The 144179-nt window shown below is 40.4% G+C and overlaps 1 protein-coding gene across 3 annotated transcripts; it reads right to left on the reverse strand.

The window, feature by feature from the left end:
* Nucleotides 1-25056: 25056 nt before the first annotated feature.
* On the reverse strand, nt 25057-112801 carry ENAH (ENAH actin regulator). 3 transcript variants are annotated; one of them, XM_083858390.1, is made up of 15 exons: nt 112721-112801; nt 68238-68403; nt 66589-66835; nt 55560-55644; nt 41172-41491; nt 39158-39958; nt 37049-37356; nt 36660-36796; nt 36224-36278; nt 35875-35923; nt 33755-33821; nt 31289-31351; nt 27854-27932; nt 26582-26639; nt 25057-25784 (listed from the first exon to the last, which is right to left on the reverse strand). In XM_083858390.1, the coding sequence occupies exons 1-15, from the start codon at nt 112723-112725 to the stop codon at nt 25747-25749; spliced, it is 2478 nt and encodes an 825-aa protein (XP_083714516.1). In that variant the 5' UTR covers nt 112726-112801; the 3' UTR covers nt 25057-25746. The 3 variants fall into 3 exon arrangements, with proteins under 3 accessions (XP_083714516.1, XP_083714517.1, XP_083714518.1); XM_083858391.1 differs by lacking the exon at nt 39158-39958 and having other exon boundaries at nt 66658-66835; XM_083858392.1 differs by lacking the exons at nt 31289-31351; nt 39158-39958 and having other exon boundaries at nt 66658-66835.
* Between the last annotated feature and the right edge of the window lie 31378 nt (nt 112802-144179).

Consider the following 144179-nt stretch of genomic DNA (forward strand, 5'->3'; position numbering starts at 1 on the left):
TGAGGAAAAATAAATAAATGAAACAGGTGGCAAATGCAAAACAGGCAGAGCCCAAAGGCTTTGAAGTGTCAACACAAACAAGTGTACATGTATATATGTGCATGTAAATGTGTATATAATACACATAAATATATATGTATATAGATAAAGAATGAAAAAAACATTAACTTTCCAGCCTTATTTTTGCAACCAATGCATGATTTTTATGTCTATGGCTGGCACTGTGCACAGCTCCCTGCAGTAAGATGAAACTAACATTTCAAGTTTATTTATTTGTAAAACAGGCTGAAGAAGCTGCTGTCCAGGGTGAAGAGGCATTGGAGCCATGGGACAGCCAGGCAGGGAGCAGCAGTGAAGCTGCTGACTGGGCCAGTGGCTAACAAGGTCCTGCATCAAGGCACAATATTGCACCCACCTCCAGTTTTCTAAATTGTCTTAAAAATCCACTGCACTATGGGGGAATATTTAAAGAAAATAAGTAGGGTGAATTTGGACACATATTTGTGACAAATATTTATAACACTGGGATTTGTAGAATAGGTGATAATTCTTACCAGAGTACAGACACCAACATGGCATTTATATTCTGTCTCTTGTATTTGCTGCTACTGCTATCCTCCCACCTCTCATCTCATTCTAAAATTAAAAAAAAAAAAAATTAATTACTCCAAACATGCAGGCCTAAACCAGAAGTGATAAATGAAGTAATCAGCTCAATGCATCTAGTGAATGATGAGCTCACATATTTTGACTTCAGGAGCTGATATCACTGCATATCTACTCAATAAAATTGACTTCTTCTCTGATTAAACCTGTTCAACTAGTCCTGTTTATAATTTTTTAAAACACAGTCATTTAAATATTAATTAACTCTTTGAACATAAACATCTATCTTTTTAATAACATGTTAAGATACATATATATGGACTTAATGTATTCACTGCAGTTTATGAAAGTGGAGGGTTTAAACTGATTCAGACATGGTGTTTACTTTTTAGAACAGATTTCTAAAAACCAAACTAGCATGTGTGCATCAAGTTCAGCATTTCCAGAAGTATTAGTAGTACATGTAAGAGAAGGGCTTCAATATACGTGCGATCCCAGGCATTGTTCACTGCTTAACATTTAAACTCCTTGTTTCAAATATACCCACATAGATTTAGTTTTGTTAGAAGCAATTTCAGTAAATTAATCAAGATGCTTCAGGGCAGAATTTGCATGGACAAGCCTACACCTTCCTTATCTCCACAAATCTCTTGCCTTCCTTCCCTACATTTTACAATCTACCTATGTATATTCTGGCTGTGGCATTATATGTGGAGCATTTACAGCACAACACCAAATTTGTGCCCAGATCCTTGGTTAAGCACTGAGCATCCAACAGCTGGAACAGAGTTGCTGAAAGACACTGTCAATGTGAAAACTTTGAGTGAGCCAGTACCTGGAGACAGATAAGCAGCAAAGATAGATATTTCAGAGTCTTCTCTTTGTCTCTCTCCCCTTTTTCTCTCCAATGTTCCCATTTACCAGGCAGGAAGAACTCAGCCCAAAACATGAATTACGGCAAGCGGAGCCTAATGGCAGACTTCTCATTTAATTAAAGGAGAAAGGATAGTTAGGATGATTCCTAACCTAAACTATACTAAACACTGAATTCATAATGAATTCTGGCACTAGGCAGTTTTCAGACACTTCTATGCTTAATTTTAACTGCAGAACCATTCCTGATATTATTGCAATAGTTGTTCCCACCATGTAGCTTTTTGAGTGCCACAAACCAGTCACAGGCATTTGCAAGGGTCAGTGTTCTAAAAAGAAAAAGTGACTTGGATATTAAAAAAAAAAAAAAAAAAATCTGTTATGACCAATTCCCACATTCCCACACAATGTTTGTTTGTTCAGCACACAAAAGGAAACTGCACTTTGTTCCTCAAGAAAGCTGGTGGTGCTGCAGACGTCGTTACACTGACTGAGAGTCCCAGAACAGCAATTCAGATGGATCACAGGATATTTTTCCCAACCTGTGAAGAGCTTCCCAGTCCACCAGTCCCAAAGAGCTTTGTTGAGGATTTTAGGGCCAAAATGAGACTGCTGTGCACACACTGCATCTGCCATTTTCATGAGCAGTAGGTGACAGGATGCTGGTTTCAGATTCAGTGTCGTTAAATACACCATTAAATACAAAAAGCAAAATCTTGGGTACGTGATACTGAACTGCAGGAAATTGTTTCCCCCTGCTGGGTAGGATGGTCACTCTGCTGGATGGAGCAAGCCCTTATTTTGCTGACCAGAAATGTACCTCAGTGATAACCTGACCTGAGCACACTCCCCTGCGCAAAAACAAAGACACTTCCTGCTCCTAAGTACTTTGCATTTATGCCAACAGGCAACATGACTCACTCCTTTTACTTTTAAATTGTGCTTTCCCTTCAAAATAGCTCTGGCTGGTCTGGATGGATCTCTCCTGCTACAACAGCCAGGCCCATAGTGGTGCCCAAGCCCACATGCTGGAACCACACACAGGTCTTAACTGTGCATAACTTTGTGGTGCACTGGAGTTATTTACCCTTTTTCTCACTTATTTCATGAAGAAAAATCCATCATTGTGTGACTCAGAGGTTCTTCCTGTAAAGCACTGGTGTTACTTGTCTTACACAGCCCTGGTGAAGGCACATAGCAGGAGGGCCTTGTGCTGCAAAGGTGATTGGGCAAGTGGGGCTGAAAACCACACCGCAATCGAGAAGATACTCAGCTTGCTTGGTTACTTCTCTGTTCCCTTCCTCTCTGCTATATATAATGACATTTCTCAGAGCACGTTTCCCCCAGTTACAACCTCTGCCGACATTGCACCAGCCTTTGGTGAAGCTGTGGTGGCTGCAAAGCCATTTCCTGGACTGACTTGAGTTCAGGCTCTGTGGAGGTGCAGCAGCCACCCCATCTTCATCTGCCACCTCAGCACTGAGACATCGCGTGAGCTTTCACTGAAGGAGGGAGAAAAAGATAAAATCCAGGCAGAATTGCAGAGCACCTCCTGATAGCCAAAAAAAGCCAGGAGTGCTTTTGCAGGCTGCAGCAGGCAAGGCCAAACAGAAATCAGGAGATCATCACTGCATCCTCAAGCCTGGCTTCAAAGCTGGTGTTTTACAGCATTTTCAAGTTTGAAAGAGAGCTGTTTAGGCGTTTGTGGGTTTTTTTGTTTGTTTGTTTGGGGTTTTTTTGTGGGTTTTTTTTTTTTTTTTTTTTTTTTTTTTTCCTGTGCATAAATCAGCATCACTTGGCTTGAAAATATGTTTTTCAGAAACACCATAATATTCAGACCACTAAAGCCACTTTGTAGACAGCTGTTGATCCACCATCTCTCGTGGTTCCCTCTTTCCCATGCAGCCCTCGCTTCAAAAAGGTCTATTTTATAAATGCACAAAATCTGGGGAGGTTTCTCCCATTCCTTCAAAGGAAAACCTCGGGGAAAGGCCTTTCTATATATCCTTTCTTGCCTACATATTTACATTTCAGTGGAAGAACTGCGCAGGTCACCCAAACTGCAAACTTCGCCAGTGACGCTGCTGCTCTGCTGTTCACTTGAAACCCAGTTTTGCTTTCAAGTTCAAAACGAAATGCTTTTCTCTTCCTGCACACAGCAGTTAAACACTCCTTGAGCCTTCTGAGGTGTGGCACGTTTCCTTTGCTGGGAGAGGGGAATTTCCTCTTTTCAAAGCATCAAATCCCTCTCCACACCGCAGTCTATCTCTAGTTACTGTATACAGCCTCTCAGGAAAAAAAAAGTGAAATACGACTTTTTTGGCCACTTTGTATTTATTCAGTTGCTTTGCTCGTTAATTGTACTTGTCTAAACTTTACTTTCCTTGCAGGAGTGTGGATAAGGACTTAAAATCATCACTTTTAAGACCAAAGGGAGACCAGTTTCTCTTTGGCTTCCCTCCATGTTCCCCAGGTGTCCCTAAGTCAACACCACATATTTCCACTCACTTCCTTTTGCAAAATGAAAGCCCTGCTAGTCTTTAGTGACTTATGCCTTCTCATCCTTTTTCTTCTCCCTTATTTTTATTAGCATGGTAGAGCTGTTTTGGCTTTGCCATAGCTTTTCATGTGCAGGCAAACAGACAAAGTGTCACAGCTCCCAAGGGGCCTGGGAGGAATGGAGTCGTAGGCTGGAGAGAAGTTGTCTATAACTCAATAGTCAAAACAAATCAGAGCTTACAGGCTTATGAAAATGCAAGAAACTGTTTATAAATAAATAAGAAACCTGTAACTGCAAATTTATCTCATTATATAGCCTATATATTGCAAATAATCCCCAATATATTAGTGCTATAGAATTCATTACTACACAGTTATGCAGAATGATGTGATTTATAATATAAAACCTCCATGTGTTATATATACATATGTGCACAATAGAAACACTTTTTAAATTTTATAATACAAATTTTATATGGTAAAGACAGCCATGAGATTTCTCTGAAATTCCTGGAAGTACTTTTTACTTGAAATCTGCTCAACCCCCTTAAAATCTAGTTTATAGTTTCAACACATTCAATGTGTAAGAAGTTTGCCTGTAAGTGTTTCCAGAAGCCTTATTGTTTTGTTTCTCAGACAGGAAAAGTATTGTATCCCTGGCATCCTGAGCAGCTGCTCCAGGGGGGACAATTCTGAGATACAGTCTTCAGCCGTGCTGCCTGCCACAGCAATTTCTCCTAAGCTCCTGCAAATTACTCCATCTGAGAACACGGCACAGTGCAAATGTGAAACAAAACACGAAAAGAAAGGGAGTAAGAAAAGAAAGAAAAAAAGAGGAGAAGAGAAAAAAAGAAAAAAAAAAAGTAAGAAAAGAGAAAGAAAAAAAAAAAAAAGACACTTCAAGTTGATTTTAATCTATCTGGTTTCTTTCATTACTTGTTTGCATATTTCTTCCCACCTCTCATTATCCCATTACAAAGCAGCCAAACTTGACGAACATCTACGCTAGCGGCACGGGAGCAGAGCTGAGCTTTGATGTTGTGCTCTGGATATGTGTAGCTTCATGTGAGGAGCAAAACAAACCCTCAGCCATTCCTGCTCCCTAAATTTCATGCTCAGGGCGTCAATGCTGGGCTGCACGGCCCAGCAGGGGCATAGGGAGGGAAGAAGCAGCAGTGCTGTGCCCCTCCCGGAGCAGCATTACTGCAGTGACATACAGACCAGTTTCCAACTTAGAGTATTGAGGGGCTTAGATTTGGGACCATCTCCACAAGTTAGAGACTTTTTTTTTTTTTTTTTTTTGTAATGCAAGCTGTTACCTCTCAGTGGAGATATATATATACATATATATATATATATAACTTATAGAGACATTCTCAAAGAAACCACAGACATCAAGATCATAGCAAGTTACCTCTGAGCTTCACCTTGTGGTCTCAGGGGGTGGTTCCCTGCATTACCATATAGATGGGGGCAAAACTGGATAGAGCAGAGAGGAGAAACTCTGTGATGAATTAGACATCTTTTGCACAAAGCACAGCTACTTTATTCACAGCTGTGGTATCCTTGCAGTCAAATACACTGTATTTGCTCTCTGGTATCCAGGATACAGAACAAAATAATTTTAAAATATTTCGTTTAGTTAATATTTAGCAGGGCTAAAATTAACAATGACACAGATCAATTAGGAAAAATCTGGTTTTGGTAATGAGAATAAGACCTCCACCTAAACTGGTGGAAGCTGGAGTACTATGCTGGTAAGAAACATGAGAGCATTATCCATATTCAACAGGACATTAGGGCTGTGGGCTATATCCCATGCTGCACTGGTGATTTATTAAAAAAACTATGGACATTGATCTAATACCAATATCCAACTATGACAGACAAAGACTCTCTTACAGTTTAAAGTTAGAAAGTGTGACGCCGGGCAGCGTGGGGGATAGCTCCCAGAAACACACGCGCAATTTCCAGATCATCACAGGGTCTTTTATCTACAGGAGTATTGAATACACAAACTACAAATGCATATTCATAACTCTGGTACCTCCCATTCCCCGCTTCGTATGGTAATTAGCCCAAAAAAACATCAGGCATGCGTAGTTTGTTCTTTGAAATGGGTCAGTGGTCTTTTTTATAGGGTGGGGTCCCAAAATGATGAAGTAAGATTGTCTTCCTCAGCTCTGACTTTTTAATCTTTAGTGTTCGTGACAGCTAAATCCTGTTTTTCCCAGGACTGTTTGATTTATGATTGTATTGTGTTCATGGGGTCTATTGATTATTCAGGATGCAAAAGCCTAGTTTGACAGTTTCTCTGATTTATCAGTTCCTTCCAAGAATTATCAGTTCCTTCAGCCTGGCTTCTGTTAGCAAAAGGGAAGTCCTAGCTACATTATCTCAGCACTATCTATTTTGACTACAGTCTTTAATTCTCCTAAATCAATGCCTCACTGGTATTACTATAATTCCATGTTCCTTTGGAATCCATATTTCAGCTGCTATAGTTTGTGTGTGATTGTCACTGAGCAGATCCCAACAGCCCCCTCACCTCTCTACTTTTTGTGCCTACACTGAGGGCCTGCCTTGGTGACTTGGTGACATTGGCTGCTCCAGGCCGGCAGCTTGTTTTAGGAATGAACAGCCCACACTGTTCACAGCATGGAAGGAAAAGGCATGCACATCCTGGTTTCTTCCCTCCCCTCCTTTCAAAGTTGCACCTCTCAGCTGTCCCCTGCAGGTTGTTAGAGGGGTTTTGACTCTGAACTGGCACTCGCTGTGTTTAGAGGAGGATCCATCTTCCTGCTGCCACAGCCGGCTCTTCCTCTCCTGTGCTTTCTGAGACCTCTTGGAAAAGCTTTCACAGAGACAGAAGAAAGAAGAGCAACCCTTACACCACAGTTTACTTGCCCTGATATCTGGACAACCCCAAGAATTGTTGGGACTTAAAAAAAAAAAACCAAAAAACCAACAACAACAAAAAAACTTCTTTGTTTCACCAGCTTGATAAATTATTTTTTCCAGGAAACAAAGTTTCCTCTACATTTTATCTATTGAAATTGTAGCAGCAAATTCCATCTGTAATGGCTTTGAAATGAATGGCTGAATGGCTGTTGAAACTCTCCCTTCAGAGAGCTTTCATTACTAAAGCTTACAGGGGATATTTATCACAGGATGAAACCACACAATTCAGTGACTGCAGAACCAGAATTGGGTGACTTCATTACATGATTTCTGAATCTGCATCTACTGCCATCTCAATATATGTATTTCTTTTATCTCTTCTTTGAGGAAGCCATCTGAAAGCCACCTCAAGAGAAACTCGAGGCAGACAGACAGAGGTAAACCTATTTTTCCACATTCTACCTGAAAAATAGGATTGATTTGTTGTGTACATCCAACAAGCTGATGATACAGCACTGGTATGAGTTGAGAAATGTTGCCCTGTGCCGGTGCTATTAATATATTACTAACTGAAGGATACCTCTTAGTATTAAAATGGCCACACAGTTTGCTCTTTTCAAATGCCCACCTGGGGATCAGAGATGTTCTCTGAGTGCTTTTGTGTCCAACACCAGCACTCTGCAATAACCTCCAGGTCTCATGAAGCAGCAGGTTGGCCAAGACTGTGCAAGTGAGTTCCTTTCATTCTTGGATTCACTCCCCTCATTAAAAATCCATCTGAATCAGCAGTTCACATGTGTGTGCACGAAGCCAACCTGTAAAAATCAGGGCTGTGTGTGGGCAGGGTTTGCATCATTAGCAGCCCTCTCTAATGGAGGACCACACAGTACTGAAAGAGTTCAAGGTAAATTACACTTTTCTCAGCAAAGCCCAGGTCCACAGCAACCTCACACAAAAAAAAACAGAGAGGATAACACTCTGAGAGCACAAGAGACCATTTACCAGACCCTGTCTTGCTCCATGAACATGTGGTTTCTGGCTTGACTGCAATTAGACCAGGGGAAAGCCAAGCAATCAGTGCAGGCTGTGACCTCTCGCTAGGTGTGTGTTAAACACATCGCAATTAGCATGCTAATTATCTGTGAAGAACACTGCTGTAAGGCAGCCCTACCTTCTCCTGGGAAGGGGAGAAAGTACTTGCTAGACACAAGGTATCTCACAGTATTCAACTCTTTTTCCTATTTTCTGTGGAAGTGGAAGCCACTGCTTGTAGTGGTAGGACTGAACAAGAGGCTTGAGTTTCATCATTTTCCTCTATGTTTTCCTCAGTCACTGGCAGCTCACCGAGTGCTCCTTGGCTGAGAACGGCAGCACTTCCTTGCAAAGCAGTTTGACCTGCTGCCACTAAGGCATGGCCCGGGGTACACTCCCTGCGGTGGTGTCCTGATGCACCCTGGGCTCGATTCCAAAGCCAGGAGCCTGTGAGAGAAGGTGTGTGTGTGTGTGTGGTGTGTTTGGGAGCCAAGGCTTGTGCTGTCTTCCCCAGCACACAGCTGTCACCTCGTCCTGGCCTACTTCAGATGTTGTTCTTGGGCTTATGCCCCACTTAGCTGAGTAAAACCACGTCTGATTTACAAGGTCTTGGTCTTTAACAGGCTGTACAAAAAATATACCAAGACACTTCTCATCCCTGCTCCTTCTTCCTTCCCACCCTTGTTTGTGGGAAATAATTTGCAGTATAATATCTTCCCCTGATGCTTCTTCCATGGTCTGTTCATTCCCCACCTGTACTTGATGCTGCTTAGAGGCCTCCAAGAGCAAAGCCAGCATTTGCTGTGCCACAACAGTGTTGTGTCATTTACTATATGGTAATTCTGCAACACGGTTTTAATGACCTGAAATGCAGAAATATTTCTCTACCACTTTACAAGGGTAATTTTGGTCTGTGGGGATAAAAGGTACCAGTTTTTATCTGTGATTTCAGCATTATGAGGTCCACTGTTTGCACACAGGCTAATGCACATGTGAAGATGCTGAACAGCACAGAAAAGATTGGTCTTCTGCTTACTGGATCCACCCTCAGCTTCCACATAGTGCTGAACGCAGGGAAGGCTGCTTTGGCTGGCAAATTGGAGGAACTAATTGGGCACACTCTTTCACCAGGAAACAGCATCCAGCTCAGACCAGCACGCTTTGAACAAGCAGATGAATTTTTATCTGGAGAGAGTCCATGAAAACACCAACCTTGAGGAGCCCGCGGGAGCAGATCTCAGCAGAAGCTGCGGGTGCCGCACAAATCAAAAGGTACAGCATAAACACACAAGAACCTGCTCCTTTTGAAAGCCCAGGAGACTCCAAGGGAATCAGTTGTTGTGAAGCTGCTGCAAACCCTCCTGGCAGCATCTCTGCCCCCACAAAGCGATCCTGACACTGCTGTGACCTACATTGCTCTTCCCAGCCCTGCTCTGGCTCCCAGCACGTTCTGCAGGGTGAGCATGCAGCCCTCGCCTCTCACAGCACCAACACAGCATCATTAGTGGGTCTGGCAGCCCACAGAGCAATAATTGCAGGCATTATGAAGCAGCCACGGCCATGACAGGCTCAGAGGGCAGTGCCATAATCAAGGGAATGTATAGATAAGAACAACAATAGTATATGGGAGCTCGGAGGGAGATAACAAGAGGGTTATTGAAATGTGCTTTGAGGAGTAGAAAGATCAACTCAGACAGAAAGGAATCAAATTGGCATTTCTTTTACTTCTTATAATGTGTTATTATTATTCTTATAATATGTCTTTAATTCTTATAATCTATACATTAAGGGCTAGCTCCAATTCAGACTAACAACAGACATACATACCCCGCTGCTTCACATATGGAATTGAGCCAGATCACTTCAGACCTCAGCTGCACCAGAAATATTTTAAAATGTGGAATTATAAACCCACATTTTAAGATATTAAAGTTTTAAAGTTCTGAAAATATTCAGGAGTATTTTTCTCTAGGTTTTTGTCTTGCTAGGCAAAAATGCAGGAGTCATTCTGATTAAACCTTAGACTTGAGACAGAATGATTATTTAAATTTTGATTATTGCAATATATATTTTATAAGAGATTTTTAAAGCACTGACAGTGTTCAGAAAATTAAAAGTTTTAACATACTGGAAGCTACACATGAAAAAGCAGTAGCATCCCTTAAACATTACACCTGTGGGCTCATCAGCTACACTTGGTAGCAACCTGTGCATATTTTGGTTTTGGGGTGAGATACAGCATTTTATGCTGAACCCCAAAACCTGCCAGGTTTTATTGCATTCTATTTACAGTAGGATTACTTCTAGACAAACATGCAGCAGAGCAGCATCAATTCCAGAAGAACCTGCCTTAGAGAAAAGGAACAGAGGCTCGTTCCTGTGATTTTCTGGGCACGGGTACACCTATAGTACCGTCATTTACTGCTTGCTTTCCTCCCCTTCCCCAAAATAAACAGCACACGCTTCACTGTCACATATTTAAATTCCTGTAATTCCAACAAGGCCAGGACCTTGCCAGAAAGAGGGCCCAAAGCACAGCTAACCTCAGGTACTGGCACCAGCTGTACCTCCAGGATCCCCTGGCCATTTCTCCCCCTGGGATGCCAGGCTGCGGCACTCGGATTAGCAAAGAGAGCTTCACTACCGAAAAGCAAAAGAGAGGGGTGAATACGGAAGATGCGGCTGAGGTTCAGGGCGAGTTCACGGCAGAAGTTTTAGGAGGGGCCAGACCCGCAGCGCGGCTGGGCAGGAAATGATCTCGCCGGGGCTGCTGCGCCTGTCCCCGCCCGGCACCTGGGGAGAAGCTCGGCACCGACCCTTCCAAATCCTCCGGCCTTTCTGGCCCCCAGGAGAAGCTGGTGGCACTGAGGGGTGTGAGGCAAGCGGCCAGGGGTTTTGCTCGCGTTTTTGTAGGATATTTTTGTGGCCGATGACAGAGCTGGCTGTCCCTGCGCCTGCGATGTTTCCTGTGCGCTTTGGCTCTGGTCCTGCTCGCCCTGCAGCGAGGGGCTCTCCCAACACAAGGAAGTTTCAGTAATCTGTCGGGAATCAGCCCCCCAGATGGCACGGCAAGAGTTTTTAAAGAGGAATATATCGGATTATTTAGGTCAGCGTTAAGCTGCTTTTATGCCTTTTGTTCTTCTCTTCCCTAACAGACCCTGTTGAAGTGTTGCCGAAGTGTAATACACTGTATCACAGCATCGCTCCTGTTGAGTTGCCTTAATGAAAACCTCAGACACTGCTCAGACAAAAATTGCTCTATTAAAATAGCCCGAGTTGTGCTGAGTTTATGCTGTTGCAGCTCTGAAACATTGCGCTGAAAACAATTTGGTTTGCAGTGCACAATAGACTTCATAAAGGTCCAGCAGTATCATTTCTCTCATTTCCCTGCTGTAGAGGATAAATTATACGTACAAATGGCTCTTGAAACTCTGCAGAAAAAAAGGTAAATGGCATTGTTATGCAGTAGAGTAGTAGGCCCATCTAGCTAATTTAGTGTTTCACCATATAATTACAAAACATAGATAGGTATCTTCTGTAGAGATCTGAAACATTGAACCCAAAGAGCATCTGTGCAGGTCTACCACGCCAAGTTAAAATTTTCCCAGGGGAAAGTCATGTATTTCAGATGATTGCTTTTCCCTCCTTTTTTTGTAATTACTTATTTACTACTATAATAATTACTTATTATTTAAAATACATTTGATGCCATTTTATATAAAATATGCAGCTTGAAACCAAACATATAATTTGGGTCTTCAAAGACAGTGGTACAAGACTTCTGCTTTGAATTATACAATAAAATGAGCTACAAGGATTTTTAAGCTTCTATTACGATTGTTTTTCATTTACCAGTGATTTTGCATGTAAAGAGGCGTGTTAACAGAACTGGATGCATCAAGTGCATCTTTTTACATCAGCAGTTAGTTCCTTTTGCTTTAAAAGCAGATGCTGTGTTCTTTCACATGATGTGTGAAATTCAGATGACTCTGTATCTTTTCTGGTGGGGACCCTTGGGGGTGAAAAAAGCAGAGGTTTTCTTGTTTAGTTCAAATCACTGAATATTTGTCTCCGAAGCGACTTCTTTCAGCATTTAAAACAAGGTCTGTCCCTAGTGGTGAAGGACAATTCCCCAAGCTTGCACAGTGTTTGATGGGTTTTCACACAATCTTAATTCGAGTGTGATTTGTGTGACGTCCGTTCTCTCTTCCACACATCCACGTCAGCGACTCAAGGTGACCTCAGAGAGGCTGCACACATCTGGATGAGTGCCAGGGAAATGCTTACACAGCTGGAGATGTGCTCAGGACCCTTCAGTCCCTCCTCTTGCTTGTGTTGCTCCTGTCCTGGGACATATTCCTGCCTTGGACAGTATCCCAGTGAAAAACCTTGAAATTAACCAGCCTGACTAGGGAAACACATCTGCCATTTTTCATTTGTGACAGAAATCAAAGAAAAGTGACTTCAGCTGGTCTGAGATGTTCGAGCACTGACATCGATTCAAGGAAAGCAAATCTTTAAAGTAAATAAGAATCAGTGGGTTTAGTCCATGATATTTAAAGCAAAGAATCAAACTCGTAAAGTGGATTGCAGGGAAATTCCAGCTGGAACAAACCCAGGGCTCATCTAACCTTCATCTCAAAAGAAGGTCAGCTGTCAGGCCAGGCCTGCTCACTCAGAGCTTTAAATGTCCTTGATATGGCATTTTAAATAGGTCAGCAGAACATTCCTTAGTGCCTGTACTAACACCCAGCATCCATCACATTGCTGCAAATGCTGCAGTTGTTAACCTTGCCAGCAGATGCCACTGCAGGAAATTTGTTATAAAAATACATAAACCAGTCAAGATTAAGACTTTTTGTTACTCAGTATGTCACGGTACCTACTCAGCAGCTTTCCAGAATTGCTTAAATCAGAAGCTGGTGATTGGGAAAAAAAAGCCTAAGTTCTGTATCACTGACTCCCCTCCCAAGGGACTGAGTTCTCTTGGGTTTGGTGCAGAAACCATGGCATGGCAAAGAGTGAAGGTACGGCAGAAAGGCTGGACATGATAGATGCTGGTCACTGGATTTAACTCCCTCTGGCTGATGCCAGATGAACAAGGAGGGACATGACAGAAACCTCGAGAAACAGCCACACCTGAAGCATCCTGCCCACACTTTGTGCTGTCCGAATCCTCAGAGACCTGCTGGTGTTTAGGCAACCTGAAGTATCACAGAACCATGGAATAAGCTGAGCTGGAAGGTATCCATCAGGATCACTGAGCCTAGCTCCTGTTCCTGCACTGGATGTCCCAAGAATCCCACCCTGTCTCTCAGCTCCTTCCATAAGGGACTGGGAAAGGGCTTGGGTTTTTTGTTAGCTTCTTTCTGAAGTTTCCCTGTGAACTGTTGATTCTTGATACAAGAAACCTGGCCAGGCACACGCAGGGAAATCCAGCAATCAGCAGGCACCAGCAGCCACATCTGGGGAGGATCAGGCTCTGCCTCTGCCTGGAGCATTTTCCTGGTGAGGCTCTGAGTCTCTGGACAACCTGACACTGCTCAGAGCAGGAAAGAGCAGTGCTGTTGCCAGTAAACTGTCCAGACAATGTACGTCTGTCCCTGAAGAGGTTGTGGGAGAGCGGTGGAAGAACCCATCTGCTTTTCTTGGCCTACATTTGCTGGAAACAGACACTTGGTGACAGGAGAAGCCCAGCTGCTGCAACACTCCTGCCTGCTGCCAGCTGAGCAGCCTGAGAAGCCTTGATAAGGCTCAAAATGCCGTGTGGGGCTTGGCAGTGGTGCCCTGTGACTTATCCAGGCAGCAGCTCACTCCGGCAGCAGGCAGGAATCACCACGCCCCAGCCTCCCCCAGCTGCAGCAGCACCTTGGCTTTGTGTTTAAATGAAACTCGTGGGTGCAGAGGTGGTGGGGGGAGGTCAGGTGTGGTGGGCCATGTGCTGGAATAAAGGTTGGGTGATGTGGAGGTGAATCTGCAAATTGCAGAGCAATAATTAAGGGATCACTGCTTCTGAGGAGAGTGGTGGTGAGCACAGGAAGGCAAGAAAACCCACCTTAGAATGGGGAATAGGAACAAGATGGACCCTTAAACAACAAGGTGTCCACACAGTTCCTGGACATCCTCTGAACTGAGGAAGCCTACCAGCTTCTGAAAGAGATGGAGAGGGACACAGGAGAGAAGCACTCACCTCCCAGCAGAAAATTCTACCCCAGGCTCCTGGATTTTTCAGAAAGGAATTTCTCCACAGGTGCATTCCACAGGAGTCCACTCCTTGTGTAATGAGCTTCTTTTCCTTTGTAATCTCACTGATCTCAAGTTAAATGATGAAAACCTCCTCACAACAACACCCAGACCACCCACCAGCAGCACAGCAATCAGGGAACTGGAACAAATTCCTTGGGATAAAAGAGCCCAAAGGCTCTGCTTGAGCAAATAAGGCCCCCTATTGTCAAGCCACAGTCTGAGCCAGATGAAGCCTTCATCCCCTGGAGAAGCTGTTTCTCTCCAGTGCTTTCTCTAGGCTGGTCAGTTTAGAGTTGGAGCCCTAACCAAGATGGCAAAGCTGAGATGGTGCCAATCCCTCCTGGAGCTGTAGGTTTCGTTTAGGGAAAAGGCATTGACCCTTGGCATCTATAGCTCATGACTTGTTCCTGTCCCCAAGATCATTTCTTCCAGTCACAGGAAAAGAGGATGTCTCCTTTCCCTCAGCACACTCCTGAGTTACTCCTCCATCTCTCCATGGTCAGAGCAGACTTTTAGGCAGATGAAGATGGCACCTGTTCTGCAGCAAGCTGTAACCCCCCAACACACCCCACTGTGTAGTAGCACCAACATTCACCTAACAAATAATATTTCCAGGCTCCTGTCAGCAACAACTCTCACTTTACCAACTCTCCAAAGCCTTTTTGCCATCCCAGCCTCAAACTCCACTGGCCATGGGATGGTACCACCTGTATTCTATTCTGAATACATGGGCAGGGTTAGGAGCTCACAAGACAATTTTCTGCTAGCTTTGATTAACTGTGTTTGTGGCACACAAAGATGTTGCCTCATGACAGGAAATAAACCACAGAAACATTTCTTTTTCTTTCTTTTTTGTCTTGAAATTTTAGCAGCAGGCTTTGGGGTCAGCCCCTTAGAAATGTAGAAGTGTCACTCTCAGGTTTGTGCTAGAAGGTAAAATGCTTTTTTTTTTTTTTTTTTTTTTTTTTTTTTTTTTTTTTTCCACTGGGTGATTATTTGAAAGATGGGTATTTTTGCCCTTCAGAAAATTCTACCTGAATGTAACACCAATGGCTGAGGTCAAGAGCCACTCAGCCACTGGAGTAAAACAAAAGAAACACAGGAATCATTTAATAAAATCCCTTAGAAGAATGAATGCACTTGAGCAAAACCATCACTGACGGGTACCAACTGCACATTTGGCAGAACTGAAGCAGCAGATGCAGATTTCTCCTTTTCCCCCAACAACAATTGGTGTTTGATGGTGCCCTACCATCACCACTTTTTGTTTCAACAGTTCTTTTGGAACATGACACATTATCTGTGCATGCTCAATAGAAATTTTGGTCCATGGGCACAGCACACCAAACACACAGAGTACGTCTGCCTGTCCACAAACAGGAGTTTTGTCAACTGCATCCTTTTTGCACCTGAAAAAAAGTGTAAATTGTTAATTGTGGGCTTAAGTAAGAGTTCAGATTTATGGATGAAAAGCCTATCATGACTTAAATTGCTTTGCTAGACTAAGAAAATAGCAGATGCTGATGCAAGGAGTGGAAACACTACAAGTTTCTTGTGATATTCCCTATGTAGTTTGCTAGGAATATTTAATCTGGGTATGGAAAATTCCTTTTAAATAGGAGTCCTCACACAAGCAAAGCTTTGGTTTTAAAACCAAACAAAAGGATCAGATCCTGTAATCAAAATGTCTCTATTGCCACAATCTACTTTGTGTTCTTGCATGGATTTTCTTTGGACAGAAGTAACAGAAATGTGATTATGGGTGGATCATGCAGGGAAACGCCACTAATTTCCACTCTTTGCCATGAAAAGCACACCATAAGACAGAGAGGCTGGACAGCTACAGTGATATTAATCATTTCTTGTAAGAAAAAAAAAAAAAAAGATGACATTTTCTTTATTCCTGTCTTGGTCCAACACTGTCAGTGATCCTTTTGTCTCTGTATCCCACAGAGACTGCCATCTCAACAATCCCATTATATCCTGAGACCTTGGAAAGGTCTTTGATCAGTTTTTAATTTTAAAAAGAATCTCATGTGTCCAGGAACAGAGGTCATACACAGGAACATTTTCTCCTAATGGGCCCATTGTATTTTTCCTGAAGCTGCTAGAGTATAAACACACACACATTACAAGTTATACATTGGTTCCCACAGACCTTTTTTTTCTTCTTCATGGGCTCCAGCTATTTTACACCTTTCCCATGGCACAGCACAATATTGGGCATTGTTAACTGGAGGGGAACCACCCTGCCATTTTCGCCTGCTGCTGCCTTTGCAGGGGGATTTCCCGGCAATAATTTACTTCCCAATACACAATCACCTGAGCAACACTCCAGACTGACCATTCCTGAGGGGTATTCCACAGGATTTTATTTTAAAGTTGTATCCTTGATACTGAAGTACTTGGGTGTTTGTACTGCTGTGTCCTGAGGCTTGCCAGGTATTTTTCCTGCTTGTCCAATGGCAAAGAGCATTATGCCAAGCAGCACAGTCCACAGCCCCTGCCTCTCTCCCCTCCCCTCCATAGCTCCAGAGAGACTATTTTGCCTTTCATTCCAGCATCAATGTTTTGGGATAACAACTGAAGATCCCGTTGTGGTGGGAAGAAAATGAACACATCACTAACCCAGGATTACTAATTTAGGCCCAGTAAACTCCCAGGAACAGGTCTCCTGGATCCTAAACTGAATTACTTATAGCCAATAACCCAAATCACCTTGGCCAGGTGTCACAGTTTAACTTCAGATGTCAACTAAGTACCACCACACAGCTGCTTGCTCATTCCCCTGTGGGATGAGGAGGAGAATCAAGGAAAAAAAAAGTTTAAAACCCCAAACTTATGGGCTGAGGTAAGAATAATAATAATTGATGGTAGTATTACTAAAGGAGAGAGAAATAAACCCCAAGGGAAACAAGAGATGCACAACACAGCTCAGGCTCTGCCAGGAGCTGAGGAGAACCTTCTCAACAGGCAAGTGAGAGGATGCTGAGGGAGAAGATTTAGGAAGCCTGGAGGAAAAACACGAATCCATATCCATGTGCCTACTTTTAAAGATGAATTTAAGCTTTTAAAGACCACAGTCTGAACAGTCACCCCCTGGCTCTTATGAAGCTGTTTTAAGACTAAAATCACCTTGCGGAAATTGCTCTCCAGACTTGGAAGGAAACAGTTCCATTAACAGTTCAGTGATGCTTTGGCTGCTCCAGAGGGTATTTTCAAGAGGAAGAACTGAAATTAACTGGAACATGAAATCTATATGCAGTTCACAAAATACAAAAAGACTGTTCCTAAGTCACAGCTTGCACTATAGAATCTCAGTCTGGCTGTGATGCATCTGTGCAGCACTTCAGTGAAGTTTTCCTCTGGGAGCATTAGCTTTGGCAATGACATTAAAAATCCCCTCTGAGATAACTTTGTAATGGGAGCATTTTCATTTTAATTTCTTTTAAAGCAGACCTGTAGCCATTCCTGAAATTCTAGTGAGGAACACTCTCCCTTAAAAAGGACCTTCCCTTACCTGTTGAAAATTTAGTGCTACTGAAACTCGGCAGCAGAGCTCCAAATTCCCTCAAGGCTTGCAATGGTTGCATCCCTCTAAAATGCCAGCTCCACACTGCACTAGCTGGAGATTCCATCCAGCTCTTTGCTCAAAAAGGAGCCCTTACTTGTCAGTAATTGCTGTCTATTTATCTGGTATCACTACCTCAGCTATTCCAGCTATTCAGCAGATTGCCAGTAAAAAAAAAAAACCACCCAAAAAACCAACAAAAAACATATAAACAAAAGAAAACCCAACAACAAAAAAAGTGCCATTTCCTGTAATTCACATTGTATTTTATTGCTTAAAATATTTTTCATAGATGCAGAAAAATGCTGGGCAGTATTTACTAGATTGTAGTAACTACAAGATGATTACATCTGATGGCTGGGAAGATTTCAGACTAAAAAAACCCAAACTTGTATTGACTTCAGAGAAGCTGAGAATATTCAGGGCTTGAATATTTGCAATGTTTTTCTTCCTCATCGCTGAGGAGGGAAACCTGAGGGATCACTGAGGGAAACCTTCATCATTTGGGTTTAGTAAACAAAGCACAAACCCTTTTGCCTTTAGAGTAATGTAGAAGGTAAATTGGGCTTTTTTGATTTATTTGCTCTAAAGGTTGCAGGCTGATTCTGAGGAACAACAATGACTTCATGGCAATGAAGCTGTCCTTCAGCAGATACATAAAATGTAATTATTACACAATGAAAAAGCCCAGATTTCCTGGTGGTGCTCCGGGCTTCAGGGCCAGGCTGTGCTGGATCCTGCAGTGCTCAGCCCCCAAGCTATGCCCTGCCAGGCTCTGCTTTCAGACCTGTACTCATCTCCCTTTATGCTAGTCAAATATATATAAAAGGCAGGATTATGGTAATGTAGTTCACATCTAATGAAAAAATAAATGCATAGAAGTGAAAAGTAATGCAGCAAGAAATTGCAGTAATTCACAAGTGCTGATTCCCCTTATCTTATTCTCCTCTGGCTTTTCCCACACACAATGCTTGGGAACACACGAAACTCAGATGCTCCAATCAACATTAATTGTTTTGACCATGCTAAGTGTGCCACTATCTTTGAAGCCTTTTGCAACTCTACTCCTTCATTTTCAAGGAAGGAATTTGTATTTTTGGCTGTCAGAATTCCTCTCTTCTGGAGTCCTCTCATTTACCTGCCACTGCTGTGGACTTGTGACTTCCCTACCTACTTGCCCTGAAGGTGCAGTACCCCAATTCATTCCTAAGTGAACCAATACCTTGCAGAATTGTCACATTTTCAGCATGCAAGTTATTTTGTATAAGTCCTCAAACAGTGCTTTAATTTTTTTATTATTAATTTATTTAAAGAGTACTTGAAAGCTGTCACTGGTCTGCAGTGTGTTCCCTTCCCTTGATTTGGTGTAAGTTTGCCACCACAGCTTCACAAAAGCTCTCCTGACTCCGGAGTAGCTGAGGAGAGCGTTTATATCTCTGAAGGATTTTGTTTCCCCCCATGAAACAGAACAACCAAAGCAGATTTTAAGGCCTCACTCAGCAATGCTGCCTCCAAAAATGTCTCGAGCACGCATTGAGTTGCCAGGTTAGGGAGATACTCCAATCTCTGGTTTTGTTGAGTATCACTTACTCATCTCTTTAATAACAGGCTTTAGGGTGAAAACAAACAAACAAAAAAAGGTGACAAGCAGTGGATTTCCTTTCTCTGCTGGACAAAGGCCTCCTGACCATCAGACAGAGCTGTGCATCCATGACTGCACTCTCCCTCTGGGGACACAGTATTTTTAGGCACTCTACCTCACATGTCCCCGAACTTCCAGTGTCCAACAGGACTGAACTCCTCAGCCTCCCACTTCTCCTGGGCATGGTGGTCACCTCCTCCTCACTTCATTAAGTCATGGAACAGCCAATCTCAGTTTTCTGAGGGCCTAACTCCTACCCTAAGTCACTTTTGGGAACGCCTACTTCAAGTCACTTTTGGGAGGTGGAACACAAACTGGTTCACTGAGACATTTACTCCCATACAGCTAATAAGATGGAAAGTAGGAGTAGGATATAAAAAGGTTTTTCACTTCTGAGAATCCAAACACTGGCTGCATTTCTGTCATTAATCACTCTGAACATGGGCAAGGATTTTTTACTTACACCATAAGCTCCTTGAGGAACCAACTCCATCACCTCTGGACTCCTTGGACCCCTCTCTGCTTCCTACACTGCAGTGTCAACCTGTGGGACTGAGAGCCAAACAGAGCTATTCTCATTAGTGGAGCAAAGATTATTGAGCACACTGTTGATGCTCACATTTGAAGCAGAATTGGCCTGGCACTGGCAGAGAGAAAGATTTCAGCCTAAAAGCCATGGAAAATTCTGTTTCTCAACTTCTCCAATCAAAAGGCTTCCTGGCAGTGACAGACACCCCTAGATCCAGTCAGGAGGAATTTATGAGTGTGTCTGCACCCCCCTTTTCCTCAGAGGGGCTTTTGGAGCTGGTTCTGCAGCATCACAGGACTTACTGAGCTGTGTAGAGTTTAATGGGTTTCACAATAACAGGGCTGGGGAAAAAAAAGGTCAAGTATCAGAAAATTTACCTTCAACATAGAGGTAGGGCTTTTTTTAAACTTCCTAGTCCTACAGTGATGGGCAAGCAACCTTCAGACTGCTCAGAAAGCCACCCCTCCTGACTATCTCAATTTGTGGATTCCATCAGCATCCAGAGTAGGTTTAAAAGCTGTTTGTGTTTTCAATCCTCCTGCAGCCTCGTTCATTCCAGCAGCATCCTTCCCTGCAGGTAGCCTGAACACTTTCAGAATCCCTTACACTTCTCTTCCTGTACCCACTTCCTCACTACTTTTTCTTTTCCTCTGCCCGTGTCAGCAGGACAATTCCTGAGACTCTGCAAGGAAAAGCAGTTCAGCACACTTACAGCACATTAGCACAGGCAACTTTATTGCTGAGCTGATGTTGTTCATGGAATAGCTGGGGACATAAGTGGCTCCAGCTGGTTGGTGATAAAAGTTACATTAAAGATGGTAAACTTCAGATGATGATGGGAGATCCCTTCCAACTCTACTGTGCTTCAGCAGCTGAGGGAGAGACCTGCAGTCATAAAGGGAAGTGAAAATGTCACACAGGTGACAGCTCTAAAAGAGGCTGAGAAGGGAGGAGAGGGCAGTGCCCATCACTGAGTAACAATGATGGCAAAATTATGCACCTCAGAGAAAAATGTCAGCTTGCAGCTGCCACAGCCAGAGCAGCAGCATAGTCCAGCTGCAGCAGCTGCTCCACATCTTCTCCACTTAACAGTTTATCAGTAGGACATGAGAATAAGACTCAATAAGATCCAGGACACCAAGGTCTATAATGTAAATGTTAGAAAACACAGTTATACAATGACAGAGTTCAACTGGGATCCAGTTATAAAAAGGAGGCAATTTCCAAAGCTTCTCGACTTTCAGCAACTACCCAAGGAAGGGCCTGTGCAATGGAAGATGCTGATTACCAGGTATCCTGTAGACTGGGCTGTCACTGTACGGTTTGCCTGACTTTTTCCAACATCCAGAACCAACCCTCCTCTGCCATATCTTGGAAAACCACATTAATTCCTATTGCACATGTTTTTAGTTAAGATTGTAAACCTAGACTGACTTGAATACATCTCTTCATGTATCAATTTCAACAGTTTCAGGTGACCATTTCCAGGGTGTTAAAATAAACATTAACTCTTGGTAGGCCTTAATATAGGCTGGCTTAAAAACATGCTCTTCTAAATCTGCAAATACACGTTGTGACAGTATTGTTTTAACATACTCTCTCTCTCCTTTAAGACTCCCAGATAGTGTGTAAAAGCAGCCTCATTTTCCCAAAACTGTCCCTTAAGACAAACAATTTAAGTGATCTTTAGCCTGTTCTTCAAGAACTTTGAACTGGCCTCAGTTCCTCCAAAATCACCAACTTTTCCCTTTTACCTTCTCTCCATCACCTCCTTCCCAGCAACAGCCTACAGAATCAAGAAAATTTACAGCCTCAAAAGAAATTGTTAAGTCTTTGGTAAAAACCAGTTTGGGAAAATTTTCTTGCTCCCCATCTTGTTCACCTACTGAAAACTGAGGGAATCTTGATTTTGCAAGCTTTGTATGACTAGATGTAGAAGACCCTGTTAAGTAATATTCAGCACTGGAACTGAGCCCAATTAAACATTTTCAGAAAAGCCTGTGACAATCCCCACTTGGATCAACCACAAACAATCTCCCTACCTTTTAATACACAACTTTAAAAAGCAGCTACCATCCATCTCTTGACACCAATGGATTGAGTTGGCAACACTGTTAGGACATTTAAATTAGGAATGTTTTCACTTGGTGCCTTAAACACTGCTCCAAGAACAGCAGACCATTTTAGATTCTAGTGACAATTTTATTTAAAAAACCCCAAACCTTTATAACTCATAAAGGTTGGTGCCAAACTTGGCACTGGGACCAAGGTTTGCCAAACAACAACAGCAGCGAAGTACAGCTTCAGGATGTCAAGCCAAGGAGATTTGAGCAGCGCTGCTCAGTATTCTGCTGTAAGATAAATTGAGCAAAACTGTCCTTAGTGCACAGAAACCTCTAATGATCTGCCATGGTAGGTTTGCTTTATTACAGTATGGAAAATAAGTCATGGACATAAAAGCAGCAAGTGAAGAAGTCAGACTGACTGCAATTATTTCCCCCCCAAGTCCTTCCTTCTCCCTCCCATGCTCTCCTTGGATACAGAGACCAAAGTGTGTATATACCATGTGTAAATCACATCACACATTTGAAATTAATTTTAATTATGTACAGCAGTTACCATTCATGAATGTACACAGTCCCTGCAGTTACATTCTTTATAAAGTTAAGTCTTCACTGTTCTCTACTGGATGTTCTGATGGAGAAACAGAAAGGAGAGGTGGAATCAAGGAGTAAGGAATGATCACAGTCATTAAACATTTGGGGACTCTGAGTCGTAAATCTCAGAGAGTCTTCTATGAGGTCCCAGAAATAAATGGTGGCAACGTGTATATATTGCAATTTTATTTCATTCGCTCAAACAAAACGTTAGCATGTAAGAAATTTAAAATGACACAATATGATAAAAATAGCAGAGAATGAACTGAGAAACTAAAAAGAAGGTAAACCTAAATGCATGAAAAGTCAACATTCATTAGTGAACAGCTTCAGTCTTTGATTGACACTTGATAACTTTAAAACAACGAACTGGAAATCATTATGACTGTCTGAAGAGATTTCAGCACCAGCACTAAGGGTTTTACATTCAGTTGGTTTGCGGTTGACTCGGTAGCCACTTGTCTATAGTGCAGGTTTATCACAGGTCAGATCACAGTGTTGAGGAAAGCAACGCCCTCCTGGCATTAGGAAGGATCCCTTAAACTGCCCTCAGCTTAAGACATCCATTGTACAAAAGCACAGAACCACCACAATATGGTTTTTAAAGAACTTAGTCACCAGTAAGCAAAATAATCGTAGCTTCTGCAGTTCATTTTCAATACTGAAATCTCTGGAAATGGTGCAACTGTCAGTAGGTCAGGAAATGTCTACAGTAATCTTTAATTCAATCCGATTTTCTGGAAAGAACCAGTTCTGCAGGTTGGGATTACAGAGAGTATGTATGTAGAAGCAGCACAAAAAGACAACAACTGTTCCTTTTTCTTTTAAACAGAAATCATGTTAATTGTAGACCAAGGCACAAAACGTTTAGTGCATAAGCCAGTTCCTTGCACAATCTAGAAGTTCAGCCTTTAATTTTGGACCACTTATAGCCATCCATGCTATTCCACTATGTAACTCCTGAACCCTCCTAGAAACGAATCAAACGTGATTTCTGACAAGGGTAAACATCCTTACTGCTCAAAAAGTCTGTGTAAAACAAAAAGCTACATCAACAAAGATGAAAATGCCTCCTCTTGTTTTGAGATAAAACAGTACTTGACAAGCTTACTATGGATTTTTTTCTTTTTAATGCCTTCAAAAAATGCATGCAGAAAAGTGATGTTGTTTCTCCTCTTTATTAAAAAAAAAAATATATATAAATAAAGTTAGGGAATATTTCCACTGTCTTCTTTCCTTAGAATCTGAATCTGTAAGATCAGGCAATGTTTGAATGGGAGAAAAATTTCCTATTGAAGCCTTTCTGAAGCTGTGAAGTGCTGTTTTGCTTTGGTGTTCAGCACTCTAGACAGTCTGTTATGGAAAGCATCTGTGCCACGAATGGAGCTGCCTGTACTTGTAAGCAAATCTCTCCACAAGTTGTAAGTAAACTTCTTCTGCATCAGCACAGATCCCAAAGCAAACACAGCTTGAAAAAATGGACAGTGCAAAGGAAAAGGGAAGATTTTCATCCATATTATTTGTCCAATGTACTACAAAGCCAATTTGCAGAATTTCTATTCCACTGAACTTTACCACATTAAAAAAACAAAATAAAAAAAAAAAAAAAAAAATTAAAAACTTACACTCCTAAAATTGAAAACCCTGGGAAAGAGAGAGGTTATCACCTCCCCTAAAAATGATTCTCAAATCGTTGAGCAAAACCAATAGCATTTCATTGCTGTTTTTTTCAGGGTTTGTGTCGTGTGGAGCTGTGGGGATTTTTTGTTGGTTTTGAGTTCCTTTGGAAAGGAGGGTGGCAGATAAATTAGGAGGAGAAGGGGCCATTTACTGTGACCTGATCATTCTCAGGTAACTACTGCTGTTCTGTTCCATTAAACAACTGAAAAAAAAGGAGTCTCAGAAAAGAGTGAAACAAAGGGTCATGGTGAAAAGGTGAAGGACAATGCACTTACACAGGGGCATCCTCAGCAAGTCAGATGCCTACTACGTTTTTTCTCTCACCGAGAAACGAATTCGGTTCATTTGGGAGTTTCAGAACCATTACTGGAAGTTATTACTGAATTTCAAATAGAAAACTGAAAAAAGATACAAAAGGATCAAGTACCTGGTTCCATTAACATGGTTACTGATAAAAGTCATGTTTTCCTCATTATTACACATGCATGTAAGATGAAGAAAAAGTGTAGAAAGTAATAAAAATGTGTCACCTTCCCCCTCCCTCTTCCCACATCTTTCTGGGCATAAATTAAGCCTTACAAATGAAAAGGCTACTCTGTGACATGCAATTTTTCTTTTAATTAAAAAGCTGGCTGTGTCGTGTTACATTACAAAATGTCCACATGCATAAATCTAAAAAAAGCCCCAAAATCTACTGTAAATCTACAACATACTAATGATTTACATTTGACTGCTGATTCGCTTTATGTCGAAGTCTTAGATTTGGTAAAGCATCGTAACAATGTAGGAAGGCATCTACATCTTTAAACTCTGGACTGTATTTGCTTTTTTTTTTTTTTTTTTTAAATTTTCCTAGAAAATTGCATGAAGGCTAACTAGAGAGGCTTCCCATCATAAAATTCCAAAATCTTGATATGCCATCACCGTCTAGGTCATCCTTACTTAAAATATTGCCCTTTAAAAGCACGCGTCTCTAATTTTTCCTTGTCTCGTGAACTGAACCTCTACACATCTGATCTCTTAAATTACTCATGGAAATATCAGATATGATAGGAAGACAAACCTGAGATACATTTGAAGTACAACAGTATAACTTGCTAACTCCTTCATTAACAAAGAAAACCTCTCTGAAAAGCCTTCCCAAGCTTTTCCCTGTTTTGTTTTTTTTTTTGTCTTAACAACAAATTCTGAAACATGTGCAATTTTACCTTGACATGAGTAGACTTCAAAGCACTGTGATCTTGTCTGATAGATGTAGGAATTTCTGCATAATCATTACAGTAACTTTAAGAGTCTTTTCCACCCTGCTGTAAAGGTCAGAAAAAAGCTGCAAACTAGGAGGGGAATAGCATTTATCACCAGAGTGATGTGTCTGAAGCTTTTCAGAATAGGTTGTTTCTCCCTCCTTCCAAGTGTCTGTCTGTCTGTCTCCGTTTTCTTCTAACAGCTCACAAAACGTAGTCAGTTTTATATCAAGTTAAAGAGTCACATCGGCTTAGTACGAGTCTTTCTATGCAGTATTGGACTTGCTGAGTTCCTGCCTGATAGCTGCAGAGAGAGAGAGACAGAGACAGCAAATCAAATAAAGTCAGGGCAGGGAGCTGGAACACGCAACTGATCCCTCAGAGCAGGCTCACCCTGCTCTCACAACATTAATAACCAACACCTAAGGCAGCCCCATGTGGCTTCAGACAAGTGGCATTATCAACCAGGCACTACCTTTTCTCTTCCTGTAAAAATGATGCCAAAAATCTTAATTTTTAGTTCCCACCTCCACCAAAGTAGTAAATCGTATGCAGAATTTTATTTAATTCCTGACACGTGGACCTTTAAGATTATGCTTTCTCAATGATTTCTCCCAAGTACAGAAGATTACACAGGAAAATAGCTTCTGTTAAAATAAAAATGAAAACTGTGAGGATTCTTTTCTTTGACACTTATATTACAGATCAAAGAGGCAACTGAAAGCTGGAAGCACAATTCTCCTCTGAATATTATTAGTTTTGAAATATGTACCCCAGCAGCTCTGGATTATTTAAAAATAACCCACCTAGCACCACATGATAGTAAGGATAACTTCAAATCACTCAAATACAGTATCACTTCAACCACTCTTAAAAGACACACTGGTGTCAATGTTCTACTAAAACAAAACCCCCAGGAGACAAATCACTGGAGCACATCAGTTGGAACAGGTCTGGCACCAGTGGTTTGCCACAAGATGAAGAGCAAAGCTACTTTTACCAATAAATCACTCTCGGGTTACCAATACATTTTATTTACATTTTAAAGCACCTGCAGCTACTCTGAAACCCAGCAGCAGCAGTGAACAGAGCAATACTTACCATCAATGAGTTCTTCCTTTAATTTCGTTAACTCCTTCCTCATTTCATCTAAAATGTCCTAAAATGTGTCAGAGCACAAATAACAGATTAGCAAACAGATTAGTTTTGCTACTTGTAAATTTCTGTGGAGAAAAATCCAGAATTCTCCCACTACAATCCTTCCCATTATTCCTTAACCCTTCTGAGAAACACCTCTCAGCTTCCAAGTTAATCCTCAAGACCTAAGGCATCCCTAGAATGTTATTAGTGCAGGTACAAGGCAGGAAAAACAGTCTCACAAAATGATTCCTGTAGATTTTATGAGAGGAGAAAGGATAAGAATGAAAAAGCTTTGCTACAGGTGAAATGTAATGTGGAATGCAAAGAAGCTCACTTAATACTACAAGCCAAGGAAGTATTCCAAGGGAAAAAAAAATTTAAAAAATAAAAGAAAAAGGTAATCAGGGTATCAAGGTCCCAGTCCCAGTGGAATGTGATGAAATGAAGGCAACAGAGTGAAGTGCTGTCCCTGATAACTACTTTTTCCATTCTTTCCTCTCAGCTCCTCCAGAACGACTCACCAGACCAGAAGCCACTCTAGAACTACCTGTTGAGGCAGGACCCAATCCAGAACCAACCAGAACTGATCCATAACCCAACCACTACACAGGGACATGGTCTAGAAGCAACTAGAAGTTGCTACTGAAGTAAAAGTGGCTCTAGAAATACCCACTGAGCTGCAGCCTGCACCAGAATCTCCCTCCTCACTTGGGGATGAACCCACTGATCCAAACACCACTTGAAGATCCTTCACCTCCCACTCCACGATTCCCACAGGATTCCTCTGCTCTTGAGCTGGACAGCTACACAAAAGACAGCATTCCCTGGATGCCCTTCCACCATCGAACTTGTGACCACAGGTGCTCACATCTGATACTAAAACATGGTGATAGTTGTTCTGCTAGAGCTGCCCCAAGGCCTTGCTGCTTGTTTGGGTACAGAGAAGAGAAGGAAAGGTTTTCCAGGCAAATTGATTTCCCAGTTTCATCTATAATGTCAACAAAGCAGGAATTTTGTGAGAAACTAACAGGGCTGTCTAGGCCACCATCCTACAGCTCCAGCTCCTAAGAATACTGACACATCCTTGGGCAAAAAAAACTCAAAAAGACTAGTAATTATTAAATCATTAACTTTGGAACTGGCTAACAAGACAATTAAAAGTAGGTATTAGACAGCTGCAAGTCTTTACCTCCAACTTACATAGCAATCATTTTTAAAGCATTATACACATACCTGCTTCAATCTGTCATAATCTAGACCTTCTGACTGTACTCCGTTGGCACTGGGCTGTCCCGTTGGTGTAGATTTTGGTCTGCAGCACAAAACCACAAAATCCAAGAGTTATTAGTTGCTCATTATTACAGGATACCTAGGACTCCCCCATCAAAACTGCTGATATTTGTCTAACAAAAACATAGGAAAAAATCAGAATGGGAAAACAAAAGTTGGGAGTGGGAGGATGGGAAAAATCAAGCAGACCCAAAATACCACACAGAATAGAAAGCAACACCCAAGAATGTTTTCCACACGCTGGAAATATTAATTACCATAAGAGTTATTAGTTCAAAACAAGAACTTTCAAAGCAGGAGACAGATTTCACTGTCAGTGGTTTCTGATTTCTTCATAGTGGGCATGAAAAGCTGAATACCTTCAAATGTCAAGTACTTTCCTTTTTTAACTGCTTGCTCATTCAAAAGAGGCTCTCCCAAGGAAGCACTCCCACTAACTAATGACTATATGTTGATGCTGACTGTATGAATGCTGAGCAATCACCCTGGGGGATTTTCAACAGTTGACAGACCCAAGCAAAGTTATCCAACTCCTTTGCAACCTCAATTATTCCATCCAGCATTCTAAAGCTACTGAAAGCAAGTACTGTAACAGCAGCAAGATTTATCAGGTGATACTTGAGAGGAAGTTCTAATGTCTTGGGCTATGTCATGTTTGATGTTTGCTTATGAAATACTCTCTTTTAGATGTCAAACACTTGCTTACCCAGATCACCTTGCATTTTTAACACACATTCCCAAAGAAGGGCGTTTCCTGCCTTTCCACTTCTCTTTCCTAATCCCCTCTTTCATTCAAGGGGTAATTCAGACTCATGGACTCACTAGAGCTACGAGCAGAGGCAAGAGCCTGGATGTTCACGTTCACAGCAGGAATACCAGAAGAGTTCTCCAAAGAGGGAGGAATGTTCAGCTGTTCTTAAATACATTTTACATCTTGACTAGCTTCCTCTCTCCCTTACCTATAAAACTTCAAGCCAAAAAGAAGCTGTTGATAAAATTCCTGACAATTCATCTCAAGAGGGTCCACCCATGTTTAGAATTATCACAGTATGCTAACTTTAAGGAGGGCAGAGTATAAAGTAGAAGAAACTGGGTCCTATTTCATTGCCCTTGTACGCAGTATCTCTAAACAAAACAGCATGGCCTACACTCGGTGTGTCCCTGCAAAATTCATACATAGGAGGAATTCATTTAGCACTGCATTTTTCTGCATTTGTTACATGAGGGTGCAGACTGATTCACTGCAATGAAGGTGGACAGGAACAAAAGTAAGACTTTATTTCTTTGTTTGTTTTACAAAAATCACTACCTTGAGCTTTCACGCATCTTCCTTTACAAGACAGGAGTTCATCCATAGGGAAATTATCCTATTACACTGGTTTTGTTCAGTAAGAGCTGAATGAACCTCACACTGGACTGTCTTGTTGACTTTTACAACCTGAAAATACTATTTTCTGACTTGGTAACTGAAGAACACTCAAAATGTGACTCTCAACAGAAAAGGGTGCACACATCAAAATGTTGGTTTGATACTTTTCTTCCCTTGGGATCGCAAACCTCAATTGTCACAGTTGTAAAGACTTAAGTCCACACAGTTTAAATCTAAGTTCCCAGAAATTGCTAATTACTATTGCTTGAAACACACCAAAATTAAACACACAATCCACCCGGGTAAGACAGAAAATGAAATATTGAATAACTTGATAGTGAAAGAAGATGGAAAATAGAATTCACCTTGCAACCACCAGAGAACCTACTGGGTGCACTAATGCTATGAAGGCAAACCACAGTTTAGGATCTTTCACAAAACTCCTTATATGTTACAGTGGTTAGTTCAGTATGGAAGAATTCCTTGCTCAAAAACATTAATCTGCTGAGATCTTTGGTAATTGCTGTTTCATCAGGGATCTGGTATTTAAAGAGTTACTTGCAGTTTACACCTGAAATTGTGAGCCCTGACTTACTCCAGGCAGAACAGTTGAGTTTTTCATATTGTTCATATATAATTTCTGATAATTTCCACTGATTATAGTTCTGTTCCCATACACAGCATTTATCCAACATGACTGAAAAAAATCCTCTTAAATGCAGCTCCTGGCAACTGGTAACAGGCATCTAGTGCCTGCCTTAATGGAAAAACCCAACCAATTGTATACTTTAATATTTTTTAATTACTTATGAGTTTAATGTAATAATAAGATGACTTCAAAGAAAAGCTCTACACAAACTGACTTTCTTTTTCTTCATATCTTTAGAACAAGAAGTCAGTTTTACCCACCATAACTATCTACTGCTGCTGTCTGTTAAAAAGCTCCACAGGAAAGCTTCTTTGTGAATGCTGCCACTCAATTTTAACAATGTGTTTGTTCTCTTTTTGCTTTCCAAAATGCAAGACATTCTTAATTCGAATAGTGAAATAATTTCTAACTTTAGGAAAATCTAGCTGTGTTCCTCCCCAAATTATGCTATTTCTTTTCCTTTTCAGCCTGAATGCAGTTGTCATTTAGGAAAACAGTAACTATTGAAATTTAGTGAATAAAAACTTCCCAGCCATTCGATCCCAACGTGGCTAAAGAGCTCTCCCGTGTGGTTTTTCATAGCATTGCCTAACAGGACAGTGAGGCAACCCTGACAGTCCCTAACACACCTTCAATCAAGCATGCAAAGGAAAGATTTTATTCATGCCAACATGCAGAATACACCACCCGAGATAAGTAGCTAAAAGGGGAACTTTTCATACAAAAAGATTAAGTAATCACCACAATGAGTGCCTTCATGAAAAACAAAGCTGGAATTTGACTCAGTAATTCTGAGGGGCTCTGTAACACATTTACCTCTGGAAAGCTCTCAAAACCTGAAGGGTTTCAGTGTCACTACTTTATGACCACTAGAGAGTAAAACTTAGATCTTCAGCAAAAAATACACATGTTGTTAATTAACTTGTGAATATGTTCCAAATAGAAACATTAATTTATGTTTAAAAAGTTTTTAATCAAAAAGCAGGTGTGAGAACACAACTAGAAACTTAATTCCAGTTCCTCTGTATCTAAACTTAGAGTTTTGAAAATCTGCTTCTTAAAACACTGCAAATGGTCCACTAAATCCTGGCATATTCAACAGGAATTTGTACCTTTGCAGGTGGAGACTGCCAGAAAATCAGTATTTTATATGAATTCATACCTGGTTCTTAAGACATCTTAATTTGCCTTTGGCATCATCTGCTTTTAACCAGTCCAAAAGTGGGCTCCACTGGACAAACAAAACGTGGAGGAGGAATCTGGTGGTGCATGTGGTGATTACCAACCTATGTAGAAAAAGCCCAACCCTGAACTGGTCAAAGGGGTTATTAGGAAGTCTCAAATCCCAACAGGATGATACCTGTTTAATGAATCATAGAACCTGTTTTCAGAAGCAAGCAGATTTTTCCATGGAGATTCCCGTCTATTAGGGGGAGAAACACTACCTTTAAAAGCTATATTAGGTCTTAATTTTGTTCAGTTTTAGCACCTTAAACACCATGGGGTTTCAGTAGATTCAAGAGTTCTACTTGCACGTTTCAGGAAATATTAAAAGCCCACAGATTAAGTCTTTTCTGTTTGCTACACAAAGAAAAGGCTTGACTTTAGACAGGACACTGACTTCTTTTAAAATACTTAAAACATTCATTCTGAATAACAACAACTGCATCATCTACCTCTGTGGAAGCCCCAAAGAAGAAATTTTGCTGACTTGCCAGCTTCTTAGGTGTGCTTTGCTTAATCCCTGTAAGTGACTCTCATCCTCCCTCCTGCAGAGGTCAGGAGCAGGCTCTCCAGCCCCACCAGGGGAAAGAAATCCCCTCCTGGCAAACACGGTATTAGTGTTTCAGACAGCAGCTCCCCTTGACTAACTTACTCAAACAAATCTAGTTTAACAAGCTGCTTGCTGAGGGAGACTTGGCAAATGTAGAGAATTAAGAAAAATACAAGGATATCCAAGAGAGATTTCTTCTAACGCCTTCTCTATGAAATTTTCCTCATCCTGGCAGAGCAAGCCGTCAACACTGACTAGAAAATTGTGTCAGCAGGCCTAAAGTGTGTGCTATGGCACCTTCCAGCAGGTTATGACAGCACTGAAAAGAATATTGACATTAAATAAACACAGAATTCTTATTTTGGAAGTACTTTTAGAGTATATACCCAGGGAAGTTCACATCAAGTTAAATTCTGTCCACATTTTCCACTGGATGAAGGAAGACAAAAGCTTGATGGAGAGAGTGCCCAAATGCAGCTAAGAGAAATCTGAAAAATCCTCTGTATTCCTCTAGGTCAGAAAGCACTTTTAAATAGACCTCAGCAACCTCTGAATTCACTAGTTGGAAAAAGATCACTGAAACAGGATGCATAGAACAGTTTACAAAAACCTACTGCTGTAGGGGTAGGTAGAGTCAAGACTTCAGAACATTCCAGACTCCCCAAAAGAGTCTGATATTGAGAGTTGACCTACTTATTAATCCCTTCACCCTATGGACAAGCAGTTTGAGCAAAGTATCTACAGCCAAAGGGCCGGGTCAGCAACTGTGTTACAAAATATGAACTCTAAAACGCTCTTCAGGATTCCTTATACCAATTATTTCTGTGACAATCCCCTAAATGCCACATTTTGAAGCAGATCAAGGTATCAGCACAAGAGACCTTGGTTAAAGCAGGTCAGACCTACTGGGGGGTGAGGGGGAAGAGGGCAGGGGAAAGTCAAGGCCAAAGGTGATGCAGTATTTTGTTACACTGACAGTGTAGCAGAGAGAACTTCACTACCAACGGCACCTGCTTCTTGACAAAAAACAAAGCAAGCAACCAGAACCAAGACTGCAGACACCTCAAGCTCCTGGATTTATTCTAAAAGACAGACAAAGATACTGAGAGTGTTTAGTGCTGCATTTTAGAACTGAAGACCTCAAGGGCAACCTCAACTACAAGTGAGGCCACTCAGAGAACAGTTATTTTTAATACTGTGATCACCCAATCTTCTACAGCTGTTTCCAATAGCCAAATTTTAAGGAGAATTCAAGTAATTTCAAACACACCATTCTCAAGCTGAACATGTTCTTTTGTTTTCTCTCAAGAAATTCTGGTAACTTTCCCAAGATTATGGGGGTCAGGATCCTTTACCCTCTGTGTACACAATACACAGGAATCCTAAATGAACCACAAGCTTTCTGCTTAAAGTAAACTACAATTAAATATACCTCCAAAAAATTGCTAAAGCAGACATTTCACTCACTGAAAATGCCTACCAAAACACTCCCTGCCTACCAAAGCTCCTGGTTGATGCACTGAAGGATGTAAAATATTTCTATACTTCTTTAGGATGGACTTTCTTAGATTGGTACGAGAGCTCCTGAAAATAGCACAGAATCAAATCTTACCAAGATGGCTTAAATATCCACATAGGCATTCTATGAGAAGCAGAGAAATAAAAAGAACACCTGTTGTCTAGATTTACTACTGAATATGTGAACTGCACCTTGCAGGAAACTTCAGACTTCAAAATAAAGAATTAAACATTGCTGTAGGCAAATATACACCTTATTAATTCAGGTTATGCACCAGCAATTGTTAAAGAAACTTTTTTGGGTCCTATTTTTGATTTTACTGTCAAAAATTTCACTTATTAGCATTCTCCAAAAGTAACTCTTCATTCCTACTTAAAACTGCTAAAAGCAGTTTCACAGCAGCAATTTTAAACCAATACATATTGCTTTTAACAGTATCAAGATGATCTTTACTGTTCTAGTCCAATATCTTTAGCAGCAAGTGCAACAAGAACAAATGTAAGGAAAAGACAGCTGGTACAAAAGGGGAGTACCTGGAAATAACAGGTGACTTGCTTCCATTCACTGTATTTGTCCTTTCCCAAGGCTTTCTTGTTAGTTCTGGAAAACAGAGTGAGGAGATTAAAAACTCTTTTTCTATTCATGTAATTTATGCGAGGAAACTTCAAGCACCTGGCAAATGCTTGGTGTTTTTACTACATTTCTTCAGCTTTTTCATATTAAGCTACTTCTTCTTGTATTCATCTGTGAATGCATCAAGTGAGAGCATCTTCAAGTCTCACTGGTCTCCCAGACACTGTAAATGCCATTTGAGTCTTAATCCAGCTGGGAGAAGGTCTGCCTATACTTTAGGTATTGGATTGCTTCAGTTGTGAAACATGGAATTCTGGAACCAATCAGCTTCAAATATGTGAGGAAGAGGTTTTTAAGCTAAAGGAGTTTTCCTAAACTGTTAATGATAAAAAATTAATTCAGTGCCAGTTTCAGTGATGCAACTTGACAACTAGAATATCTTTCAGCAACAAGAAAGAAGGTGGTTCATTCCTTACCATCCGCACAAGTTGAAACAGCCTTTCTGTAGTGTGGATTGTTATTACTTGCTATCATTACTTACTCAGGACTTCAGTGTGCCACTGATCTTATCGGTCTTCATTTCAGATTTTGAGTTTGTTTGGTCTGCTCCCTTTCTTTCATATTGTTAGGTCTGCTGGGCAAGCAGAGAGGCAGAATGGCCCTTTCAGAGTCTCATATTGACCAGAAAATTCTCTGGGATGCAGCTGGATACTGAGAGTATCTAAATGGCAGAAGTCTGTCAGCATAGTCTGTAACTCTGCCAAGCACAGGCTACTTATGCCAGTAATAAACCTTAATTATATATATCAGTTTTCAGGATTTGTCCAGCCACAGGAGTTTTTTTAGCAGGATTTTGGCTGTATCTGCAAAATTGAGAAACTTCTGCTATGGCTGCAGTTTGCTCAAGCATTGCCAAGCATTCCTCTTAAAACATTTTAAAGATATGCTCCAGTGATGAGGCTCAGCATTACCAGAGCATCTCACAGCAAGAAACGAAGAAAACTTCTCAACTGGAAGGGAATGGTCAAATTCTGAATGCATTTGACATTTTTAACAGGTTTGACGAGGCTTCTTATCATCACCAATTAAAGGAACCACTTCCACTGGTTTTAATTTCCTTCTTTTTGGGCCTATATTATCAGAAGTGTTCCAAAAGCAGTCATTTTCCTAAGGCTAATGTTCTTTCTGCTTAACAGAATGTCTTTAACAGAATGAAGCAGACTCTCTTAGAAGAAGAGAAAAGGGAGGGTGAGGTGTGTGTGAAAAACTTGATTGGTGTGATGTCATTTATTTCCTTGCAGTCTGGCTTCTCTAGATGAGTGCCTGTATCTCAACAGTAAGTTTGCCAGTTATTTCCATCTGAACACAGAACTCCTAGCACTCCTTTTTATTCCCCAGTCAGGTGTCACCTGGGTTTTGTTCACACTACAGCAGTGGTTTTCAATATTAAGGCCTGCACATCATCAAGTGCTTGAATTATCTAGAGGAGAAGTGTACACATGGGCAAGCAATCAGCACAGGAAGCTGGAACAGACTGAATGCTGGTATATTCATTATCCAGTTAGTTCCCTTCTGCCTCCACTGCTTTTTGGGATGGCAAACTGCAGGGTTATACAGCCCAGCCCCCCACTTTTGCAGGTAGGTACTGAGAGGTGGCCAGGGATACTGAGGGTACAGCAAGGTACTGCTAAAGGACAGGAAGAGTAAGTCTTGAGTGTCTGTTGAGAGACAATAATTTACAATATGAATACATTTGCATGCTGACAATACCTCTTGGCCAACTGCAGAATGTGTAAGTTTTCCTTACTGACTGCAGCAGAGGTGTTGTATATGCAGCTCCAAACACTGCCTCTGCAGCAGAGGGATCATGGGCAAACAATTTCATCACTCTGCACTTACATTCTTTATTCACTTATGTTCTTTTTATCCATCATCTGAACCAGGACCCATTCTACAGCAAAACTCTAGGCTGTAATCATGGGAGAAGAGGGAGACTCCAAAATTCAGCAGAGCTGACTGAGATTTGTCACTAGATTTTAGCATTACAGAGTCCCAGAGTTCACAAACCTGAGCTACTTACCAGGTGTGCTTGTTGAAGAAACCTTAGAAGATGAAGACTCTGATTCTTCCTGATTAAAAGGGAAAGAGAGGGAATAAAGAAAGAGGATGGAAGGAGGAAAAAAAAAATCTTTATAATCTGTTAGATTTGAAAGTGTCAATCTCAACTGTTTAAATATTTCAGATTTTATATATATTTAAAATGGTTCAGTTCAACTATATATAGAAAATGAGCAAGCACTTCACAATGTAGTGGTTACATGTGTGTATATTAATACAGTAAAGTATAAATAACCTCTTGTACACCACTGGAATCTCTCTGATAATCCTTGTACTGACTAATGTGAATTAGATAAAACTTCTCAACTCACAGCTTTATCTTCTTTCGGCTCTGGTTCTGTTGATCCCTTTTCAGCAATTCTTCTCCTGTAAGCAGAGACAGAAGTTACCAAGCTCATCATGGCTTTAAGATGAAGGATGTTGTTTACTGCAATTAAAGACTTACACAGCCTCATGAAAATTAGCGTTTTAAGAAGTACTTTCAAAACACCTTCAAAGGCAAAGCCTTCCTGCCAAAGCAACTGTGCAATTTAAAGTCTGTATGCCTTCCTCTACTGCTGCACAAAGGCTTACACAGAAGTACTGGATTACACTCAAATAAAAATGGCTATTCATGAAACACGATCAGCTTCCCAAAGCAACCATGAGCTGCTGTCTATCTGATCCTCAGCCAACTGCACACAGGCACCCCAAATCCCACCTGTGTGGTAAATAAGCAGCTGGATCAGAGCAGGAACAGCTCCTCACCTCCTGGCCAGCAGGGCGCTCATTTCTTCCATCAACCCACTGCCTCCCAAGGGAAGGGGTCCATTTCCACGGCCACCGTCTGTTTTGGATGAAGCAGAGCCTCCTCCTCCTCCACTCGAACTGGAGGAGTCTTCACCCTTCAGAGTGCACAAAAAGACAGCAGATGACATCTGAAGTCTGCTTCATGAGACCTGACTTCATGAAACCAGCAAAGTTCACATGCCAGAGGCACAACTGCATAAAGAATGGGATGGGCTTGCAGCACATCCTGCAATGCTTTTTTCTTAATGAATTAAGCCTACCCCAAATGTCTTGATATTGCTGTTAACCTTGACCAAAGGTTAGAACCAGGGACAGGAATGGGAAAAAGAAACCAGAGTTATATTTACCCGTGAGACTTTCCTAAGTTTGGCTCCAGCAAGTGCAGCTGCTAGTCCAGTTAAAGGGCGATTATCCTCGGACACGAATCCCGCAGAAAAGCCCGAGGCCGGGAGGGGGGGAGCAGGAGGTGGCAGGGGAACGGGAGGACCTTGGCTGGGCAGGGGAGGAGGCGGCGGTGGCGGCGGCGGAGGCCCCGAAGGTGGGAGTGGAGGAGGTGGTGGAGGGCCAGGAGGAGGTGGGGCTGCTACTGAAGACTGAGCTGGGCCAGGGGGCAGGGGAGGTGGAGGAGGAGGTGCAGGTGGTCCTTGGACAGCACCTAGTGTCAGAGAGAAAACAAACAGAAGACATTAAGGATTTAGAAAACAAAGGTCTTACTTCCATTGAAATGGTGGTTCTTTTGCTCAGTGTATGAGACATTAGAACTGGTAAGGTACTGGGCAAGAAAACACTGAATTTCAGCAGGAGAAAAGCATTCTTATTCAATGTACTGAAAATATTACACAGTATGCTGTGAGAGATCAGACAGTTCCAGAGATATTTACATGAAACCCCTCCAGTCAGGTTCTGTGCTGCAACCAAGAACAACTTCACACCAGGAAATAGGCAGAAAGTCAAGTGAAGAATGAGCTTCGTAGCAGGAGGAACAACAGGGTGTGCTCACATGGTGCTAAACAGTATCTCATTGTATTAACAAGCACTAACACATCACCCAAACATCTGAACCCTTGAACTGTTCCAGTGCCAATGCTAGTTTCTAAGCTGTATGTAAATCTTTCCTTTAAAAATAATTCCAACAATCAACTTTTATAATTTAATACAAACACTAATTAGTGAGTTAGAAGACACATATTTCAAGCTGATGGGAAGAAGCTCTTCTATTTTTTATCTATTATTCTTTTACTTCATTAAATTCACATTGTTAGCCAAATACAAAGTATCCTTTGAAAAAAGAATATAAAGAATATTCTGATGATGACTTTATTATTATTATAGGAAGAGTTTAAGAAATTTTGACTTGGATAACAGCTCCACACCTCCACAGATCCTACCTCAGTCTCACCCAAACTGCCATAAGGCAGGAAAAGTGCTGCACAACTACCTTAATCTCTAAAGGCAGGAATTTCACATATGAGTTTTCCTGGTTTCCTATTCTGCTAACCACTGCAGAAATTCAGAAGCCTGTTAAACCCTCTTGGCATCACTCACTGCCCAAGTACACACTTTTATTCCATAGCAGAAGTGAGGCCATTCACTCTATTTCCACTCCATCCCAAAGCAGCACAGACCTTCATTTCAGACAGGAGGATATAAACAGGGTCCATTCTGCATGGCTTGTGCCAGGCTGCTCATCCCCCAGGAGCCCCTCTGCCCACACCTTTACAGCTACTGCAGAGCTCTCTGCAAAGACCTACATCTATTTAATCAACTTAAATCTGTTATATCAATACAAAAGCAGGATTCAGGTTAACAAAGACATGTATTACCATGTAAAATGCATTTCTACCATATTGGTGGAATGCTCATTTAGGCTGTCACCTGCTTAATCAAACTTTTTGTCTGAAGTTGTCTTAGCTACACTGGTAAAATACTGCAGAAAGACCTGTCTCTCTATATCTAAATACACACATATATATGTATGTGCACACAGCCATATATCAAAATACAACCACTGGCCAGAAAGAAGTGCCGTAGGTGTCACACACTACCTCCTAAATTCGAATTATTCCTCACTAAAGGTCATTTACATGTCCAAAGCCACACATAGGCTCTTCTATGTTGGCTGCCATTAGGAAACTAATGATCCTGCCTGGTAACACCACTTTCCAAATAAACCAACAGTGCAGGGTTTACCAAGCAAGAATTTGACAAACGCTGTACTCAAAAGGTGAGTTTGGAAGAAATTAAAATTTTACTCATGACAGGCCACAGAACATCAGCTCCTGGGCACAGAGCTCTTCCATTTCCCTTACCCCAGTTTTCCAAAGGGTGTTTGGCTGTGGCATTAGGATCCCTGCAGCTTTGGAAGCACCGTGTTAATTCCTGGGGCAGTGAGGGGCTCTGGCACCCAGGGGCTCCGCCCTGCTTAGCGCATTAGTAGCAATAACAGAAAGCCTTACCCTGCTGGCTCGGAGGTTCACCCGGCTGAGAGGCTGCCTGCAAGACTGGCTCAGAAGCAGAGGAGTCTCCCAGCACAGAGTTTAGAGAGTTCTCAACAGAGGCAGGAGTAGCTGCAGAGGGAGAAGGGAGAACACTAGGCTTGGATGAGGGAGTCGAGGCATTCGGGGAGTTGGGAGAAGGAGAAGCTTGAGGTCCAGAGAGTGACAGAGGCGGAAAGGAAGGCAGTGGGGGGGGAGGAGGCGGCGGAGGCGGCATTGGACCTGAGGTAGAAGGTGAAGGAACCGGATAAGCCAGGTTTTCAGGAAGCCCGTTAGGAGCCGTGGGAGACGTGGACATTTGGGCCACCGGATTGGAAGCCGACACCGGGAGGACGGGCCTCGGGCCGGCAGCTTTGCCGGGTGGGCTGCTTATCATGACTGGAGGAGACGGGGGCAGGGGGGCGAAACTGGGCGCGGACCAGGCCACGGGCTTTGTGCTGGGGGGCAAAGTCGCCGCGGCGCTGACGGGAGAGGGGGGCCGAGAACTTTTGCTCAGCGGACGAGGAACCGTAGCGTAATGGGGGAGAACGGGGTGGAAAGCTGAGCCTAGGGATGTAGCAAAACGTGATGCAGAGTGCCTTAGAGGCGGTGTAGGGGGAGTGGAAGTCGGTGGTGCAGAAGTCACTACAGCGTACTCCGGTGTGGCCTCTGCCATTGGTGCTGAGACTGCTTTTGCATATGATGGAGGAGGTGCTGAAGGAGGCTGGCAACTGGAGTAGTCAGGAAGTGGAGTGCTATACGGGGAGTTGTCGAAAGATGGAGCTGGACAGAAGATGGAAAGCAGCAGCAAAGGCAGGATAAAAAAAGGAGAAAGAGAAAAAGGGAGCTAATGAAGCAACAAAACCAGCATTCAAACAAAATGTAAAAATGTAGACTACAGTTAGTACCAGAGGATTAGGCACAAGTGAAAATACTGTTAGGAAAGTTTTACATATTATCAAAGGCTGCTCTTAAATTTTACCAACTCTTTTTGTGCCAACATTTGAATTTACAAGTACGTTCTAGAGAAAGTTTTCTCAAATCCCATCTGTGAGATGGATTAGATATAGGATTGAGCAATCAGTCTTTTATCAGCTTTTATCTTCTTGTTTGGTTGCAAACTGCAAGCAAATGTAGCGATCTTAACATTTGTTTCAACTCCACTAATAAAACTCTTACCATAGGCAGCAAGTGTCATCTCTCTCTATTCCCCAGAAAAAGCTCCACAGCCAATATTGAAAGTACTGGGAGTAAAATTAACAATAAAATCCTCTGCTCTAAAATGACTTACACAGTATTCCTTGAATTTCACCATGAGCTGACTTATGTAAATTGAGTTTGAGACTGAAGAACAACCAAGCTCTTGACTAATGTTCCATTATATTACCAAAATGAGAAAGCTTTCAGTTATCACTGGATACATTTCCACAGGCAGTGCACTATCTTATCTACGAATACATACAACACATTTCACTGAAATGTTACTACAATGATAGATTAAGCAAGACTTCAGACTGGAAAGCATTTCTCATGCTATTACTTTGCCTTATATAGGAACATACTTTCTATGTTAACATACTCAACCTGACACCTTTTAGGGTTCTTTCCTAACTTATGTAATGACAATACATTTATCAAATAGAGCAAACAATAATAAAGTATTTAGAAAGTTTAACTCATCACACTGTAACCAACGTTGGAGGTGCCCAAAATGATTCAAGTTCTTCCATGCAATCAGAGAGTGTGGCAACGGAGTGAGCAAACAGCGCAAAAAAAATTATTTCAGAAGTAATGGAAAATTATGACAGGAAAGTCAAAGCTCTTGGACTTCTTGTCATAAAAAAAGGGAAGGAATTCCAGCAAAACGAAGCCTGAAATACTGACTGTTGCTACACAGCTGTACTCACTGCCATTTGTTGGTTCTCTCACACTCCATCACCCAAACACATAAAGAGCAGTCTGGTGGTAGAACACACTCGGGTTTTGAAATTCTTACCAGCATTTGAAATTCTTCTCTCTCTTTCCCATTCCAACTGTTCCCTTTCCAACTGTTCTTGCCGTTCTCTTTCTTGCCTCTCCCGTTCAAGTCGCTCAAGTCTCTCCCGGTCCTGCCTCTCCTTCTCTTGTCTCTCCCTTTCCAGGCGCTCTTGCCGTTCCCTTTCTTGCCGTTCTCTCTCCAGTTGCTCCTGCTCTAGGCGCTCTCTTTCCAGTCTTTCCCTTTCTAGCCTCTCTCTCTCCAGCCTCTCCCGTTCCATTCGTTCACGATCCAGTCTCTCCCGTTCCAGCTCCTTCTGCCTCTGCTGCTCTTGCAACTGTCTACAATTGGGAGAAAAGGAGAGAGACTGAGCTGCAAAGCGAAAATCAAAAATATCAAGCAACTGTTAAAAGGACAAGGAGATAAACTAATCAACAATCTTGGCAGTAGCGAGAACAAAAGCACAGCACTTGTACCTACGTGGAAGTCTTAATTCTAACATACCATTTTCCTGAGCTGGATAATAGTTTTATTATGTTTACAGTAAAAAAGAATCACATATCCGATTTCCTCTTAACTAATTGAACATTCTGAGAGACAGCCTTCAACAGGTAAGAATAGAAAGCTGATGCTGCTAATTTACTAACTGATACAATCTTCCCAGTTTGGGATATGGAGTTACATTTGTTCTTTGTATGGTATTTTATACTCAAAGCAGTGAATAGAAGTACAGTGAAATAGCAGTAACACAAATACTCATTAAAAAAAACCACCCCCAAATAAATGATGGTTTTTGGACTAACAAGTCAGGTAGAACGTATCCAAATTTTACAGAAGCACCAAAATGCACACATGTCCATCCCCACTTGCACAGTAACACACACAGCTGAACTGGCAACAACACGAGAACACCCTGAAGGCACAACAAAACTGGACACGGAAAAAAAAAAAAATCCAGGGTGCAGCAGCCAAGGAAATACTGCAGGGAGCTGGCAGGATTTCCAGCTCATGGGAGTCTTTGCAAAGCAAAGCAGAGGGGGAAAACATGAAGAGGAGGAAAACAAGTATAAGCCAGGCAGTGGAAATATCTTAAGGATAAGAAGAAACCTTGCAAAATTCTCTGCCAATGCCACTGGCTTGGCTGAAAGGACTTTCCTTAAAAAAAAAAAAAAATACATACAGTGGGAAAAGATATACCACCTTTCTGATCCTTTCTTCTCAACTGGTTTTACATTTTCTTTAGGGTTTTTTAAATATATATCTTCCTAGTTGGTTAAAATATAGCACTTTGATTTTCAAATCTTTTTCATCTCTTGGGGATAACTCACTGCTAAAACAAAAATTAGGCACATCTTCCTCCCAGCTGTGGCCAGTATGTCAGTATGTTGCTGTCAGTATATTACACTGAAAATGTTGGTAGTTGTTGTTCTCTATTTGAATTCTTGAATTCTTTGTTTCAAAAAAAAACCCAACAAAAAACAACAAAACCCAAAAAACCAAAAAAGTAACAGTTAGAAAGAAAATCTTGTCTATAAAGTACAGAGCCATTTTTTCTGTCAACTTTCAGACACAAACTGACAGCTTCTCAACAAATATAAAGCACAGCCAGCTCTTAACTATAAAGCAGAGAGGAGACCTGAATTTTGACACCTCAAGCTACCAGATGTGTGTTTTCTGTACTATGCCACTGGGCAATTTAATTTGGACCATCATTGGCATCACTATGCTGTATATGTAGAGTCATGAGGACTGAATTCTGAAAAGGAAGGGGACTTCAGCTGTTTCACTGCTTTTCATGCCCAGAAAATAACAGCATAACTGCAAACTCCAGCCCATGAACTATTGTTATTGAAGTCCCTTTGATTTTCAAAGCAATGTTTTTCCATTACAAACAACAAAAAAAATTATAAATATTGAAATTTCATAATTTCTATAACCAAATAAGTTCCAGTTATGCACAATAAAAGGACTTTTTTCACTACTTAACTCATTACCCATCAGGAGCAAAAAACCAGTTCTGCTCTACCATTTCTTCCCTCAGCCATATAACAAAGCTGTAAGAGCAGTCACTATGAAATCAGAGCTGCAACTCAGCTTGTTAAGTGACTGATTTTTAGCCTCTAAAAGTCCACTAAAGTCTGATTGACCCATACATATTTGGAACCAGTACAGGATTTCTATAAATGTTAAGAGAATATAATAGAAACCACATAAATTTAAGCTCCGAGAGGTATTAAAAATATTTTTCACATTACATTTTTGCTTGTTCTGTACAAAGGTAATTTGACTATGTGCTCTATTTTCCCCTCAGATAAAATCTATTCTTAGAGAAAAATAGGGTTTTCATCAAGGCTAACTTCAGCTTGGTCATGTTAAAATTCTTTTTTGTAAAGGAGAGGTGGATGCACATGTTTGTATCTAAAAGGCTATTCAGAGCAGAAGACAACACTGACAGACTCCAAAGCAGCTTTGTTTATTTTCGTCATTCTTTTGCATTCATTTGACAGAAATGAGCATATTCTACCTAGAAGTGTACACTCTGTTCATCCTAAACCAAAAATGTAGATATGGCATTTGGGATCATAAACATTCCATTTTATATTTAGTTTATAATACTGGAAGGTATCAATTCCATGGGTTTAACAACACATCAAGCAACTGCCAGAAAATTTCTTTTGCTTAAGTTTTTCATTTCTTTACAGAAATAGCAGCTCAATATAGGTCACTCCTCACACAAGGGCAGCACTGCCAAGGCTGTTTTGCAATAAGCCATATCAAGAGCTCTGCCATTTCATATTTCCATAAGCAACCTGGAAAAGAAACAGCGAGGTGCTCATCATAAAGCTCCTTAATAATATTTAGTTATTTAGGGTAGCAAGGAGGATGGCTGATTATGAAGAATTACTGATGGCTCTTCTAATTCCAACTAACCTGGGAATAAAACTGGCAAATAAAACTCAACTGAAGTGAAGCAGGGCAGAGAGAGGGAAATATCTGCTAAATTAATTTATGAAGTGCTGGACTTTAAGATGCCTATGGAATCAGGAGTGAGATATTAGGGTTACAACAGGCAGTTCTACAAGAACATCCATTCATTGATGTGTCCTGCTCAAAAACCTCAACCATATGCTGTACATCAAGAAAGGATTACAGAGCAGTACAGAAATAGCAGCATCCTGCCTCACAATCCCTGCATCCCTGCTCCCACCTCCAAACAGGGAGAACAGTAAAGCTGAAAAGATTCAAAGAGCAGCAACACTGAGATCAAACATACCCATTATCTTCCATTTAAAAGTAATTTAAAAAGCTGGGATTCTGCATTCTGGTAAAGACAACTGGAGCTCTACAAAATCTTGAGTGATGAGGACACCCTTTCACAAGAGCTGGGAGGAAAGGTGCGATGCAAAGAATGAGAGCAAAGCTCAAAGGAAAATAGCACCTCTGCACATCAGGCACATGAGCTATGGAACTCCTTGCCAGAGTGAGTCAAAGAAAGAACAGGAAAAAGCCCACAGGAAAAAAACCCCAAAAACCAAAGAGCCAACCACCATGGGAAATCATTTAGAAAACAGAAAATGCATTGTGCACAAGAAGCTGTTGAACCAAGGGAGGCCCAGAGGATGGGAGAGCAGCAGAGGGAAGTATTCCAGTATTCAGCCTGGCCCAGAAGAGTTTGTGTCATAACAAAATGCATCTAAGTGTTTAAACTTAGTCTGAAGAAAAATGATTTCAGTTGGCAATGAACATTATCAAATTATACTGGCTGAGAAAGATCTAGATGAAAGATCAGTGAGATAACCATTTTTACTCACAAAGGACTTGAATAACAAAGTACTCATTATTCAGTAAATATTGAGTGACGCAGTATTTAACTGGGTTTTTTTTCCAAAAGAATCCCCATTTTCCATTTCTTCAAAAAAGAAAAGAAATAAACCCAGAATCTTTTGCCAGGAACAAAGTTAAGCACTTTGCTTACAATACAAATGCTCTACCAAGAGAGGGCAGCAAAATACCTTGCAAGCATATCTTATACATATGAGATTAAATACACCATTGTTGAGAATAATTTCTCATTATATGTCACTGAAGCATCCCTTTGTCAACAAAGAAAAAAAAACAAGCAAGCAAACAAAAAACCCAACTGAAAAAACCACACCTCACAATCCACTACATTTCTAATGTCATTTTAACAATTTTAATAAACCTTTTGAATAGCAAACCAAAAGTTGCACATGTAAGAAGATCAGCATGCCAGTAATGCAATCAAGTTGCTTTAACACAACTTAATAAGCAAGGAAGAATTTCATAAACTACACATTAGATCTTAGCAGGTGTTATAGCTGTAGCTAAAAAAGATTAAAACCACATTTGATTATACATTAAAAAAGCATTAAATCCCTCTGGGTTTGTTCAGCTAGCATTAGACAGCATAATTTTATTTTAAAATTTTGTCAGAGATCAAAATTATATTGGACAAAAGCATTAGCAGATTAAGGAGAGTCGTCACACATCAATTAAAGTACAGCTGAATGTCAAGACTGGTAGTTCAAGAACTCTGGGAAAGCAATATCTGAAAATCCTTCAGTTTTAGAAAGCACATTTGGCCACCAGCACAACTTTTGAAAAAGCTAAAGTGGTACTCAGAATGCCCCAGAAAGCTGTCTTGTAGTAAAATACTCATTATGCAAAGGCAATGTGATTATTTAAACTATTTTAGAAGTGTGACTTACTAACTCTAAGAGCTAATTTACATTAAATAGCTGAGCCTTCTGTAAAACTGTATGTGTCAGTCACACACAAGATACTGTTACTCATGTTTAGATTCAGAGTCAACTTCAGAAGCTCAGAATAGCTTCTAGCTTTATCACAGGGACTATTCATGACACTTTCTTTGTGGATTTTAATTAGCTTCATGTAAAATGCATTTTGGGAAACTTTGCTTAGGGGTGTTTGAGGGAGGCTCTTGTTATTTTTTTTTTTTTTTTGTGGTGCTGTGTGTGGTGTTTTAAATTAGCTCACTTTAATACTGCATCAGCTATTAAAATTATTTCCCTTCTTGCCCTTATACTTTTGTCCAGTTAAGGAAATACTGGGAGATACTGTCTGAGAATAAAGAAAGAATGATATTTACAATACTAACTCGTGACTTAATATGAGCATTAATCCTGCAGTTCTTTGGGCAGCCAAGCAGCAGGAGCATGACTACATTCTTGAAATAACACATGGAGAAAAAAAAAAAAATGCAATGAGCACAATTAAGCACACACTGTTGCATCCCCGCTGAAAAAAATCCCCCCCACATTCTGTGACGGTGAAAGCGTTTAGAATTTCTCCTGCACAACAACTGCAAAACAGAATTGCAGTTAATTTACTTACCCAGGTACACACAAAGCCTTCCTGGCTCACTCTTGATCATAAGAAGGAATAACAATTAAGAAGTCCTGCTGTCTCAGCTCCTGTTATTATATGAAATGAGCCAACACCACACTGAGATCACTTTCCATTTAGCAAGCAACTCCACTTCATTCAAAACCCAGTGTGTGTGATGGGTAGCTAGGAAGCTACCTCAAATTAATACTATCCATTATTTTTTGATCTGTATTGGGGAGGGGAAAGGGAACAGGTGAGTCTTTTAACTTCTGTTCCTGAAAGTGAATTACTGTGAGATCCTCTGATCATTTTGCTGAAGACCTCAACATAGTCAATCAAAAGAATGGAGTCTCAGTTAATTCCCTTAAAAGATGGCCATTACAATACAGGTTGAAGAGAAGACAAAGATCTCAACTAGATTAAGAAACTTCAGTGTTTACTGGTAAAACAATATTCTGTTTCAGAGCAGCCTTACTAGCCAGAGGGAAACTGTCCTTTTCCAGGACACTTTTCACATCTAAGCCTCCCTATCTTTGTCACCTGCAGCAGAGTTACTGTATTTGTGGAAAGACTCCTTCCAGCAGAGCAAGGATGCCTTGAAACACGAAGAAACTCCGATTGTGTCAAAACCCAGAGCTGCTGTCACAAGAGTAGCAAGAGAAAAAAAATGATGAGTAACGAATCCAGGCTGAAACAGTTTGCAAAAGCAAAGAGCTGCTCTGGCAGGTCACCTTGCTTCCTCAAGTGGAAGTTGTGCTGTACATTCACATAAATCTTCAGGATTCTAACACTAGCTTGCTTTGCTCTTGGCTGTGAGATCAAGCCATTACATTTTTTCCTAAAAAGATGATAGGAAACTGCACTGAGTGGCCCATATATCAACCTGAATAACAGAGTTCAGCCACGAACCTGGAAGGCTTCTTGTCACAAAGCCAGATACATTAAAAACAGAGGTATTTCCATGAACAGTACAAAAGCATCTTTGTATCACATCCAAATTCAGCAGGCACTGAGATGATAGACATTTCAAGATGAACAGGAACTTGTTTGAAGTATTTAATTTTAAAACTCACTGTAGAAAACAAAGATCCAAGACAAAGCCTGAAGAAAACAAAGTATCTTGAGGAACAGACCTGACTGAAGGAATTGCTGCATTGAATGAAGAGGTCAGCTGCAGGCAGATAATACATAATATTTGACAGCTGTTAGTTGCCATTTAAGAACACACCAATTTCATATTTCATTCTTTACTGACAGAAAAACTGTGTCAAAGCAGGGCATCAAATCACTCAGATCAATACAAATACTATCCCTGTTTTTTCTGCTCAAAGGTACAAAAACAAGGCAAATGGGGAACAAAAAAAATATTGCTAATGTGTATTGAAAGAAGACACCAAAAACCACCACTTGAGTCATTAAAGAGCAACGTGGATTTAAAAAACATACAATTGAGGAGAGATTTTTCTGTGTTTCGCATGGCATTTTTTTGCTTCTTTTGAAAAACAGTTTCTTGTTTATGCTGCTTACTTTTTCAAAAACGACAAGGTGTGGCAGAAGAGAGACTCAAGGATGACACCCAGAAGGTAGTATGAAGGTTCCCAGTCTATTGCTGGCTTAAAATATCACAGTAATATTCTGAACTTATTGTTCTGAAAGTTACCATTAAAATATTCAGTGTAAGAAACCAAATGTGGTTCTAAGAAAGTACTCAACAGTGTAAGCATCTTTCTGTGCTTCACTAGAGGTTTTTCTGAGTTTTAAACCCAAGAAATCTAGGAAACACTACTATGCTAAAGTTCTAAAAGCAAATGTGTCACCTCAGCTACGATTAAAGCTGGGCTCATCAACCCAAACCAGCTGAGTTGTTCAGCCTGCAGTCTCAGTGTACCCAGGTTCTCTGGGCTGCCCCGAGCTCCTCTAACCCTGCCTCCAACTGCGGAGCAACAAACAAGACAGCAATGTTTTGAGTTTTATTCTCAAAGGCTGTTAGCCCCAGCATGTGGGCACAGATAGCATTATCTAATCCAACAGTCACTACTTACTAGAATACATCTCACATGATGGTTCTCCTCCTCCCACCACTGAGTCACTGCAACAAACAGAGCAGCTGGCTGCAGACAGGCTACACAATGTCTGGCTGAGCCACAGGCACCAGCACCAGATGCAGGCTGACCTCAGCTCCATCTGAAGCACGTTGTCCTCTACACAAGAGCAGCTACCTTGTGATCACCAGGAACTGCATGTGCTCTCTGGACATCAACAGAAGTAGATACAGACACAGCCAACCTACTTTACCCCTGTTGAAACTATTAACAGGGAGAAAAAAAGTGCTTTGATACATTATTCTGAACATAGCTCCTAGCTTGATTTTTAATAGTTTAATCCTCTGATCATCTTCTACACCAGGAAAGTGTGTCTGTTATGGCCCTTCAAATTTGCAGGAACTTATCTGAGTAATCAAAATGGAGTACCAGCATTAAACTTGCTCTTCCATCTTTAATATTAAATATTTATTCAGCACTCCAAAATTCAGCATTTACCACAGAGCTCACTATCCTGTATGGTCACGCAATCCTACTGAATACATCTCTCAGTGCCTACACATTATGTACCATGGAATGAACACACACCACCCCCCAAATTTCATAATTCATGTACGAAGAGAAAATACATCCACGTCTTGGAAATTTGCAATCTGTATTGACATCAAACACAGGCAGCCTCCACAGAGACTGAGAATCTTCATAAATAAAAAGTACAGGGATGCACCAATAACATAAGCTCAGCAAAAGTGATCAATATTTAACCTCTTTGCATCTTCCTAAGCAATCTCAGCTGCATAAACTTCACTTCACATTATCTAAACTAAACTCCTGCTCTAAAACTCTTACCAAGTCAGGTTTATTTTCTGTCAAGTGCTTGACAGTCAGGACAGCTTCTACCTGAGCATAATGCACATGGTGTCAGAGAAACCCAGACAAGACTTAGTCAGCTTGGTACAATGAGCAAGAAACAGGGACTTGGAATATCTTTAACAGCCAAGTCTGACTGTTAAAGGCCAGAGGTTTGTGAAGTGAACTTATGTATAGACTCTGGAACTAACAATTCTTGCCACTCTGAACACTGCTCTGGACCTTTGGTTCTTTAAGCAGCAGTGAGAGGTGAGACTACTCCAAATTATGGTTTGGGGTTTTTTTTTTAATTCATACCAAAACACTTTACACAATGGGAAATGATAAAGGTATGTAATTGACTACATGTATCATGACTTTGAAGCACTGCACAAATCTAGGTCCTTACCGCTACTTCCAGTGTTCAGGCAGCTTTCTCCTGTTCAGTTACCATTGCATGTAACACCTCCAAAGTCCATTTGATTTTCCCTGTACACTAATGTGGTCTACAGGTTGGTAGTTTTCCCCTCTAAATACAGGGCACCTACTCTGAACTCTCGTTCTATTCTGATCATCAAAATCTGCAATATCATCCATCTCCTCCTGTTCTCCTTCATTCTCACATATCTCAACTCACATCAGCAACAAGGACTTGCTTTGTTCAGCGAAACACCAAAGCAAATTTGATTGTTACAGGTCCCATTGGTGCACTGATGCCTGTTCTTGTGCTCCTCACACTTCCACAGCAACCTTCCTCTCTTCCACATTAACTAGGAAATTCCCTCTTCGTATCTGTCAAATGCTTTACCAAAGCCCAGGGACAGCCTTTCTGCTTTTGCAAAGAAAATAGTCTGGATCCAGTTTACTGTCCTGTGTTTTATCTGTTACCAAAGTCAAATTAACAGGCTTTCATTTCCTTGATCAAAAGGGATTTTTAAGGTTTAAGAAGAAGCTTTTATGTTATAAGCTAAAAATGCATTAGCTGGAAGTAATAAGAACTAGGTTTTATCAGTCAAGCAAAAATTAGTAGCCAGCCACCATGGTAAAGACATGAAGAGACAAACAGAAACCTGAAATTAGATATTATTAGATAGAGGAATTCTAATAGACTAAGGGATCTATTAATGCTCTTGCATCAAACCTCATTAAACCTAATTTTCCTCATCTCCATCTTTTCAAAATATTATCTCAAACTAACAGAACATGAACTTTCCTGGCAGAAGCTAGATCACAAAAAGACACCTGTACTCATGGAATTCTAGAAAAAAGAAGACTCTCAGCAGAAGAAAAACCTACTTTCATTGGTGACTCCCTGTCATTAGCGTATTCCAGTGAGTACAAGTGGAATGCAATTTCAAAGGGAACCAAAATAACCAAAAATCTGGAAAAATGTAGAACAGCTTCTAACTCCAATTTCATGTTCTGCATTAAACAGAAAACATCCCCACAGAACTGAAAGATTTCAAAGCAATTCTATCAATGCCATCAGAATACTGCTTAATGGAAGAGTGACCTCAGTCTTCTGAATAGATCAATGCTACCAGCATCTACAATTATACTGTAACCACACAGCACCCATTACATCTATCCATAAAGCCAGGTAAGTCTCTGAAAATCTACTACAAATAGAAAGAAAAAGAGACAGGCAAAAAATAAATTAAAAAAAAAAAAAAAAAAAAAAAAAAAGGAAAAAATCCTCTTTTGATTCCATCTAAACCATATCTGTGCAGAGTTACAAACAATACAATCATATGAGTGGATTCTACTGACGTCTCAAACCCTAAACCAAAAAGCCAACTCCATCATGTTCATGTGTATCTCAGATTAGAGCTGTGTGCTCAGTTATAGTCTAATCAATCCATATGCCTTTTAAAGAAATCCTACTTCCTTGAAAGAAGCTGTTGGATAAATGGCACGATTTCAGAAGCAAAGGAAAACTGGAAGCTGTACATCTGGCCACTAACTAGGGAAAAGTTACAGGCTGTGGGAAATTAGTAGAAACAAGGCTACCAGGGACACACGGCCATGGGCAACTTTCATTCCTTTAACAGCTACATTGATACTGAACTGCAGGATGGAAGTTTTTTTCTCTTAGCGTTTCTACATATGTTTTCAAAACAGCTCAAGAGTACTTAATAATTACTAATTTACAGGGGGGGAAAATATTTTACTGTAGTTAAAAAATAAAATTAGTAAAATTCAGAAAAAATGTTTTTAATCTGTAAAATAAAAATCTTGCCCTCAAGTCTATCAGTAAATAAAACTGCTACATTTGACGGTCTCTGAACTTGCACTAAAACTAAGAATCCTTCCACAGGATGTCATGAAAACCACATACTAAATTCTAAATACACCAATACTAAATTCTAGCACAGGCACACCCTGCATTTTCTTTAACACTATCACCACAAACCAAACTAAACCTATAAGCAAATGAAGTATTTAATAATTGTAATCCCCCCCTAATATTCTGCTGTTGCGTTTTGCAAACTTGTAATGTTTCTGAGTACTTACGAAAGAATTCGGTCAAGTTTTGGTCCATTACGTCCCTGAAGGACAGTAGGGGGCTTGTACACCCTCATCATTCCTTACTATCTGTACAGTTCCTCTGTTCCTGGAGCTCCTGGTCTCTTTATTTATGAAGCTGTGACCATTTTGAAGTTATTTATAAACATTAACTCATTAAATTCCCAAGTGTCATATTAGATACCAACTCAGTGACTCATATTCCTGACAACGTATTTACCAGGGCTGGGAGAGAAAGTAAATTTACATGCACGAGTAGCACACACAGGCATGCCATGAACTAATCTTGTATTTTAAAATGCTCTTTGGCATTAGGTAAGTCTGAAGTTATTAACAAATACGTGTGTCAACTGAAGGTGGCTCACTATCAATCAGTGGAATTTATAAACACTGCCTGGCCACCATTCTGACAAAATGATAAACGGCCCACAGAACAAAATATCCCTTCAGTTTTTGAGGAGCAAAAATGGAAGCTGAGGTGTTTTAAAGCTTTCTATTACTGTACTTAAATGAGTGCAAATTAAGGAAAATTACAGGTAGCTTCAAGTACTCCCTGAGAGGGAAAGCATCCGCCATGTGCTAAGGTCTCTTAAAAGACAGTAGCAAAGTTATCAATTCGCCAGGAAAAATTACTTCATTACACCTTATGTGCAATCTTGGCCTCATAAAAACCTCAGTGTTTCAGATGGTACATCTGGTCCTAGCAGCCTCACTGCACAGTAAGCCATACAAATATTCAAGTGAGAAGTTCTGCAGCAAAATAAACAAAGTAGTATTAGTACTTTAGCACTTTTATCCAAAATGTAAGGGCATCTAAATCCTTTCTAAAATAGAGAAAAATCTCTGAACCAAAATAATGTACTTCTCCTGGCAATGAACTAATTTCACTCTTCACTTCCCAATTTTCCCAAGATTCCTGAACACTGGTTATGAAAGCAAAGGAAAGCATCAGATCCGTTGAAGAGCTCTCTTTATTATGCCACTCTTCACTGATCAGTCCTTTGGCAAAATATTTCTGAGGAAATGCTTCTATTTCTGCCTAGGAAAACCCTGAGGCTCCAAGCCACATAATTTAACTTTGAAATTAGTCCTAGTACTTCTTTGAGCAGAAGGTTGGATTTTAAGCCTCCACAGGGTCCCTTTTTCAACTTTAATTTTCATGCAAGCAGGTATTTTTCTGCAGCTTCGAATAATTTAAAAAACATTTACCTGCACTTAACATGGGAGTCAGTTACACACTACTAAATGCAGGTACACCTAAGAGGAGGGATATGAGAGCATAACTCAAAGACAACTATTACGAAGGCACATTTTAAAGAAAACCCCCACTCAAGAGACACACATTCCAGAAGCCATAGACTTGGCAAAGCCTTTCTCCTGATCCATCACAAACCCCATGTTCCTTCCCACGCAGTAACATTTATTCCCATTTCTTGCATTCCCTGTAGTCTTACTGCTCCCCACAGGATTCAAATCTGCCCACACTGCCTCTACCCTTTACTGAGACTGGAAATGTCACTTGCAGATATGTTAAAAGTAATATATACTTAAACCTTTTCTTCCCAACTATTTACTACTCTCTACATGATGGTAGTAACTCTTGTTCTTACAGCCTGAAAGCTGCAAGACAGTTACTACAGAAGAGAAGTTTTAGCTTAGAGCTAATTGAACTTTATTGTAACCATGTAGTTACAGGAGTAGTGAGACTGAAGAAGCATTTGTGAAATGTTTAACAAAATTACATGTTCTTCTTAAGCTTAATGACACAACAGCAACAGTCTTTCCACGGACAATCTGTCTAACAGCACAATTAGACACTCATTCCAGTGCTCCATCCTTGTTTCAGGGAAAAACAAAACAAATCCAGAACCAGACTTCAAAGAGGACATTGCATTAAATGGAAACAAGTAAAGCATACTGATCAAAAAAAGCCAAGCCATAAGAATGCCATCTGATAGGATGTCCTTCACATAGCAAAAATTTCAAGAGACTTTCAGAGCTCTTAATATAGGGCAGCACTTCTTTCTGAGGAGATGCTGACCTGCAATGCTTCTCTCAAAAGCATTTCAGCATTATAAATTTCAGATAATGCAGCTTCTAAAGGAACAGACAGCAAATAAAAATACTAAAAGCCACTAATGTAGGACAGAAAAAAAAATCAAAAGAAAAAAGGCTTTTTAAAAGTCTGTCAAAAGAAGTGACATAAATGACTTTTATCATGACAGCAAACCTGCACACAAATACATCAAACAGACAAATTTGTAATGAGCTTCTTGCTATTTGTTTTTAAACACGATAACTTTCAGATCAAGTGATTCCTACTCAGATTTAAGAACACACAGAAGAAAAGAGACATACAAGTATGACCAATTTTCATGTCAACCCTTTGTTCAACATATATAGCTTCTTTATCAAATGAATTATTCCTAAATTAGCGATCTGGTTCTGCTCACCTTTTCATAAACAAACTAAATGCTGAATAGCAAAACAGAAACAAACTTGAGTGCTAATTAGACCCAACATGTTTAAGCATTTTTCCAGTTACCACAAAAAGCTATTAGGTGCATTTACACCATCAGTCTGGACCACCTCCCATTTATTCAAGGCTCCTGTTTTTGTATCTGTCCTAATGCATGTGATGTAAATCATTCCCAGCATCCCTTCAGGAAGGGAACAGCTAATCTCCTGGGAGTATTTTGATGGTAAAATAATCCAGGATTGCACCACAGGCAGTGTGCTTGGGACAGCCCAAGGACTTACTGTTTTCACTGAGCCCAGAGTGACAGCCCTGTCCTACAAGACTTTGCCCTGTCATACACCCATAACCCAGGCACTCACCCCATACTGCCACAAAACAAAAGTGGGAATATGGCAACCACAGGGTTTGTAGAAATTGGGCACTTCATCAACACATAATGATTATTAAAAGGAATGGGAAAAAATCCTGTATGTTCAGGTCTGAAAAATTATCCCACAGAGATAGAAATTGAATGTAACAGCTTAGCTTGGAGGAAGCACCAACTGGTCATGGGAACATAGACCAGGCGCTGAGGGCAGCACGGATATAACCAGCACTGCTCCAGTTGAAAATTAAACTCCTAAAGGCTCCACCAGTTTATACACTAAAAGCAGAAAATTAAGGGGGTTTTGCTAAAGAATACAGTGTAAAGGCAAGCAAGATTTCCAATAGAATGTTATGACCTAGTACATCCACATTCAGGGCAAAAGCTCTGTCATTCATGATGATTCAATTCTCTGTTTCTAAAACTTCCTTCCTCGCTTGCTGCTGCTTTTTTCAGTGTCAAAAACTGAACACACAGCAGTCACTGGAAAATTAATCAGCCTGGTTGAAAATGACAACAGTGAAATCTCCCAAGGCTTCCCCTCTGATCTTCAACTCTTTCCTGGCATGCCAACTCCAACTGCATTGTTTGAATGGGTAGAGAACACGAACGAGGGATCCAGCAACAAAGTTTTTACAGAGTGGCACTAATGAAAACTGTGCACATACAAATGCTGCCCTCATGCAGGAGAGAAATTTGAAGTCCTTGACATTAATTTTCTCCTCATTAGGAGTTAGCACTTCCTTGAACTGAACAGCTGTTCGTTTTTAATACCATACCTTCTCTGGATTTCCATTTCTTCTTGTGATGGGCCATTTTGTACTTGAGAGGGAAGCTGTGAATTCTGTCGAGGCAATGTAGGACCTAAGATCAAAGACAGATCATAAATTAATGGTTTGAATTTCTATTGTGCAAAAAAAAGCACAAAATCAAGAAAAAAGGCCAGCCATCACACAATATTTTAAGAACTGCCCACTTCTACTTTTTAAGCCAAACAAGCTCAACAACATAACGCAGCAAATAAAAACTGCAACCTCACACATGTACAATGTTACCTCACGCATCTGCAGAATGAATTTATTTTAGATGGATGGAAAGGTCTCACAGAAATGCAAAATAGACTTTCTATATGATGGAATTCGACAAAAGCTTTGAAAAGCACTCCAAGCCTGAATTTTTCTTAAAACAATAAACAAGTGCTCTTGAAGGAGCAGGAAAAGCTCAAAAAATTAAACCACTCACCTAAATAGAACACTGGAAAAGGGGGAGGAAACACAAAAAGGAAATAAACAAAAGAACAGGAGAAAAACCATCAGAACCATATCACCACATTGAGAGAAAGAAGATAAAGCATGTTTCTACAGGTCACACCAAAATTCACTCAGATTTCAGGTCATCAACTTGGATCAAAGACCTTTTTTGCATAGGTAAGTACTGTATCCAAAGGAATGGGGGCATGTAACAAATGTGCAAACTGTGAATTCTGCTAAGCACAAGAGATGCAAAAGGGTCATGCAAAGTCATCTCCAGTCTTTACTGATGGGAAATTCTGAACCAAACAACTTCCAAGTAATTGTCTACACAAGATCTGTATTCTAGAAAAAAAAAAGCTTTACCATTTTAATTACAAATGTATTTACAGTACAAAACTGTGCAAAAAGAAGTGAAGAACGACAAAGTGTGGAATAGAATACAGGAGACCATGAATGCATTGCTGCTGTCAGGCAGTAATCCAGGAAATTATTTGGACTATAGCTGTGCTCAAGATTATGAAATTTATAAGAAACAAGAATTACAATCAATTAAAACATCCAGTTTTGAAAATCCCCAAGAGCGGAGCAGTAATTTCTTACTGATATTCCACCAAACTAGTTACAGTTACAGAGTTGTAATGAGATCTTCCCCATCTCAAATAGCAAAAAGCAAAATTTTTTCCTATATGAACTTGTGAAAGTCACCCAAACCCATAAAAAGACCACGTGTGATACATTGACACATCAAGGACAGGCAATTTGCTTGAGATACAGCAAACAAATGCCTTGTTTAATAGCCCTACAGAAAGGTTTATTTCCTCAGAATGCCACAGTATTGGGTCCACTGTGATCTTTAATCATGAAAATTACAAAAGTGTACGCTAAGTACCCCACAATTCCAAAAAGTAATGGAATTTAATTGTGGAGGATAAAAGCAGGCAGTGTACTACAGAGGTGGGATCTCCCTTAGTTATTCTTTCTGCAAGCCTTAGGCCCTTATTCCTAATGGCTAGATGTTGCTTGGGATGCACTATTTTTGCTTCAAGTATCCCCAAGAGACACTCACAGGTATAAAACCTATGGTATTTTAACCACAAAACATTTGACTGCAATGATAAATTAATAATTAAATTATCACTAAGCAGAAACATCTGCCACATGGCTCATCTGGAAAACTCTTCTGCTTTAAAACTTCCGTGAGATCCACAGAAATCCTCCTCTCCTGTCCCCTGTGTGACAGGTGGGAAGCTTTAATGCCCATTAAGCCATGACTGCGGCTCCCAGGCAGCTGGGCTATTTGCTGCCTGCACCAGGCTGCAGCCTTTCATGGACTTTTACAAGTAGACACAATCCAGCAGCAGTTAAAGGTGCTATAAACACCATCACTGCTGCTTGCCATGCCCAACAGAACACGTGGACTAAGTCAAGGTTCACAGCTTGAGCTGCAAACTGCAAGCAACACTATCAGATATGTGATGAAATTCCCATCCTATTCCTCAGAATGAAACACGCTGACTTAAAAATTAATAACAAAGAACAAAACTAAAAAGAATTGGTCACAATGTGTCTGTATACCAACCAGAACTGTTTTGTACTGAAAAGGCATCAGAAATGAGAAGTTCAAGCTTCCACCAATTTAATCTTTAAGAGTATTTAATAGGTTTTTTGGAAGAAGGTATTATCATACCACCACTCTCCAACCTTTCTACCTTAGTCCTTCTTCAGCCAACACCTCCAGAAAGCAAACACCAAGCTTCACCTACACTGGCTATTCTAACATGCCTAGCTATGAGAAAACCTGTTCTTGTAGCCTCAAACTTTCTTCCAGAGCACTGTCCTTCAGAAAACCACGTTATCCATCAATTCTGCACAAGGCAAACATGAGCAAGCCAAATCAGCTTTAACTTGGCCAGCCTACTTCAGTGATGGGCTTCTTTCATAGCTGTGCGCACAGGAGACAGAACAAAAATCACCTGCTGGCAATCAACCTGGTGGTTCCAGTAATTCTTATACATTTTTGCCACAAGGAAATGCAACCTGAGTATAGCAAAGGCTTTCAAGAAAGGAAAGTTCAGCTCTCAAGTCATCTGTCCTGTTTTCTCATGAAATTTCCCTCTGCAGCCACCCTGCTAAAGAACATTAGAAAGTTAAAGGTACATGCCACGTGGAAAAGTATGTTTTATCCTAGAATGTTCATTACAGCAAGCCAAGACTACCACTTCATTGCTAAAATACAACTGCCTGGCTAGCAGGACAATAAAATAAATAAATAGGAACTAACTAATAAAAACCTCTCTCAGAGGCTTTTGAACACTTCAAGATACTTCAGAAACAACAACCCCCATGAGAAATACTCAGATACTGCCTGGAAAAGAACTCTGATCCTCCTACAGGATCATTTTATCTTCAGAAGCCAATATAAGCCAAATGAGAAATGAGGCTGAATGGTCTATTCATTCTGTGTTTTAAAGAAAACCTAACATCTTTTTCTAAAAAAGCACAGATGGTGCACTCTGCAGCACATTCTGACAGACAAGAGGATATAATTTCATACTAATCTGTTCAGCAGCCATTCCAGTTTCAGTGCTTTCTGTTTTTTAGCTTATTCTCACCTTTGCATCACCCTTCCTCTATGACAGTTCAGGTAACAGCGTGGTGAGAGATGGACTGGAAATCTAACATGTTAAAAATCCCAGGGAAAAAAGCATTAAGGATTTCCACCAGCTAGATGACAGCCAGACCTGGCTCTTCATGCAGTCACACAGATAATTATGGTGGCATCATCAGACTGCTGGGGACTGCCTGAACCAAATCAAGCATCCCCAACATCACCCACCCTTTTAAACCACAACCAGAGTCACAGTTTATCAAACCCCTAAATTTTTCATCCCTAATTGACTGTTACCTTGTATCTCTATTCAAAAGTCAAATCAATTTCAATTGCACAACCCTATGAAAGCATAACTAGCAAGCTGGAAAACGAAACAAATGGTTTGTCCTCCCTCAATGCCTTTTGTTCCTCTTCACTCTTTCAGTTACCTTGTCTGTTTTGGAGCGTCACACCACACCCTACCCCACTTCTTTTACTGCCAGCTGCATTGTATGCTATCAGTGTTGACACTGGCTGATATTGAAAATATCACATTCCTATAGCCCTAAAAAAACCCCCAAGCATCAGCTGTTCAAGACTGGCACAACACATATCCTACAAAGTTATACACTGAGCTACAGGGTGTGTTTTCATTTGGCTGGACAGGGAGCTTAGAAACATAAGGATGGATGAAATGAGGTTTGTCGGGGACCAGTGGCAGCCAGATCATATGAAATCTCCCTCAGAACCACACACGTCCTAATTCAAGAAGGCAAAAACACACAGAAAAACTTACACCTGCAATTATTGTACTTCAGACTGCAGCAGTAAAAGACAAGCCCTAATTTTTGAATAAATCTAGTAAAGCTGGTCAACTATCACACGTTTTAGTTTGAGGTGAAGATCTCCATTTTCTCCCCGGAGAAACAGTTTGTATAAACAACTCAGTAACTAAGAATTTCCACTCTCATTTCTCAGTATGCCAAAACGAAGCAGTGTTCAATTATACAGTCTGATATCCAAATCAAAATATGACTTGTCTTTTAGAAGTGTTTTCAAAGACTGAAAGTGGACGGCAAATTTATTTATACATCCATATGATATAAACATAAGTGAGCTGGCTAATTACAATCTTTAGGAAATATTTTCTTTAAGGACAGTTTGAATACTCCTACTAAGCAAAGCCCACATCCCAGGCAAGAGTTCAAAGCTACAGCCAAAATGATGTATTTTTGTTAGGAAATGTAAGAACTTACTAAAAAAAAAAGTGTTTTACTAAATGGTTAAAGGCTTTCTGAATGAATGAAAAGCAGGCTTTTCAGAGATCTGTGCAGGAAGCAATAAGAACAACAGCTATGGTGAAGCATCCCTCTCATGTGTTTCCAGCTCCTTCTCTCATTCAGAGCCTGTCCTGCTCTAGGCCATGCCAGAACAAAGTCTGGGTTGATTTGCTAACCAGCCTTCAGCAGAACCAAAACCACATCACTCTCCAAGCCCTGGATGTGTGTTATGGGTTTATATGCAAGACTACAGATGGCCAAAAATGAGGGCATTAACTAGTGACAAAATTTCCTCTACTACTTCTGTTTGGGTCAACCATCTTCCAGCCAAGCCTTCCCTTCCGGAACTTCAAACACCTACTTCCTCACTCACAGGCACCTTCAGCTGAGCTAATTCACTCATCACTCCAAACTTGAAACTAAACACTTTCCACTTCAATCCACAAGCTCTTTTAACTTGATCAAGGTAATAAAGGGCAACAAGAATAACAAAACTATTCACTAAAACTCACAAGAATTTAAGCAGAGGTAAGCCTCCTATCAGTGCCAGCAGAAGCCCCTATCAGTGCCAGCAGTGCCTTGGGAAGCAGGCACTGATAGATAACCTGGGAGCCAGGCTTGGCTCAGCACTGTGCTCCAGTTCCCCCTGCCATCCTTTCCTGCTTGGGGACAGAGCTTCACCAGCAGGCAACTACTCAATGAAACTACAACATCACAAACAAAAGTACTGAAGTTAAAACATCAATACCATCTACTGTGGGATATTTATAGCTCCCCCTCCATCCTCAGCTGTGTCAAAATTTGTTTAAATAGCAATGTTATAGGTGATGACTGTCACTATTGGTGGGTAATAGTACAGAAATCAGCCTAACCGAGGTGTATTTCACAACTATCTTCATGACTTTTATGAAAACACCCTGTTCCCAAAAGGCAGATTTAATCTATCTACAGCTTCTACTGATAATATTTTTAAAGAAAACACTATAAACCCTCAACAGTAAAATATGCTGACATTCCTCTATGTTTATTAAACAAAACTTTATCCATAAATTAATGTACCTCTTTTTCTATTTGACATGCAGTTTAGACTAGCTACCAGATTTTAATTAAATTCTTCAGGTTGTTCACCTAAAATCTAATGTTTTCACATGGTACACCTTTAATTCTGGAGAAACAAACAAACAAAAAAACCCTTAGAAATACCATTCAGGGAACCCTTAAAAGTTTGTATAACTCTGAAAACTTAGCAACCCTCCCTTCACTTCCAAACACTATAACTGAGACTGATGATGCTTTCGATAATCTTAAGTGTAATTACAATGAAGAGGAAGTACTCTGTCTAATAAACAGATAGAACTTCCTGTAGGGTCAACATTTTGGCACCTAAATCAGGATTACCTAATCAGTATTAGCTATTATAAACACCTAGTAATGACCTAAAAATATGTATTTTATCAAAGCTACATTCAAAAGGAAGAGAAAAATCTTGCTAGCAAGACCAGAGATATTATCCAACTTTTGACAATACAGGTAATAAAAATACCAGCATGTTACTCCTGTTCTGACAGGGAGTGCTGACAGCCTGTTCCAGAAGCTTGCCAGGAGTACAGGTACAGCATCATTACTTCACTGCTGTAGAATTTTTCTTCTCTCAAAACAAGTTTTAGCATGACATGAACTAAAACAGTACAAAGAAAAGCATCCAAGACACCCTCTGCAAGCTCCACATATACTTTTCTCATTTCAGTCTTCTGTAGTCTCTCCATATATTCCAATTAGGCAACCCCAATTTTTGTTTCAGTTTGCATTTCCCAAAGATATTAAATTATTTAATCTGTGATTTGAGTGCATTCCTCTATCAGTAAGGATTTAATTACCTATCTCTGCTGGAAGAGAAAGAACTGCACATCAATATACAACTGTGAATAAACATTTGTTTATTTAATAACTGGACAACCTAACTTCAAGATACTAATTCAAGAGAAATTAAAAAAAACTTGAACTACAGGAGCTTTTCCTCTTGAGGGTCAAATGAACAAAATAATGAGACCTTAGAAACAAAAAAAAACCCCCTCTGTTTCTTCTTCCTCTCCATTTTCCTATGAATTAAACTGTGATCTAAGGCAATACTAGAACAGATTCACTGAAGCCCTTCCTGACCCTGCCTTTATATCCAGAACGTTCCAAAATCTTTTCAAGAAGCAATATGTAACTGCTACAGATTAGTACAAAAAGCATCACAAATCTTAACACCTATGTAATTCTATTAGAAAGAATTAAAATAGACTTATTTACTGTCGTGACATCCTTCCTTCGGTTCCTTCACTGTTTTCATCTTCTGCAACAAACAACTCCGAGGACCTCAGATGCAAATTACACAACTATAAACCTCACATTTAGTTTCCTATTCTCTTAGCAAGGCTTTCCTGAGGTTGAGGACAGATGCCACACAAAGCAACACCAATTCCAGCTGAACTAGAAGGTGCTTTTTGCAGCAAAACCGAGTATGAAACTCCTTTGTTCCTCCCAACACAAGCTTCCCTTACATGACCTTATTCCTTCAAAGAAATAATCCATTGTCTCACACATCAGAGAATTCTCAGCCGTCTAATTTTCCTTCATTGAAGCTTTTCTCTCATTTCAGAGCCACTTTGATTGCAACAATGAGCCCTACTTAATGCAGTTATGAAAATTTTCTTTGTAATGCAATGCAAAACCTTTGCAGCGAGCCGTCATCTCCAGACAAGACCAATTACTGAATATCTGAACACATTGCACACAGCCTTAGAGCCAGAAATCCTCTCCATTTGACCTCTTAAACTTGATGACACACACTTGTCATTTGATGAAGGTGTCACTTTCGACCACATCAAACAGTTATTTAATGTAATGAGTAGTAAGTCTTTCAAAATTTTCCCAAATGAGCACCAAAAAAACCTTGGTTCACTTTTAATGCATTTCTGAAAAAGTGTGAGGCAGGAATCTGCAGGATTTAATTCTTTAAAATTCCAGGACAAAATGCAGTCCTGTCCTTCTCTTCTGGATTTGCAGGTTGCCTACAATCTGCCCAACTAGCCAGCAGGAGAATAGGGTTTGCTAATGCAATCATTCAAACCAGAATGGAGCTAAAACACTTTGACATTTATTTAAATGAACAGAGTCCAACCATCTGAGAAGTTAGGACGTTCATTTGATCAGTCTCTAACTCAGGAGGAGGATAAAATCCTAAATCTGCAGAGCATTTGCAGCAGTTTCACTGAAAAGGCAGCCATTGCTTCCGAGTCCTTTGAGACAAACCTGCACTGTTTTTTTAGCAGAAAGCTGTCACTTGCAGTAAAGCCTTTACTCTGAGCTTCAGAGATTTTCACTCTGCATTCTGAACTCATCAGAAGGACAAAAAGCCTGTCCCTGTGAGCTCAGCAGTGCCTGGACTCCAGCAGATCCACTAGAGGGAGATCCTAAATTAAACAACCTCCAATTTTGCCAGCAGCCAGCAGAACAGCTGAGGATGCCAACTAAAAGATCAATGACATTTTTCAAATATATGCAAGAGAAGGAGACCATGATTTAATTTTATTTTTAAAAGACTGAGAACCATACCCAATCTGACTTGCAAACCAAAAGGATGTACACAACTTAATCTTTAATATCCCTCAGAACTCGTTTAGATTTCTGTGAACCCTTGCTTAAAATTTAAAATTCATCTACAGCTTTATGAATTTCTGAATAGTATGCTCAGCTAACATTAGAACTGCTTTCCTTTTATGAATAAAATACAACATAAAATAAGCAAGCTAATAAAAGAAATTGCCAAAATGAGAAAGCACAGCAGAAAATAAGGATACTGCAAGAATCTAACTTTAACTGGATGTAATTCTAGAATAAAAGGGAAGCTAGCTATGTAGGATTTCTTTATTTTGAGTTGGAGGTTCTATATGCCATTTTGGGTACACTAGGAAACACAGCAATTTATTTAAACTAATAGAGACAAGTTGTCATCTTCAAGTACAGATTTTTTGAAGCAGTATCATCAAAATACCAACAAGGACTGCATGTGTTAGAAATTTTTAAAAGCCAAGCAGATACATTGAAGGAAACAAAACTAACCATACATCATGTATTGATCACCACATATCAGTGTAAGTTTATTTTTATGACACATACCCTCCCAACACCTTTTCAGAAAAAGTAATTTGTTCATAAAAGGGAGGCAGTTGCAATCCATTTCCTAAAAGAGCTAATATTAGAGCCTCAGAGCCAGTGGCCTGTCTAAGTAAATATTCTTCTACTTCACAGATGCTGGGGGGAGAAAAAAAGCTAACACCAAGGATTCATTTCTAGCTGCACTTTTAGGAAATTATACCAACGACAGAGCAACAAAATTCACTGAACATTGAGCAAGGAGCACAATTAGTTTGTTTCTAAACTGCAAGCCACTTATCAATCTATTTCCTTTATTGAAGCAACAAGCAACATGTTCAGAAAGATACTTGATCTTTTTTACTTCCTACACTGATACAGGTCAGAAAAATTAAGTAATATCTAGAGCATATATTGACAAACTTCCCAGGTGATAAGACTTAGGAAGGCTTGTTGACAGTACTCTAACACAGAAATATTATGAACATTTATCTTTAAACGTTGTCTGGAAGTGATATGAAGCTGAGAGTGCAATTCCATGTGCCTTATTAGGAATTCTTTTTAAAAGCAGCAGCGCAAAACTGCTCATCTGCTGAAACAACACTGATAATGTTAAGGTTTGGTTTTATTTCATCTTGATGGAAGCTGGAGCACCTCTCTGTCTGTGACACAGGTGACAGCTAATCTCAAACCAGCACAGCCCTTGGCTGACAGGAGCCAGAGAAGAACAATTATCCCTTGTGCTCACCATTAACTTGTGATGCAGCTAATTAATGCATTTCGACTTGCGCCTGCTGCCACCAAATCAAATTCATGAGAAGGAGAAACAAAGTGACTATCATGTAATTCAGAAAAGGTTACACCCAATCACTTTCAAACATAGTTAACAATGCTTAATTCCTGTCCATCTCAAAATTGTTCATAACAGACCAGAGGACAACAGCACTGCAGTCAGTAACCAGGCTGTGATAAGTCATACATAGTTATGAAATTTTACAGTCATAGAATTTTAGTTTTAGCCAAGTCTTTACAAACTGAAGTGGCACCTCTGTTTAATAAAGTTTTACTGCTGAACAATATAACAATGCAGCAGCCCACAAACACCTTGCACAAAGTAGCAAGAGAAGGAGTCATTAGACAAATTACAAGCCACAAAATGAAAAAAGGACATACTGTCTAACTAAAAATGAGCAATGCCATGCCTGCCTATGTCATTTCAGCCTCCCTAGCAGCTCAGGTTTAGTGTTATGTGGAGTTAAACTGAATTATGAAGATATGAATATGCATATATACACACTGAAATACATAACAAATTCTTTAAGTACAGGTAATAGGAAAGAACTTATACCCCTCAAACCTGTGGTAATTACCATCAATCAGGCCTCTTCACCAACCAACACCTCATATGTTCCCAAATGTTGGCTGGGACACAGGTGATGAACAGTCAAAATACATGAAAAGTTTACAACTGAGTAACCCTTAGGGAAAGCAGAACTGAGGGATTTAGAAGAAAAAACACCCAGGTGAGAGGTGGGAGACTGGGAATCACAACTAGGTTATTTTAGCAGGCAAAAAGAAACCTCCTAACTCTAGCTACCTTTTCTATTTCAGCCTTCTATGTTGTGTAACAATGCAGAATGTATCATCCACAGTCTAGACAGCTTAATTTCAAAAGGTTAAGTCTTGAAACAACTACCAGAATAAAAACCAACTTGATAAATTCACTTTTTTTGCTGTAGTTGAGACAGCCCTAGTATGGTTATCTACAGCCTCTCTTCTGCACAAGAGAAAGAAAACTGGCACACAAGTACTATCTCTTGTTACACGGGCAATCTTTAAAGTTTAATGAGGACAAAAGAATTCTATTTGGTTACAAGAACACAAAAGACTCTTAGTCTTTTAAAAGAAACTCCCTCTGTGTGTGTCACAGTGTTACTCTGATCAATTTGCTGGAGTGCCTACCTAGAATATGCTACAGATAGCAGCAGAACACTGAAAGCCAGGAAATTTTCCACCACTGTTTTAAAGCTTATGTCACCCTGGTCTTCAAACAAATGAAATTATAGACCTGATGTCTAAATCATATGTGCTTATCTGAATGTTAACCCTAGATTCAAGGTCTCTGAGCTAGAAAACTCTGTGTGGTAAGAACTGCCAGGGAAGATTACCTGAATTCCAAAGTTTGAAGCAAAAAAAGCTTCACATTTTTATAATAAACTAGTCATCAGTGAGAAGTAAAAATACCAACACACAATGGGAACCTGGATCTCTCTAGAAATCCTGAAAGTATCCTTGTTACAAGGTACATGCTTCTTGGGCAGGTCTTTTTGTTTTGCTTCCTTAAAAAAAAAGGCAAAGCCAGCAGTTTCTGTAGCTAATATAGAAACATGAAAATTGATTTACTTGCTAGGAATTGCAATTACAGGGATGCCAGTCGAGTTGAGAAGCACTGTTAAGAAACAGTAATTAGTTAGACAAAACACCCTAATAATTAAAACACCTAGAGGCTTAATCATGATTAGAAACAAGACTTATAGACTTTTACGCATAAACATTTGATTTTTTTCTGTATTTGAACAATTATAGGGGAAAAAATTAGTGAAGAGACTCTTACCAGCTTCCTGTGAATTTAATACTTCTAAGGCATGCATCATGGCACTTGCGAAGACATTGGCATCTTCTTTGCTGCCAAAATTGAGACCATACACCTGCCTAGCATCACGCCACTGGTGGAAGGTCTGTGTAGCCTGATTGTACTTCAGCCCTTTTGGAATGGCACAATTTATTACCACCTATAATAATTAAAAATAAATAAATTACTTATGTTTCACATTGCTGTTCTATCAGAAGTTTCAGCTTTGTGTAGGTTTTATTCTTCCACCGCATGGTTTAATTCAAGACCCATAATCTGAGAAAAACAATGCTGAAAGCACATAACCATTTCAATTTTGATTCCAACTCTGTCCCTAATCAGTGATGCGACTACACAAGGGGACTAATGAGATATTTTGTATCAACTTTTGTAGCTTAAGTGTTCTCACTTCAAAAGATGCAGTGATGTTTCCTAACAGCAATGTAGTAACATCAACAGCTCTGACTTCCAGCAGCAGACTACTTGATGTGAAATATGCATCTGATATTCAGAAACTCATTTTCCTATGAATTTCACTGGGTATTTGTTAGGTTTCTTTTTAAACCAAGTTATCACCTTCTCCCTGTGGCTGCTGCACCCCTTGGCTTGCAGGGCTTTCAGCAGCAGTTGACTGGATTCGTACCATGGATCACAGGGTATCATTTTGCAAGATTGTTATGGCTCACACAAAAGATGATAAATTCGAGCTATTAGGGCAACCATTTACTACAAGCCATCCCACTAAGAGGATCTCATTGCACTTGGATAACTATATCCTCTCACCTTTTCCTGCTGAATAATGGGAGGAAAAAAAAAACCCTCTCAGAGGGGGTTTGTTCTCAGATGAGTGCACAGAGACCATTTATTACTTGGAGTAAGTGTTTAACAACAAATCACACTGGAGATTACCAGTCTAGGCTTCAGGTGTGGAAAATGACCCAGAACAGACCAAAAGAATTCTATGAAATACTGGGAAGGAGGGAAACAAATATATAAGAAGCTTTCCTCAAGCAAAAGATTAGGTTTTTAACCCCATCCCAAGTATTATATGGCAGAGCACATTTACAGAGTGCTAATTTGCCATTTAATCATGATCCAGTAACTTCATCAAGGAAATTAAAATGTAATCCCTGTTACTCCCTTCTCCTACAGTCTCTTAAAGTGGCAGATGATCAGCATTACCAAATATCAGAAGGTTTTTTGATCAAAATGATCTGGGGGAAATGACACATTGTGCATCCAAGTTTTCATGAGATAGAAGAGCTAAAAGAAGTGTCTACCCAGGCTGCAGCTCACAGTGTAGAGTGGGGGAGAAAAGCTTTCAGGTTGCCACTTTGCCTTAAAAAGAACCAGATGACTTCTGTGTACACCACTAGCCTTTATAAATAGATATCTGTAGGAAGAAATGGCAAAAGGACTATTGCCTTGGGGGTATGCAAAGTGCTTAGTTCACAGGAAAAAAGCAATAAAAGTTCTGCTACTTCAGTGAAAAAATGATTTTTTTATTGGTCCTATAATTGTGCTGAAGACTTAATATTCTAAATTTTCAGAGGTTTCCTCACCTGATGATCCTGAATCTTCCTGCCCACTACTCTGAATGTGTTGTTGCCTGTGTGATGATATATGTGAACTCTGCTGAATCCAGTTGATCCACCAGCTGGTACCCATTTCTTATTGGCATCATCGTAGACCATCACAGCAGCTCGTGCTTGGCAGATACTCTGTTCACTGTTAATATACAAAGTGGAGAAGAAAATAAAATTACTTGTGGCAAAGCATCATCTTTCTGGTTAACTTTAAAAAAACCCAAAACCTCAAGATGTTAAAGCAATACTCCTTGCAACTTGCTGAAACCTCCACCTTTCTGAATACAAAACCACCAGGACTCTGACATTTTGCTGACATGTGTTCATTCTGAAAAGCTGTGGTCCAGACAGACAAACCTAACAAATAGTAAAAGAGCTCAAGAAGGTATTCACTTCTTCTTTTTGCACTTTTCCCCCTTGCAGATTTTTTTACCCTTCTTTTTCCTCACCACCAGCCATGACCTTTAATAAAATGCCATAACCATACACAAAGCTTTCTGCAAAGAGCGAAGAATCTGGAGTTGCACTAGCTTTGTACAATCTGCACTTCTCAGTGGAAATTACTTCTACAAGAGATGAGAATTGGAAGGCCCTTACACCTTTTAACATATAGAGAAGAAAACAAACACACAGAATAAAGTCCAGCACAAAAATTTCACCAGCTCATAAATGAAATGCATTTTGGTTTTGATACAAACAACAGTTGACACCCAGATGTAACATTTTCTCCCTGAGAAAAGGTTCTACTGATCACCAAAAGTGCAAATTCATCAGAAGATTGCCATCAGTAGCTAATCCTGATTATGCCAGTCATCTGGAAGCTGAGCCACAGCCTGAAGTTAAAAAGGAGCATAATATGAGTATCATCATATAAGAAACACATGAAATCAAGACCATAGCAGAAACAGACTATTTATTAGGAGAGGAAAGGGTGATACCATGCAGGTTGTCTTTGCGGGAAATGTCCAGATGCAGACAGGAAATAAAAATAGAAAGGAATGATTTCTTATCAGTAAGTCAGATTCTCTGAACAGACCACTCCAGCACATCCAACATTATAGAAAGCACATGATGCCTGGCTTGCAAGGAATGTGCCTGCCATTTGGAAAACTGAGAAGGCTGAAGAGACATGCATCCTTCATAGGAAAGCAAAGGAATGTTTCTCCATATTTTATGAAAGAGGGAAAGGATGCCTCCCCCACCCATCTGTCTTGGGTTTTTTTGTGGTTTTGATTGGTTTGTTGGTTTGGGAAGGAGTGTGTGTGTTTTTTGGGGTTTTTTCCCAAAGACCATGCTGAATTTCCTAGTAGTTATTCACATCTCCCAACACAAGAAAATTCTGAAGTGCATCCAGCTGTTTTGTTATCTTTCAATACCAACATTTTTGAGAAAACAGAATCAATTTCCATCACACTTTCCATGGCATTCTAACAATTAGAAAAGTGCTCAACACTGGGATGCTTTTCAAGGCTCATGGAGAAGACAGAATACTGAGATCATGTCTCATGCACATGGGATATTCATGATCAAATGAGGAAATAGATTCCTAATTTTAAAAATGTACGTGTTCTAATTCCATCACCTATTCAACAACTAGATCAGAATGGGATTACAACCTCTAATTAGACCACCCTTTTTCTAGTTCAATTTAGGGATCTTAAAGTCATAACATACATAACTAAAGTGCTTCTTTTCTAAGCATAATTTATAGTTTAGACTGGAAGGACAACATCTGAACCAGGAAGAAAGATTAACTGCAAAGAAAATAAATTTTGGTACAACTTTTAGGCATTTCACAGTCCCATTAAATATATGCCACAGTGAAATATGGTTCCCTCACTTGAGAAGAGGACAGTGCAAGAACCTACTGGATTTCTTTATTTTTAGATATTTTGGCATACATCCTAAAGTTCAAACCTAGAAACATTCTGTACCGTTCACAAAGTACATGACAAACACTAGTGGTTTTTCTAAAATGCCTGACAGTAAACTTGGAAAACTTCTGAACCAATAATACATTTTTGCTATATTTCAATTTGGATCAATCACAAGCATGATAAACCACAGGTGACAGGACCTAGATACTGATTTGGAAGCAGAGCCATGTGGTTCGCAGAGTTGTTGCCAAAAAGTAACTTCTACTCAGTCATGTGCCAGAGAGATTAAAAAAAAAAAAGAGATTCTATTAAAAATGAAGACTATGATTCTAAGCTAACATGTTCCAATTACAACAAAGGTAGAACCACAGAGTGACTGAGTAATGGTACAGTGAGCAGGAGACCTAATTAATAGGACAGACCATCAAATTTCAGGTGCTCTTATTCAGTCTAAGTTTATAAAACTTTTTGCATGATTTTATTTGACATACCAAAAAATAAAGGAATAACAAAGAAGAAAAAACTATTCATCTTAGAACTATTTGGTATTCAAGTGGCAGTCTTCACAAGTGCAAATAAGATGACCTTGACTTGAATTTCTAGCTTTTCTTTAACAACTGCTAAACTATTTTTAGTTCCACTTCTCAGGCCATGTCTTATAACTGGAAGTATTAACCAAGTCTAGATCTCAAGTACTTCATGCTCCATTTAAAATAAAACCATTTTCATAACAGGGAATTATTCATATAAAAATATGAGATGATTCACAAACTTTTAAAAGTGACAAATACAAACAATTTCCAGCTGACCTTTTCAATCACTACACAATAAACCTGCCTTCGTTTCATACAGATGCTATAACTAAAATTTCAGTGTTCCAGGTCTGTAATTTTCATATCCAGGTATCAATTTGAAGGTGACATACTCCCCTCCTGCCAACAGTTCCCAACACACAGCACCTTGTTTATCAGACTGCAAGAGTAAAATGGAAAAATGAAAGAAAGCAAAGATCCCTATGAAAAAGAAATTTAACCATCACAGGATGCTGGCCTATTTCCAGGGTTCAATAATAATACATCAGTAGGTGAAGACGAGATTTATTCAATTACTCTCTAAGTAATAAGTTCTCCAAAGTGATTACACTTCCTTTCAAAGAAAAGCATGGAGGCATGAGCTTTAGTGAAAAGAATCTGCTCTTCAATGGCCATTTGATAGTTTAGCATCTGAATATAGTATATTGTATATTATCATTAGACACCATAAAGTATTTAAGTATCAAGCCCCCCTCCCCAAAAATGCATACTAGAAATCCACTAACTTCAAAGGGTTACACCAAATCAAAAATCCACACTGTTAGCTCATGACTACCTTAGACAGGTCTAATGAAAAATAAGGTTTACATTTTCCTCTGAAGATCCACCTTTTTCTAGGAAAATCCTGACTTTAGTGTACACGCCGTGACTAGAACCTGAACCAGTCTCTTGTATTCTACAAATATATATGAACTTAAACTTCAGTGCAAAAGAACAAGAGCCAAGTGAGTCAGAATGGTGTAATTTATTGTATTTCTTGCTTTTCACACTTATGACACTTCCCTGCTGTACTTTTATTAGGAGACAGGTTTTCACCCATCCCAGTATTTATACATGAGCTCTTCACAGTCCCCAGGGTTGGCTGCAACACGTGTGTCCCTTACATGACCTGTGCTAGGATGGCTTCCTTCACTCACTGCACCAGAATCACTCTGGTCTGATCACAAATGCAGATTTTTTACATATTATCTTACACCGATGGCAAATAAGTTGTCTCCAGTCATGTTGCAAGAGAAAAGAAAAAGGTTCTTCATCTCCTTGCCATGTCATTAGGCCTTCAAAAGCATCCTACTGGGTTTACTTGCCTATCTACAAATTTTCCTCTTCCTGGTGGGGTGTAATGGTTCCAGAAACCATCAGACTTGGATTAGCCTGCACCTTTTCAATATGTGAGTTGATTAGGGGATGTGGGAGATTGAGCATCTCCAGCTTCACATGCTACTGCCAAAATGCACAGCTGCTCCAAGAACTGATTGCTAAATTATTAGGGCAGCGCGTTGGGGAACTACAGAGAAATATTAACAAAGAAAAGCTGAGAAATCCTATGTTCCCAAGTACACTTACTAAACTTAGTATATGAAATTATTTGTAGAAAACAAAAAAGTCATACAAGGGAACATTCATGCAAAAAAGTGCTTACCAAACCTTAGGAGACAAAGTGTACAAAGCTCTCTTCCCAGAATGTAAAGCTTGACAAATAGCTGGATAAATATATGTTAGGAGGAGTTATTCTCCAGACAAAGATGTAAGGCTCTGATTGTTAAAGCCAGCCATTATTCTGGTTGAGTCCACCTACAGCAATACCATATAAAGCCAACAACAGGGTGGCTGGTTTTTATTTGGGGTGGAAGAGTGGGGGGAGGTCTGGCACTCAAAAGGCTCACACGAAAAACCACAGTAGTAATGAATCATAAGTATAAGATTATTCTTATGGGAGAATATACTTTCCTCCTCCAGTGATGAGATCATACAAAAAGCTCAAAAACCATAGCAAACTGAACCCTAGCAGACATCATTCTTTTGCCCAGATGGAATGTGTTCATTCTTTCACATCCCAAGTTCTTAAGCTCAATGCACAGTGACACCAATCCAGTCTGCTGACCTAAGCTTTATTTCTTTCTTTCTTTTTTTTTTTTCCCCTCTCCACAAGAAGTGGATGGTTGGTTTTCCTCTCTCAAGGACTAAAAAGGATAAACATACTTCAAGGATCAAACTCATGAAACACAGCACAATTGCAGCCACAGAAAAGATCATTAAAATATACCAACAAAGGCAAGGAAAAGCTGTGATTGCTCTGATGCTTAACCTTTGGTATTTTTGTCAGCAATGTAACAGTCAGGGGTTTGAAAAATTATATCCCATTACCACTGCTTCTGGTGATTCAGGCTTTTTTTTTTTTTTTTTTTCCCTCTCCTTCTATGTTCTCAATTTACAGAGACATAACAACATGTTCTTAAAATGTGCAGTCTTTGCAGGGCAGAAGGAATGGAAAGAGACACTGATTCATCAAACGCCTGTTTAGGATTTTCAAACCATGTGGCACAAAGCTAGAAAGAAACTCTAAACATTTCCAATTCTAATATCTTAAAAATACACATTTTTGAAAAGCAGCTAAATGCTGGTCCAGATATAAAGTTCTGTATCTTAGTGGTGGTGTTTTGCAAGGTAATTTTTCCTGCTTGCTCCTGACCCCCAACTGGCACATCACAGTGAAAATGTGTACACTCTGTTTGGCTCTTAAAAAGTTAAAATCAACCAAAACCAAAACAAAATCCCACATATACTGTACCACTACTTTCTATTAACTAAAACAGACACTGTAGACAAAGTTGCTGTGTATTCTAAGTTGCTCATCTGGCTTAACAGTTAAGCTTCTTTTTAGCATCTTGAAGTTAACACAGAAATGTTTCCTATGCCCTCAAATATGCTCCAGACTGAACTCAATTACATAGCTTCATATTTATTTTTGGGAGTAGGGCAAGGAGCTTGGATTTCTCGACAGGGGTGATGTGAGTGAGGAGACGGGAAGAACTTTGGGTTACTTTAGGTTTTAACTCATAATCAGCTGCTTTAATTTTATTCGTTTCTTGAACTTTAGCACTTCAGCCAGAAGGACATCCCAGAGGAGGCTGAGTATAATGATTACCACCTCCTTCTGCCAGCAAGACATCCAGACCATCAACAGGACATAATGGAAAAATATAAACCATTAGGACTCTGCAGAGGTTAACACAGCAGTTCAATAAGTTAAGTTTCTCTAACACATCCTCAGCTGAAAAACTAAGAATCTCAACTTTCCCTGCATTACTAAAAGCCAGTTAAACATGCTGCTGGCACAGGAACATCACATGTTTGGTACAGCAGAAGGAATCAAGATGTGCTGTGCCACTTGTACCCAACTTCAAATGATGCAGCTTGCCCATTCCAACACTTCAGCCAGTACAGAATTTACTTGCTATTTAGGTTTTAAAATAAGACTCAGTTAGGAGCAGCTGATTAATCTGACCTGTTTCCATGTGGATTCTTCTTCAGACACTACAGCTCCCCACAGGACAAGAGTCTTTGTTGATTCCTTCCAGAAGATCCAACTTAAACAAGAGTGGCTGTTAAAACAGGAGGTGAATGCGGAGGGAGAAATCCCAGATTGCTTCACTAACAGCTCTCCTGTACTTGCCTGTGCCTAGAAAACTTTTGATTGATAACTGAGAGATTCATTCATCTCTCCCACTTTTCCATCTCTGATAACCGCGAGATTCATTCATCTCTCCCACTTTTTCTTTTCATGAATTACTTAGAATACAGATTAGCTGCAACATCAGAAACCAGCAGAAAATCCTGCATGGGAAAGTCCCAACTAGAAATAAAACTAGTACTGCTGAGAAGCAGGGGAAAACTGAATCATTGAGATTAATAGTTGGCACAGGAAAGACGCTTTGCTTTTGGCACAGGATTCTGCAACACTCCAGAGTTTTAGCTGGTACACAGTTTGCTGGGGACAAACTTTCTTTACTCAGTGGGCACCTTCCACCAAAAGAAAATTGGTTTTCATCTTCTGTATAAAAGCATTTAACATTAACTTAGGAGAAGTCTGCTCTTGGAGCCAGAAAATTCTCATAAATTTCTCATGTTGCTATAAATCTGTTTCTTGATTTTGCATCTGTAGCTTGTTCCACAGCAGCAGGTGAATATCAAACAGCTGAAAGAATCATGGCAGGACATTTAAGCAGAAAGAGAAATTATTTAGAACAGTAGGTTGATGTCAAGTGAAAGCCCACTTTTCACACAGAATTCCCAATTTAAAACCCAAAGAAATTTTCTTTACCCAAGCGTTTCACATGCCATGTTTCATGCAATGGACAAAACAATTTTGTGTTGGCAATTCAGTATTGTCTTTAAGTTTGTCATATGCTGGTTCACATAAAAATTAATTTCAAAGGAAATCAGGAACATCTAGGAGAGAATACAAGTCAAACCAATAAACACTGACACTACAGAGACAAACCTTAAAAAACCCCAGAAGTATTAATAGGAGTTAAGAACAGGAGACTGAAAAACACGGATATTGAATAACATGAAACTAGTTGTATTAACAATGGCTAACTGTATATGCAATAATGTAGTATAGTATTAATAAAATATACATATGTGACTAATTTTATCCATCCTTAAATTCACAAATACTCTCTGAAGTCCCACTGAAGATGATATTAAGATATTTCACTTCCTAACTCTCACTTTAAATAGACTGTGTAATTACCCAAAATCAGATACCAATTTTTTAGAGAAACAGACACTAAAATCCTTTCATACATAAAGGTAGAGGTGTTTTTTAAGCAATTCCTTCACCAGACAGAAGGAACGACCATTTGCTACCTTGTTCCTTTATAAAGTATAGAATTCTGAACTTTCATCATCCATCCATCCATCTGTCCGTCTTGAGACGGAGAAGAATATGAATATGCTAGAATTTTATACAGAGATTTGGTCCTTGCCTTATATACAAACTAGTGATAACTTCATGGAAATACTTTATTAGAAACCTTCATTATTTTAGCTTGGAGGTAAGATTTTCAATGAAACAGCCTGCAAGAAACAAGAGCAAGATTTTCCCACTTTCTTCCACTATCTTCTAGATCTTTTTATCCCACAGAGAATCGTGAAGATATTTTTTCTCAATAAATGTTTCCAACAGATGTTTTGAAAAAAAATCAGGAGTATACAGAGGCCAACAATTTCATTATAACACATTTACACTGACAGGGGAAATCTTTCTAGCCATTATTTTTATACTGGTAGAATAAGGTCCTGCATTTAGACTCCACAGAACCATGAAATAAGATAATTCAGTTTATGCTTGCTCCATGCACTCATCCATATTCTTGTTTTCTTTTATCCTCTTATACAGGGGTGTTCCCTTAGACATGGCATCTTCGGTAATTTATCCTGATTTTTTCCTGAAAATATTACATTGTTATAATCAAATCCATTTTTCCACTGATTCTTCAAACATATTTCTTCAGGGCATTTACTACTTTGCTTACACTAAAAGGCCGTGCAGAATCCATGCAGTAATTGAAGGAGATTCCATTTCCTCAAAGCAGATTCAATACAGCAGCATCACAAGCCAAAGGTTTGGCCACAGTAAAGGCTGATTCTGTCTGGGTGCTGATTTTACTCAACAGTAAAAGAGGAGCAGAAGATTCCTACCATGCTCTTTCACCCATCTCAAGACAGATTTTTATCAAAAAATCAATTTCTTGGTTTGTCTCTGTTGTCAAAGCTAATGGAAAAAAATCTCTACAGCAATATCTGGGAATGAACCAATCTGGAAGCACCAGGGTACCCTGTAATTGAACAAAGCTATCAACCATAAAGTCAGTATCTTTACTGAATAGGAACAATCATCACGGACTGAAAAGTTCAAAGCTTTTAACCTGAAGGTCTAAAAGGCCAGGACCAAAAGCTAGCCAGACATATTAGTCCTTTCCTACAAACAGTCTATTTTTTGAGGGCTTGTTGCTTTCTTTGCTGCAATTCCATGAATCTGAGCCCAACATACTGTGGAAAGCCTTTTTAAGCAGGCATGAAAAACATCATCTCCAAGACTGACAGCTGATGACTTCCTGTGAAAAACCATTTAACACACATAGATTTCCTATGTTCTATACATAATTTAACAAAAAGTGACCTTCTTCTGTTATTTCCTAAGCTTTCGACACACGGTACAAATCACAGCTTTCAGAGCCCAGATTCCCCAAGCAATCCAAGTTCCCAAACGTGCTGCAACAGAATCCATCAGTCCATTTACCAGCACCACAGATCATGTAACTCATTTTACTTTCAGATAACCAATGCCCAGCTCCTCTTGGAACAGCAAGAGAGCAGTGTTTTTACATTACCTATTTAATACAAGGGCAGCCTCTGATGTAGGGAGCTGTGTAAAGAGAAGGTGGCTAATCTTTGAGTGACACATTCTAGCCCCAGTGTTAACACATGAATATGCAATTCATGGTTCATTACAAGGAAGATTCATTACAAGAAGGAATTGTCTTTCTACAACTATTTCATCTAAAAAAAGAAAAAAGCCCAAAACCCAGCACCATATTCTGTTAATTTAACACTTGTTTTTAAACACCAGGTTGACATTGACACGAATGAAAACTAGGCCAGGTTGGATGGGGCTCTAAGCAACCTGGTCAAATGGAAAGTGTCCCTGCTCACGGCATAGGGGTTGGAACTGGGTGATCTTTAAGGTCTCTACTAACCCAAGGTTTGCAGGGAGCAGTTTGGCATCTGGCTGGGAAGCTGTTACAGGTGGATTTCTCAGGGAGGTCAATACCAGCCAGGATGCTGTTTAATGCACTTGCTGATCACCAGGAAAATGGGATGTAATGAAACAACAGCAAGTCTGTGGATGCATTTCTGTAAATTGGGGTAGACTGGTATGCTGGACAGCAGAGCTGCTGTTCAGAGGTTTCTCAGCAGGCTGGAGAAATCAGATGACAAAAAACTTCAAGAAATCTGGAGGCAAGGGCTAAAACTTGGGACAAGTGGGACAAAAATAACCTCAATCATGTAGAAAGTGATTATTGCCCTCTATTCAGATTGCATCTGGCACATTGTGCCCAGTTTTGGGCTCCCCAGTGGAAAGAAAGACTTTGACAAATTGGAGCAAATCAAAGAGAAAACCATTAATGGGGCTAGAGGAGAAGATGCACCAGGAGTGGCATCACAGCTGTGCTTGTTCAGCTCCCTCCAGCTAAGGCAGGAACATAATGGCCACTCTCAACTACTCAACAGGGAATTACAGGGAACAAGAGTCACAATCTTCTCAGAAGTGCACTACAGAAAGGTAAGAGATAATCAAAAAGTACAGAAAAGGAGCTTTTAACAGGCAAGAAATCAGTGAAATACTGGGAGAGGCTGCCCAGAGGAGCTGTGGAATCTCTGTCCTTTGAGAGTTCAAAATTCAACCCAGCCAAGGTGATGGGAGCAGACAAACCCCAAGAACTCCCACCTTGACTAAAACAGTGTGTGGCTCCAGAAGAAATAAAATTCTTTGAGAACACCCCACTGAACTGCAGATATGTAAGTACCTTATTTATGAAAATTTCTGCCTTAGCACCTCATTTTATTGGAATGCTCTTCCCAAAAATAACAACATGCATTTCACACTTGAAGTTTCAAGCAGCCTCTCCTTCTGTAGCCTTTAAATTAAGATCTTAAAAGACTGCTGGTAGTTCTAATGTTCAAAGTCTTAAAGTAAGAAGTTTAAATAAACACTGGTGTGCACCACCAAATAAATGTCTGAATATTTAATAATAAGCAATAAACTTTATTTCTTTCACGTTCTCCTCCCAACAAAACACAAGATTGATTCATGAATTTCTGACATCTCTTAACAAGTCTGTACTACAAAATACCTCAAATATAAACAGAGCTCTTGACAATCCTGTCCTCATTTCCGAGGGCACCAGGATAAAGCAAAGTTCTGGGCCTTATTCAAGCAGCTCGAAACAAATGAATTCTTAAGCAACCCAAGACCTGTCACGGTGTAGTAAGCAAACACTGATGTGTAAAAATTACCCCAGTTACAACTGCTCCCTTGTACAGGAAAAATCTAATGAGCATTCTTATGTTGTGCATTCAGTAGAGATGTTTATGATAATGTGTAAAACAAAGGAATACTAAATTTCCACTTAAATGCCTCTCTACAGTAGAGCTCTGCTCTCCTCTTTGAGCACAGGTTTCCACATACAAATTTCACAAATCAAGGAGAGGTTAGTTAACACAATCTGGAAGCATTCTGCTTTCATTTCAATGATGGGTTATTTACATTTGCCATTGAATGCAGTCGATGTTATCACCTAGACTGAAATACGAACTCAATTTTTGTGCCAAACTACTGCATTTACCCACAGAATAGCACATTTTTCTCGCACTCTCCTCTTCCTTGATCCAAATTACTTTCTGGCAAGGCTAAGTCAGTCTTATTTTTGAATAACTGATTTCTTTCCCAGATCATTTTATCTCTCAATATAATTTTTTAAACTACTATTTTTTCACTCCTCCTATATATTAGTAATATTCTTCCTGAAGTGGCTACTCAAACAGCTACTTCAGTAGCTCTTCTTCCAAGTCTGACTGCAAGTCAGTTAAGATTTTAATCTCTAACTTGAAGAAATTCCTGATTCCAACTCATACACCACCCCCCAAATTCCTCCCTTCTTCCAGCAGTGCTTACTAATACACTTCCCTCAAGGTACTAAGGCTTCTCATTAAAATCTAGTTCCTTAGGTATAATCTCAATTTCATACACTCTCCTATTAAATGCAGCTTAAATTAACCCATAATCATTCAAACCCGTGATCAGTTTTTCCTCTGAATATCCCTCATACAGTGCTATTTCACAACTAACAGTAAAAAATTCTGCATTTCCCAAAGTCTGAATCTTGATTTCATCAGTTAATGACTTTGATAATAATAAGGTGGGAAGGGTAATATAATCTAAAAATTCTACCACTATTTATACATTTATTTATAAATTAAATCCTTTTTCTGGAGCTAGCAGAGGGATTCAGAGGAATCTGTCCTGTCGTGTATGTGCTACTGTAATTCTAACAGAAGGGACAGGTTACTTGTACACTAAATGTGACTTGTACAAGCAAAAGGCTTGAAGTGCTCTACTCTTCCTCTCCAGACTAGCAGGCAAAGAACAGCACAAGAAGAAATTGGAAAATCAATGCTAGAATTCATTGTGAAAGTATTTTGAGACTCAGTGACCCACTTTTAACTTTGAACACCAACAGACGACTGCAGTAACTAATTCAATCTAGTTAATAATTAACATTTGTGCATTCATTACATCTAACGTTCTGTCCTAGAAAATTGGATGATCTAGATGCACCATGAAACACTGAGTAGAAGCTGTTTGATTTTCCCACAATGTCAGCTATTTCAAGCATCTCTTGCAATAAAAATTAAGCAGCTAGAGTGCAGTGGCAGTAAGCACACAGCCCTTGAACAGAAGTGTATCAACACAGATGTGTGCTTGCAGCACTTGTTTGGAGGGGTTTTACCCACACAGAGCAGCCAGCACAAATGGGCATTTGCACCATCATCTCAATGAGTAAAACAAAAAACTATTTCTCAACACATCTTGCCTCTCTGAAATAGATCTGTATCAGAATTCTATCAAAATTGTTACACAGTCAAAAAAAGAAATAGCATTCTCACTCCAGAGCAGACAACATCCACAAAGGAGAAAGGAATAAATTATTATGCAAGGTCATAAAAGTTACCATATTGATCAGTATCTTCATCATGAATTACAGACTGGTTTTTCTTCTAGAGAGCAGCTCTTCTAGCATTTCAAACCTCTTGGCAAAGTAATTATTGCTTCAGACTGCAATACTTTGTTTCCCCCATTTTAGGATGCTTTGCTTGTTAGCTTCTTAAATGTTGTCACTGAGATCTGCCTTCACACCAGAAAAACAGTTACCAAGTTAAACAGTGAGAAACTGTGTTTGCCTTGCTTTCCTGCTCCCAATTCCTAAGCAGTTCAGCTGTCTCTCCAGTTGTTCTCTTTGCTTTGCAAATGCTCATGTTTAGAGACAAAACCTCGATTTTAAGGCAACTCTCTTTCACATTTACTTGAATCTAAAATCTGTGTCCCAGCTGGAAACAGGACAATATGCTAATCTGTGAAAAGTAGGATCTACAGTAACAGGGACATATCCATGTTCTGTTCCATTAAAATACCACCTACCTCTACCCCCAAGTTTTATAACAAATTGCATCACATCTACTGGTGATACCAAAAGAAGATTGTATTTCCCAAGAGTTCTTTCACCTTAAACTTTCCCAGACATGACAAATCACACGTTCAAGTATATCTGCATGAACAAATACCAATAATTATTCAAGAAATCCAAAACCTCTGCATGTGAATTTCTATCTGTACTTGGGCATAAGACTTGACTTTCAAACAACCAAAATTTGATTAAAACATCACTCAGAAGAAAAACGTATACAGGTTTTTATATTTTCATATATTATGTTGTGCACATAATGCATTACTTTACAAAAAATTCCACTGTGTAAGTCCTTTATACCCAATGGTATTACCGGGTCGGGAAGTCCCTTAAAGTTCTGATAAAAATATTTTTTTCCTTTAGGGCAAGGACAAAAGTATTACTGGCTTCCTTTACTAGAAAAACAGGAAAATAAAGTTTTCAAAATAGCAATTAGATCCAAAAAAACCCTGATCTAGCAAGAGTACATTTATTACATTACTATCAAAACTGGAAGATATGTTTAGACACTTTCTTCTAATATTAGTTAGAGCTGGATGTTAGCTATTCTGTTTCCTCCTTTTCAAGGAGCATAACTGACTACACCTTACCTCACCCTGAGAGCCCAGTATTTAAACTGAAAATAGTATTACTTTGTACTTAATTTTACTGCTTATCTTTTCTTACCCAAGTTTATTCAGTGAATCATTACAGATAAGAAAGTAATTCTCATTAAACTGAAATTAGAAATTCAATCTAGAAAGTGTGAATACAAACAGCCCAAACAGAACAGCAGCTCTAGCCCGTTAAGGCCTTTATTCTGTGGGTTTAAGTATTAAAAATACATCAGAGGAATAAAAAGGTAGAGGCCTATACTAACCACTATAAACTCCAAATGAAAAAAAGACTTGCAAACTCCAACTGGGAAAAGAGTATTTAAAAGCGAAGTTATATATTCATTGATTATTTGCACTAATCAATTATTTAGAGGAGAAACTACAACACAAAGGTGAGCTGAAGAACAATTTTGCTCACACTAGAAAAATTAAGACTCCTTATCAGCATATCCATTGTTTAGGTTTGTGCTAGCTGCAAGTGCCAGAAAGCTTTATCTGAACAGGGATTTTCACTAGTTCAGCTAATCCAGCAGTAATTATCGGAAAACGCTATTTTAACGCATAAAGGCAGCACAATCCAGCTGGCATCCCAGGGGCCTCTCTCATTGTACAAGATGGCTGTTGCCGGGCTCCAAATGGAACGTGCCTTTCATTGCTCTAGATCAACACTCCAACCATTGTATTATCTTCCCTCTCCAGCTACAGCTTCATTTTACAAACCACCTTTTCCAGGCCACCTCGCCTTGTTTTAACCCGCATTTTGTGGTGTTACTGTCTCTCGTACTCATTTCAGCGCTGAGATAACTTGAGCTTCATGTCAGAGAACATTTGACTGCTATTTACAGCCCTTACTACTAGGCTGGGTTTTCCCAGTGTCACGACACTCTTTTAACAGCTACACTCGGAGGTTTAATCTTTACACTGCACAGGGCGTGTTCTGCATCTTCCCTCTTCATGGAAGCTTTGGGAATTCCACTCTCTAGCCAGAGCCTTCAGGTCTGCCTGCAAACAAGGACTTTTTTGAGGCAGCTTGGGTGAGGTTTTTCTGGTTTTCTTTTGTTTGTTTTGGGTTCTTCTGGTGTGTCTATGGGCGATTTTTGTTTTTTAACACAAAAATACTTCCATGCTGTAGCACGCTCATCAATTTGATAACACCAGCCTCACGTTTAACAAGATTTACTTCTCTTCAGTTGTTACCTGCTTCACAAAAGCCCTCTTTTAGGCAAATGATACAGAAGACAAGGGGATTAACACCAAACAGCATTTTCAGACTAGCTGAGCATTCATATTCCAGAATATATTAGGTGATCAGATGCTAACCTGAGGTAAGCAGACTGTACTATCAACCCCAAATAGGTGTTTTGCAGGGAGACAGAGGGAAAACAGAAATTTTATTACCAGCTTTATGCCATATGTGCTCATATGTTAAAACCACAGTTCAATTAGCTGGTCCCTGATATAGTCTAATCCAGCTTCCGTTTCTGCATATCCAATTGTCCAAATTCATTTCTTAAAAAGCAGGCGATGAAATGTAACGATGAAATTTGGTTAATGTAACGTGACACAAAGTCAACAGAACTTAGATAACACATCTCCGTGCACAAAACGAACAGGTAATGTTCCAGGAAACACTAAACCCTTAAACACGCTGCAAAAAATTACATACTTTCAACTTTTTTTCCATTTTGACCTTTTTCCTCCACTACATCAGCATATTAGTTGTGGGGGTTGTTTTGTTTGTAGAATTTATCTTTAAAAGCAAAAAGGTAAACTGCTTGTTCTCCCTCCTCCCATGCACAAAGAAAAGCATTCACTGCCTCTATGAAGGACCTAAGGGCTGTGAGTCATTTGTTTTGGAAAAAAGCTCCCAAAGGCTATCAAGCAAGACTGTTGAGATAAAGCCTTTCAAGACTTACATCAGGGTTTCCCAGACACTACGTGTACCAGTAAGTGCAGACTAATCATATTTTGTCAGACTGCACACTATTTCTGAATCCATCTACCAGCATGCCAGCCAGGATAATGTAGCCATAAACTATTAGAAGCACATGCTACTCCATGTAAGAGTTCTTCTGCTTCTGCATCCTCATGCAAGTTGCTTCAGAAGTGCTTCGGGGCTTTTTACAGAACTGAGACAAATAGGAAGCAAAACCAAGCAGGGGGGACTTGAGTGCAATGAGTGAACAAAGCAGAAAGCTGCAGAAAGGCTGTTCCAGGCCAAAGGAGAAAAGAAGCTCTGGCAAACTGGTCAGCTACCCCACCAGCGCAATGCTCTGAATTAGCCAAAGCTCTGGTTTGGTTTAGAAACTTTTATTCCAGGCATCTAAGGCTGCCAGCAACCTAGGCAGTCTAATCAAACCCAGGCCTTGTTAGAAGCAGTAGTTTGGATGTCAGTAGCTGTTTCCCTTATGGTTCTGTGTCAAATCTACAGCAGCATTCGCACTCAAAGCAGGACAGAGGTTGTTTAAATCCAACTATGGCAACACATCTCCCTCCACCAGCTGGGAGATCATGCAGTAGTTTTTAACAGCTAGTATCTGCTAAATTAAGTGGACACACACAGACGTCCACGGGAGCAAGACTTCTCAAAACAAAAAACAAAAAACAAACAAAAAAAAAAAAAAAAAAAACAAAAAACAAAAAAAAAAAACAAAAACAAAAACAAAACAAAACAAAACAAAACCAAAAAAAAAAAAAAAAAAAAAAAAAAAAAAAAAAAAAAAAAAAAAAAAAACCAAACAAAAAAAACCCCGAATCAACACAAAAGCACAGGAATTTTGAAGAAAACATTCCAATGAAAAAATACAATAACAAGCACCAGCATGCAGTTTTACCTCTTCCTGCCTAACAATGGTCAGGAAAGTAGTCAACACATTATAAGGGAGCATTCAAAGCAGATTGGAAAGTCTAGGAACAGACCAAATACCATTCACAATTCCTCACAAAACACAGCATACAGTGGGACCCACCATGACCACACCTGTGTTTCCTTCACCTCAACAGCTAAAGAAACTATTAGAAAGGCTTTCAAAAGGGTAAAGCAGCACCCTGAAACATCTAAAAACACTGTTGCATCACAAAGACATTCAGTTTATGGAACAGCTTCATGAAAAAACATGCATGTCTTTCATAGAGCAGTATAAGCCCATAGGGAATACCTTTTTAAAATTCTTTTTAAAAGAGAAATAATTGTACAAAGTACAGACATATAAAACAGTTTCTTCACCTCCATTAAGTAACCAGCATTCACACTGCAAGATCTAGTGATATTAACAATGGCTTGGCCAAAACAATCCAAATAATATTGTTACTGCCAAGAGCAGGGACTTCCTGTTGAGAAGCAAATCCACTGCCAAGTATGAAAAAACTAATGCTCATAAAAACTAAGATTACCTGTGGAATGTAAGATTTACCACTTTATAACCTTTTCTGTGACAAATCCATTGATGAATAGCTTGTCATGAAATAGTGTATGTGGGGTGGGGGGGGAAAGCTGTAACTACTAGTCGTCACTTGGGAACTGTTTGTAATAATCTGGCTCAGGTAATATGGGCACCATACAAGGCTAAAGGCAAAGTATCACCTTCCTACCAGGAAGGACAAAAGATCACACAGAAGCAACAGGCACTGCCTTTCAGCATTAGCCAATTTATTTAGGGCAGGGGGGAAGCACTGCATGCTAAGTATATGGTATTGACATCTATCCACATAATGTAAAATCTAAAGCATAAAGAAAAGTAACTTCAGTTTGCTTTCTACAAACACGAGCACAAAGTAGAACACTTTGGACTACAGCACACACACAAATTGGGAAAACCCTTGGCAAGGCAGAAGTGCATCAAAAAAAAGTCATGGGAGTTACAAGGTTACAAAATAAAAGAGCAAACCATTCCACACTGACGAAAAAACCTGAGGATGTACTAACATCATCCTCCATGAACAAGAATAACAGGAAAATTCCTCTAACAGTAACAGCAGTGAAATACTAGAACAGACTATGTAGAAATATTGTGAAATCTCACTAAGATTCTGAAAAAAGTTAGACACGTCAAGATAAGTTTATTGGATCCTTTATTCCCAAGCTGCTATTTTTGGAGCATCCCTGTGCACAGGCAGCCCTTGACCTCACAGCCAGCAGGGCACACTTGCAAGCAGCAAGTGCCAGCAGCCCTTTCTGACACTGCTGCAGGGAGGGACAGACCCCCATCACATGAAACCCCCCAGGCAGTGATGCAATTCCACAGGTATCCATCACGGGTGAACCCTGTCACAGGAGAGACCAGCACTGGGGCTCCAGGCAGAACAAGGTCAAGATCCAGCAGCAGAGTTAAAAAATGTATTGCAGCACTTAGGTGCTGGTTTTATGGCTTCCAGAGCAGCGGGAGGCTGTCTCAGAAGGTACAGAGTAAGAATCAATCAGCCAAATCAATCTGGCTCAGATGTTCCCAGACCATGGCTCCAGTCCCATGCCTGAGAAACGCCCAAGGAGCATGCATAACTTTATTAGGATCTGGAGCTACAGCTCAACTAATTTGCAATTACGGCACCAGCTGGTGGCCCAAAGCACCGTGCTGTGTCATTTGAGCCTCTCAGTGTCTGTGGCAGTAAAAAAACCCTGATGCCTGCAGTATCCCAACTTCCAGAGACAAAGTTACATGTAAGAAATCAACAGAACAAGGATGTAAACACTCACTTACGATAGTTTGGAAATGAGAAGTCTTCCCTGAATTCAGAATATTTTATCAACATAAGTAAGACACAGCTCAGCAGTGTTCTTACTGTTTTTTCTCACACTTCTCCAAGTGATTTGTATTTTGACTTATCTGCCCAGGATAAACAGTCCCTCAACTGTCTAGAAATGATCCTGGTAAATTATGAGCAGGCATCTGATTAATTCAAAGTCCCAGGATAACAGATTACAGAACAAGCTCTTCATGGTTAGAGCAGAATGTTCTGCCTGCTTACACGTGCGACTTCCACAAGATATACCAAAGACTTTCAGGTTGCTGACAAAGGAACAACCAACCCCTTCCCACCAAAAAAAAAAGGCAGCACTTGCATAATAATGATTCTAACTCAATGTTTCCCGTACACTGACAGAGACACTAAATTGTCTGTTTTCAAGCTCAAAAAGCAGCAATTGTCCTAAATATTTTAGACAAGGTTTAGGAGACAAATATTCCAAGTTTCAAATATTACACACGGCAGCACATGCAGAGAGAGCTTTTTGGGCAGGGAGGAAGGAACAAAACAGAAGTTCTTCCTTTACCATCACAGGAGTCATTGACTATTCTGAGAACCAGAAACTTGGTCCTCATAAACTACATGGGACTGTGAAAAGTAAGGCTGAATAATCAACATCAAGTGTTATCTGTTTTTATCATTCCTGGAACCCATTAGCCTTTAGCAATAACTTTCCTTAAAATGGAAAAAAAAATGAAACCAATTAATCCCTAAACGAAACCAAATGAATCCATAAACAGTCTAGAAACAGACTCCTGGTTGCAGTTCCCAATAACTTTTAATATAGTAAAATCCTAATTTTGGTTTTAGTATTATTCTATGTGAGTTTCAGTGGTTTCAGTTATTAAGGTTCCTGGTGAAACTCATTCCATTGTGGTTACTCAAATGGTATTTGCTCCAGCTGATAAGAATATGCAAAATTTTTGGTCAAACAGACTGGATCTTTATCTACTTCTTTTAAAAGTTCTGGATTACAGATGGTTTTAAGAAAGTCCTGAGCATGTACAGCTTCTCTTCATGTATTGTGCCCTGTCAACTTTGCTGTCTGGAGCATCTCCCTTCTGAAGAAAGGCTGAGGGAGCTGGGCCTGCTCAGCCTTGAGGAGAGACAATGCAGAGGGGACCTCATCAATTTTTGTCAGTATCTGAAGGGAGGGTGCCAAGAGGAAGGATCCAGGCTCTGCTCAGTGATGCCAGGCAATAGGACAAGAGGGAATAAGCAGAAACTGATGCACGGGAAATCCTGTCTGAATATGAGGAAAAACTTTTCCTGTGCAGTGACTGAGCACTGGAACAGGTTGTCCAGAGAGGTTGTGAAGTCTCCCTCACTGGGGGCATACAAGAACCATCTGGAGACAACCCTGTGCCATGTGTGCTCTGGGATGACCCTGCTTGAGCAGGGACAATGGACCAGATGACCCAGTGTGGTCTCTTCCAACCTGACCCAGGCTGTAGAAACATTCTGTGGCACTGAAGTTGTTCTAGAAACCCAAGGATGCCAGGCACCACAAACATCTGCAAGTGCCTGGTAATTCCAACTATGGCGATTTGTTTGTGTCTGTTCACCACCTCCAGACGTGCATTAGCTTCTCAGATGCTGCAGTCCACATTTAAGCCTAATTTAACTTCAGTTATCAACCACTTCAGAGGTTTATCCTCCAGCTGCTACTACTTCTGCCAGAGCATTAAGTGACAACAAATGCCCGAGCCGTCAATCTTACCAATGTCCCTGAGAAACCTGGTATCATTTGCCCTGTGTAATTCTAGTGTCTGGATAAATTCTAACACCTTGGGACAACTCTGATAATTAGATTCAAACAACTGACCACTGAAGGCTGAACAACTATTAAATCACTCTCCCTAAAAAAAGAGCTTGAGAATTTTAGGCTTGTGGTATTTCTGAAATTTGTTGGTTCTGAAATCAGCTTTTGCTCTCCAAAGGTACAGCCCCTAAGAGTGCTCTTTCATGCCAGGTGCATAAATATGTATAAAGGATGAAGGGGAGATGCTGAACCTTCTCTTCTGCTTTTTTTAACAGATTGGTCTGAACCTGTCTGCAAAAAAACAGAGAAGAAAATTGTGTAGGAAAGTTTGCATGGACGTTCTCTGTGGTAGAATTAGGTCAGTGCTATCCATGCTCCCCTTTCATATATGAAGTGACATTTTTAGAAATACTGGCTAATGGAAACTTAGAGCGAAAACTTGCACATATCAGCAAATTTGTATTTTTGAAAGTTTTTACTTCAGCATATACGGAGGTTATATTTTTAACAAACTGAATTTTAAAAAAAACCTGTCAGACGGTACACAAGGTCTGTTTGCAGAATGACTGCACAAATTCCTGCTCTCTGCATGCCATTTGACTCAAACTGCAATCCCAAAGACAACAGGTCCCTGTTTTTCACATACCAATTGTTGGCTTGAATCAGTGAATTCATTGTCTGAGTCTGCGTGACCACAGCTGTAATGTAATTTAAATAAAGTTCTCATTCCCCAAACTTTTACCTTCTGGTATCATAACATCACTTACTATCCTAAAGCAGTCTCCAGACTTGAAAAGTATAAAACTTTGGGAAGAAACAAAAACCACCCTACAAAGCCCCACATGCTTGATTCTGAGGCTGTTTAAAAGAGCTTTCTTACACCTTAAGAGACTTTCACTTAGTTTCTGAAGATTCTTCAGGACCAGAAGGCAAAGCACTGAGTTCTCCCAGTGTCCCACACTTCAGGTGGTGCCTGCTCAAACAGTGGCTTATTGCAGAACCTGTCGGGGCCTCTCCTGGCAGCCAGGTAGGCACCAGGGTGTGGCACAGCACCCGGGACAAAAAGCTCCCTCCAGACCCTTCTCCAGCTGGTAACAAACCTGCTGGACACTTACAAAGGAGAAAGGCAATACACTAACCCTTCCTCTGAAGGGAAAGCCATAGCATTGAATTAATACATCCTGTAGTATTAAGTATTGTGTTCTAAGTTTAATTTACTTGATGCAGCCTAGATTTAACTCACCCAAAATCTCTATGCTTGCATTTAACTAACAATCCCACGCCATCATTTCCATTTTCATTGGAAAAATCTTTCTTCTTGCTTAACACTTTTTGTTTGGTTCCTTTGCTGTACATGGTAGAATCCCAACAGAGAAAAATGCTGTTCTTTGCAAAATTTATGCTGCAACGACAGCCAGAATCGTGTCTGCCCTTCATCAATATTCAGTTGTGGGTACTCCAGTGATAAAACTTAAACCAAGTGATTCAGTTATAATAGCAAGTGCCTCTAGACAGCATTTCATTATCAATTTGCTGTCGCTACAATTTGAGTAGGAATCCAAATTTATTGCAGTACTTTCGGATTTTAATCTAGGTTATGATATCATCCACCTATAAAAGCAATTAGCAGAAAAAATATTCATTTATTAAACGGCCCCAAACAAACAGCAAACACCTTTTCAGTCAGTTTAATTTCCCAGAACAAAAAAAAAAAAAAGCATGTAAAAATAAGCTATGTTTAAAACACCTAGGTACACTGATTTTTGCAGCTACATCAACGTCAATACTGCAGAGAAACACAACAGCTAAATACAAAGTTGGGCCTCTTAACTGGATCAGAAACGTAATGAATTAAGTTTACAACTGCTTTTAAAGGAGACACAAGGCAGACGTTTTCTGTATTAAAAGAGTTACCCACCTTAAAATGGGAGATCACTGTAAGTTATTTGTAAAGGCATCCCACTGTGGTCAGCAAATATCCTCACTAGGTGTTACCCCTTTGTAATTCTAAGAGACAAGACAAGTAAGGCCTTTCCTGCATCATTCACTGTTCCATTTTACAATCCGAAAGAACCTAATTTGGCCTAAATTTAAATTACATAACCTCCACTCCTTTCAATGGGAGCTTTACAACCGTAAATAAAGACAGCTTTTGGTCCTGACATGGAAACATAATTGAATTTTGAATTAACTAAAACACAACCACATTTTCTTATACACAGCTACATTCTCTCTTTACAGCCAGCATCTAACAGGTAAAAAAAAAAAATTCTGCTGTAACTGTCTGTACCTTCTGAGTGTACCTGTGAAGGTTTTGAACAGCATTTCAGAGTCTCCAGAACAAATCAAGAACTCATCAGTTTCTCGCCTGTATTTCAACATTAGATTGTTAACCTCTTCAATATCCAAAGCCCACCTTCCATCACTGCAGAATTACTCCTACTCCTGTTTATGACACTGAGGATATAAGAGAAATGAAGCCCAAAACCTTCATTAGTGTCAGATTAAGACTTAAAACATGAGATGAGAAATGCTATGAGAAAATTCCTGGAGTAATCCTAACATTCTATACACATAATGATACACAGACTATGCCAAACCTCAAACATAAGCAGTAAGAATGCAATGGCCAGCATACAACTTAAAAGAGGAGTAAATTCAAGCATTTCACTAGACTTTAACCATATCAGAGATGCTGGGGTTCTTTGCAGTCAATATTATCTCTTAAAATTAAAACCTGAAGTGTCAAGCAAAACACTTCTATCAAAGTCTATCACAGTATATAGAGTGTTGCCACCATAACTATCTTCTGAGGTCACTATGCCTCAGTTTTACAACTCTCATACCAAGGAGATAAGGGAAGGCAGGTTAAAGAGCCAACCAGTATTACTACACCATAAAAATCTACTGATTTTCCTCCTGACATACAAGGGTCCTGCGAATTTAAAGTTTAATGACTTAGTACTCACATTCCTGCATTATAGGTTCTAAGCTTGAAAATTTAATATTCCTCTGTGTCACAGGATTTCCATTCAGTATTCTGTGCTTTGCTCTAAAAACCTAGGGATAGCTAAAAAAACAAGGGGGGGAAGGGAAAAGAAAAACAAGCAGAACTGACCTGTAATCTGAGTAATGAACCAGGTACAGCAGCAGGACAGTGACCTGACGCAAGAGCTGCAAGGAATAGCTGCAGGAAAGCCCCGTTCTTGCACAGTGTAAATCACACACAGGAGCTGTGCAAGTTTCAGGCTCTTCCCTCCAGCCATAAAAATTACGCAACATGCGCTGCCTCTGTGCTAGACACACAAAGAACACTTTTATAGAAATGGTGCCACAAAAATATTACAGACTGCTAGAGCAATCACTAAAGTAACCTGTCAAAAAATTGTCAAAATGTTTAGAAAGATCTTCCCTTACTAGTGCAGACCTTTATTTGCTAAAAGGAGTAAATTGGAAGGTGCTGTTTGGATACACTAAACTCCTTCATCTGCATATCCACTTAATCCACACTGAGGAAAACTAACAATGCCCTTTTGGTCTTAGGGTAGCACAAGCAATGAGTGCTCCTCCTTTTTATTTTACTTGGAAGGAAATATATTCCCTGTACTGCATGCCATAAACCAGGCTGCTGAACAGAAGCAGAACTCACAGAGACAGGGCAAAGGGAAGCAGTTGCAAATCTGAACTTCTGATTTGACTTCATGTAAATAAATCCCTACCACCCTAAAGGTTAAAAAGTTACATACAAAGATAGTGAATTTCTGGACTTTGTTACTACAGGAAGTTATGGAGAGAGATAAGATCAGCAAGCTACAAAGGAATTAGAGGAATTCATGGCTAACAGGTTCTTAAAAAAATAATAATAAAAGGAATCTATAGGCATGTTCCAAAACACCTCAAAACAGACAATGGATTCTGGGGTTCTGGCAGAGGGAGAGGAAAAGAGATCCCTAAGGGGCTGCTGGCAATTTCTTCCAAGCAGCCTCTCTTACTGCTGTTCTCCAGGATGGTGTATGGGACTGCACTGATCAGTGCTCTGCCCCAGCAGGGCACTTCTCCAATTTTAATGCTACTCCAATATTAAACCCTCTGTAGTTCACACAAAACCTAACTCCTTCCATAGGCAGGGAATCACAGAACCTTGGTATCTGTCTTGTTTAAATTACACATCCTGTTTTCTTTGTTTTGTTATCAAGGCAGTTAAATCTAAGATAGGAAGCAAAGTCTTCTAGATAAAAAGTCATTTTCTATTGTTTTTAGTAGTCAGAAGGAAGTCTCAGTTTAAATAAACAGCAACTCTGCCCAGGGATCACCACTGGGGAAATGCTGGCAAGTTTTCTTTCTTAATCTGACATTAATTTTAGATGTAACAGCTTTCAAACCTATTTGCATTATTTCATAAGTAGTCTACTGCTACACTACTTTTGATATGTTTTTATCTAATATTTCATAACAAACCAATCAACCTAAACCCAGTCCCTACAAGCCCTGTTCTCTGGTTATCAGGTAACACCAGAAAAGCATTGCTCCATGCCCCTCTGAGAGCAGGCTATCAGGTATAAGGAATTCAGAGAGCACAATGCAGAATAAGACTGAATTTGATACAACTAACAGATCTGGGAGCTCTGTGAAAAAAGTGTGAGGAGTATCCATATCCAAATTTTATGCTGAAGAGCAAAAGAAGAAAGAAGAGATGATGATCTCAGCAGCAGAGGAGCACGTGTACGTGTGCTGGCGAGGCTGGCGTGTTTACAGGGGAGATGTGACAATGTTGCCCTCATTACTATCACACACACAGTGTTTAATCTCTGCGGTAAGGAATTATCCAGGAAAAGCGCTTAGACTTCCAAGAGACACTAAACCCAACAGGAAAGCTGAACACAGTGAACTTTACAGGCTTGCAGGGACACACTGCCTGCAGTCCCTCTGAAGAATTTTAAAGGAATCCCAACTACATAAGTTATGATCTCCCACATCTCAGCTCCCCCACGGCTACTAAAAGGATGGGAAGTTTGCCAATCCTATCACCTTTAACTACCCAAGACTGATACAGCAGTGTCAGGCCAGACCTGCTGCAATGTCAAAAGAGAAAAACAACTCCAGCTCTTGCTTCAGCTGGAGAGCTAACAATAGATGCAGTGCATTCCACGGATCAAATAGAGCTGCAAATAATCCCAGCATTTTTTGCCATGGTCACACGGAGTACACAGGCTGTCACTGAAGTTCTCCCCAAACTGGGGAAATACTGGGGGAAGTCTTGGGGCTTCTGTAGCCTGCAGCCACTTTTTAAAATGACTTTTTACACTATTATCTCTGAAGATGAGCAGATAGATTCTAAAGTGGTTTGAGCCAACCAAGCCTTGCCTACACCACAGGGTAAGACATTATTAAGCCAGGAAACAAAAATCCTCATTTTTAGACAGTAACCAGTTTTGCAAACAAGGCATACAAAAGATTTTTTAGAATGCAAACTAAATTTAGGATTTGTATTTCAGTTGCAGTTTGTCTAATTAGTCCAAATCACAGAAAAAAAAATTAAAGAACTCTAAAGTAATAAAATGTTTTTTAAATTGTTTTAATTAGCATTAGAAAAATCATTCCATTAACTTCAAAATTTTTAGGACAAGAATGGCAAAAGAGCAGATAACAGTTTCAGACAAAAATTCTGCTTCTTATTTCTACAAAGTTTGCAATGAAATACAATTTTAGCAAGTGCTAGACATCACTCATCAGCACTTAGTGAGGCTTAGACAAAGCACTGATCAGGTAAGCCTTCATAACAACGTTTATTTTGACCAAGCACAATTAAATTCCAAAACCTTGAGCTAAGTCATAGGTAAAACACAGAAAACATGGAGGATGGCTATAAGTATTACACAAGCTTGTAAAAAACCACTACCAATCAAGTCCTCTTCACCCTTTTACATTTTTCAGTAGCAGCTCCACAACTGCTGGGCTATAAAGATGGCCTTGTAGATGTTCTCCTGATCATCCCATCAACAGGTATCTGTAATCCTGCAATAATCACCTGGAAAGCATCCTTGGCAGAAAGCTGACAGAAAGACACTCACTGCCAAATGAACATTTGTTTCATTAAGAATACCACTGAGAGAGGTTTAAAATGCAAGTATCCATTTCAGGTTTTCACTTGTGCTTTTGCTGGCCCCATTGGTGAAGATGTGCAGCTGGGAGCAAAAGGCAGCACTTGATTTGGAAAAGTACAGGATGCTCCTGAAAGAAAAAATGGCCACTTACCTCACACCACTGGATTTTACTTAGAACAGTAGGCTAAGCTCTCTCTGTACATGGAATTTGCTGGAGAAAAGCTTGGGCACTCTCCCCACTCCCATTCCTCTTTTGATCTGACTTTACATACTGTCTATGAAGTGCTTTAAGCCTAACATGCAATAGGAAGACAATCAGCATGAATTTACTCACTTAAGCCTAAAGATACTCAGCAGTGTACAGGAGATGAAAGGAATTCCATGAAAAGACCATAACTACACACAGTAGCTTGTTGCAACACAAAAGGAAAGCAAAATGCAAAGGTTCTCACATTTTCAAGTTGTTTTGCAGACCAAGTGGTTATATTGTCACTTTTTAATAAATACTCAAATAGTTTCAAATAGAAGTAAATAATCCATGATTACCAGTTTAAGAGCTTATCCTCTAAGTGTACCAAGTAGCTACACAGAAAATTAGTATTTGATAACACAGTCTAGCAGTATTTCCAACTTTCAGACAATTATGAAATACAAATAAGCCATGTACAAAGGAGACAAACCACCTGTCTCTTCAGGTAATATTTTTGCTAGGTGCAAAAAGAGTACTGCTAATTAGAAGCCAGGAGTACTGCTAATTACATCTCAGCAAAACTATCTTTCATGGTATAAAGCTTCTTCAAGCAGAGATTTATTTTCAAGTAAAACACTTTGTTTTAAAAACTAATTAGACTTATAAACTTTATCTAGCAGAAGAAAATACTATAAATCACAAAACATTCGCTAATGCATTAGACTTCCTTAAAGGTTTTTAAACTATACAGATTCCTGTTATGACAATATACCTCATTCTGATGAAAACATGGAATTTCTGCTGAAACTCAGAGGAAATTTAAGATTCAGTACAGAACTCTGCTACAAATCCACTGCAGCAAACAACAGCCTGGGCCAGACTGAAAGGATTGTAATCAGGTGCCTGCAACACACTGGTACCACAGCAGGGGAATGAAATCTGAAGCACAGTGCAGTTGTGTAACTACAGCAAGAAGAGTTTACAGTAAAAAGAGGGTTATTCCTGCGAAACCAACCTCCTCCCCTCTTTCAGGCTATCATCAGTAGGTTGTAGCCCAACATCTTACCCCATAAACTGGTCCACCCTGCTTGTATCCCAAGAGGGTAATTCTTCACAAAGCGATCCCTGAGCATCATCACCAGGGGAGCTCCCACCATTCTCATTCTTTAGGCTCGAGTCCTTTCTCTGCAGTACAATCAGTGATACCAGCAACAGATTGCTCCACACTGCTTTTTACAAAGCTCATTTCCTCAACTGTGCAAAAATTTGCAAGCTTCAACCACGACTGATGACTTTTTTTTGAACATTTTGTGCCTGTAATTACTACGTACCTTCTCCCCATAAGAAAACCCTGAATGTCACAGCTACGAGCCTCAGTTTTCAGGAGACTGCAGTTGCTTGGCTTACACTGAACAGATACGATTCCAAACTGAGAAACTCAGCAACATTTTCCACGAAACTACTGTATTTCAGCTAGTGTTCAGAACCTCAGCCCATGGAGGGATGTCAATCAGGTTTGCAGAAGCCCATGGCCCAGTGTTACATTCAGAGCAGATGTGAGGTTTTGAATGGGAAGGAAGCAAGCTGTCATGTCTATAAAGAACCTATGTTTAACTTCAATCACAAGAAAAACACCAGCATAAACTATTAGTAAAAAAAAACCTCCTAAAAAATAACAAATGCATCTTTAATGCCACTTATGGACTAATGATATCAAATAAGTGTAATTTCCTCCAGTTCTTCTGGAGTCCTATACTAATTACCACAGAGGGCAGATGTTGTCAAATGACTTTGTTCTTGACAGCATTCACAGGGCATTTCTGTAAGAGATGCATACACAAAATTACTGTAAGGAGAGCAGAAAGGAGATCTGAAAACCTTATTCAGACACCAGATGCTCAGAGAAAACATATCAAGTGCAGCTTTGCAATGCCTGTGCTGCAGCAGAACCATAAAGAAATGGAAGAATATTCTTGCTATTAGAGAGGACAGGAGCCCTCAAGAAGATGCAAGCAGGGTAAGAATTCTGACTAATATTGGCATACTGGAAGAGTGACAGAAAAAATGAGTTCAGGTCTACATTTAGATACATTTCACTGAACAGATGCAAATCAGTACATGACAGACTGGACAACAGTCAGCCTTAGCTTCCAAATAAGGAGGACCAAGTGGAGAGTAACAACTGGCAGGAGGTCTTAAATACAGACCACAATGAGAGATTAATGAAATTGGTGGGCTAAATCTTGAAAAGACTCAGTAGAAACAGAAAGCCTCACACACACTAGAGGTAGGTAGCTTCAGAGAGAATAAGTTGGTCTGTATTGTCCATAGATAGTGAGTATGGAAGCCTTAATATACAGAAGGAAGATTTAAATAATGTAGTGAGACAAAACCTCCAAGGATGATTCAGAATGGGAAGAAGTTTCCCAATAGAGGTGATACCATGTCAGATTAAAGATACATTTAAATGAGGTGCCCAAACTGCAATGTACAGACCAGAGCCTGCAGGAAAAAACTGTCTGCCTGGATGGTCTCTGGCACCATTTTTCTCTGGAGCCTCCAAAGATTTAGGCAGAGAATGTGTACAGTTATTTTGAAAAGCTGCTCCTTGCTGCTCAGAGGGTACCACAACACCTCCCTCCTTAATAACCAGGCCTACATCTGCCATGTAGCCAAAACTCACAAAAATGAACCATCTCATCGATTACTGTAGACCAGGTGCATTCCCAGTTATCTAAAAGGAGTCACTGAATTAGACTGTCCCAGTCAGGTGAGCATTGCCCATCTTTTAGTTGTATGGTAAAGGAGTGATCAACTCAGTTCAATCCAAAGCACCTTCAGAGAAGGCCACCAGGTCTAACCTACACAAAACATTAGGACAATGAACAAAGTGTTCCAGTCCTGTCTTAAAAGCTGATGGATAACTACTGATGGATGTTAGCTTGGCTGAAGTTAGCAATTCTGATTAAGCACAGCACAAGGAGACCACAGATCCCTGGAGTTCAGGTTCCTCCCTGGCAAGCACACCTTGTTATAATCACAGTTTCAGCTTCCTTCATGTGCACACTCTACTAAGAGGACAAGAACTACCAAGAGTTACTGTGATTTTAGGGAGAACATGCAGCTGACAATCTAGCTGTTCCAAATTTATGAGTCTTTAAAGCATCATGGCACATTATGTTTGGTCTATTATTTCAATTTTTAAAGACCATAAAAAATGGCACTGTATTCTGGTTTAAAAAAATAAACTTCAAAGTTAAAAAAAATGTACATGAGTTAAGAACACCTCAAAGTTCTGGTTGCTTATATATGAAGGAAGGAGTGACTTGCAGTTGTAAAACCATTAAAAAGTCTTAGTTACATACTTACTCCTCTCACCCCTCCCACCTTTTTTCTCAGACTGCCTCTGACTTTGGATAGATGAACTGAGGAGTAAACGAACAGCTAGTAGGTTTCTTCATTATTCAATGTGTAGTGACGTTTTTTGCACATTAATCAAAGCTTGTTCTGAATTCCAAATTCAGAAGTTATTCACAGTTTAAGCACAGTGTCATAAAATATAGCATTTGAGAGCTTCAAACTTGAGCACAGCTTCTTTTTAAGAAATTAGCAAAAGTTGGAAAGTAAAGGAGAAACAGACGGGAAGTTGTTTCCTCCATGGGAAAGCTGAAACACAACAACTGGTGCACCCAGTCTTCTGATGTTGCTCATTTAATCCGAGATGATCTAGAGGCCTTTGTCTTCAGTGGCCATCTAAGATTCTCTCTGCTTTGAAGGACTAAGGTAGATGCTGAATAATTTAATGTTTGACAGATCAGGCCCACAGTCTTAAGTTAGTTGGTAAGAAAACAAGCCAGGACACAGCTAATGAACACCCCTGACAACTCTCAACCAGCACCAGAGGACAGAAATTCTTTGAAAATTAAGAAGCAGTCACTGCTTGCAGAAAACACTGAGCTAAGTCCATGAAATCATCTTCAAGCAATTCCCTACCTCATTTATTAGAGACTTTCCAACCTCTGCAACAGAGAAAGACAAATCAAACAAAATAACCCAAAACCCCCCCCAAAAAACAAAACAAACCACCCCTCCCCCCCCAAAAAAACCAAACTGAAAAAAACAAAAAAAAAAAAAAAAAAAAAAAAAAAAAAAAAAAAAAAAAAAAAAAAAAAAAAAAAAGCAGGCTTCAAATCACCATCTATTTCCATCTGCAAACCAGAATCCACAGAATCCAGGCTCTGTTGTACAGGAGGAAAAATAGCATAAAATCGTTAACATGGTCCAACATGCTTTTTGAGATAATTCTGCATCTGCTGTATGCATACACGTATTAATTAATGACCAAGAACTAGCAGGGTAGCGTCACTGCTCACATATACACAAAGATTGTATTGATTTCTTTTCAACAGCCAACTTTGGACCACTTGGTATCAAACCTACAAGGTTTGCCCCAACTTAAATTCCATTTGGGGGAAAAGATGATGGATATGAAAAGCTGACTGTTTTTTCATAGCCTTATTTATAGCAGCATAGCACCTGAACTGAACTTTGAAATGCTCTTTGTGCTACAACCAGAGTGTTTCCAGAACATCCACGTTCTACTCTGAGTTCCTTTAAGATTTACCTAAGCAGCCTACCAGTACACTACTTAAAACTTACAGCTCAAATTTCCCAATTTCCTGGGTATATTTTAGAACTTCTCCATCTACACACAAAAATAAGTTCATTTCATTAAAGATGAAAATATTATCTTCACAATTAAATTACATTCTGCCTCCCTTCTCAAGAAGCGGAGACATTTTTACAAATTCCTGCTGTTTCCTGTGCCAAAAGATAGAACTGAAACAAGCCATCACAGCACTGAAAGTCACAAGCAGTTTTCTCATTCTCACCAAACAGTCCTGCAACAGAAGCAGAGATCCCTCTTCCCAAAAGAGAAAGCAAAAAGCCCCCAAGCATCCCTTGTCCATGTATTTAAATCATTTCTGTGACAGAGCTCAGGTTTCATCTCACCAAATGCCACAAGAATTTTTTTAGGTTTTGTATCAAATTTTCTTTGTGCACATAAAGCTTTTTCATTGGGCCTCCTTGAGAACAGGCACACAACTCTGGCACTGAGGTCTGAATTCAGCATCAGCCTACGAGAAAGGCATTTGTGTTACTAAAGGCTGCCTGCTCAATGATGCTTTATAGATTAGAGTCACCCTCTTGGCAAAACAAGCAAGAGAACAGTACTGAGAGGTGTTTTGAATCTTTTCCTAGCTTTACTTCAAGTCTTTCTTTTGATTTCTACCCTATTCAGAAGCTACACATAAGTACATTTACTATAGTATTTTTTTTAAAAAAAGCTATTTTTGAATCTGCTTCAGATTTAAAGAGATGTTAGACAGTTCTAAGGGCAAGAAAGGGATAGTATTTGACCTGCTAATTAAAGTATCTACCTTAATTTCAGCTTAGATTTTGTGAATTGTCTTTCAAAACCCACACGAGAATTCAGAAAACAGATTAAAATAAGATGGATTATTACACAGCATAAACATCATGCCACCTGAGACACAAATGCATATGTTACAAAACCACAGCATTACAAATCCTCAGCTTTCCAGTTTCTGTATTACAGACATCTATATTGCCTGACAGACTCTGAAGTAAAGATCAAATTAACATCCTTCTAGATTTCAAATATCACTTTTGCCTTGTTTTCCACTATAGAAGACTTAACTAGATTATAAAATAATGCCTTACCAGATGTTGTCATTTGTCCATTACTTAATTACTGGTTCCAGAGCCACAGAGGGTAATTTTCCCAAACGTGCTCTAAACATTTATTCCAGAATCCATTGAGAGCAAATGTACAGAATTTAGATGCTGAGACTGGTTGGGTTTAACACTGAGGGGAATGGGGAGGTAGGCAGAGGAGGTATGAACATATTCAAGTATTAAAGTTAAATCTAGTAATTAAAAATTGACCAGATATTTTGGTTTAAAGATTCAGACACTGCCATCTGCATTAACTTTCTCTGCACCACATATACAGGCTTTCACAATCCACAGCCTAATATTCTTCCCATATACCAAATTTCTCCCTTTTGAAGCGTTAACATGTTGCTTGGCAATGCCATCCCACCTCGGGGAAGATCACCACCAGCCCTTTTTGTCTGCCTGGAAGGCTGATTGTGCTGCACAGGTGTCCCAGCCATCGGGAAAACAAAGAGAGGCTCTGCAAGTGCACTGACGTCACCGCAGCTCCGGCGAGCCCCAGAATAGCAGCTCAAATACATACTTCATACTCCAGTGCTACAGGAAGCCAGAACCATACCCCTCCTGCTAAAGTATAAAATGAACGGGCAGAGATATGTGCCGGGAATACCAATTTAATATATCCTGTACTAAGTGACATTCTGTTTGTTGCATAGCAACAGGAATCTACTGCAGAAAAACAATATGGAACTTTTTTTTTTTTTTTAACTTGCCAAGCTACAATTAACCCCAATCTTCCTGAGAAACAGAACATCCACAGCATAAACATTACCTTTGTCACCAAAGGTCCACCAAAGATGCTGCCTCCAGCATTTACTCTGTTCTACATTAAAATGATTCTGTGCTTTTAAGTGGCTGGAGGGTATGGTGCTGCCAAGAGAAAATCCCCTGCTGCAATGCACAATGGCCAGCAAGATTTTAATTCTATAGTAATGACAAAAAAAAAAAAGTTCTTAGATGCACAAGACTTCTATTCTTAAGTATGAAATGCTTTAGTCATTTTACAATATTTCTATCATATTACGTAAAAAAAATTAAGGCACTCAAATTCCGAAAGAAAAGCCTATGGCTTTATTTCCAAATTCTTCTGCTTTGCTTTGTTTGGGGGATTGGTTTTGTCTTACAAAATACTAAAAATGAGCACCTACCCAAACTACTTTGAATTTAAAATCAGTTTATCTTCAGATTTCGTAACAACGTACGTTATTGTGTACTCTGTGCTTCTTCATGGGAAAGTTTTTTGTAAGACAGTATGAATTGCATAAGATTTCTCCATGTTCCCAAAAGAACAAGAAAATTACAATCACTCAGGTGGATGGGAAATTGATACATTGATACATCACAAGTTATATAAAAATATGTACCAGCAAATTGGAGAGAATCTTCTCTCAAGTGTTTTGCTTCTTTGCTAGTTCTTTCTTAAATACCCTCTCTATTCCCAGGTAAGACATGGGTAATCTCACTGAGAGTTACAACCAAAACACCTGATGAGTGGGCTTTGGGGTGAGTCTACTCCCTACACCCACCCCAAGCACAGACACACTCAAGGACTGGGAGGTTAGTTCAATTCAGGAGGAAAAAAAAGATTGAGATTTCAAATATATGGATTCAAAATCTGTTGAATGCCGAGACTGGTACTACACCAATGACCAAACCTGCAAGCATTCCTCAGTGTTACATGAGCAGTCTTCATATCAAGGTTTTCTTTTTATTGTTGGGGCAGGGAGCACAGAAAGAAGAGATGTTGCTTGCTTTGCATCTGCCCTAGGAAAAAGGGGGCATGGAAATTCAAGGCAAGATATCCAGGGTACTCAGAACTGGCGTAACAGTACACTCCTCTGTCCTGTAGTAACTGGGAATTTCAACAGGGAAAAACTAAAACCCTGCCATTAAGTATTAGTCATGTCTAAAGATGCAACCCTTGCAATGCAACCTACCTGCATCTTACAGATTTACTATACAAAAGTCACACCAGTGACCAAGCCCATGTCTTCACAAAAATAACAGGGATGGACTCTTTAAAAAAGGCATTCCTAGCATCCTTTTCCCCCAGTGATCTCCAGTAGTCAGATGCTTCAAAGGAAAATACATTTTCATGCTTTACATGGAAACAGTAACATTTGAAAAGTATTTTCACAGGTTTACTTCCTGACATTGCCCTTTGCAATGCAATCTCCACTTCCTTTATGCAGACATCATCTTTGTAGAGTAATACAAAAACAAATAGCAATTTAAATATGTCCTACAGCTGCTAACCTGTTTTCAAGCACCCAATTCTTTCATCTCTGAAATAAGAATTACACCAAATATAGCTACAAGGTCAGCCATCAGAACTATGAGCTTCCTATAAAAAAATGAACCACACAGTAACATTTACCTGTGTCTGCAATGTGCCTGCAACAATCCACACAGTACAAAATCTCCACATGGTGTCTCCAAAGAATTGAGCAACTTTCTGAGGAACTCAGGCCTTGGATGCGTGAAATTGCTTGTGTCCTGTTCCCCACCACTGCAGCAGATGATCTAATAAAATGTATTGCCTCTCCTTATAAAACTTTTGTCATGTTTATAAGCTTAGAGCAACACAGCTACAGCAGGAGTATTCATAACCTGCAAGGCAACCTTTGTGTTTGTCTTACTGCCATCCATTTGTGGATTGAGCTATTGTTGGAAACAGTGACAATTACAGGAACATAGACCTGTTCTTTCCGTGACTAAGAAAGGCAACAAAATAAATGCAATACCCTTTGGTTTAAAAGTCACCTTTATTGTGTGCCAAAGAAGAAGCCTGAAGCCACCCTATTCCTCCAAACTTTATGAACAGACTACTTGAAGATACCGGCAGAATACAAAATCAATCCTTGAGCACAGCAGTCCAGATTTCTTCACCTCCCAACTCAGAGGCAAAGTCAGATGTAAAGTGCAGCAGTAATCATTCTGAGGATAATTCATATATGATATGGTTAACAGAGCTGATCACCCAATTAAAGGCTACTGGACTCATTATACCACACTGTGGAAACTAGAACAATTGTACCTTCAATCCTTCAGATTGCAGCATGAGATCTTTAAGATGCAAAATCTATTTGACTTCTTTTATTTGTTTACTGCTTTGGTCTTCTTCCTCAAGTAAAAGGAGGAACATCTTTTACATCTCAAAGTAAAAATTTTCATCCAAAAGCCACTACTGCATTTCCACTAAGTAGCTAAAAACTCAAGGAAACCATTGAAATGGTATGAAACTGTAATGCTTCTGGCTTCTTCTTCTCTGCCAAGGTCAGGATTAACACACAGGAAACAAAGGTTTCGTGTTTGGACTTGGATGTTTATTATTTCTCATCTATTTACAGGCTCATGAGCTGTGAGCTCTAACTAGCAAGTTAGAGAAATGAGGTAAAATGAAGTGCCTCTGACTCTTTCAGAAGTTATTTAAGTGATAATCACCCAACAACGAGATGACACTTATATTATTCAAATTTTTGACCCTATAATGACCACCCAAGGCCTGCAATGCAGATCTTTTTCACCCAATTACAGAAAACCACCTAAACCCATGAAGAAGGAAGAAGAACCCAGACAATGCCTAAAGTCCTCTATCTTGACTCACATGTACTACTATATACTAAAACCTTAAACCTAAGTTTTGCACCCTGTAAGATCACACAATACTATTCAAACTACACACTCACAAACCCCGCGCTATCACTCAATCTTGGGAGCTTGTTCCAAGGATTTAATTCAACTGTGGTCCTTGCTTGAGGATCAGCACCTTTTAACACAGAAAACCTGAAATTTTCGGCCTCTGAGGTTCCAACACAAAACCTCTTTCTCAATTACTCTCCAAAACATATAAGACTAAAGAAGCAGCTGAACCACTGGATTCAGCTTGTGCTTAAGTTCAAACACTTACTACTCAAGTGCTCTAATCATTCATCTCCTCGTCCTCCTGCTCATGATTAGATACAGGTTCCCTGCAGGTTTTCCAAAGTGGACCTCTCTCCTCAGCCTTCTCTTGGCCAGAACAACACTGAACTGGAAAGGTCTTCCATGTCCTCCCTCAGCCCTCAAAGAGCAGGCTCTAACCAAGGGAAAAAAGCTCTGACTACTAGAGACAGATCTACTGTCTCCAGACTCAGCTTCAGACCAGATGCTTCATATCTGACTAGGAGAGCAGTCCTGTGTTCTAAATATGTTTATTTCATATACATACATCAGACACTTCCTGCACCATTCTCCTGTCCTACTCACACTAATGTGATTCAACGAAGTAGATCGGTGTATAACAAAAAATTAAAATATAATATAATCTCTGACTATATTCAGAGATTTCTATCAAAGCAGAAGTATTCTGAACTAGGAAAAAAATATCTCTAACATAATTTAAAAATAATAAATCAGTATTTCTGCTAGAGTAGTACATAACCAAAACCAAACCATACCTGTTCTTAACTAGCACGTGCATAGACAAATGCAAAGCTTCAATACTGATCATTTTCCTAGTGCTGTAATTCACTATTTTGATTCATTCTCTCTGCCAAAATTAGGTGCATTTGGATTAAGTGTCACTGTTTTGTCAGTCTGGCCACACCATCTATTTCAGACAATAGGTAACTATGTTTATTCTGAAGTTGTAAAGTCCATTTACCATCACCCACAGTAGCCAATTGCAGATTTCTAAAAACGGGCTTTGCAAACGCATTCAAGAACACAGTACAAGTTTTCTAGGAAAGCTTCACTGTGTACAGCTTTAAATCCAAATCCAACAGGTTTTTTTAAAAAACAAATCTGCTTTATTAAACTTAGGCTGAGTACTCTTAAAGAAGCTTTCCAAAAGGATCATACCCTTTCCCCAAATATCAACAAGAGTTCAACACAGGAGATATAATAAAAGGTGTACACATCACTATGCACTGTTTATAGAAGACTCCAAGCTTTTAAAAGAAAGCAAAGGGTAATGAGATTTTTATAGAACAGGAAGACAGAAGGAGAAAATAAGTTTTCAAAATGAGTAGCAGTGTTTAGTGTTCATTGTAATGCATCACTGACATGAACAACATACACTAGCTAGAAAAGGAAAATTCTTGCTCGCCTGGAGTTGGAAGCTTGGAATCTGAAAAAAGCCACATATTCAACGTAAGTTATATGAAGAACCAGTGATTTCAGGCAGCAATACTACCAGGTTCAATGCCCAGATTTACTCAGAGCATATGTTTAAGTCACATTTGCAAAGCCAACCAGAAAGCAGAATGGAACCTAAAACTACCAACCTCCTCTTTCCACCAATGCCAGTAAAAATACCACTAATGCAGCAGTACTGAAAGTTTTGTTGAAAACACATAAACCAGAACAGAATCTTAAATCATCTTTCCATTTAGTACTTCCATTTTCAATCTCATATGATAGGGAAAAAAAATGCAACTTCAATGGAAATCCCCACAAAATACAAACTTCCAGCAGACATGAGCCTGTATGAAGACAGGAGGTCTATACAACTGAAATAGAAAAGTGCTCACCAGGAGCCAGATGGGACCACAATAAAACACTACCTTAACTACATGCTCTTCAAAGCAGTTCAATTTGAAAGCTGCTTTCACTGTATTTCACCTGCAATAAACTGACAGCAGTCAGTGGCCTAAAAAAAGATTTAGGCATTAAACTACATTTTAGGAAATTGCTTTAAGGACATACACAGAAATTGATTTCCTCTAAAAAAGAAAGTTTAAACATTTCTTTACTTGCTATAGAACTGCAACTAATGCATAATACAGGTTTTAGCTGTACCAGTGATCACTCTTGCTCTTTTACCATTCTGCTTAATTCCAGGTTTTAGAAGGTTTTCTGTTGAACTAGGTGGCGAGTATACTAGAGCAAACAACAACCTTGCCTCATCTTCTGTATGGAATGTGCAATAAGTATAGATTACTTTGTAATCCAGTTCAGGAAACAGGAATTTCAAATTTGTGAAGAAAAGACAACAAAAGAACAATTTCAAACAAAACCCTTCCAATTGCGTTTGTGCTGCAAATTAGAAGTTTAGAATTATTTCTGGCAGCACACCAGTCCAGTAAAGTAGCATTTTTGTATCACCCTCTGGAGTGCAATCACTTTTCACTTCTTTCTCCCATACTTCACCTGGTGTCAGAACCTTTCTTTACCATAATTAAAAAAAAAAACCAAAAAAAAACCACAACAAACCAAAAAAAAACCAACAACAACAAAACCCACAACACCAACTCACACACTGCAGAAAGAAGCAGACCAATTCTGGACTAAACTGAATGCATTTTTACTATTCATCTTTTACATATAACAGCTTTGCCTGGAGAATTTTCAATATGTGAAGCTAAGAGCAGACTTTTTTTTTTTGCTTGAATAATGACAGTGTTTTCTTTTAATGAGCCTTGCCTAAAGATTACCCACAGAGACAAGAGCTGCACTTCAATTCCTCACATTAACTTGTGCATTGATTCCCAAAACATGTGCTTATTACAAGCAGTTCAACTGGAAAGACTAATCCGAAGCGGATTGACACATCATCTCACATCCCACTGAACAGTCCCATTTTCTCCACCAGGCTGTCACCAGCATTTGGGCAGGAGACCCAGAAGGATGTCACATCACCTCCCCAGCAGCAGTTCCATAAGCCTCCCATAAGTGCCTACAGAACCATAACATTAGGAGCAGCACACACCACCACATAACACCATCAGAGGCTGGTAAGCACAACATTCACTTTCTCTTCTGGAACATTTTTAGTCATGAAACAGATACAGTGAAGGAGAATGAGAGCAGGGGAGAGGTTTAGCAATTAGGACAACAATTTATTAGGATTATTTGAAGTAAAATTCAACATTTTCTTCTACAACCAGTATCGACAGGGCACATTTTCAAATCAGACTCAATTACTTAGATATATGTTTTTATTTCTCATGTGAGAAAATTTGAAAATTAAAATAAGGTGGTGCAGCTCTTTCTAAAAGGACGAAAAGTTTCTGTATATCATTCAACCAAAAAAACTCCATACAAACCCTGTTCTTTTCCACGTCTGTGAGTACCCATGGGAAGTTAGGGCAGGAGGGGCACAGCAGGGCTCTTCACCTGGCAGGTTTAAATACAGGCAGATACAAAAGCAGCTTCACTCCCGCGTTAATCCCAAGGGAGATTCTAACAGCCCAAGAACACAAAGCAGTTGTATTGAATTCCCAAGGACTAGAAGGGCAAGGTGGGGTGGGAGAGTGAGGTAAGCACCAACAAATATCACAGCTGATAGTTCAGCAAGGCTGATGTGACTCGAGTCTCTGCTACATTTAATATGAGCTACTACTAGAAGTCAATTTTTTTGAACTGAACGCAAAAAGCACGTATCTTCTGCTCTCTCTCACCACTACAGCACTCTTAAAACCTGAAACATGCCTGGATGTCTAAAGAGCTGGCACATGTATTTCTCCACTGCTGAGTGGAAGCAGGCATGAACTGTCAAAAGCAATTCCAGACGAAAGGTCAAAGCAAAGAAGGGAATAATATCTGTTTCGCAAAATACATTTGCTCTCTCTAGTAATGAAAGCAAATGACTCTATCCAGTGGTTCAATAACCTACTTCTATAATAGTTCCACATGAGCTGCCCTGGCATGGCAAGAAGCAGCCCTCATTACAAAGTATTTCCAATCACATGCCTAAGGCAGCGCCGAGAGACGTCACTTAGGGCAAAGCATCCACTGAAACAGGTGCTGGGAGAAAAATGTTTCTGCTTTTTATGGAAGTGGGGAAAAAAGGCTTTTAGGCTATAGTGGCCTGAAGCAGGATGCCAACTAACTCGCTCTTGTTTTCTGACCTCCAACAGCAAACATGAAACCCTGAATCAGAGTCAAGAAAAAACTTGTACATGCCCTTCCAGAGAGCATTCCTGAATTATACACACTCCCAGACTGTTTCTAATTTTTAGAGGCTGACAACATAATTGCTAAGAGGGTCATAAATAGCTTTGTCTAAAAAAACTGTATTCTCATTCCTGCACTCTCCATTCACATGGTAATTTTTTAAAGATTTATACTTTTACTATGAAAATAATTCACTAAACTATCCAGAGGCCTTGCGGGCAAAACAGCTGCCAGATCCCATATCAGGTGGGCAGAAACAGCCAGTCCAAAAATTACTTGCAACTGTCACAAATAAAGTGCAAGCTAAAGACCACACTTCTATCAGACAGATGACTCAGTCCATCTGTTAGTTTACTTAAGAACAAGGAAAGTAACCTGAATTCTTGGATCCACCTGAAAAAAAACAAACCTGCCCACACCACCAATTTTTCTCTCGAGATATAAGCAATTTTAAGAAATGTATTGCTTGCAGTTATGCATATCCAGTCTAATTTAACTGCCTGCTTGCACTTCCAACATTTTGTCAAATATTTTTCAACTAAATTAAGCTTCCTATTTCAAATACACCATTCAGGCAAGTATTAAAACTAAAGGCACGATTCCAAAGAGTTACCTTACGTATCCAACAATAACTTAATGCCACCATCAAATTGATGGCCTTGCTGCTGTGCTATTTCACCACCTTAAATAACTGCAGTTATTGCAGCAGACTGAACTGTAATTTTGTCACTAATAATGCTCTTGGATACCCACTTTCCTGGAAACCCCAGGAAACGCGTGTGGGCTCCTTCAAGAATTCCTAGTCCTAATGAAGGTACATGTTTTGTTACTTCTGCTGCTGGCTTTCTCTCAGTAAACACTGAGTTTGTATGGTATTAGTTTTCTCAGCACAACACTTAAAATATAATGAAGGCTTACCAATCCAGGCATAAAATATGCTGACTTTTAAATAATAACGTGAAGTGCATTCTGTAGCAACATATTTGAGCAGAAAAGCTGCTGATTGTAAGTAAATAGAGATTTCAGTGTGGCTTAGAGGCCACAAATTTAGCTACCTTTTTAGCTTGAAAACACAAGCAAGAATACAACATGACTTTTCAGAAAAGGCAAAATCTAGAATAACTTAGCTGTTTGCCTTATCTAAACATGGAAATAAATTCACATATATATGATCTGCTTAGTAGCCCATCATAAATGAAAATTATTATACTGGGCTCTGGAAATACTCGAATTTGAAATTTCTTAAAAATATTGTTTCTTTCCCAGCTCTTGGGAACTTGGGTAATGAAATCCGACTAAGCAGCCTGCTTTCTGACCAGCACACTAATGAAAAACAATTCTTTCCCACACAAAGAAATGGATGTAGTAATCCCAAGAGAAGGCTGTACAGTTTCATTTTTAAAAAGTCAGTATCTTGTAAAGCTCATTTATTTTTATTGGAGTTAACACTCAAAATGAGCCTGATAAGAATTTTTTTTTAAAAAATGAAGGTAATTCAGTTAACCTCCACTGCAGAATCCCAGCTCTGGCAGCTGAGTTGTGTTTACCAGCTCCCGTAATACAGACTTCAACATATGCTACAATAAAAGTCTGTTCACACACGTTCTTCCTGTACAAATACGATGGGAAGTCATGCTACTACTAGAACAGGGGCACCAAACTCTGCTGTCACCTACATCTTCACCACCTCTTCCCCCCACCACATTCCAGGCAGGTGGTGAATGAAAACCTCACTGAATATGCCCATTCCTGGATACCTATTATATTTTAAGTGCTTTCAGGAAACTGTATTAGGGGCAGCACTTTTGTCAGCTAACCAGAGCACAAAGAGAGCAACAGGTGTTCATGGGAATCAGATGTTTACCTGGGGCAGGAGACACAGATACACACAGCCCTGAATAGGGCTATCCTGAACCAAGTAACTTCATACTTAGGCTAGACCATTTAACTTGGATATTTAATATTCAGAGTTCCTCCGCAACCTAAAACCCCTAACAGATGTTATTCAAATAGCATATCATTTCAATTTGAATACAAAGCAGACTTCTGCAAGAATTAATTCTCGTGTAGTGTTGGTGTTTGTGTCTGACAGAATTGCTGATTGTTTTAACATTCAAAGATGCTCTTCACAACGATGTTTAGTATTATTTGACAGAAGGAAAACCATTTTGCTTTTTGGTAACTGACCAGCTAATCATCCAGACAAGATACAAGATCTTAACACAAAATCATCAGAATTAGTTCAGGCTCGTGATGGCCGAAGAATAGCCAAAGCACAAGAAAGAAAATGAGGGTGCTTTCTCCTCCCCATCCCAGTTCATCTATTTATTTTTTTGTTCTTTGGAGCACCAGCTGCATACTTACCTGCCCAACAGCAACGACAGAATGCAGTTTACTCATTCCAGGAGACCATCAATATTGTTCCAAAAGTATATTTTTAGTATAAACTGCTAAGATTTAACAGTGCCTGCAAACAGAGGAGCTATATATGAAATGCTGGTTGCTTGTCCCACCTACCCTGTCATCCTCACCCATCAGACCTTGCCTTGACCAGCAAATGCACATTGAAAAGTCACTGCCTGAACAAAATACAGCATGAAGATATTGTTTAAACACGTTTCAGAAATATACCATCAACCATAGTCTAAACAAGTCCAAAGAGCAAGCGTGCAGTGAAAGCTTGCCATTGTACTGGAGTCGGACCAATTAAACAAAACTGAGTGAATTTAATAGTGCCTCTATAGAGAGAAAATACTTCTTTAACCACATCATTTTTTTTAGCCTGTGTAGTTTAATTGGTACAGCTCGTTTCTTTTTTCCCAGAGGGCTGGAACCAAGTGTTCTAGAAGTCAGTTTCCTTTGAAACACCCCATGATCACCCATCAGAGGACCCTCCAAATCACAACTGCATCTCCCCCTCACCAGCTTGATGCTCTGCAGGCACGAGCGGGTAGAAAGCTTCAAGGAATATATTCATTTCCCTACATTTACCCACGGCTGCAAGTCAGCTAATCAAGCATCTAAATAAGCAACCTAAGGGTAGGTTCAACCCAGACACTTCCCTGTTGTGCTGGTTAAGAGAAATGCCTGCGCTCCCTCCAAGCTGGCACCAGTCCTAGCACACATACAGCCACGCCAGTGAGCAGTGAGCACTCTTGCTGCTAGAGCTCACTTCACTCAGCATCACCCAAACAGCTCAAGCACTTTTCGCCAGCACGAAACCCAAACTTACACGGGGCTTCCCAAGGTATTTACGCCAAGTCTTGCTCGATTAGCAGCATTCATTGTGCTAAAGGCTGTCAAGATAATTAAAAAGAACACCTCTGCTTAAAGGATCTGGATAAAAAACCGTAGGTTTTCCAAGCTGTAACTTTTCATTTGCAGGGTATCTGATTTCAACATGAGCAACACGAATAACTGAAAATAAATTATCACAAGACAAAACAAAGCTTAAAATAACACAGGACATAAATACCTACAGTTAACAAAGAAAACTAGAGGGAAATACAGGAACACAATTCTAAACAAAAACAGCAGGGAGATTGCTCCCATGCTTCCCACTGCAATGCCACCTTTTCCATTGAAGGTGCACTGAAAGAGGGAACCCTTGTAATAAAAAAAAAAAAAAAAAAATTTGGATTTTCCTATAATTTACAGGGAATTCTAAGGGCTCATCAGTTTTATGAGCAGAGGAATTTGCCGACTTTGATCAGGCAAATCTTGCTCCAAAGCACCTCACGACTCACAGTCGCGTCTTTAGGACAAAGAAGGTTCATATCCAACTGTAAGGCAGACAATAACTTCCAGGCGGACACAAAAAAAAAAAGGCAGGCACGAGTAACTGGTTTCCCCAGCTGTCTGGGCGAGGGGCAGGCCCCCGGGGAGCCCGGTCCCCCAGCGCCCGGCCACCGAGCCGCAATTCTCACCGGCCCCTGCACCGAGCCAGAAAGGAGATTATGGAAACAGAACAGGCGCTAAAAGCCAGCCGGGGGGAGGACGGCGGGGGGAACGGGGGGGACGGGCCGGGGAGGCAGAAAATCGCCTTCAAATGAATGAGCCGGCGGGGAGCGGGAGTTCCCGGCGGGAAGGCGGCGGGCACCCACCTCCCTCCCTCCCGCCGCCCCCGGCCACCTCTGTGTTTACATCCCCAACCTCCGAACGCGAACCTTTCCCGGCTGCCCAGAGGGGGATCCCCCCCCCACACCCCGCCCCGGCGCCTCTTTATTGATCACCGAGGGAAAAGCCCAGCTGCTGCTGCAATGCAACACGCGCCGGGTAAGGCGGAGGGGAAGGGGGGAAGAAAAAAAAAAAAAAATCACCACCGGCAGAGAAAGAAAGGAGCCGGGCGCCGGGGGCTCACGCCATGCCCGGCCCGGGGGAGGCGCCGCAGCAGGGCCGCCCCCCGACCGCAACTTCTCCGCCGCCGCCGCCGCCGCGGGGGGACGGGGACAGCGGGCCGCCCTTCCCCCGCCGCCACTAACAATGGGCCCTTCCCCCACCGCGGGGCTCCCCTCGGCCCGGCCCCCTCCCACGCCGCCGGCCGATCCCCCCTCGGCTCTCATTCCCCTTCCCGGCTCCGCGCCGGCCGGGCCGAGGCCCGCGGGGCATCGCCCCCCACACCCGCCCCGGGGCCGGCCGCTCACCTCATGGTGCTGCCCGCGGTCGGGGAGCCGCTCCCGCTGCCTCGCTCGCCGCGCTGTCTCCCCCGCCCCGCTCCGCTCCGCTCCGCTCTGCTCCGCCCCGCTCCGCTGGCCGCGTCCCCGCAGAGCCAGACCCCCGCAGAGCCAGCCAGACCCCCGCCCGCCCGGCAGCGCCGCCCGCCCGCCCCGCTCCGCCGCTCCCTCCGCTCCGCCGCCGGGCCGGGCCAGACCACCGCGGGGAGCCGGGGGTGGGAGGGCACGGCGAGGTGGGGGAAAGGGGCGGGGAGGAGCGAACCACCGCGCGGGAAGGGCGGGGGGAAAGGAGGAGGAGGAGGAGGAGGAGGAGAGCGAGAGCGGACGGGGGCGGCCCGAGACACCGGCGGGGCCGCGGGAACGGCGGGCGGGGGGCGCGGGAGGAGGAGGAAGGAGGGAAGGAGGGAGGGAGGGAGGAAGGGGCGGGAGGAGGAGGAGGAGGCCGCGCCCACCGCCGCGCTGTGCCCGGGCGGCTCGCTGGGGCTCGGCGGCTCCGCCGGGGGCGGAGGGACGGGGCGGCCGCAGGTGAGGCGGTGGCTCCTCCTCGGGAGAGCCGCCCGCAGCAGCAGCTCCTTTCCCGGCGGCCCCGGGAGTGGCCCCGGAGCGGACGGACGGGCGGGATGGTGCCCGCAGAGCCGCGTCCCGGCCGGCGTGTGAACACCTCCATCCATCCAACCATCCATCCCGGCCCCGGGCTCTGTCCCGCCGGGAATCCCCGCCCGGAGCCGCGCTGCCGGTGCCGGAGGGAACGCTCAGCCCCCGGTTCGAGCCCCGCAGGGACCGACAGCACCGCGGGCACCCCCCGTGCCCTCGGAAACCAGTGGCCTAAGGCTTTTTCGGGAATACAGAAATGCTCTTTCTGCATCCGTCGGTAGCCCCGCGCCTGTCCCGAGTGCAGATTTACCTTCTGCTTTCGGTACCCGCAGCGGACCCCGCACAAGCAACTTCACCCCAGCTCGTGTTCGGCTCCTTTCCGTCAGCTAGCGAGTGAACGAATAGAACACCCTTTCTCTTTCATCTCGGGTAAATGAAGCGACCAGCAAGTGTCTTGGCAATTCCCAAATGCTGTTAAGCCATCTTGGTGCTTCTGCACCTCCGAATTCATTTTTCCCTAATGAATACTAGTGTTTGCTAGTGTCTAGTAATAAAAATAGACATGAGAAACAAATGAGTAAGCATCTTCTTTATGAGTGTCTAGACTTTTAGACATAAAAAGTGAAGAATTTAAAAAAAAATATATGTGTATTTCTGATGTAGGTTCCACATTTGAGGGGATTTTACCATGAGCCTCAGCTATTTGATGCCACCTCTGCCTTCATCAGTGAGGCAGAGCCACTCACTGTCGATTAATGGTGTCAGTAGCACAGCAAGAGATGAACTAATCAATGAAAAAAAAATGGCCAATTGTTAGAAAACACTAACTCGGGAACAAGGACAGGCTCTGAAACTGAAGCTAATGAAGAATAGTTTATTAAGAAAACATGTTTTTACTGGCATAGGGATGATGTCAATGAAAATGTTGCAGTGGAGGTGAATCACAAAATGCAGATGAGTAATCAGAAGAAAAGCGACATCGTGATCTTAAAAATTGTGTACCTTTGTCAACAATGTAAAGACAGTCTGAAAAAGGGACACAATTGAATCTGGTAAATAAAATTACCTTAATTGCTTTCAGAAAATGCTGAGGACTCTAATGACTGGCAGTGGACCTCAGTTCTTAAGCCATAATGAATTTTCCAAGATCTGGGCTTCCTATCACCAGAACATCCTCCAAATAAAAGGTTTGGAAAGAAAGCCAGTGAAAAGTCCCTTGGAAGCAGCCAAGCAGAAATGTTAAAATCTGTATCTATATAGATACATCTAAGATGTATGTCTAATGGGCTTTAGCAGGTAGATCAGTAGAAAGAATGGAAGAGACAGTCAGAACAAGGAGCATTTTGTTCAAAGATATCAGTTGTTCTATAACAGAAAAAATCAGGATCATAATGTGATGGTCCTGATGCAACTGTCTGGTCTTATTAGTCAAACCTAAGAGAATTTTGACTGTGACAGGTATATAAAAAAAAACCTGACAGTATGCCTGGGCTCCTGGTCTGCCAGAGAGGGAATGAAAATAGCCAGAAGCTGTTACTCCTGCAAAATAACTATTATCCCTATTTGTGTTATATTACTTGGTGTTCTTAGCCAAATCAGATATGGTCATAGCTGGATTTCTCAAGACCTACTCAGTGGTACAATAGAACTTGTAAAAATGCCAGAAGAATCATTTTGCATGCTGGCATCGCAGATGTCACCAAGTGCAAAGTCATTTTGGATGCTAGCTTAGTCAAAAATCCCATTGAATTAATCTGTAACAAAATACTAAATCTGCAGTAACTCATATTAGCAGCTACATGAGGAGGAGGAGAGCCAAAATTATATAGGGCAGAAATCAAATTATAAACATTGAATGCCTCTTTCTTTCCAGGTCAATTTAGTGAGGTTATTGTCAAGAAATTAAAGTAGTCTAGCAGAAGAATGAGTTAGTGTTGTGTACATGTTTATAGTACTGAATTATGCATTGAGAAATCTGCCCACTCTCATAGAGGACCGCATGCTCCCAAGCTGTAATAGCTCAGTGTGTCCTGTGTCCAAGTCACTTAGTGTGACTCTGCTGTCACCTTTCTTGCTGATAGGATCCTCCAGCAGCACAGCATGGGTGTCAATGCCCTCTGCATCCCACTGCCCACTGCTCTCCCTTCTTCTGGCAATGACAAAACCAATGTGGCAGAAAGCCTTCTTAGCTGGTGGTGTCACACTAATAACCCGAGGCCTGTGACAACCTATGAGGCACAGCCATGTAATTGGCTGTGTCCAAGGATTGTGTTCATACCCTTCTTCCTCTGGATCCAAGCAGCTCAGAATACCCCCAAACCACTTTGCATTCTTCCCTCTTGCATTTTCTGCTGCTCAGCTGCAACTGAGGACTGGAATTCAGATGGTTCCAAAGCTAAGCCAGCTCAGGTTGAGCAGTATGGTGTGCCTCCTCTCCAAACAACCTGACAAATGAAGGCTTTCTGAATGCTACAGAAATGGCTCAGCCAGGCATAAACCAGAAGAGAATGTGTTCCTGTTTCATATCAGCCAAATGCAAGAGGCTTGGCAGGCTACTCCTGAATAAACCCAGCGGATCCCATCGCATCTCATCAGTATGGATCACCCTTGATACAGGGTCATGAGGAGGATGCATGATGTTCTAATGTTCTGGAGACATTCAGGGAATCCAAAAGCTTCAAAAAACAGAGTAATCCTTTATCTCACAGTGAGATTTCCCCTGTCTTCTCTGAAACAATCTCCCACATTCCAGTCTTTGTTTCTTTAGAAAGGAAAAAGTAGCTGAGATCTTCATATGTCTTACAAAAGTCAGTGTCCTAGGACAGCAGCTCATATGCAAGATTACTTTTTGCCTTCTTCAATGACTGTAAATAAGATAATGCAGGATACAGTCAAAGAAGTTTCTGGAGAAGGGGAAAGCGGGTTTTTTTTTTCTGGTGGTTTTGGCTTTTTGAGGGTTATTGTTCCTTTCAATTAATACATCCAGAGTTTGGTTTTTGAGTATGTAAGAAAAGATATTTTATTTCACTTGTTTGGATTATTTTCTATAGAACTTGTATAGAAAGAAAACACAATTTGCTATGTAATAACAAATTATAATTATATTTGCTATATAGTAGCAAGTGAGAGAGTTGCAACAACAAAGAATGAGCTTTCTCTCCAGAGACAGTGAAGGGCTTTCCAAAAATGTTGGACTAAAAGAAAATAGCTCTGACAGTGTGCTTCTGGTAGCATTGAAGATTATCAAAACAGAAGCGAATTAAGTAATTGAACATATTATTCTCATCAGTGATTATGTTAATCTAATTTATAAATACATCTTTGCTCTAGACCAGACACAGAGCTGATGCCTGAACCAATTCTGTGAGGTCATGGTTAGTTGAACAAAATGAAGATCCAACTATTATATAGATAGTTAAAGTATACTGGCTAGTATAATTCTTCCTGTCCTCTTCTTGCCTTCCCTCAACCCCAAGTCATTTTCAATTTCAGGTTGCCATGAGTCAGCCGACTGCTGAAGTGTTGCATAGCAGACCTTTAAAGGAAATGGCTTTCAACTAAAAACACCATAGTTTTATTTTATTTATGAAATTACACAGTTTTTCCTAACTGCCTTCTGGGGAAGGGGGAGTAAACTATCTCTAAAATTCTCTAGGAATGCTAAAATAAACAATTTTTGGCATGACTCAGCAGATAACAACAGCAATAGCCAAGAAGGTCTTTTCCTAAAGGAATAATATTTTTATTCAGTTGTAAAAAAGGCAAAACAACATCACCAGCAAAGGAAGCAAATCTTTTGCTATCAAACACAGTCCTTTGACTCCTGAAGGTGAAACTTGGTTTTCCTACCAGCATACCCTGCTCCTTGTTATATAAGTAAACAACTCCTAGATGTTCCACCAGGCACCTCCAAAGAGGAATGAAAACAGCAGCTGAAGCTTTCTGCTGTGCTTCTTCCCACCAGGGTTCCTAAAAGTGCCCCTCACACTGGCAGATAGCATCAGCACATCAAACCACAAGCCTCTGTAGATGTGAGTCGTGAGTATGGTATGTGTCTTTCAGGCTGTTCCCAGTAGACTCAAATATTTAAATGAAAATTCCTTGTATAAAAAGGGATTGTTTTCCCCCCTAGGTTTACCATGAAAAGAATTTGTATTGTGCTGCAGGCTATTCAGTGAGGGCTGAAGTCTCTTTTTATGTAAGTACTGTTGATCAAGTGTAAATCGATGTGTTGTGTACTTAGTGTAAAAATGCTTTTCTGACACTCAGATAAACCATGATTGTTGTTTTGACCCTTGTCTTTCATTCACCTCCACTCAGCTGCTGACTTTTGTGGTTTCTGAGATGAAATGTTGATTTAGGACCAGTGCGATTGACCAATCTCATCTCTTCCTTTCCATCTAATTTTATACTCTTATTCCCTAATAGTCTTATTTGCCACCACTCTGCATTCTTCTTATGCATTACCAATAAAATATATTCATTATGTCCTTCTTTCTCCCTTGTCTTAGAACAAATTGTACTCTGCTGCTTTATCTTTTGCTGGAGCAAAGTCCAGGCACAAAGCTGGCCCAGGATTTGGTTAAGATTGTTTTGAGCCATCTTTTCTTACAGCTCTAGATGAGTTATTCTCTGAGGTCCTCAATCACAGCCAAGGACTTGGGCCATTATTAATTAGTTAATATTAATAATTGTTAAGTGCCTACAGTGCTCTTGTGGCATAAAAAGGGCAGGCTTCTTGCCTAGAAGAGCTATGTATGGGATGGCTACACTGCAGTCCCCCATGTCTAAGCCACCTTTAAAATACTTAGGTATTACTTATCTTCTGCTCAGTGCACTCTATGCAAAAGTGCACTGAGCTCTGCAAGCAGCTTCTACAACCCCAGCAGAGGTGTGACTTCACAGAGCATGTTCACTGCACTGTACCCCTTCATCCTGTCTGAGATTAGGGAGGCAGATGCCAAAGGAAATGATGTAGCCGTTCAGTTGGAAGCCTGTACTGAATGTCACCAACTTAATGTTACCTTGCACTGCCCTGGGGTTATTTTACTCAGACTCGGTTGCAAATATGCACTTTGTCCATCTTTCTCCTTTCTCCTCCCTTCTATTTTAGATGAATGACAACACACTTACTATTGCTGGTAAGTTTTCATTCACTACAAAGTTGGAATAACTTACGATGGAAGTACTGTCCCAGTTATAGATGAATGACAACACTTTTACTATAGCTGGTTAGTTTCCATTGACTGCAAAGTCAGAATAACTCACAGTAAAAATAATGTCCTGATTATAGATTAATTACAACACTTTTGCTATTGTGAGTGAGCACCTGTGGATTGCAAAGCAGTTACTAACCTACAATACAAATATTGTTCCAAGAAAAGTTGCAGCTCAGTCAGATGATAACCTTTTTAGTCCTTTTCCAGCAGTGCAGATTCTGCTTTCTGGCAATAGCTATAGCCAGTTCCGTAATTTGGATTTCAAATTTAGTAAGTGATAAATCATGCATGAGACCCAAAATATACAAAGCAGCAGTTGCAAAAATATTCTTCCTCAGTATTTTAGAAAGAACATCACAAATTTTTTTGCCAAAAGAATTAATGTTTCTATAAAAAGACATGTGAAGAAATGAGCTCTTAAGAGATTACAACATTAACACATGCCATTATTATTACTATAACTAGTTAGAAACTATTTAAGAACATGGATATACTCTATAAAATCAATGAGAAGGAATTCCTTGCAGCTGGCCCTAAGTCACGCTTCCAGGACTAGGGATCTGTATCTTCACCATAATCACTCTCTCTGCTGAGTATTTATTTATTCTCCACTTCCTCTGTTAGTTCAGCTCCCATGTGTCACAAAAACAACCACATAAACAGTGATGGATTTTCTCCAGCTCCTTCCACCCTCAGACAGCACCCTCATACCCTATTTCCTGTGTCACAGGTTTATTTCTAAACAACTCATCCTGAGTGTTTGACACTGACTGGTGTGCTGCAGTCAGGAATTCAGCTACTACGGTCAACTGACTGCTTTCCAAGAATTCCACTCATTAAAAAGTACTGCTGGAGACTCTACATTCAAATCCTTGATGAATGCTGGGCTTTCTTACTTGTTAATAAGAAAGGATTCATCTTCTGGAGAGTGTAAATATGTAGAGGTAGGAAAAGACCAATAAAAATTCCTCACCAGGCTTTTTCCAGAGTTTTCAAAAAACAACCTTCTATTATCTGGAATACCTTTTACTGTCAGAAGTGCTTCTTTGTAAAACTTTCCTTGTTTCTCTTAGGCTTACTGTGTCTAGATAAATTCTATCTTCCCTGTATTTTTTCCTTTACTAAATAGCTATAAATTTTATCACAGGCTTTTTCAGACATGAACTATCCCAAAAATACCAACTGCTCTGTCAATAATTTTTTTTTCATTGTTCCTGTAGCTCAGCTTCTCAAAAGCTTCCACTAACATGTTGTGGTTTTGTTCTAAGCTCCTTCCCATGTCTCTAGTCCTGTGCACAAAACTGAGATCTTTATTCAAAGTGCAAACAACTGTTCTTTGCTTCTGAACATGGAAACAGAAATCATATTTCATGGGACTGTTTCCACTAGAGTTGTTGTTAGTCAAAGATTCTGTGGATTTATAATAAAGGACAGGTAGCACCAGCTGGAGACAGAATGATTTGCAACCCAAAGAGATGCTCAAACAAGCATTTTATTTAATTGTCATGACTGGTTGAACATTTCTAACCTTCCAGTTGTGAATAGAGGTCGCTTTGTGCAGGAAAATGACTCTTCTAACAATGATCCATTCATTCTGCTGTGACTACATCAGTGGGTGAAGGGGAAATGCCAGCTTTGCAATGTTTTAAATTATTATTATTACTAAAACAACTGTACTGGGGTATTGGCACATCTGCAAAGAAATAAAACCTTTCCATTGCTTACCTGTTCATAGTTTAGAATCATCCTAAACTGGTAGTAGCCATAACCATTAGCATCTGATAGGGTTGGTCTATCCATAAAACTATCAGTAAAACCCTCCAGAAGCTCCTGGACAAACTCAAACAGAAAAAGGAAGCCTACAGAGGGTGGAAGCAGGAACAGGTACAGAGGGAGGAATATAGACAAAATTGTAGCCAGGGATCAGATTATGGAAGCCAAAACTCTGATGGAATTAAACCTGCCCAGGAACATCAAGGAGAACAAAAAAAAGCTTCTGTAGGTATATTGATGGTAAAAGAAAAACCAAGGAAAATGTAGGCCATCTCCAGAAGGAAATGGAAGACCTGGTTACCCAGGTGGGACATGGAGAAGGGTGAGGTCTCAGTGATGGTTTTGCCTCCATTTTCACCAGCAGGGGCTCCAGCCACACCAAGCAAGTCACAGAAGGCAAAGACAGTGACTGGGGGAATGAAGAATCACACTGTGGAAAAGGAAGAACAGGTTCCAGAGGGGAATGTGAAGGTGTACAAGTCCATGAGATGCATCCATGGGCCCTGGGGGCACCAGTGGATGAAGTGCCTAAGCCACTATCCATTCTATTTGAGAAATCGTGACAGTCTGGTGAAGTTGACAGTTGGTGGATAAGGAATTGGCTGGATGGTCACTCTCCAAGAGTTGTGGTCAGCAGCTCCATGTCCAAGTGAAATCAGTGATGAGTTGCTCCTCAGGGGTGAGTTTGGGGACTAATGCTGTCTGACACCTCTGTCAGTGACAGTGACTGTGGATGGGGTGCACCCTCAGCATGTTTGCTGGGGACACGAGCTGAGTGGTGCCGTCAGCATGTTGGAGGGAAGGGATGCCACAGGGACCTTGACAGGCTTGGGCCCATGAACCATATGAAGCTCAACAAGTGTAAGGTCCTGCACCTGGATCTTGGCATCCATCCCTGGAAGTGCTCAAAGCCAGTTTAGTGGGCCTTTGAGCAACCTGGTATAGTGGAAGGTGTCCTTGCCTAAGGCAGGGGGCTGGAACTAGATGGTATTTAAGGTCCCTTCCAACCCAAACCATCCTAGGATTCTGTGATTCTACAAATATGAGCTGATGTGTTGGTAAAAACATGTTCAGATAAAAAATGCTAGGAAGATAAGACACCCATCTCTTTCCAGAAGAGGTGACAGATAAGGTGAAAAATGCACAACTGAATGAGGATCTATGCAAGGCTGCAAGCCCATTCCTAAAACCCAGCAGCAAGGGCAATTCTTGTGTGCTCCTTTGGAGCAATGGCTGAGAACAAGAGCAAGAAAAGAAATGGGGCTTTAGCAAGAAGGTGGTGAGGTTATAATGCTAAAAAATTGATAAAACCTGATATGAATTCATCAGCATTTGTCCTGAGAAAAGAACAAGTCATTGATCTACAAAGGCATGGAATGTATTTTTTTAAAAGGAATTACCACTTAATCATGTTTCACAGACCATTATTCCAAACCAAATCCCGAGAAAATATAATACCAAAGTCAGTCTGCCATTGTAGAGGTGGGCTTTGCATTTATCAGTTTAATTTTGGCTTTAAAACCAAAGGAAGCCAGTTACTTATTCTGATAAAGCTGCTGTGCATTGCCCTTCCATCTCTTAACTTCATCATGAAAACTCAAAAGGAGTTTTAAAACTGACACATTACAAGATTCATTTGACAAAATCCATCATTAATTTCACATTCTTCTCCGTAATCTGAAACAGATGGAGTGTCCAGAGGACAGCTGAAAGCAGATATGTGCCTCCTATCCCACCAAAGCACAGGGATTCCTGCCTCATAATGGTCCTTTCAGGTTGACCACGCTTGTGGTAACTCAGAGCAGGCTGGAAGCTGCTGTAGGCTTTGCTTGGGAACGGAGAGGAGGTAAGTAAAGCTCAGAAGATGAACTAGTTCAGGGAATTACAGGGGGATTTTATGCATGAATCACAACATGTTAGGACAAAGCATACCACAAGAAGTGATGCCTTCAAACCTGAACAAAATGAGACTAAAAGCACTGCTTTGGAATCCTAGTCTATGACTTGTACAGAGATGTAGGAAATTTTGCCCTAGTAAACAAATTCTGGTGGCATTCATATGTTAACTAAGAAAGAGGTGCTCTTGCCTCCACTTATATTCAGATCACTGAGGAAAGCCCAAAGCTGTCAATTTTTTTTGGAAGATCGGCCTGGTATAGGCTGCAGGAAGGTCTTAGACACAGGAGTTCTGCTTGAGCACAGCTAAATCCATGAGCTTTCTCTACAAAGCTCTTTATTTGTAGCATTTTCAGGCAATTTTTGGAATGGATATTTTAAGTCACAAAAATAAGCAAGTTACCCTCATTATCACTGCATTACCCAGGACAGCAATGCTGGTTCATGTGCTACACAAGTACCTGAGCATGTTCTCTCTGTGTGAGTTAACCTTTAACACAAATCAGCTGAGACTCCGACCCACACAAACTGTGACCTTATGACGGCGCATTTCTTCTTCCCTACAGTGTCAAACACAGCAGCTCATCTTTTCATTTAGATGAAGATCTTTTACATCAATTACATCTGAATTTTATGCTATAATTAAGATCCCTTTGCACCAAAAAAGAGTGGTTCAAAATGCATTAATTAATTACATTAAATAAGCTCACAAGAGACTGCCTCGCATTTTTTCTTCCTCATCTAAGAATTCTGTGAAGCCAGCTGCAAGTCACAAAATTGCTCAGCTTCACAAGCATTTCTCCCTCAAATTCATAGACATTTTGGACATCTTACTGATTTCTGTGAGGGCTCTCAAGCAGCCAAAAATGTGTTTCTCTTCCTATATCCTGCTGTGTGTACCTTTGCTAAATCCTTCTCAACAGGTTTTCCTCAAAAGCTGAGAATTTTCCATAGCTGAGGTTTTAGTTACCAAGTTCTGTAGCCAGACTCTCCTGAGATGCTGACCTCACTTGTTTAATGATTTCTCTCCAGCTACTGCATTCTTACAGCAACTGCACAAAGGAGTAGAATCAGGGAAAGGCTTGTCCCAGTGTATTCAGGGGACTTAAATGTAACAGCAGAGACAATCCTGTTAATCCACAAGGCAATTAAAAAAATTCGTCTTAAGCGTCCAGGATTTTATCTTCATTGTCTCTTCTCCTGTTATTATGTAAAGAATTTTTTTGTTTAATGTTAAATTCGTTATTATGGCTGTGACACAAAGGTATAGAAACTCTGGAGTAATCGCAGAAGGGTGGTCATTAGTAGGGAAAAATAGAAAGGAATACTTAGTTGGAAACTAATAACTTATCTTCCATAATTCATCAAAATGCCAAGATTGCTGAATATTCACTTTAAAAGACAGATTCTTTGCTGCTATTTCACTTTACAATGAGTTTGTCCAAATGGGAGTATTGTGCAGAGTTCTGTTTTACTGGTTTCTGCTGTCTGTAGCACAGTGGAAATAAATTATGAAGAATCCCCATGTTCATCAAAAACAGACCATTTGCAAAACTTACTGGGAATCTTTGTGCAAGAAAAGGAAAGGGTTGGAAGCTATGACCACATGAAACACAAATGATAGTCCATGTTCAGAATAACTGGCTGGCAGCACCCAAAAGGCTGGAGGGATGGATCTGCTAATGCTCTATAGTGTGTTCTCCCTCTGCACTGCCTGTTTAACTCCTCTGGGATGGAAGGAAAGATAATAGCAGCCTTTGGCTTCATGCCTGTCATTGCCATGACACTACCATACGTTCCCTTCAGCATTGTGTATGTCTCCCTTTACCTCTCAGTAGCAGCAGCATCAGTTACTCAACAGGAAACATCTCGAAATAAGCCTTTAATGTGAGCAGTCTGCCAAAATGAAAACAGTTTTAGAAAGAGAAAACTGATCTCATAAATAGAAATAAATCTGAAATTAACTGAAACCAAAATCACATGTTTCTCCCTCGCCATGCCCCCACCCAGGTCTCTGGATGTTGGGAACCTTAAGCTCCATTCTGAAACTAAATTAGACTCACAGTCTGAAAACTGACCTCAGACTCACACTTTGGTGGAGTGGCTTGAGATGATATGTTCTCTACTTAGATATAAATGCACACCTTCAGATCCCCTGTACTCACGAGTTTTTTCCTAGAAATAAAATCTTATGATATTCCGTTCAATTAGATTGTGTATTCTAATTAATTCTCTAGTCTTTCTCTGGAAGCGAATCATCAAATAGAAGAGACATCTGCACTATTCTAATTGACTTAAATAGAAATAATGAATGTACAACCTTTGGGTTGATTGGACACCTGGATTATTTCTCACTGAGAAAAATAATACATCTATCCACAAGCAAATTTTGGGAAGAGAAAGTGTGATAATTCCATCAAAAAAGCATTAGGGAAAACAGAGGGTTAGAATTACACACATTTACTGAGTAGAGCCTCTATCCACTGTTAGGGCTACACTTTGAAGACTGAAGTGAAACAGCAACAGTTTATTTCTTTCTGAGGTTTCCATAATAAAGGAGAAGAGAGTATCTAGTCCATGTATTTATCTATAGATTATCTACAAATTCTTCAGAGGAAAATACACCAGGATTTGTAGGTGCCACCTTTATTACCTCTGACAAAAATAATTCCACTGATTTTTTTTTTCCAGAGACATTGGGTTCATATTTTATTAAAAAGATAAAACTGTTGTTATACCTAGAAAGTAAGAAGCCTGTTCAAAAAAGAGTACCTCGAACTAATTTTTACAGAATACAGGCCATTTACTTCACAAAATTAAACTCTTGTACTTGGAATTTCATGTACAAAACACAAACCTTGGGAATAATTCCCATAAGGATTCATTTAACAGGCTTCATTATGTGGAAAGGGTATAAAGCAACCAAAAACCTAAAATGGCTGCTCGGAATTATATTGTTCAGTGGCTGCGAGCATGATTTACAACTATGCATTTTCTGCTCTTGTTTCTTTAGCTTAGTGCTGAATTATAAATGACCAACTGGATCCTGGCATTCTTCTCCTAGTGCAAAAATAAAATTAACCTGTTTGAGGGACATTTTTTAAACACATTCAGCCAATGAATTCTTAATGGGGAAATGCTTTATTTGAAGAAAAAAGACACCGACCCATCTCAGACCTTTCCGTTTTGGTCTTAAACAAAATGGAAAGATAGCTCGATGTAAAACCAGGTCAAACAGTTCCATGCCAGCTTGTTTGATGCAGTTCAAGTAACTGTGGATAACCAATTCACAATGCTTTGTGTGAACAAATATTTACTCAATGAAAAGGCAACTGGTTTGCTTTGACTTGATTTGAATTTAGATGTGCAGTAAATTTGTCCACTGATGTAGGTATTTGACAACAATGTGAAGTCTGCAAAATCACTTTCAGTCTGCCTGACATGACTCTTTTTGTCTGCTTAACACTTGTGGTCCATATCTGTTATTAACTAATGTACACAAATGCTGCAACAAACGAATCATAAATAATTACTGAGCGGGTTTTTTTTAATAGATGACGCAAGTCCCTGCCTCAGGGGCTTGCTATCTACCTCAAAAATGGGCTAAAAAGATGGAAAATTATACATCACACCAGAAATCAGCAGGGGTCTGGCACTGCTCAGTACTAAAGGCTTGAGAGAGGACATTGGTAGGAAGGAAGAGGAGACAGAACTGTGAAGTTCAAAGCCAAGAGCACATTAACACCAAAAAGCCATCTACATTTTACTTTCATACTGGCTGTATGATCTCAAGACCTGCTGGAGGGAGAATCACCAGCTAGCCAGTCCTTGCAGTATTTCGAGCTCTGTCACAGCTAGACCTGAATGTTTAACATCATTAAACAGATGCAAATCTGGGAAGGTGTGACCAGTCTGATAGATACTGTTGTGCTTGGTGTTTGCAGGCCTCCAGCTGGGCATTGAGGTTGTCCTTGTGCCTTTCCAAAGCCCCAGCATGTGGCCATCTGTGGCTCCATGGGGCATTCCCAGGGGTTAAGGCAGATTGGTGGAGACGACTGTCCGGGCACTTTGCATCTTCTGACCACAGCCACCAAAATAGCTCTTGAGCTGTCAACCACAGCCCTGGGGAACAGAGAAGGTTCTTCAGCTCTCTCCTTGTATTACAGGCCTGGATTAGGCTGATTTAGCCCTTTTTTTTTCTTTTTTTTCTTTTTTTTTTCGTAAATAAGGCATCAGGATCTGCCAACAACATTCCTCTCATTTTATCTGATCTCATAAGAATTATTTTTAGTAAGAACTGGTTTGCCCTGAAAGAAAGCTATTCTCTAAAAAAAGCTTTGTACACTTAAGACATATGGGACAGAAGGAAGCCTGCATCTAGCATTACTTTTTTCTTTCAGTCACCAGAAAAACCCCGAAATTGCCCTTTTTAGCAAAGAGAAAAGATAAATGGGTTCGTTCTGAATCAAAAATAATAGATATGTCTTGTGCCATTCTTGACAACCTTTTCTGAAGTCTCATTAGCTCACAGAACATGTGCACAACTCCTACCTCTAAGAAATTCACACAGGTGTAATTCCACCGAAATAACACTTGAATAGCTGTAGTAGAATGAGAGCTATTTTTGTCACTTCTCTCACAAAAATTAATTAAAATAGCTACTTTACAGAGATAGCAGCAGCCAGTCCTCCTTTCTGACAAGCTTACAAGCACTGGAGACATTGCTTGGGGTCATCATACTCTGTATTTTGGTGCACAGACTTAGTGAATGGCATGCATGTTATGCTTACTAAGCTACTTTGGATAAACATGGAAAAAATCTAGTGGTGTAGTTGTCACAGACCAAAATGGGTTTCATGTGCTATGTGATTTGAAGGGAGATTCCTTTGCCGTGTGTCATTTACCTTTTATACGTTGCTGCTGTGCAGTATTTCATAAGCATTCATTCTTTGGATGCCCACACTGACATTGTTATATACATACGGGCATAAAAAAATGGGAGCTGCGAGTTCTTATTCGACGTCACATTATAGTCCACAAACAGCTTTATTGCTCTTTACCATGTTTGGGAACAAAGGCAAAGGGATGACGTATGTCTCACAGCAGAACAATTTCCTTCTCACACTTGGAAAACAGAGCTGCTCTCTTTAACATGTGGTTTACGTACGCATGCATAGCCTTGGGACATCAGGATCTGAGGAGAAAAACCCTCTCATGTTTCATATGTAAATCAGTGACAGCCGGGGTCATGTGCTAAATGATAAATAAGCTGGCATGGTGGAGTCAGCAAAAAACTTCCATGCTTTAATTTTTAACGTCATTTCTCAAGCCGTGATGCTGCAAGTCATAAGGCTCTTTGAGTAGGTGGGGCCCTGCCATGAATTAACTGTTGGCATGACTGATCCAACAGCAAACAGCTTCCTAGGTAATGAACTTCTTTGGGAAAAGAACTTTTCCCAAAGTGTCCCTCTGGCATACAGCACAAGACCATCTCGCTGATTCCTGCCTTTCCTGGCACACCTGGAGTGCACTCATTCTGCCTCAATCACTGTGAATTCCTTGCATCCATTGACACCATGGGGAGAGAATGATGACATTTAGGATACAACAGGAACTGAAGGTAATGTGGGATCTGTTTCACCCTCCTGTCCCCTGTGGCACTCTGAAAACACCCGGTGATGCCTCTGTGTCTCCATTTCTGCCTTCATGGTGATAATTTCCCCATCCTAGGAAGTCTGAGAGCCTGTAAATGTGTTTAATGTGAACTGAGGTCTTTGGTTGCAATTTTCAAAGCAGATGTGGCTATTTTGTAAAGGAGATTGTGGCATTATGGATAATAAAGATAAGGCTTCCTGTAGCTGAGGTTTTTACACTCTCCATTTAATTCACTGCTTTCTTGCTGAATTACAGTATTGCAACATTAGCAAGTACTAATGATAGCTGAAAGTTACACTGTTGGGCATTGACCTCATCTCTACACTCTGGGATAATTCTAGCCCAAGTAACCCAAGCAAAAATGAAGAATACTGTACTGCCTTAAAAACATTCCCATCCTTTCCTGTAGTAATCCTAGCTCATCCTTACCCTGAAGGAGGGATGGATCACAAATGCTGATATCAAGAAGGCAACTTTTGCTGTTCCTTTCACAAGCCTCTCAGTTTGACCAAACCTCTGACAATTGTTTTTCAGTCATTCAGTAAAGAATGGGCAGGCCTGGATTAAACTTGTGTGACAGAGAGCAGGGCAGAAATGCAGGGGGAGCAGCCCTGAGACAAGATATTTGGGGTACCTGGAGTAACTTAGAGCTTGGAAGCAAGGGAGCCTAGGATGAGGACTAGGTGCTTGTGGCACCTGGAATATGGTAATGTGAGGACTAAAACCTGAAGCTGAAAGGAGACTGAGACAGGGATGGAGACAAGGAGATGTAAAGCTAAAAGGACTATATTGGGAGTGTAAGAAGGAAAAACCAGAGTAACTAGGAGTTGAACACTTCAGAGTTGTGTTAAGAGCTGACACTCTGGCTAGACGGGTTCCTCTCAGCATCTGGAATAGAACCCAAAATTTATGACTTGCATATTTTTCTATTTTTCCTACTGAGGTCTAAAAAAAAAATGGACACCTGTTCTCCTTGCAGCCTGCATAGGGATGATACACTACTGCATAGTGAGAGTTGTCTGTGAACCTCTGCTTCAATCTCTGGATCTGGAATTCCTTCCAATAAAACAAATGGAACTAAATGTAGTAACATGTGAAAGGAAATCAATTTTCCTTCCTTAAAAAGCTAAGAAATCCTTTGATGTGCATGTGTTTGTATATATATATATATACATATACACACACACACATAAAGTAGTGTGAAGGGAATTTGTAAGCAGGAAGCGCAGGAATGTAACAATTGGAGCTCAACCATTGCTCATTGGCTCTGAGCACTTCCATTTTTATCCAGTCTATTTCTTACACCTCGTGCAGAGGTTCCTCCAAGTCCTCTGGTGCTCCAGTTACTTCAGCCTTTTATTCTTGGGAAGTGTTTGGGTAGTGGTAGTCCCTAAGTTAAAGATCCAGTCTCCTCATGGAGAACTTCACAATCTAAAGAATCTGGACTGTAATTCCATAGCTGGAACTTTTCACTGCAGTGCTCAAATAGAATTCAACCAACCCCCAGCTTATCTCGCTGTTCTTCCTACTCTTCCTCCTTTTATTTTTTCTTTGCTTCTTGGGCTTTTATTATTTTTTTTCACACTTTTTCAACAAAAAAATGAAAGCATTCTATATTTCTTCGTTGCTTTTTCCTTTCCACCTCTTCTGTTTCTGTGCTTCTTTTCCACAATTAGCTCTTTTTTTTTTTCCTTCTTCATTTTTATTTCCCTCTCCTGTCACAAGGAATGAAGCTTGAGCCTGGATCTTGCATTATCTTAATAATTATTTGAACCTGTATTACATCTTCAGACCACCACTCTAGTCACAAGAATTAAAACATCTTTTTTTAATTTTTTTTTTCTATAAAAACTGATCCTAGGCAGCCTTCCAATTATGATATCAGTCTTGTAACGTTTGCCTGAATTTGCTGACATCCTGAAAGAATGATCTCAAGAGGTGTATTCTCCTGGCTGAAAGGGCCAGGAATGACACATCATAGTCAGTCATTAGCCTGCCCACAGCTGATTATTTTGGGGGTTGGAATGGTGCAAGTGGAGAGAATGGAGCCCCCCAAGAGGCAAGATCTGGAAACAGCTGGAATAAAGATGTGCAGGAGGGATGAGGGGTTAGGAAAAGAAAATCCAAGGAGAAAAAGGAGGAGCTTAAGAGCCCAGAGGCAGAAGCAGGAGTAGCCTACAGCAGAGATTTTCTGAGTGTGATGGAGAACAGGAAAATAAGAAGTGATTAACTTTTAGTTATAACGTAATTTTAATCCATGAAAAAGCCTCCTGGTGGTATCAGTATGAGAGCCAGTGATAACTGGGGAGATTATAATGAAACACCATAGCCTGCTTTCTTTTCTCCCCAGCTCTTCTCTATCATCTTCCTTATCCATCCCTATTTTCCCTGCCTAGACCTGTCCAGCTCCTAGAGGAGTTAACAAGAGCTTTACCATCAAGTCCAGGAGGAGCATGGTTGTGAATTATTGTAAATTGAGGCCAGCCTTGGCAAGAGGCTCACAGAAGGGCCAGTTCCACATCAGGAAGCAGAGGATGTTTCACTGACAGTGTTAATGCACTGTCGAGCAATAAAACTACTGGTTTCTGGCATATTATGGAGCAACGTGACAAAAAATTGCAGAATCCACAATATTATCCTACCCACAGTTTTCTACTGACCCTAATTACAGTTCTGTTGCTCAAGCTATATAATTTGATTTTCAACAGCACACCAAAAAGGCAGGAGCTCAGCAGTTCCCAGAGCGATTGCACAGTTTGCTGGACAAATGTGTTTTCCTTCTGGTCAGGACTTAGGTGAATAATTAATTAGGAAATTAGATGTCTAAACATGTCTCCAGTAAGTCTACAGAGCAAGAACAGTTAGGGCTGGCATGCCTGGATGCCACTCCAAATGCTGAAAGTTGCTGGTAGCTCTCTTCTCTAGTGGCATGTGGTAGATCCAGTGGAGGCCACAGTGTTCTTGCGCTTTCATTCCAAGTGTAATTTTTGTACATTTAGAGATAACCAAAGGCCTAAGCACTACTGGTGTGGTGGCACTTGGCCCTCATGCATATGACAACAAAAATATCTGCTGGAAAAGGAAGATGTCATTTTACTCACCATGTGTATCTTGTCTGGACCTTAAAGCATTCTGCCTTTCTCTTATTTCCATACAGGTATATTTTTGTTTATTTTGCCACTGGAGTCCCTAATCTTTTGTTTGTCTAATTGCTGTTGACACACAGTTGTTGAACACCACGAGCTGACTCTGCCAGGTGAGAATTGATGTGGTGCAGTCAAGAGCTGCCACCCTCAGCTAACCTGTCCTGCAGGAAGTTTCCACCTGATGCAGCAGGAACTCTGCTTCTAGCCCTGCAGAGACATCAGGGCAAACCTAGTCACAAATCCAGTGAAAAATTCAGCTAAGGTGAATGTAAGTGGACAACCAGGCTTTCCACGAGGAAACTGAGGTGTGGCATGCTCTTTACACCCGAGGTTGCCTGGGGGGCAGGTGGGAAGCCAAGGCAGCCACTTCTGTAACTGCTGCAGCAAAATTCACCAGAGCCTACCCCTCAACATGGAGTAATGTTCTTGGCATTAGTGGGAACCAGGTTTCCTCTGACTGAAGTGAAAAGTAGCAAGGGACATGATTTTAGATTGCTACTGATTTTGTTTCACTTTCAAAGGCAGAAAGATTAAATTTTGAATTCTAATTATGTGCCTTTTTTAAAGTCACAGTAGCTAACTAATTCCCATCAGTGCTTTCCTAAGATCAGAAGCAAAGTTGACACTAAAATATAATTTTTCAATTCCAAGGCAGGCATATAACTACAGTGACTAAGATGAATCAGTTCCATGGTGCTCTCATCCTGTATTTAATAATAAAATAACCCCAAAAATTACTAATGAAATCCCAAATCCTGCAGGGCATTGAAAATTGCAGACTGTTGTCCGAGTTTGCACTCTGTCCCCAGCTTATGTTTGTCTGCTGAAGCACAGTAAGCACACATGATATTATAGAGCAAATGAAACACACAATTAAGCCAATACATTCAGGCAGATGAAACTAATGAAAGGTTTAGCTCTTCTCAAAAATAATGTACTCAGTAGAAGACAATCTCTTGAAGCATGTGGAATGTCTTAACATAATACGTTAAAAACTGCAAAATACTGACATTTATAGGTACGTGTCTCAAATGTAAAATAATCTTTTTGGAAGGAGCAGACAGTATCTTTTTCTGACACACTGAAGGGGAATAATGTTCATTGTTTATGCATTTGCTCAAACAGTGGAATTTTACATGGCTAAACTTCATCAGATGCAAATCAGTTTAAATTAGCTCAAAATCCAACTCAACATTCATTTTTAGATCACAGTCTTCAGAGGAACTGATTTACCAGGGTGCCTAAATCCAGATGCACTACAAATAAGCCAGGAAAGACAAATAAACCTCTTGGCATAAAACAAATGAGCCAGGGGGAAAAAGAAATGTGAAAAAGGGAACAGCTTAGGGAAAGTAAGAAAAAAAACCTGCCAGTGGGAAGAATGCACAGTTTCAGATTCCAGACACCACCCCACTTGGATTTCTTCATGTTCTACCTTCCCTCCAGCCTTTCCTTTTTTATTTTTATTCTTTCTTTTTTTTTTACCATTGCCCTCTGGACCACCTTCTCTGCTCGCATCCATCAGCTCTCCAGTTTTGCATTTGCATTCCTTTTTAAACCACATCTCTTTAACAAACCTCATGAACCATTTGGAGTGCCTGAATGAGAACAGTTTGGAAGGACCAAAAAGCTTTGGGCATGGTTTGAGCAGTGGTAGCTGCCTGGGTATGCTTTGATTTTTCAACAAATACAGAAACAATTGCCCCAAGAATAGGATCTTAAAATGAAAGGCAGTTTATAGCAGGCCCTTATCATCCTTCTGTCAGGTGTATTGGTTTGCTCATTGTGGAGCTGTGAAGACTTTGTAGAAGAAGAAAGTTTATAAAAGAGGAAAAAGTGAAAGAAAATTGAAATGTTTGCATGATAACAGATCTGTCAAGAAAAGAGTGACCAAGTGTTATAATAACTACCCTTTAAGAAATTGAGGATTAAAGGTAAAATACTTCTGGCCAGAGACCAGGTTTCCTTAACTGGGGAGCAGCCCAACAGAGAGAAATCCTTCTTCCTGCACAAACTTTCTGTTAATGGTGGCTAATTCACCTGGTATTTGGTTAAAAATTTAACATATTTGTCAGGTCTGACTCAGTTCTTATTCATCACTATTTAGGAGCACAACAGTGTCTCATTTCCATCCACGGTCATGTAGTCTGGTTTGTATAGAGAGCTAAAAGAACTCAGAGAAGTCAGATCTCTTAGATCATGCAGAAGAAAGAGTTTTATCAGGCAGCTCTGAGTGTAAGACAGTGCCACATATATTACCATTATACACTGTATTTCATTTTGCTCCTTTTGTTTCCTATCAGACTCCCTAGAGGCCTTAGTTTGTATTCATTCACTCTCTCAAACGTCTTCCCAGATGCTCAAATCCCACTTCTGTTATTGCAGTTTCTTTTAAATTTGTCTGGATCCCTTGTGCAGAGTCAGGACTTTACTGTTCCTTAGCTCAGCATTCTTCTGGCTGGACTCCAGCTCAGGTAATTATATCCAGGGTTCTCTCAGACTCCCCTCTCTAGCTGCCTTTGGAGAAGTTATTCTTCCTTTTCTTTTCCAAGCTGCTTTATAACATTGCAGATCTTGGGAACTGATGGGATGTGTATTTTGGAGAGGCTGTGCATTATGCATTAGGGGTGAACCAACACCTTCCGCAGTGGGACTGAAAGTACTGACACAGCTTCCTTTCTTTCTCATTTCAATGCTATTTTAAGTGGGCAGTTGTCACACCAAGCAGAAGTTGAAGGACAAAAATTTGGTCCAGAGGAATCTGTTGTTGCTATTTGGATGTGGAGACTTCACCCTCTAATTTCCTATTCTGAATCTAGCCTGAATTTGTTCAATAGCTGTTCAGTGGCTTATGTCACTTGAGCTGGTTGTCACAAGATGCTCACAAAAATAGATTCCTCACTTATTGGGAGAAATATCAATACAGGCTAAAGAGAGAATAAGTGCTGCTAGAGGTAAGGCTGCTACATCAACCAGGAGGCAAATTACAAAGAAAAAGCAGTAGAAAACTTAATTTTGCAATGCCTCTGTGCAATCCAGCAGTTCCCTCTTTCTTATATTTATCCAGTGCTAGGCGAAAGACAGTTCAGAGCATCCTTTCCAGTGAAAAGGATTCACATAGGATCACCAGGAATCTAAAACATATAAGAGAGAAAAAATATTTTCCTTCTTAACTAAGAAGATGAACCATGCAGTTAGGCAAATTTCAGAAAAGAAAAGAAATATATAGTAAAAAAAAACAAGATAAAAAATTGTAATTGATCAACTTACTAGACACTGCTCATTTCCTGCAGGAGATGGGCATGAGAACTGGCTGCAAGTACTTATGCAAGCTCAGGTAACTGCTCACTGCAGTGCAGTTCTTCCCAGGCAAAGAAAAGGATCTTCACACATCAAACAAGTAAACTCTGATCAGTTCTCACTCCCTCACCTTTAGAGGAATTTGAGTTGTTGCTATCAGCAGAATTTTAAGCTGTTCCCTAGTCTGGGCAGAACTGCTGCACTCAGAAAAATTTTGGGAAGACAAATGATTCAGGAGAGGTCAATCTGTGCTCACAAGAAGCTTAAGAAATGCTTTCCTAATCTAAACTTGAAGGTTTTACTTTCACCATGGGCCATCTCTCAGGGAAGGATCATCAGAGAACAGCCTCATCTACATGGCCTCACTTGGAATGGAGATTGGACCAAATTACCTCCAGAGAACCCTTCATGCCCACTCTGCACCCACAGGGAAATCCTTCACACCACAGAAATTCCTACCAAGGAAAAGCAATAAAAGAAACATCCACCAGATGCAAAAGTAATATTGACTACATTCAATATATTTTTGTTTTATTTTCCCCCCAAATCTACAAGTTTTAAAAACTGCCAGGTCCAGCTCAGCTTTCATGTTAAAAATTACCATTTTTACCCAGTGAGGCCATGACTGAACTTGGATCACTTGCTGAATTAGGTTCTCCAGAGTAGTCACAACCATCACAGCCTTCACGTGATGATGTCCAGGCAGCTGAGATGGTTCCTGCACTTGTCCCAGAAGTGAAGAGAGGGGAAGGGAAGGAGCAGGGGTCTGTGTACATCTGGAAATTTAACTTGACACTGCTGCAGAGTTAAGTTAGCACAGCCCCTGTGCAGTTTTGATGGCAGGACTTGGCCAGCGCAAAAATAGCTGGCACCAGGTTCACCTTCCTCCCCCTCTGCTGAACAGCCCTTTCATGCAAAAAGAAATTGACTCCACTGTACTCAGTAACATTTTTATCCTCCCTCCCCTGCAGTTCGGGGGTACGTGAGCAGTCATAAATCCATATTTAAAGTGCTGTTGACTGCTTTAGAACTTGGGCAGTAAAGGAAATAAAGTAAGCACACAAGCATTTAGCCCTTGCACTGTTAAACATGGCATCTAGTGCTGGGGATAACTAAAAGCATGGTTGACTAAGAAACTAAATAAAACTGCAAAGCACTACTTTCTCATTTATATCACACGAGTTTTTCTGTAATTTTTGTAAGTGAAAATCAGGATCGGGTGCAGGACATGTTTGCACGACATAACAGGAACAAATGTATTTTAGGATTCTTACTGCAATCAAAACACTGGGGACAAGGAAAGAATGAAAGTATACAAACATACCTGGGCACTGGAAATTTTATGAAGGAGAAATACTCTATACTGGTATCCATGTAGAATGGATGCTGTTGGCTTACATTATACCAGATGATTGATGACGGTGCAACATAAATAACTAATAAGCAATGTAATCTGTATTATTTCATGCTTGTTTACTTTCAAGAAGTTATACAGTATAGCTTCATAAACTTCAGCATCTGTTTCTTTTTTCTGTTTGAAAACTTCAAACATCAAGCAGGTTTTGAGACCTGCAAGCAGACAAGTAAAAATTGCTTCCTCATGTCCAACTCAGAATTTTCTTATTAGTCATTATGAGTAAAGACGTCTGATGTAAGAATAGCAACAGTTTAATCTTCCACAGAACCCAAATATTTCAAGTACATTGCTAGTATTACCAGGTGAATTTGCATTGAACAGTGATATGGATTTTATCAAAGAGAAGCAAAGGCACAGCTTCTCTTTTTGGAAGCTATGGATGAAATCTTCAAGAGCGCTGCCTGTCTTATTCACTGCAGGGTCTTTCCACACCAGGCAAGCTCACCATGGTATAATCCTCACTTTATTTTAGTCCTTTAGTAAAAGAGCCTCAGACTGCTCCTGTACAAATGCAGTGACAATCTCCTGTTCCCAAAATTCATTAGGACAGCTATGTATTTTCCTAAAGAACGTGTTGTCAGAGAAACAAAATGAATGCTTGAACTACTACTTTACCAGAAGGTCCTTTTTGGCTGTCTGATTGCAAACGTTTGTAGATGAGTGAAACCATTTTGAGTCAAACTTAAAAAAGAACTTGGAAATAACCATTAGCAAGCCAGAGGTGTCTGTGAAGATCATAGAGGATATATGGAGGGATATTAAGAGAGTGCTGCGATTCAGCTGGGAAAGATCAAAGAGAGCCAGATAACAGCCAGGGGACATCAGAGTACCATGAAAGTTGCTGAGGATGTAGGAAAAGCCTGTGCAGTGCTGTGGGACATAAGGGAAGCTGAATAAGATATGTATGTCAAGAAACATCCCAGGGTGATGCAGAAAACCAGAGGACACATCATCATGGCAGAGCTGTCTGAGAAGGCCTCAAAGTGGTGTGAGATGCAAGCCTCAGGATGATGAGGAAAACCAGAGAAGGTTGAGAATTTCTGGGGACACAAAAGACAGTCAGTTAACATGAGGGGATGCTAGTGAATGCAATCACATCTAGAATGGCTACAACAGCTGGGTAGAGCAACAAGGATGTTGGAATTAACAGTCAGAGTGTCCCTATTTTATGGTGAATAACACATGATACTGGACACCAGAGACCAAATAAAGGTAAAGAAGAAACAATTAGAAAAATGCCAAGGAAAAACATATCACAGAATAGAAAAAAAAAAAAAATCATTGCTAGAGAGCATAAGGGACAATCTGGAAAATCTTTCATAAAAAAGCTCCCCAGCCTTAGGAATCTTCTTGGAGCAGCTGCTGAGCCTGAAGAAGGCTATAGCATGTTAGGGAATGAGAGAGCAACTGTAAGGTGCCAGAAACAGTGAAGCAGATTGTGAGCTGAATGACAAATGTGTAAGCTGCTGGTTGCTATAAGGGGCCGCAGTGTCAGGAAATGTTGGAGCCTGCTCTAGTGCTTCTGGAGGTAGCCAGGAAGGATGCAAGTTGAAAGAACACTGTACAGGTTGAATAGCATCAAGAAACATCAGAGAAGAACCAGAACACCTTTAAAGCTGTTCAGCAGAGAGATTCAGACTGACTAAGGCAGTGAATTATTGGAGTGGCCACATAGAAACCAAGGCAAGGCTGTGATCTCCCCAGGGCCCAAGATACCAGAAAAAAGCTCGAGAAAGAATGCAGATTGCCAGGGGGACTGAAGAATCCTGCATATCAACTAGGGACAACTGAAAGCTGTGAGATCCCTCAGGAAGCACAGGGTAAGGTCACAGACTGAAACAACTCAGATGTCTGGTTTCACCATTTGACAAACAGAAGAAAGATGTGACCCAAGATAATCCTGCCTGCTTCTCTTTTGGAGAGCAGAACAGAACCCCTCTCAGTACTGTCTTAAAGCAATGAATGCTTCCTGCTGAACAACCATACAAGGCCATGTATGGAAAATAGCTATCTATCCTATGTCATTGTATGTGTTTAAACATTGTATGGGCCTTGGAAACCACACGAGACCGGGAGAGGAAAATAATCTCTCTGGGACAAGGGAAAATCTTAAAGGACTAAGTTGTGCTCAGATCCATGTGCAGGGAGCCCTTCTGCCCTCCTCAGCACAGTTACAAGCAAGTAAATATCCCCAGTCTTTATCATGAGTTTATAAAATACCGAGAGAGAGAAAAGCAGTGCGGAAAATATGTTTTATTCATGCATTCATCTAACTCCAGAGCACTGGTCCTAAATAGAGTAACATGGCCAATGTATTTATAATTCACGGTGCCAACTGGCTCTGGAGCAGTGCCTTGCTGGAGCCTGGGCAGAGCGAGGCCCACAGCCCCCATCTGGCAACCCAGTTTTACAGAGGAGACACTCTGTTTGAAACCTGCTCCTTGCTGCACATCTTCCCTAGGGAATGCCAGTCGGCACCGGGACTTGAGCAGCACAGTTCCTCCCTCCCTCCAGCACAGCTCAGCCCCAGGAGAGCCATTCTACAGCCTGAGTTTGGATGGGGAGGTGCAAGGGGAAAGAAGACAATGAGTTATTTTTCATCAGATCTGCTGTGGAAAGCTGAAAACAGCCAGGTTTCCAACCTCTTTGTTTGCCTTAGGTCTCTCAGTTTCTATATCAGGCTCTGGTTCAGCTTCCATTAGCGCTTCCTCATCAACATCGCTAACAATGGTTTCCTCACTGAGGGTATCACTAGGATTATACTTACTGCCAGAATCCTCTGGCACAAAATCACTGTCTGAGTCAGAGCAGAGAAATAATTAACCCTCATGATACTTCTCTGAAGAATGAACAGAATACCTAATAAGATTTATGGCACATCAAACTGATCCTGCTCCTAAGGAGAAAAGCATCTGCTGGCTGAAGTTGCCATTGCCACCAAGGAGTGAGGAGGTTCCTGAGTGGACACAGGAGACTTCCTCATCTCACCTTAAGGCAACCTGCATTCCCTGAAATGAGTTAGGTACCTTACATGTCCAAACAGCAAACCACTTGTTTACCTCTCTGGCCCTGGATTAGATCATGGTTTCATTGCCTAAGAAAAACTATCAGAGTCAACAGATTCTCAGCTTCTGTGAAACTGGCCAGGCTGGAGGCAAGTAGGGCAAGACTATCTTACCTGAAATTACCAGCACTGATGTGCAAATGGCCTTCAAATACTCCTGATCATATTTATCATTATAGATTTATCATTCGACCTACAATTCCAGAACTGAAATAGAACAGTTGAAAAATTTGCCCCACATCTGGAGAAAAGTGTTGCCCCAGAGAAGAGAAATAAGCACCAAAATATATACAATTTTTGCAAGCTTTTTCTGTTTTCAACTTTAGAATCAACAATTTTCCTTTCCTCCAAAAAGTAATCAGTCACTTCAGTGGCAGACATTTGCAAGCAAAGCTAATTAACTTTCTAGGTCCAGAAGGATCCCCTCCCAAAAGCTGGCAATATGTCTCAGCGGGGTAGGAGAAGGATAGTACAGTCCTAGCTGGCTGAGAGGGATCTCTGGAGAAGTCCATATGATACAGATTTCTGTCTGCAAAAAAACCAGTAGTCTGCTAAGATCTGGAAGCCTCAAAATCCTTTCACTTCTGCTGGGAATTTAGTTCAAAGCAGCTGCATGTAAATGTTGCATAGCAAATGCTACACTGGCAAATCTTTCTCATGATTCTTGCTTTTAAATCAACAAGAATAAACTATATAGAAGAGAAGATAGCTTTAGGGCAGCCAGTTTTACCCTGTTTTAAACTAAAAGTGAAAACAACTCTAAGAAAAAAAAAATATTTGAAATATGTATGAGCAACTTCACTGCCCTGCCTCATCTCTTTGTGCTGCATAAACGGGACACAGACTGGCTGAATCTTTTATACAGAGAGATCTGGCCAGAGATTCATCAGAAAGCACACAGCTACCATTCCCAGTTCCTGTCTCTCCCAGCCAGGAGTGGGTAAGAGGCAGGGAGACAAAGCAGGAGGATCAGTAGCAGGCTGGGAATTGCCTGAAGGCTTGTCATCTTTCTCCAAGCCCTAAAACAGTGAGAGCAGTGAGTATTTCCTCCTCATTCACATCCCTTGCATAAGTGTTTCTGGTATCTGTTCGACCTCTAAACTTCTGCCTCATCTAAAAGAAAGGGGAATTTTGTCAGTAATTCCTGAAGGAGGAAGATCACTTCAACCTTTGACCTACTTACTACTCATTAAAAAAATGAGATCAGTAAAAGTTGCTAATGGAGAGAGAAAAACACCTCAGCATGAATGTTATGGTTAGGGCAAATTGTAAATCTTGTTAGGAGCTATCAGTTTAACATAAAGTTACAGGCATAGCATGGAATTTATGCAGATATTCTCCCTGCCCCCACTCCTAAACACCACTTAGATTTCCTTTCATATTTTTAATCTAATCTAAATCTTGTGAAAACACTAACCTTAGAGATTTGAGGTTCAAATTCTTCTGCAGACCCAAGCCAACTAAAGGGCCAGGTAAATCCTTGCAACCTCCATGACAAGGGTCTTAAAAGCAGCACTATATTGAAAGTAAGGAAGCCCTTCCCAGCACTGATCCCAGCTCTTGTGTATGCTTCATGTGGGCCTGTGAGCCCAGCACTAACAAGCTCTGGATCAGACACCTCTTAGAGGAAGCTGCCATACTGCAGACATTCCAGGAATGTGTGTGCTTGCAGTTGTTCCAGGAATTGGCAAATGTCAAGCATCCATTTTGATGCTAATTTGACCATAATTTGGACCTCTACCCTCACGAGCACTTGACCAAGGACAAAGACTTGAACAGGGGAGCTTGAGCAGCTTGCAGGGTCTTTATTCTGCTGTGCATTCTTGGCCACTGCTGCTCGGCACAAAGTTCTTCTCCTGCTGCAATTCTGGGAAGGGGTAAATGGGGAAAGAGCTGCTGCTCCATGGCAGCTTCCCAAGCTGTGCCAGCCAGGCTGCCCAGAGGGCCCATGTGCTGAAGTCCTCCTCTGCCTGCAGCCCAGGGGATGGGAGAAGCTGCTGATTCAGATTCACACCCCCTGCTCAGCCTGTCCCACTTCTTGTGGAAATTACCACCTCTTGAGAGTAGGCTCGTGTGGACACCCCCTCAGCTACTTCGGTCAGCCTGGGCCAGTCTTAAATGGATTAAGTAGGAGGTTTTTGCTAGCCCAGTTTGATTGAAGTGGGTTGAGGGGTACTTACACATGCATTTCTGCAAACACATCCTGAGAGGGCATTAATTCCTGGGAAAAGGCAATGACAAGTAGCTGTGACTACCAGCTCTTGTACTGCCACAGCTAAATCAAGAGTCCACTCAAATAAGGCTGTGTGGATTCAGGGACAGGCATGAATTTTCTTTGCAAACAGTGAAAGCTACTATTTCCCACCAGCTGCAGGTTGCTGCTCTCACAACTGCACAGGGGGAAGGGGAAGCCTGTTACTCTCACTTGAGCAAGAAGCCAGTAGGGATCACCTGCCAGGAAAGTTCAGGCCTCAGCATTACAGCTGCTCCATCTCCCTTTCTGTAGGCTGAACTGAGGAGGAGGTAATTTCCATCTGGTCCAGGCTCAGACATGCAGCTCAGAATTGAAAGTCAACTTAAGTTAAAAATTCGGAAAGCCCTTCCACCTCAGCTGCCGTTACACAGCTCCAGAGGACTTGGGAAGGTATCACTGTAAGCATCTAATCTCTCTTGCCTCTTCTGGTGCTTCGTACTCCTCAATTACGTCAGCCACGGCGGCATGAGCAGCACAGGTAAACCAGCCTTAAGTCATGCCTATCAAATAAAAAGCTTTGCTGCTTAAAGATTAATGTAAGAAATCAATGTGCTTGCAGCGTGTGCCAGCAGATGATCTAAGCCCATCTTAAGCAGGCTCAGAAACTTCACGTAATGGTGATACAAAAATCTATGAGCAGTTAATGCTAAGAGTGTCTGTCTGCTTCCAGAGTGCTTTAAATGCCGGTTCATGAGCTGGCTACCAGATGTGCTCCTCTTCTCCCTGAAGGCCATCACCAGGACTGCTATTTCATTCTCAAATCTCAACAGCCAGCATGGTGACAGCAGAGAGGCTGCTCTCTAACATACGTCTCCTGCATGACAGCACATTCATTTGAATACCTTGTTATGCTGAAGGAACTGAAGTGACCACTTAACAGGAAGGGATGAATCTTTCCAGCTATCAAAACTGAGCAGCTTAACAAGAACACTGTCAGAACAGCATCGAGAAATGAAAGGGCAGTTTCTGTTAAGGATAGAACACGGCCACAGGCAGGAATGACTCTCTTGCCAGAGTAATGGCTATTGCCATCCATACACATACATTCCCTAACAAAGCGAGGTGAGGTCGTATTAAATGACATTGTCTTTTCTGATGGTTAAAGCAAACTAGGAAACGATACCAGCTTGGGCAAGGTAAGTCCTCAAATGTCTGGCAAGTGTAGATCAGTGTGTCCTGATTAGGGACGTGTTTGGAGTGTGCTCCTTTCACAGGAGCACTGAGGAAAAGGAATGAGGATAGCAACAGGCATCCGAGTTTCACCCTGCCCTGAAGCTGTGACTTGGCTGTGACAGGCACCAGGACAGGGCCCTGGAATCCTGCTGCCCACATACAGCTTTAGCTGCCATGAATTGTCTTTTAACAACAAAGTGTCACCAATATTTAATTATCATGTTAGGACAATACGAGCCTGAGTCACTCTGTAAGATGCTTGTGTCCAAAATAATAGAAAACCGGCATTGATGCAATTAACTGTATATGGCCCAACCTGGCAAAACCTTCAGCCAAGCTGTGTAAAACACAAAACCCCTAGAAAGGAGCCGCATGCTTTGTGCTCCTTCAGGAGCTGTGGAGTGAAACCTGTGGCTCAGTCTGGCGTGTTATAACCCATCCAGGAGCACAAACTGCTTCTCACTGCAGGCTCGGTTCTCATGGGCACAGAGACTCAGAAGCCAGTGAGATGTCAAGACCTCGGCTCTCAGTGTATTCAAGATTTATCTGCATCCCTATGCACATAAATGCCCTTTCAAAGGAAAAAATAGCCCCGTGTGATTTAAGTCTGCATCAGTACAAATCCCAGGCTGGTTTAGACCATACACACACAAGAACGGAATGTATAATCACAATGCCTGGGATTCTCCTTAACTTTGCTAAGGGCTGGGCTGAAGCTATTTTGAAAGAAGCAACTATATCTTCTTTAAGCATTAAGCATTCTTGGCAGTAATAATTGCCTTGTAACTAACTCCTCATTAGCACTTTCACAGACCTGAATTACTGCGCTGACTTTATGTTGCTCCCGGTCCAAGAACAGGATTATCATCCTGGCACCAAAGTCTGCTCTTAATTATACTGTTACAGATTTAAAATAATAATAATAATAATAAAAAAAATAAAAATGGAATGACACTGGATTTAGAGCAGCATAACTGAGATCACTTTGCCCCACTGTTTCCCATCTAATCCACAATTTAGCATGATAAAGCACAGTGTTCCATACAAAGCTTCTTTTAGCTGGGAAGACCAGCTTGTTTTACCCATCACTAGTATGTCATGGTGACAGATAAATATTTTAATGAATTTAATACTCTTATTTGAATTCCTTATCCAGGGAAGAAAAATAATTTTGAAAAGAAAAAAAAGAAAAAAAAAAAAAAAAAAAAGGATATGGCACCTGCTTTAGATAGAAGAAAAGCATTAATGTGAAGAACAGGAAACCAAATGTCTGACCCTGAGTGATGCTAAGCAGCTGCAACTTCCACAAACTTTGCAGGAGTTGTAAGATCTCCATAGATGATATTTTAAGATCTAATGCAATGTTTTCTCTACTATTTTATTTGAGTTTGTCATTAATGCAAAGGAAGACACTAGACAAAAAACCTGAAGAAACCACCACGTGCAATCCAGATGCCTGAACACAACTTTACGAAGCAGAACTTGCAGTGGCAATGCATGTATGAGCTTGATCAAAGGGAGACCATTAATCATGTACATACAGGTTGGATGAGGGGAAAAGGCCTGAGGAAAAACCACATGAAAAGTCTTCATCACACAAGTACTTACATTATTGCTTCATAGCTTTTTACGGCCTTAAATCCAAGCAAGAAAAGACGTTATCTAAGGTGGTCTAGGGAATACAGCAAGGATATACAAAGACAGACTGAGGAAAGGGTAAATGAGGTTTTACAGCATTCCAGATTTCACTTGCAAGTGATGGAATGGGCCGTTAAGACCGTTGGAATGATTTCTTGCATGGCAGAGAGCAGGAACTCAAGAAAAGAAAGCAAGATAAGTATGTGTGTTTTAGCAGAATTCTTACTAACTACTAAATTATTATTGGCTGCATACCAAACACTCCACACAGTGATAAACAACTGTTCATTTTATTTCACT

This window comes from Zosterops lateralis (assembly GCF_965231275.1).
Source record: "Zosterops lateralis genome assembly, chromosome: 3".
Taxonomy (NCBI): domain Eukaryota; kingdom Metazoa; phylum Chordata; class Aves; order Passeriformes; family Zosteropidae; genus Zosterops; species Zosterops lateralis.

Bases quoted from the DNA above. Each gene is read 5' to 3' on its own strand.
- ENAH (XM_083858390.1), bottom strand. The intron at 55,645-66,588 runs GTAAAAGTCTAT...CTTTGATCTTAG, and splicing joins AAAAAATCAAATGTTTATGC to GTCCTACATTGCCTCGACAG. The intron at 37,357-39,157 runs GTAAGGCTTTCT...CTCTGACACTAG, and splicing joins TGAACCTCCGAGCCAGCAGG to GTGCTGTCCAAGGACCACCT.